This window comes from Amphiura filiformis, chromosome 6 (genome assembly GCF_039555335.1).
Source record: "Amphiura filiformis chromosome 6, Afil_fr2py, whole genome shotgun sequence".
Lineage (NCBI taxonomy): Eukaryota > Metazoa > Echinodermata > Ophiuroidea > Amphilepidida > Amphiuridae > Amphiura > Amphiura filiformis.
This window is the reverse complement of record NC_092633.1, coordinates 42,973,652-43,117,830: the sequence shown is the minus strand read 5'-3', so window position 1 is coordinate 43,117,830 and position 144,179 is coordinate 42,973,652. Positions and strand designations below refer to the sequence as shown.

Below are 144,179 nucleotides of genomic sequence, written 5' to 3'. Positions count from 1 at the left end.
TTTTTTGATAATCTACTGCTCAGGAAACAAAAATGATTTACAGAAAACGTTTAAATGTCGGGTTATATAAAGGGTATAAAAACATTTTAAAAACATTCCAAAAACATTCTTGAAAACTTGATACAAAACATTCTAAACAGAATGTTATTTTGGGGTTGAAAAAATATTTTGCGAAAAATGTTTGCCCAGAATATTTTCAATAACGTTTTAAAAACGTTTTCATGACCTTTATATAACCCGACATTTAAATATTAAAATGTTTTGAATAAAACATTTTAAGAACATTTCTGTGTTTGCTGGGTTTAAATATTTTAACATAATGTTATTTAAATATTGACAAAATATTTGGCAAAAATGTTTGCAAAAATAGTTTACAATAACATTTTTTGAAAATATTAAAAAATATTGTTGTAGTGTGTTTTCATACAAAACGTTTTAAAACGTTATCATGGCCTTTATATAACCCGACATTTTAATGTTATTAAAACGTTTTTACCTAAACCAAAAGCCAAAATATAACTTACTTAAAACGTTTTTAAAACGTTTTTGTGTTTGCTGGGATATGAGCAATGGTATCAATATGATCCTTACTATACTTATGTATAACGCTTATATACGAGGGGGTATCAAAAGTTTTAGAAATCGCCCAGAAGTGAAAGAGCTATATCAATGAAATTTTGTCAGTGCAATCACTGGTCCTTATGTACACTATGATGCAAAAATGGTCTAATAAGAATGATGTCAGTGCCTGCCTATGTAACCGCATAACCAGCAAAATGGAGAAAATTGAGGCATGTAGCATGATTAAGTTCCATTTTAAGGGTTACAGTGCCCAGAAAATCTGTGATGAAATAAAGATTTATTTTCCAAAAAGCAACAGTGACAATATCACAATCACCGCCGAAGATAACTTCCATTTCATCATCGATTTCTAGGCACTACAACCCTTCAAATGCAGGATCTTAATAATGCTGCTTGCCTCAATTTTGCAGTTTATGCGCAGTAACTGGGGCAGTAGGTTATTAGCATCTAGCGTCGCCTGTAAAAAAGTAAACTTACTTATGAGACCATTTTTGCACCATAGTGTACATAAGGACCAGTGATTGCACTGACAAAATTTCATTGATATAGCTCTTTCACTTCTGGATGATTTCTAAAACTTTTTGATACCCCCTCGTAACTGTTTTTTTTTACTTTAAAATATCTTAGTACAAATATTATCGAACTATAGAATACGGTGACTGAATACCCCTCTTAGAGGTATATTTATATAATTTGTCGGGTGTTTGGGAATTGGTGTTTTGTGGGTGAGTGGGTCATTTTGTTGTAATGTTCTATGTATGATAATTATATTATATATTGTTGCCCAAGTTACACAGCAATAAGCAACAACCTATTCATAATATGTATTACCATCATAAAGGGCTGTGCAATAATTATGAGCCCCCAGGGTTAAATTTCCAAAAGGGGTGCCAAAAATTGCTACCCCCACCCGTCGGCTGGCCAAAAAAAATCACCTACCCCCTTAATTTTACATTCCCCAAGGGGCTGTTTAAACTGGATGTGTGGTGAGAGCGGAGCTAATTTTTGAAGCGTGGTCGAGCACATCCATTTGTCAGGGAATTATTGAAGGTAGCTATGGATAATGGCAGAATAATGGATGGTTGGATGATTGTTGTAGGTGGAAGAGAGTTCCATTCCTTGACGGTTATTTAAAAAAAAATGCGTTGGTCCTGGTCCGGTTTATTTGAAATTGGTTGCTGTGACATTCCTGGAACGGCTTATTTTAGGGGCGATGTAGTTATTGTGACTGATGTCCATCTGCCCGTTGTAGATTATGTAAAAACAGTACAGGCCAGTCTCCTTTACGGTGTCTGTCTTGAATGAGCGGCTAGTTTTTCAAAGCTGTGACACTGGTGTCCTTGGTGTTAGTAGCATATCTCGCCCCTGCATTGGAACCTTTTCAAGGCTTTTGATGTTCTTCTTCTTCTTCAGAATACTTTTCAACGTCCCGTGAATGGAACCAGGCGAAAAGGTAATGTATAAGGGTCCCAGGCGGCGGCATAGTCAACATGTGGGCGGATAGTACTGAACAGTCTTTCTTTGATGGATGATGAGGTATCATAGAAGTTCCTTCTTATGAAATTTAGAGCCCTGAAGGCCTTTGTTTTAGCGTGGTCAGTCTGTTTATTCCATCTAAGGTCGTTTTTGGATAGAGATTCCAAGGTAATGGCTGCAATTGGTTCCTTCCAGATCGACATTCCATCATTTCATATGAATTGATTTCTTTTCCTTGTGATACGCATAGTCTTACAACAACATTTGCTGAGATTGAATATCATGTCCCACTTGGTGGACCAATTTACCATTGTGTTCAGGTCGGTCTGGAAATCACGCTCGTCTTTGGGAGATATGATGGTCTTGTAGATTAAGACAGTCATCCAAGAAGAGTCTTATTGTATTATTCACTCCATCTTGGATGTCATTGATATGACGTGTCGACGGAGGAAGAGGTGAGGTCCCAAAACCGTACCTTGTGGAGTTCCACTAAGGACTGGTACCAACTCGGAGGACTTTCCATTCACGACGACCTTTTGAAGTCTTTTTGTGAGGAAGGAGGGAACCCTGTTCTTGGTCCATATATCATAGAAGTCTAGTTCGATGAGAAATCTAAGATGGGGAATGACGTCAAAGGCTTTTGAAAAGTCGAGGATACCCATGTCTCATGATGTCTGTAACAAGTCCGTCGTCAGTGCTTGGTAAGGTCGTTGGTTGTCAAGATCAAGATTAGTTGATAATCGCATGATCTGGCGCTATGAAAGGCATGCTGGTTGTCGGATGAGATGTTCCACCTGGAAAGATACCTCATCAGGTTACTCTCCATGGCTCCAATTATTTGCAACAAGTACATGTGAGCGAAACTGGTCTGTAGTTTACCGGGTCTGTGGTGATGCCTTTCTTGTAAATTGACTTTCCTCCAGTCTACGGTAATGTGTTTAGTGACTGCTGAAACAAATGCTGAAGGACTGTTGCCAGTTCAACTGCTGCCATTTCCAGAGCTTGGATTGGGATCTTATCTGGTCCGTCCGATGGCTTTGGATACGTCAATGTTCAGGAGTAGTTTCGTGACACCCTCCAGATCCACGGCAATGGGAGAGTAACTTATCAGGGTAACTTTCGCCAGACATTGAAGGTATGGAGGGTGGGTCCAAACTTTCCTTGGTGAAGACTGATCGGCCAATGTTTGGGTCTTATCTGTAAGGAGCTTGTTATCAACTTTCAGTGGCTGGATACCAGTGTTGTCTTTCCTACGGACTCGAATGTAGCGCCAAAATGTTTTGAGTTGTCCGATTCCATAATTCTCTTTGGTCTTTCTTTCTTTCGGATAGCCCGTCAACTTGTTTCATGATCGTGTTAAAATCTTTTTACCCCATTTTTTTAGCCTTGTTATAATGCTTTTCTATCTTGCTGCAGACCGGGGCTGCAGAGTCTCTTTAACTTTGAAGAAAAGGTGCCACCTATTCCCCCGCCTATTCCCTTAACCAACTTGTGAGGATACTGCATAAGAAATCACGGAACCTACCCCTGTTCTCTTCCACAGACTTAGCTTCAGGTGTGCGCTCAAAGTAGTCATTCTTCATCTGATGCGCCATTGCTAGCTTTAAAGTTCTCCGATTCAACATTTCTCCCAAGAAGATTCTTACGCGGCGGTTTTTGAGATAATCTTGTCTTGGTGGTTACTCTTGTCTGGCCACGATGCTGTGGTCGCTGATTCCTGCCAATGGTTTAACATCAGAAATCAGAGAAGGATGTGTCAGCAGAACCAAAGTATTTTCAGTCCCGCGTTTGTATCACGTCAAGCGGGGAAGGTGACCATCTGCGTTAGGCTGTTGTCATAATGATCTCTATAAGCAGCCTCCAGTTTCGGTGGTCTTTCCAAATTTCCAGGTAAAACCACAATCCACGAAAAAAAGGTTGGCACACTTTGCCTGTCTTTTGGTATATCTCTGCCCCCGCTCCCCCCAATTCAATGTTGGACCAAGCCATGTTGTCAACAGGTCCGTGAGACCCTCCAACATTGAAAGATGGGGAGTGGGGAAGGGTGAGATATCGGGGGGAGTCTGTACTTCACATATATTGCATGCATGTTTCACTCGCCTCCTCAATTTTAATAGGGCACGCATTTCCATTGTTTAGTGCAAGTGTGCCAATTATTTTTTTCGCGGGTTGCAGGTACGTTAAAATCAACGCCAAGGATAATGTGGGGTGTGCTGCTGATCTTAGCCAAACTTTCATTCAGGTGCACCATTATATTACTGGTAGCAGATTTTGAGCTCGGTGGACGATATCGATAAAAGGCGTCGCGTCAATTAGGAATGTCTGCCGGTCATTCAATGAATATAATGTGAAGCTCCTCACCATAATGATTCAATATCAGCATGGGAGAAGTCCTTTCGTAATTCGTTCGAAGCCTAACATAGTGGAAACTATTTATTTGGATTTTTGTAACCAGTGATGACGGAAAAGTAGAAAATTTGAAACATTTTTTTGTAGCTAACTTCAGGTCTTGCAGGGAGACCAGTATATTAATCGATAAACAACGAGTACATTAGAAGACCAGTGCCCAGTATTAATGCTGGAATTAATGTTTGGGAAAATTCTCAGTGGTAGGTAGAAATCACCTATGTCAATCTTTTCAATCCTATTGTTATACTTTATCCAAACTATTTGGATAAAGTTATTGGATTATTTGCTTGAGTAGGCCAAAACCGAATTTGCTACACAATCAAAATACCTGATGAGTCACTGCATCAGACCATAGATAGTGAACTGCCCAAAGGACATCACTGACTGATAGGGCCGTATTTATGAGTTTGTTAAGAATTGGCATAAGTGTAATTTCTATTCTTCAAAATTATTCATCAATTGAAGACATTTAGTTTTGTAGTCAAGATTGAACGATGAGAAAGTGAACATTTGGTTTGCAGGGCTGGTATAGTTTACATCTCATAATGTTTATATGAACAGCAACGAGACTCAAATCAAATTGGCTTGAGATGCGTCTAAGTGCCATATTCAAATTTAAACTGTAATTTTAAAATCTATATTTGTGTCCAATTAGAATGTCAAAATGTTGCTCCAAATATTTGCATTGAAATTTTGGGTACTATTAACCTACCTATATAAGCCCGGAGCCCAAGATATGAAAGTATTGTAATATTAATGAGAAGCGTACATTCTTTGAAAGTTCGAAACATAAGAGCAAATTTTCATTTTTTGTTCCAAAAATAGATAGTTTTTGAATATTTCACAGATAGATATTACAGTTGGAATAACAATAAACACTAAACAGGGATTGAAGTATTGAATTGGTATTTGCCAAGCACCATTGCACTGTAGGCCAGTAAAATCAGCAGAAAAGGTCAAACAAATTGCAACATGGATTTTTTTTGCGAAAAACACTTCTATTAGGTGCCCTTATTAACATACTAAAAGTCCACCAAAATCAACCTCTGCGAAATATGGATATATCGATTTTTTTTCAAAATGGCCTCCAAAATGATTAAAATGATGGACAAAATATAGAAAACAGATTCACTATATCACTTATTAGTAATAGTAACACGATTCGTATGTCTCAATCCATGCTTAGATGGTCTGAAATACGATTCATTACTTTTTTTCACTTTTTCAAAATGGCCGCCAAAATAGCTGGAACGGTCATTATTCCATCACTAAATATGGAATTAAATAATTAGCACTTGTAAAAACAAAATGAGCACAAGAAACCCCCTGTACCACAGAAAAAGGTTTTTGACACCCCAAGAGGAACGGGGATACCCAGTATCACCAAACCCTAACGACATATCGCCCCACCAACGCACAGTGTCATCGCCCCGATATCTTCATGGCAGAAATCGCTATGGTAGGTTGAATCCACAGCCACGCATAATGAGCCGAGGGACATCAGCCTGGTAATTGACCTCTCTCTGTGTGAGTGAGCATGTATACGCCATGAGGTCATCTGCTTTTAGACTGCCCCCACGAGTGAGTGCAGCTAGCCTACGCTGCGCTATAGTTCGGCACATATAAAATCAGAATTGTTGTCAGTTTTTGAGCTCAATACGCACGCTTCTTTCTCAATACGCAAGCTAACGACTATCATATCCTTTCAACACGTATCATTCAAGTGCAAGGAAAAAAATATGGCTTCTTTAGAATAAATAGCACATTCACGTGTATCGATCCCGTGTATTCATTTTAATGTCTCTGCTGTACAATGTAATTATTAACCAGGCGATGTCGGTGTGCAACGCACGTTTCTTGTGACCCTCTACGTATGAACGTATGGCAATCTTTAGGGGTGGAACGCCTAAAACGCGGGTCAGTCTCAGTTCGTGAGAGGTAAGTATTGTGCGCTTGTGTATCTCGCTCTCACTTCTGAGTGGGGGAAACACTGAGCTACTCTTCTTACCTCCCACGATCTCTTTGATACGCGCAAGGTACCCTCTGAGGCGCGACTGGGCGCGACGGTTTCATACCCCGCAATGAGAACCAGATCAGGGAGGCACATCGGGTAAGGAGTAAAGGACCCGGGTAAAGGACAGGCATGGTCTGGTTCTTGTCCAGGAACCTAGCCTGAGGATAGAGACTACCCCGGTGGTAAAGCGTAGGTGGTGCTCGCCTATAGACAGTGCATATAACTGGACAACGTCAACCGCAGGCCACTGTCATGAAGAACACAGTCTTGAGTGTCAAGTCCTGCAGCGAGGCTCCGAAGGCCTTGGGTAGATACTGCAACACCAACAGGAGGTCCTATTCTGGAACCAGGGAGCGAACTGGGGGTCTTTCTGCCACCATGCTCTTAATGACTCGAGGTCGGCAAGTGCTGGACTCGCCCGTCATAGACTCCCCCAGTCATGATGAACCGCTACAATGGCAGTCCTGTAGGCTTAAGCGTTACGAGGCATTACAGTCCCCGTGGTAAGGATATCTGTGACTTGTATAATCGGCGAAGTCGCGAATCGTAATTCTGTCTAGTTGAGTGTTTGTTGCCTTGCTTTAAGCACAGCAACCGAATATTAATGGCCCGCTGTATGGACGGACTGGCGGAAATACTCAAACAGTCATGTGGAGGTTGTTGATCACCTCCATCTGTACATGGTGCCGGTGGCGTGGCGGAACTGTGAGAAGATCTACGCAGCATATACGACTGACTGGTTCTCCCACGAGAAGGTCCAGGCGGGAGAAACACCATGCACTGCTTGGGCCAGAAGGGAGCGGCTAAAAGGAGTAATAAGTTCCGAGAATTAGCTACCTTCAGCAGAACCAGAAGGATCATGACAATGGCAGGCATTACCGAATATCCCCCCAACTCTCCTGCATGGCGTCCCTGCCTACCGCCCTTAATCCCGGGTGAAGTAAGTCGGAAGCTGATGGTTCTGATGGGACGATCTAACTCTGAAAGATGGACCGATATATGCATACTGCTGAGTGAGGTGTCACTCTATTAGACAAGAGAGATGAGGACTGATCCCCCCGACAAGCAATCGGCGAGTCAACCCCGGCCAGAAGCTCCGTACCACCTTCATTGACACCACAGAAGGAGGGACACTGTCTCCCTGCAAATGCTGGTAGCTAGCTGGGACTTTTGGTGCCCCTCCCTGTTGATGTAAAACGCAACGGTCATGCTGTCATACTGAGTTGATTTATCCACCAGGATGCAGTAGTGGAGCTGCCGAGGGACCGGAATTATGAGGCTCTCAGGATGCCGCCACGCTTGGAACTGCCCGAGGAAGTATAGCTGTATCTCTCTCGTACGCAAGTGTCAGCTCCGAACGCTGGCCACCAGCCTAATAAGCGAAGCCACACCCGAGCCTGAACCGATGCCGCCTGCCTGATAATCAGAGCGCATATAAAGCAAACATCAGCGATCCTCAAGCCTATGGGAGAGACCCGGACCCTGGCGAAGTCTATCGTCGCTCCCAGAATTATTCAAGTGGAACAGTAAAAATAAGTTACAGTCATATTGCAGTCATACTGACAATTAAATCACCCGTTCGAATCACCCCTCTATTATTTTACGACATTTTGGCTGCCATTTTGAAAAAGTCGATTTTATACATCTTTCGCAGAGGTTGATTTTGGTAGACTTTGAGTATGTTAAAATAGAGACTTAAGAGCAATATTTTCTGAAAATAGAATTCATGTTGCAATTATTTTGACCTTTGGTGATTTGGGGGATGGTTTTTACTGGCCTATTAGGGCTACTAATAAAAATGTTTCAAATTAAAGGCTGGGATCATAAATCGAGTTCATGAAGTAAATTCCTCCTTATATACTGGAATAGTGTAGACACGTATCAGGGCTATGACACTCACCTCATTTGCATGGCAAAATTACCCGTCTCCTCTGCAGCCAATTTGGTTTCGCTCCATCGAAATCAAGCTGGTCACGGAGGAGACTACCCTCCTTTGTGTTTGTTCATTTGTGTATGGAGTTATTTTGGAGTCTATAATGACTTAGGCTACGCTCTCAGCTAGAGTCCGACGCTGCATTGTACTAGAAATACCTTTTTTGTGAAATCGCTATAGAGCCAATCGGGAACACGTATTCGTTTTGAAAATATAGCATTAAAATTAGTATCACCCTTGTGGCCCCCGTGCAGTGGAAAACCTTAATTCTTTCATTAAAAGGAAATGAAAATTAAAAAACCACGGATCTACCTGTGCACCTATAAAATGGGCACAGCAATTTGTCTCAAATATGAATGAATTTTAAGAAACATACGGGATATGATGAACATTGACCTGACGCCATGATAGTAGGATCTATTAGTCGTTTTATATACAATGTATATACCGTATTGTCATAATACCAATATTTGTCATTATATATGATGAGTAATATTTAGCAACGTAAATGTGCAGTTCATATGCACAAACGAATACTGATCTTTATGATATTCAGGTTTTGTACATCACATATAACATGTCACATAGGAGGTCATACGTGTTGACCTTCATCTATTGTATTTGTTCATCTGTGTATGGAGAGGATTAACGCCATTAAAACTCCATCAATATTAGGGCGTAGTTCAGTGAACTCACCGGATTGCTGTTCCAAGTACTTTGATAATACGTATTAATGGGTCGAGGCGATTGCATTGAAAAACCTAATAAATTATTCATAACAGTTACGTAATCAATCGATAGTGCGGACACTTTTCATTTGCAAACCACCAAAATTCGTGATCTTTTAGCGTTGGAAAAAAACCACGTGAATAGAGTGCCCTCTCAAGAATATCAACTCTCTGCACGTATGCTCTGTGGTATTCAATAGACATCTCTATTGACCATATGGCTCATAGACACAAGTGACACAACTTTCAATACCCCCTGACCGTTCTACATGGCTAAACAATCCTATTGTGAATTATGTCAACTAATGCAACTAAATAAATCCTCTGGTATTTGCACGGATTTAATGGTAAGTGACCAACAATACACTAATCACAAGGTACATAAAACCCGGGCATAAAACAAACTTAATGCGATCATCATGGCAAAGGAGAGGATAGCATCACATCAGCAAGTTGATGTTATTCCTATTCCAGCATTAATTCCAAGATTGCTGGGCACTGTTCTTGTAAAGAAATAAACAACTGCTATTAACAATAGATTGTGTGAAGGCCCTCCACTATCTACAGTGATCTACGAGCTAACTTCCGTTTTGTTAAATTTAAGGCTTCACTAAGTTCACACATACCATGCAATAGATAAGTTTGAGACAAATATTCGTCTCAGGGTCAGTCAAAGTGATTTTTGAGGTGACCATTACAATTTATTCCATTGGCTATATCACATCATTTGACAGAACGGAATAATATTTTGTTAATCCATCACAATTAGTGCTGTCTTTTTCTTGAATTGGGAGTAGTCGACCATACTCAGTGAGTCAACATGGTATCTGCAAGTGCTTGTGTCGTCATATTGTCGTCTTTTGTAACTTTCTCGTTGTTTAACAAATTCTTGGAGTTTGATATTATACCAATTCCTAAACGATACGTTGGTAACCTTCAACACAAATGGAGAAGCGCAACTGTTTCTTTCGTTCACGCAACTATTGTCGGAGTCATGTCTGTATTCAGGTTAGTTGGTTACATTCCTTACTCAGTATGTCCAGGGTAGCGTGATCGCGTGACTGAGTCATCCTGTTGGGGAGGGGGTTGGATTGGAACGAGCCATATTCGGCAAGTTGTGCCCCCGGGGGCACTCCAACTTTGGAGGTGACGCGTATGTAGGGCTGTTAAGACCCCTTTTTCAGCATCGCTGTCACCCAAAGACCCCATATTTTTACGAACACATGCCCTGTCACCCGAAGACCCCCTATTTCCATTTGATCTGTCACCCAAAGACCCTTACAAGTCCAATTTGAACAGCAACTTTCATTTATCATGGATTTTGTTACTTATTTTGAAAAAAACAAGGAAATTTGAAGCCATTTAGAACCAGATACTCAATTTTTGAGGTTTCTGTGGCGCTTTTTCGGCGCTCACCCAAAGATTCCGTTTAAAAAAAAGGTCATGTTCTCACCCAATGACCCCATATTTTTCACATTTTGCTCTCACTGAATGCCAAAAATCATGCTCTCACCCAATGACCCCATATGTTTTACATTTTGCTCTCACCGAATGCCCCTTAGTGCGTGAGTGCCAGCCCTACACCTAAACTGAGCTCAAAAAGAAACTTATAATTTTTTACAACGCGTGAATCACAAGGTCATATCTTAAAATACTGTCAATCAAAATGAACCAAAATTACACACATGATTACTTTAATACTCTACTCAAAACACATGTCAGTAACCAAGCAGTTGTCCAACTGACACAACAGCAAAATGCACTGTCATGGGACAGCTTCCTGGACTTCCTCCACTTTCACAGCCCAACATTTGGCACCAGCACAAAAAATCTGTGAGAATGCACACAAGATCCTTGCATAGATGATAAAACGGTGCTGCTTTCTGCTTTTCATACACTTTTTTCATGAAACAGGGCTGGGCTGTGAATGTGTTCCAGGAAGCTGTTCCATGTCAGTGCATTTTGCTGTTGTGTCAGTTGGATAACTGCGTGGTTACTGACATGTGTTAAGAGTAGAGTATTGAAGTAAACCTGTGTGTAATTTTGGTAGAATTTGATAGACAGGATTTCAAGATATGACCTTGTGAAAAATTATAAGTTTCTTTTTGAGCTCAGTTTATATCCATTTCATATTGAAGTGCCCCCCGGGGTTGTGCCGCGTTCTGTTAGAATGTTTTAGGGCCACATCACGTTTTCAAAAATGTTTTATGAATGTTATTAAAACGTGTTTAACCCAAATTTAAATCTTTTCTGTCAAAACGTTTTGAATTTGCTGGTACCGTGCAGGGGTGCAAATTGTGATTTCTTCCTCAGGAGCAAGGTAGCTCAAGATTTCCTCTATCATATATACCAGACATAAAATAGCTTTATCCACTTCAAAAGATGAGAATGGTATCATAGCGTGTATTTTCAGAGCGACTCTATATGTTAAGTCTTCAAACTTCCAAAAAAGGCTAAAGTTATGAGGACAATGTGCGCGCGAAGCGCGCAAAAAAATTGGTATTTTACAATAGTTTGGGGTCAATTTTGGTGGGACAGAGACTCCTTTCCCCCTTTCTTTTCCTTTTCCTCCCATTTCCTCTTTCATTTTTTGTCAGTGGGAGCACAACTTGTTCAGTGCTTTATGGATCTTCATTTCCTCAATATTTTCCAGTTCTCTCCTCATTTGCATTAGTATACACTGAATTCCTTCATGACTGTTGATCCCATAAAGTCCTCATTGCCGCCTCTCTTTGAATGTCCTCAGATATGATTGCCGCCTCTTTATAAATTTCCTCAGATATGTGCCCTGTTTCCACCTACCTTCACCCAACTTCTTTTTTCCTGTTAAATTACATTGAATACCTCTTCTGGTGATGAATTGTAAATTTCCTCATATGCATTATAACCCATTTCTAACACCAACATCTTTCTTTTTTTTTGCTCTTATTTCTTGAACAATCATGTTAATTCCTTCAGATTTTGCACAACCAGTGTCTTTTAAAGATTTTCTCTCTTCCATTCAGTAGCTTCACTGCCTCACAGCCCCCAAGTAACTTGTTATCTTTTGCTGAGATCTGCTTCCCACTTCGTCATCTTGTACCTCACTCCTCATCTTTTTCTTTCCTCTTTTTTTCCTCTTCCTCTCCTCTTTTCTTCTCTTCCCCTTCCCTCTTTTTCCTCTCTTTCTTTTTTCTTCCCAAGGCATTATTTCCTCAATTTTGACTGTCATTTCCTAGGAGCGGTGCTCCCCGCTCCCACACAATTTGCATCCCTGGTACCGTGGTTGATCTGTATGTGTACGAAACGCGTTTCGGGAGGAGGGGGGGGTAGTTCCAGTAACTGCAACCTATTTGCTTAAGTTCAAGGGATTTCGACAAAATTTTGACATTTCGTATTGAAGATATACATTTTTTCCCAAAAGACCTAAAAGAGTTCTGACATTTGCCCCTCCACATGCCCCCTGGTGCCGCCACTGGCTATATAAACTTAATGTTCCATACGGAGTATTGATAGGTTGTAACATCTCGTTTATCTCTGTATACAGTTTACCAACTATATGGTCGGATTTTGTGTTAAACTACACGTCCATTGGCGAAGCCACAATAGCTGTAGCCACAGGTAAGTTACTACACCGCAGTACGCAATAATCATGATAGTGACAAGTTTCTAAACTTTTTGTTAGAATAAAATAAAATAACGTTAATTTAATGCACCGGCTAGGGAAGCCTGATTACATTTTAGAAATAGCCGAGTAGGAGGGTTTTTATTTCATACATTTTTGAATATGATAAAGTTTGCGTACTTTGAAATTCAGTTTGCAGATTGCAACTTTATACCACTAAGCTTATACTCATTTGATGACAAAAGCTAGAGTTTCAAATGCGACAAATGCATATTTCCTCAAGACGACTTCCGCTGCCTTTGTTTACATCCTGACAGATAAACGCTCACTCCACTTTGTTCACGAGTCGTACTTGACTCAAGGCCAAAATCACCTTTTACCCGAACTCACACGAATGCACAACACAAATACAATGTTTAATTAAGCTAACAAAGTGTTTAATTGAAAGCACGTTATGATTGGTAATGGTATAATATATGACAACAAATGCACATACACAATAATCAAATATTATCACTCTTTATCTATTTAGTACTTAGCCAGCATTCTTCTTCTTGGTGGTCATAAACCCAGCAAACACAAAACGTTTTCGACATCATTCGCAAAAGGTTAGAAAAGGTTGTCAGAAAACGTTGAAATATCGGGTTATATAAAGGGTACATTAATGGTATAAAACGTTTCCATAACATTAAATAACATTTGTTGGTAATTTACTGCACAGCAAACAAATTTTTTTTACGGAAAACATTTAAATGTCGGCTTATATAAAGGGTATAAAAACGTTTTAATAACATTCCAAAAACATTTTTGAAAACTTGGTACAAATCATTCTAAACAGAATGTTATTTTGGGGTTGAAAAATATTTTGCAAAAATGTTTGCCCAAAATATTTACAATAACGTTTTTAAAATGTTTTCTCGACCTTTATATAACCCGACATTTAAATGTTATTAAAACGTTTTGTAAAAAACATTTTAAGAACATTTCTGTGTTTGTTGGGTGCAAATATTTTAACATAATGTTATTTAAGTGTTGACAAAATATTTGGCCAAAAATGTTTGCAAAAATAGTTTACAATGACATTTCGAAAACATTTTAAAAACATTGTTGTAGCGTGTTTTCATACAAAACGTACGATTTCATGACCTTTATATAACCCGACATTTTAATGTTATTAAAACGTTTTTACCTAAACTAAAACCCAAAATATAACTTATATAAAACGTTTTAAAAACGTTTTTGTGTTTGCTGGGAAGTTCTTGCAATGTTCTGGACGACTGATGTAATATATCCTTATTCACTTGTCCTGCGAAAATCAGCGAAGTCCAGTGTACACTTGAGTTTATAAATATCCTTGCGTATGAAATCCTCACACAAATCTCCTTGCGCTGCTTTCTCCAAAATTAACTCCTTGCGCTGCTTTCTCCAAAATTGGCGCTATTTCCACCTTTCACACAATATCGTCAGGAAGCAGGACTGCGATGCAGTTGTCCCCACTTATTTTGACAGTTGTGTTGCTCCTTTATCCAGACTTCAGCAAATCGGCAGAAGAATATATTTTCCTTTCTTGGAAGAAGTACGTTCTTTGACATTTTTTCTAGATCTTCTCCGACAACACTGGCAAATAGTAGTACTTTGACTACATAAATTATTTCTGGTTTGCAATTTCCTGTCTTTGAAGGAATTGGACTGTATATAAGCATATTAGCTAGCTAGCCCAGATCAACACTATCAACTGTGACAATAGTTGTGTTTACATTTTCTTATATATCAAGCAATGGGAAATCCCAAGTATTAATAGCCAAATGTGATCTTGGGAATTCCCAAGCCTTAATTATAACAGTAACCTTTCTCATTACATCACTTCCTTAGCATGCTTAGGGGAATTCCATTACATCATTTTCACTTTACAACCTCAGGGGGTTTCCAAATATTCCAAATTAGATATGATTCAACTTGTTTTGCTCAATTGAGAGGGGGAATTCCCCCAAAATGTCATCACTCATGTAACTTTGTAAACAAAGATAAATCATCAAATTAAATTACTGAGGGCACATCACAAATATACTGCGCACAAAAAGTATCCGAACACTTAAAACAAAAGCAATGTCTAAGTTAAAGGCACCAAATCTAATTTAGCAAATGTATAATCAACCAAATGGAAAATTTTGTTCTGCGTATTTTGATACATAATTCGGCACAATGCGACTATGTTTTGCCCAAGTTTGTACCAATTTGAATAAAAAAGTGTAATTCCTACCAGCTATTCAAATGGGCTTATTGATATCAACACTCATTCGTCGTTCTCATACTTATTAGCGTGTTTCGAGACCAATAAAAAGTCTGTGTAAATTTTGTTACTTTCTGAAATTCTCTTTTTTTTAAAATTCAAATTGGTATTGGAAAATAAAGTCACACAATGTCGAATGAGGTATAAAAAGCCAGAATTTTTTTTCCATCTATTCATTAATTCACTTGGTGAATTAGGTTTAGTGTCTTTAAGATATTGCTTTTGGGCATTTCGTGATCCACAGCATCATCTCTCCACTTTTCTCAAAAAGTTTAGATTTTATATCACTGGAAACCTCTGGCTACATTATGTTTATGTACACAAAAAAAAATTCGTTTAGCAAAGGTATCATGAAATTACCAGAACGAAATTACAACACATTGTCTATGGAGTAGTGTAATTACACATAATCGTGCATAACTCGCAAACGCAAAATCGAAATCAACTGAAATTTAGGGAACAAGCTTTTTTTGTGGATATCTACTGAAAATGTCATAAAAAGAGGATACTAGGGTCACAAAATACTCCTTTAAGTGTCCGGATACTTTTTAAGCACAATATAGACTTAAAACACAAAAATATTTGTCCACACTATATCATAGACCATCTATTATTAGGCAAACTAATAAAGGCAAACTAATCCTCAAACATAAGTATTGCTTTTGTACGTTTATTCGGTAAAAATCAGAAAATATGACACTTTTTTCTCATTTTGGTTTCAGGTTACACACTATATGATATAGTTAATCTTTTTCGGACCGTTAAATCCAAGCTGGTCGCATCACTTTTTCTCCACCATTTTATTGTAAGTATAATCTGTCTCCAACAAATCCGATATTTTATATGATCCACTTTTCCCTCAGCCATGTGGATTTTATAAATAGCAGCTTCAGCATAAGGATGAACCTGCTGTCGAGGGTTGAGAACCAGCAGTGGCGTAACTAGGATTGGTAGCGCCAGGGCCAAGAAAAAAATTGGCGCCCCTACCACCCCCACCGAGAATATCTTAGACGCGGGTAGTGGCGTAGCTAGGGGTTGTGGCGCCCAGGGCTACGGATACATAATGCCTCCATTCTTGAAACAATTGCGCGAAATTTTGGACTACCACTAATTAATTTTGAAGTTGAATATTGGTCTTAAAATGTTCTTCCAATTGATTTTGTGCTGAAATGCGCGCGAAGCGCGCGAAAAATGTGAATTTCATCGCTTGGAGGGGCGCAGAATCGATGCTGAATTTGGCGCCCCCCTAAGGGTGGCGCCCGGGGCACGTTGCCCCACTGCCCCCGTAGTTATACGCCACTGAGAACCAGAAAGTCTGAATTGTTTTCACTGCGAAGACTTTCTCGTTCTCAACCCGCTGTGTTGCTGCGTAAAAACACTTTTCTTCAAGTGTTGATAATAGTTGCGCAAGTTCTGTGAGCCTTTTTAAAGCAAATTTTTAAAATAAAACGTTACCCATCGACCAAAATGTCACACACGTCACCACGTTAAAACAAAAGAACTCATTTGTTTTTATTTTGTTTCAAATATCAAGCACAACTTTTGACCAAAATGTAGGTTTTAAAAGTCAAAACCTCATGTGACCCCGATAATATTTTTTATATTTTATGTCAATAAATGAAAGAGCACACTTATATTGTCCATACAGGGTGTCCCATAAAAAAAATTACCGGGCGAATGAATTTGGCCGTAAGTCTAGAAATAGACATCCGAATCCAAAAATACACCTGAGCACACATTTTCGTCCAAGCAAGCAGTGAATGGTCTCTAAAATAGTCTTTGATTACACTATACGGTTGAGTGCATAGCATCATAAGAGCTGTGTGAGCTTCTAGCTGGAAAATAGGCTCTGTTTTGTCAAAACCTCAAGTGTTCCCTTCATCCAATCAGAACTTTTTTAAATATCGAACGAAAGCTAACACTTCCCACTAAAAACACTTTTTTTTAATTAGGTCATCAGATAACACAATTCAATGTTTATAGCAAGGCGAATGTTGTAAATCTGTTGAAGCACGATTTTTGACCAAAAATATCTGCGTATACCCCATTTAATTCTGCATCTTCTAGTTATACGCCAATTTTACTGGATTCGGTTGACTGATTGCGAAGAAATGAGCAATTACATTACGCATGCGTCAATTCACTTCATTCCAAGTTTGAAAGAAAGATCATTCAACACAATGCGCACTATAGTGGTTAACTGGCAATATGCTTCATATTTTGTTATGTGAAATCCTTCTCGTTCATTTCAAACAATCTTGCAAAACATTTTATTAGGTATTGTTCAAATTTGAAAACCTACACGATATTGAAAATGAAAGCTTGCATCTAAGATGATATACTCGGTACTTGTAAATATCTGTTTTCGTTAATGTTGATATAAATGTTGCATAAAGGTTTATTGCATAAAGAATTCCAGCTGGCTTAAAACTTTCTCACACACATTAATGCTTTTGGAATGTTTCCAAGAAATTGTAATGCAAAGTTTAAATCTTTAAAACTTCAACTTTAATGTTGCATGGTATCAATAATCACACGTAAAGATATAAGCACTCGATCATTTGTCATTCTTGGCTCAAATGTTCTTTGAAAAGTTAAAATATAACATATGCACAACCTAAAGAATTAAAGTTGGAAAATTTCCAATTGTAGAAATCAAACTTTTCTCGGACAAACTGTTATTTATCTTCAGTGAAAGCATGAATGAATAACATAACACCGTCGGATTATAATATAGATGAATGGGGACTAAATTTAATGAGATACACAAACTTTTGAAAGCGGTGAGCGAGTATGAAAACAGCGCCTGTTGATCAAACTTGGAATGAACTGCATTGATGCACGCATTATGTAATCGTTAATTTCTTCGCAACCAGTCAACCGAATCAAATAAAATTTCGTATGTGATGCACATGCGCTACATTTTTAATTTTTTGATTCTGATTTCTATTTCTCGACTTACGTTCAATTTTATTCACTCGGTATTTTTTTCGGGGACACCCTGTATACTAGCTTCATTTCATTGAACAATGACCAATTCTCTTTATATTGCAAATCTTGTACAAAAACTTACTATTTTCGCCTGCTTTTGGGGCTTTTTCATACGGTTGTTAATTCAATGAACTATGACTTTGCTAAAGAGCGCTTACAAACTTATGATAAAAAATATTTGTGTTTGTTTTCACAGGTCGCTTATTTCGGTTTGATGTTCATCCATCACCAACAATTGCTTGGCTACGGTATCCTGTGCGCCGTAGTTGAAACCAACAGCATCTTCCTTCATACGCGACAACTGATACTCATGAATGATATACCGAAATTATCAGCCAGTTTTAGAGTCAATAACATGATTTACATTATTTCGTTTGTAACAGTTCGTGTACCAGCATTTCTTATAATGTTAATTTTCTTTGTTTGGGATATCGAAAGGATGACAGCTATCTGGCAGTTTGCAATGATTCCTGGTACTTTAGGACTGTTATTTGTTAATGTTTACCTGTTTTTTAAGCTTCTGTTTTCTGACTACCTTGTTTAATAAAATATAATTTTAAGGGATTTGATACTGTGAAAATAATGACCAAAATAAAATTCTTGTTTTTAACATAATATTGTAGTCTTTCAACGCTTTCACAACTTCAGCTTACATAACTTACATAAATTCCCGCTATATGATTCAGAGGCGGATTTAAGGAAAAGGGCCATGTCAGCAAAATATCCTGGGGGCCGGTGGTAAAGAGTTGAAATCAGGAAAGTACCTGAATTTTTGTCGGGAGGAGAGTAAGAACAAAACTTGATTAGTTCGGCCCAATGTTATGAGATACGTGCGCGTAGTGCGCAAACATTCATTCCATTTCATACTATTTGAATGAAGTAAAAGTTGATGTAGGCCTATATTGTTTCAGTAAATTTCGCGCGAAGCGCGCGAAAATTTGCAATTTCACACTATTCTGTACCCAATTCGAGAGTTTATCAGATTTGTGGTACTAAAGAACAAGGAATATTTCCTTTCCTGTTTTTGCTAGATAGTCAAGAAGCAAGCAAAATCCCAGATTAATGGTCATAATCTGATCTCAAGGAATACGAAGCCAATACGTTGGTACGCGTAAATTTTGACATTAGGGGGATGGGGTTGGAAAAAATCTTAAATCCAGGACTTTTTGGCGACAAATTAAGTTTATGACACAAATGCCCGCGAAGCGCGCGAAAAATGTTGCCATTTTGAAACTAAACTGTTAAAATATGGTGCAAAAGGGCATACTGCAGTTACTGTCCGTTTTCCTATACACAATACACAGTGCTCTCACCATTGACGCGTGACCTCTACAAATGATGTATGTTGGAAGAATGGACACTTGCCTAGTTAACATCACTGTGTGAAAAATAACCAGCCAATATTTAATATATTCTCCAAACTTCTAGCAAATATATTTCTCTAACATGACCTAAAATTACAGCTAGGTTAGATGTTCAGAAATGGTCGCACTTTTGTAAAATATGAGTGAGGGCAAGGCATAGCTAGCCAACTCCCCGTGTTAATTGAATGGAGATTTGACCGAAAATATTGGTATCGGACCGCTCACTTCTGAAGGATGCCACAAAAAAACGGTACAAGCTACATTTAAATTATTCTATGAAATTCTAGAAAATATAGTTTTGTAACATGTCCTAAATTTTTAGCTAATTTAGGTGTTTGGAGAGGGTCGCACTTTTGTGTTTTAGGAAGGATATGTAAACGACAAATAACACCAAAAATATGAAGAAATTATTTCCAAACTGTGTTAAGTCAACAATCATTATGTTGCTCATTTTCAAGAATACTGGTTAACAAAAAGCAGAGCATTGTCTCATTTCGTGAACAAAGGTCCACATACCATTGTGTCCTTCCGTTTCCTTTATAATCGGTTACCCAACTGATGCTATAATACATTTCGCACATGCAAAAACAGACACATGTGCACAACCAGAGAAGATCCGATTTAATCAGTTGAGCTGTTTCAATGAGTGTTATCTTGGTTTAATAGCTTTTAATGGGGTTTAAGTCCTGCAAAGGTCGAGATGAATTCTACTGTAGACATGACTGCATCATGGGGAATTTATCCCCATCCCCATACCCCCGGATCTACGCCTATGCACCTTAGGGCCGGCTTAGTTTAATTTGATTTACGTATACGATTGCGGCAGAAGCATAACAATTTAGAGAGAGTCGGGTATATTTTGTTTTCGATTTTACTATGACATTTTGCGGGTGAAGCACGGAAAAAAATGAAGGTGAAAATAGTTATTTTGCTATAATATAGGGCCAGTGCGCGCTTCGCGCGGGCAAAATCATGCAATTTTACCCTATTTTGGCCCAAAACGTGGTGTTTTAGGTCTAAAAAGAAAGGTGCACAGGGCAATTGAGAGGGAGGCACATTTTGGGGGCCCTGGGTCTGGGCCCATTTGGGCTCTGTACCCAATAATATTTGACATTAATATGAGGCTCATATACCCATGTAAAGGAGCTTAAAGGTACACTTTTTAAAAACATTTTAGGCCCTGGGGACCTATAATATATGACTTTTGGAACTCATGAATAGTCATTGAGAAACGACAGGCCCTTTGTATTGACAATTGGGCCCCGGGAACTCTTGATCTTGGGTATCCGGGCCAAAATTGGCAAAGTTCGTATCTAAGGGGAAAGACCTTCAGGCTTAAGTGCATCACGGTCCACATACGGGGTCCTTTGATGATACGGTTATATCTAACATTGGGGGCCTTGGACCCATATTAGATGACCTACTTGTATTTTGAGAATGTGTAATGCACCAATTCGTAGTCCTGATTCTATAGAAATTGTATTCGCAAATATTAAATTTAGGCACCTCGGGCCCTTGACTTTTGATCTCTTGCTGTGGCTAAAACGGGCAAAATTTAATGAAACTTTTCAAGAATCATAAATGCAGGCATTAATACTTTTCAGTACTATTCTACCCACCGGACCTTTGAACCTTGCAGAAAACAATTAAAGCAAAAAAAAAGCAAAAAAAAAAAAAAAAAAAAAGCAGAGGGGCCCTTTGGCCAAAATAACAGTGGGGCCTTGTCAGCACTTGCTGACAGCTTAAATCCGCCACTGATATGATTCTTAGAAAATAAATTAAAATCGCTCTGAAATTTTCGTACTGATCAAACTGTAGTGTTCTGATCATACTATAGACGTTCTGATCACAGATGAGTTCACATGTCACGTCATTCGCTGTAGAAGTGATGATGCATATGTATAACCATGGTAACAGGATTACCTACCATAGCAATAAGTGAATACAATTTTTACAAATAGATTTCCCCCATCTTTTCAGTCTCCATGTTCACTAAATTCAAAAAGCATTTTGGCGTATACCTAGGCCTATAATTAAAATAAAAGACTTCCAAACCAGATCAATTGTACCGCGATTTGGTATTTAATACGAATCGAATCGTTATATTATACGATATTCATATATTCTGTTATAATGCTTCAGTTTTTATGTAAAACATATTTCATTGAAAACCCTCCCACTCGGCAATTTAAAACAAGAAATGTTTTTAAAAAAGACAATGCCTCAAGAGATTCCAGCGGGCACCATTTGTTATTAGCTTATAAGAGATACTTGAAATGCTAGCTTTAAGCTATCTTGCAATGGTAATAATTCGGCAAAAATGCCCCTTGCTCAGAAAAGAGTTAAGGTCATACAGGGGTCAAATTTCAAAATTGATAAGATCATGTTATAAACTACGCCAAAGTTTTGGTCTGATCATAACGATTCAGACAAAGTATGATTTGACCACAGATATCTACAATAAACTACTATATTATACGGCCGTCCACGGTACATGTTCATGTTCACGTATACCGCATTCAACTCATTTGCAAAATTTCGGATACCAGGATCATATCCTGAATAGGGCCTATCGCTAAAGGAAGTTGGTCTTTAGTGGCAATTGATTCTGTGTTGAAATGCGTGCGAAGTGCGCGAAAATTTAGGCTTTCATGATCGCTATATCAATTCTGAATTGGTCAATTCGGCGCCCCTTAAGGGTAGTGCCCAGGGCACGTGCCCCTCTCTTCCCCACCTCCAGTCGCTACGCCACTGCTATGAAAACCATACACTTTGCACTGGACTATAGGCTATGAGTTGCCAGGGGCAAGAAAACCTGGTTCAAATTTAAATGCACGCGAAGTGTGCAGCGCGAGTACCGTGGCGCGAAGCCGTGTTGACCTTTTCCCCTCTATCCCACAATGCATTATTCCAGGGGGTATGATAGATCGTGTGCATCCGATGGTCTTTGCCAGGCCTTTGCAATTATTTTGTCTTAATATGGGCATACTGATTCCATATATGCGGATTATCGTAAAGGCCATCGATGTTACTAATTATGCAATTATTGAATACACGAGTGATGCAGTTACGGAGCGATGCAGAACATCTGTGTAAGAGATTTTGTTTACATTTTATTTTCATCTCCGAAAAAAAAAAAGTGAAACGGACCGCCGACAAAATATCACTGCGTGTTCCGTCATTAGTTTTTCACCATTAGGTCTATAAAATGTATACAAAGTTAGGTTTCAATAACAGGAAACTTTTTTGGGCGAAGACACCATGTCAATAAGGCAATGTTGTTTTTTGCCCCCGAAAGCCTAGTGATCGCGCGTCATTATCATGATTATCGGGGATTCCTTTTTTGTGATGAAGGCACCAGCCGAAATGTCCGTATTCCAGAATGTAATGAACAAAACTCTGTACTCCCCGGGGAGATGATGTATTTTGCGACACTCATACCTCCCTAGAATAGTGCATGATGGGAAAGAGGGAAAACGGTATATTATTAGGGCCTACGGGTGGGTGGATCCATGGTTCACCTTAGGGCCCCTGGTATCGTGAAATAAAGGCCACGGCAGGGGTCCAGGGGCGAAGCTGATGGATTTGAGCATTTTGATATAACGGCATATCATATCCGCATGAACAGAGGGCCCTTAGTAGGCCTACCGGTACCATTGTTTTATAAATACTTCACTTGGAGGCTATCAGTTTACCAACAAAGTGTCCTAATTGGTTAAGAAGCGGCTAGCTCTTTGTTTTAACAATTGGGACCTATAGCCCATAGGCATGATCACACGGGAGCTTACCTCCGTGTTACCGTAACACGGAGGTAGTGCAAGGTCATGACTTAACACGGATACTTGTCCACACGGTCCTTCCTCGTGGTCTTGAACTCTAAGCACTCCGTGTTAGCTGCACGGCTCGGTCTTTACTTCGTGGTAAATAGGAATTTCCTGGAAGTTATAGGGCCGTTTGCTATACTGCAAGTACACTGTGGAAGCCGATGTCTCTTAGTTTCAGGGCAATTATGTCCTACACGTGTTTTTTAGCGGTTATTTTTTCTCCACTCAGTTTCTCTGTCTTTCAAGACACTTATCAGCTTTTTCGTTTTTGTGGTGCTTCTTTCATCATGTTCATTCTCGGTGAGAAACGGAGACAAATTATTGTGAATTTATTGCTAAAGAAATTTAAAATACTGCGAAATTGTAAGTGTGGTATCCATATAGTCCATACAGGACCAACGCAATAATTAGCAGTATAATCAACGCCGTCAGGCGTTGGTCCTTACACATTCGAACAGTACCCCCAGCAGTGCACTCTCATTATAATAAACAGTGACCAAACCAAACCAGTCGATGAGTTGCGTCATGAATCCAAATATGGAAAATAGCCCCACCCATTATACGGGCCATCATTCAACCGCATCTATTATATAACTGGGACTCTCAAGTCATCTCAAGTGCTAGGTATCTCAATCGATTGATTTTGGTAATGCAATCAAAGCAATACAAATTTTTGAGGTCGCTTACCAGTCTGTACCAGTGTAAAGCAGTATTCAGACTTTTTATTGTACGTACAATATTGTATGCAACATATCTACGTTGTTTAATCTATTGCCATTCTATTTCCAGTAATGTTTAAGTTCTAACGAATGTTTGATGACGTAAAATCGATAATATATTTCTACTAGATATTACATGTAACATATTATCGATTTTTCGTCATCAAACATTCGTTAGAACTTAAACATTACTGGAAATAGAATGGCAATAGATAAAATAACGTAGATATGTTGCATACAATATTGTACGTACAATCAGGGGGATGACACTCACCTCATTTGCATGGCAAAATTACCCGTCTCCTCTGCAGCCAATTTGTTTTCGCTCCATCGAAATCAAGCTGGTCACGGAGGAGACTACCTTCCTTGTGTTTGTTCATTTGTGTATGGAGAGCCTTTCTTGGAGTCCATGACTTAGGCTACTACGCTCTCAGCTAGAGTCCGACGCTGCATTGTACTAGAAATACCTTTTCTGTGAAATCGCTATAGAGCCAATCGGAACACGTATTCAATTTATAAATATAGCATTAAATTAGTATCACATAGTGGCCTCCGTGCAGTGGAAAACCTTAATTCTTTCATCAAAAAGAAATGAAAATGACCAAAAAACCGGATCCACCTGTACGCCTATAAAATGGGCACAGAAATTTGTCTCAAATATGAATGAATTTTAAGAAACATACGGGATATGATGAACCAATGACCTGACGCCATGATAGCAGGATCTATTAGTTGTTTTATATACAATGCATATACCGTGTTGTCATAATACCAATATTTGGCATAATATATAACGACTAATATTTAGTATTGTAAATATGCAGTTCATATGCACAAACGAACACTGATCTTTATGATATTCAGGTTGTTGTACATCTCATATAACATGTCATATAGGAGGTCATATGTGTTGACCTTCTCCTATTGTATTTGTTCATCTGTGTATGGAGAGGATTAGCGCCATTAAACGCCATTAAAACTCCATCAGTATTAGGGCGTAGTTCAGTGAACTCACCAGATTGCTATTCCAAGTACTTTGATAAATACAGATAATATGTATAATGGGTCGAGGCGATTGCATTGAAAACCTAATACATTATTCATAACAGTTACGTAATCAATCGATAGTGCGGACACTTTTCATTTGCAAACCACCAAAATTCGTGATCTTTTAGCGTTGGAAAAGAAACCACGTGAATAGAGTGCCCTCTCAAGAATATCAACTCTCTGGTACAATACTCGGAGTCTGAAGCTAGCTTTAATCGGGCAAGAGCTTAAATCGGGCTATGAAAGTTTTTGTGTTGCTATATCAGTGCAGAGAATATCAGTGTGGCCCTAATCAGTGTTAACAAAAAGTCATTTGTATGATTCTAGATTTGTTTTCTCTTTTTATTTAATATTGTCACATTTGTCGATAGGCCTAACCGTGATAATATTAAAAAACTAATAAACATTAATTCTACACACCGTTTATTTGAACTTAACTTTGATTTGTTAAAACCTAACTGGAAATAACAGAGTGAGTAAAATAATATAAAGGTGATACAACTCACAAATACTGTTGATATTTCAAATGCATGTGAAACCAGTGGCGTAACTAGGTTTGGTAGCGCCCGGGGCAAGAAACAAAATTGGCGACCAACCCCCACGCAACCACCGAGAATATCTTAGACGCAGGCAATTCTTTAACCATTGCGCGCGGAGTGCGCGAATTTTTGGACAGGACAAATAAGGCCTACCACTAATTAATTGTTAGTTACTAGAAGTTGAATATCGGCTTTAAAATGTTCTTTTATTTGATTTTGCGCGGGAAAATTTTGACTTTCACCGCTTGGAGGGGCGCAGAATTGATGCTGAATTGGTCAATTTGGTGCCCCTTAAATTTATACCGTTTTTGTTTTTAGAGAGACTGTACATGTCTTCGAGCTTCAAAAAATGTCTTTCAGTATTGGACAATGTGCGCGGGTAGCGAGCAAAAATTTTGTATTTTACATTATTTTCGTCCATGATCGGGATGAAATAATGTGCGCGCGTAGCGAGCAAAATTTTTATATTTTACAATATTTTGGTCCATGAAATTGATATCTAAAAGCAACAACTTTCAAAGTTTGCCCCCCCCCTCCACTTAGGGGTGTCAAAACATTCTTAACCCCCCTTCTACAACGTCAAACACTTTTGTGACCCCCCTGGAATTTTCCATCCCTCACCAAGCTATTTATGAACATTAACTAATCATGGGCCATCAACAGACCCATCCCAGCAAACACAAAACGTTTTCGACATCATTCGCAAAAGGTTATAATAGGTTGTCAGAAAACGTTTAAATGTCGGGTTATATAAAGGGTATATTAAGGGTATAAAACGTTATCATAACTTATTATTACATTACAAATCTTTTTTTGATAATCTACGGCTCAGCAAACAAAAATGTTTTACAGAAAACGTTTAAATGTCGGGTTATATAAAGGGTATAAAAACGTTTTAATAACATTCCAAAAACATTTTTGAAAACTTGATAGGCCTACAAAACATTCTAAACAGAATGTTATTTTGGGGTTGAAAAAATATTTTGCGAAAAATATTTACCCAAAATATTTTCAATAACGTTTTAAAAACGTTTTCATGACCTTTATATAACCCGACATTTAAATGTTATCAAAACGTTTTGAAAAAAACATTTTAAGAACATTTCTGTGTTTGCTGGGTATAAATATTTTAACATAATGTTATTTAAGTGTTGACAAAATATTTGGCAAAAAATGTTTGCAAAAATAGTTTACAATAACATTTTCGAAAACATTTTAAAAATATTGTTGTAGTGTGTTTTCATACAAAACGTTTTAAAACGTTTTCGTGACTTTTATATAACCCGACATTTTAATGTTATTAAAACGTTTTTATGTAAACCAAAAGCCAAAATATAACTTATTAAAAACGTTTTTGTGTTTGCTGGGATATGCGGGATAGAACTTTTACACGGTGGTCAAGTTCAAAATTGCTCGAACTTGGTTAAAAACAACAATAATGTGCATTATGTGTTCATCTAGTCATAAGGTTTCAGAAAAAGTATAGTTTGACCTATCTCCGACGTACGGTTATAGAGTTATGGGCAAATATGTAACATTGTGACGTCATAGGGTGAATTTTGGCTCCGCAGGGGACGAAAATTAAAATTGCTCCAATTTTGTTGAAAATGGTTTCTACTATTTTGTTTCGCCATATGTATGATGTTTCGTTACCTTGGTAATAAGGCAAAATAGGACAATGTCAACTACCGCGTTGAATTCTATATTGACTATTTTTGTGTTAGGATAAGAAAGCACTAAGTTTAATATAATAACTATCAGTATAGGGGCCATGCAGCCCAGGGCTATATTTAACGGTTTCGTAGGACAAATGTTTCAAATGGACAAATCATATATCAAAATGTTCAGAAGAATCTAGAGAATCTTTTTTGCCATGCTGTCAAATCTGTAACCCGCGCGTTCTATTCCGTATCCATGGCAACTTCACGCTTTTAAAGGATTTTTGTTATTTTTTACCTAAAAATAGCATATTTAAATTAGCTATTTATTGAAAACTAAATGGAGTAGAAACTTCATAATTGGTGTGCTGAGCACATGTCACAGACCTGTTTATAGAAAAAGTGTAATTCAACCTTTTATAATGCAAGAAATTCCTAAAAATGGTGAAAAAGGGTCCAAATGACCAAAATCACTAAAAACGTGCATTTTAGGCCTACTTATGAATTCCAAGAGGCATAGGTCAAAAACTATAGGTCGCAGAAAAATGTTGTAATGGATATTTTTGACCAAAACACCCATCTTAGTAAACTGATACACTTTGTAAGATGCATAATTATGTCAATTTAAAAAAATACTATTTTTGGTAAACTGAACAAAAATCACCAAAAAAATGACATTTTTACCCATTTAATTAAATGTATTGAATTAAGCGATGGTTTTGTTATATTTCAAATATCGTTGAGACATGTGTTCCGCACACCAAATATGAAGTTTTTACTCCGTTTAGTTTTCAAGAAATTGCTAGTTTAAATGTGCCATTTTCAGGTAAAAAATCCTTAAATATCGTGACCGTTACCATGGAAACGGAATAGAACACGCGGTTTACAGATTTGACAACTGGCAGAAAAGATTCTGCAGACTCTCCTGAACATTTTGAATATGATTTGACCATTTGAAACGTCTGTTCAACGACGCGGAAATTTCGTGGTGCTGGCCCCTATACTATAGCCTTTATAGGCTATTCTTTTTCTCATTTCTTGCAACAAACACTATAATTTGAGACCATTTTACCGCGGAGGCAAAGTTATAGATAGGTCTTACTAGTAATCCAGGTACTAACCGTTCGTTTGTTTTGACTAAAGACTAAAAAGACTAAATTTATTTTATTCTTTTATTCATGTGCCTAGAATGTAAAATTAAATTAACCTTTTCTTGAAGTTTATTTTGGTATAAATTGTAAACAAAAAACTGTAATAAGTCGACTTTTTCAGTTTCAATTGCGCTTTTCCTTTTTCCTTTTCACACATTCTTGTGTAGAAAAACGGTAAAAGACTGGTAAATGTTTTCCATTTTCTTAAAATGTAAGTGAAAAGAACTCAGAAATATACCGTTTAGATTTCTGATTTAGAATTACGAAAAAAGAAAATGGGATTTTCCGATTTCTTAATGAAAACGGAAAAACGAAAACCGTTTTTCTATTTTAAATTCAAAATAGGAAAACGGAAAAGGATTGTTTTCCCTTTCCCGTTTTGATATGCAAATTTGATATTTTAAATGTATTAGTCAATTTACAATTTATACCAAAATAAAACTCAAGAAAAGGTTAATTTAAGTTTACATTCTAAGCATATGAATAAAATAATAAAACAAATTGAGTCTTTTTAGTCTTTACTGTAAATAAAAAAGAGATAGGAAAACGAACGAACGGTTAGTACCTGGATTCTTGTTACAGCTTTTCTTTTGAAGTTTAGACACTAATAAAATGGTTATTTTAAGTTTACATTCTAATTATATCATAAAAGAATAAAACAAATTGTGTGTTTTTAGTTTTTAATCTAAGTAACAAGAGATAGGAAAACTAACGGACGGTTAGTACCTGCATTCAGAAATATACCATTTAGATTTCTGATTTTGTATTAGGAAAAAAGAAAATAGGTCATTTCCGTTTTCGTGATGAAAACGGAAAAGCGAAAACAGTCATTTACCGTTTTATTTTTATTTTTATAAACTCAAAATAGGAAAACGGAAAAGGATTGTTTTCCCTTTGATATGCAAGTTTGATATTTTAATGTATTAGTCATGAATAATTAACATAATTGTATCTGCAAACATTTCACTGCATGAGGGAATATCAGATAACTCGACTTCGGACAGTTTGACCTACAGAAAATTGAAAACTATTTATTTACTTTTTTCATAATTCTAAATCAGATGTCTAAATGGTATATTTTTGTTTTTTCTCTCACATTTGAAGAAAATAAAAACAGTAAATAACCGTTTACTGTGTTTTGACACAAAGATATGCGAAAATCATAGAGAAAAAACCGTAATTTAATCAGAAAAAAATCGACTTGTTACTGCTTTTCTTTTGCAGTTTAGACAACTAATAATATGGTTATAAGTTTACATTCTAATTATATCATAAAGGAATAAAACAAATAGCTCGGCAAATGACTACACCGGCAAATTTTATAGCGATGCCGACATTTTAAAGAAAATTAATACGAATTGGCGCTGACTGGAAAATAAAGCTCCCCAGATCCTGTCGGAAAATAATGTCCCTGTAAAAAACTTGTAGCTGCCTTAGTCTGTTGGCGGGTAACTTCTTGAATTCCTAGTTTATTCGAAGCATGCAAAAGAGCAGCGTCATTCATTTTTATATAATTGTAAAACAAAAAATAATAAACTGAGGCCTAATGATAAAATGAAACGATGTCCAAATCAAAAAACCTGTATAATGTGCGCGCCCTACAAAGTGAAGAACTTGAAAAAGAACATTTCAGCCCGAATCGCGGGTCAAATAATCGAAAAGTCGCCCAAGTTTTCTCTTAACCATTGATTTCTATGCCGGACAATAAACTACCGAAGTCGCGGGAGCCAATGTTGAAAAGACGCCCAATATTTTCTTAACCATTGGTTTCTATGGGACAGGAATTGTCAAAAGTCCCGGCGAATATCTTCAATATTTGCCCAATTGGCTACCAACTCGCGGGTTTGGTAACCCTGTGAAAAAGTAAAAATAGATCAATGCTCATTCACGTGGATGATGAACATTGATCGCGATCGAAGAGGACATAAATAAATTGAATTAATGAATGGACATAATTATCGATATTCTTACGCAATAGTGGTGTAAATCCAAAGCTGTAAGCTAGTAGTTGGCAGGTGGAAGGCAAGTCTAATCTGATTGGCTAAATATCGTCAGTAGCTGGCAGTAGGCGTGGTTAGTCAGTTTGACATTTCCCCCGACTTTCCGGGAAGGTTATGTCGAATGTAGAAGGACCCACGCCTGACGGCGTGGACTATCGTATTAAATGGAGCGTGGTCCGCCTTGAAGGACTATATCCATAAGGTCAAGCTTACCCCGGAATCTTGTTCATACGGGCGCCAACACGGAACGATCGCTTCGTGTTAGCGCGCTACCACAGAGATTTCTCTGTGGTAAATCTTTCGTGTTAAGCTTCGAGGTAGTTAACACGATACTTGTTCAGACGGGCGCTAACACGAAGCTACCTCAGAGGTAGCTTCGTGTTAGCTTAACACGAACTTACCCCTAAGCCCGTCTGAACACAATATTTGGGATTATGAGGCTCACGTACCCATGTAAAGGTACACTGCCCAAATGCTATTGGCATACCAACTCAGAACCATGAACCTATAAGCTGTTATGCTTAAATCTCTTAATTTTATTTATTTTTATGTGCACTCAAGTGGCCAAGTTTTTATATTCTACTAGCACATTTGCGAGCAAAGCGCGCGAAAAAAAAAATGATTTTAGACTATTAGACCTAATTGAAGCTGAACTTTGCTATATATAACAGGGCAGTTTTTGCCCATTTTTGTACCCTATTTTGGCCCAAAACATGGTGTTTTCGGCTAAAATGGAAGATACACACTGCACAGGGCAATTTAGGGGGCCCCAAGGGCCGGGCCCGTCTGGCCCTATGGTAAATCCGGCCCTGGTCCCCAGGAACACTTGATCTTGGATATCTGGGCCAAAATTTTCAAAATTAACATCTCTGGAAAGGCCTTTAGGACAAAGGGTATCACGGTCCACATGTGGGGTCCTTTATAGTTTTAGAGCCAGCCAACTTAAATGATACCCTTATATTCAACATTCGGGGCCCTGGGCCCATACTAGGTGACCTACTTGTATTTTGAGAATGTATAATGTTCTACGATTATCAGTTTACCAACTCGTAGTCCTGATTCTATAGAAACTGTATTAAATTTGGGCCCTGGGGCCCTTGACCTTGAACTCTTGCTAGAGCCAAAACGGGCAAAATGAAACTTTTCGTCGTATAGGGCCCTGGGTGAGCCACATACTGGGCCTGATAATTTTTTTATTAATTTTAGGGCTACTAGTCTTGACACTCATATGGAAGGAGGAGAAAGAAAAGCAACCCACGAATCACAAATGCGGGTAAATTGAATGGCCTCTTGCACGCATGGGCATAACTTTTTCATTACTATTCTACCCAGCACACCTAGATTTGAACATTGCACAAAATAATTAAAGCAAAAAAAAAAAAAAAAAAAAAAAAAAAAAAAAAAAAAAAAAAAAAAAGCAGGGGGCCTTGGATCAAAATAGCAGGGGGGCCTTGTCAGCACTTGCTGACAGCTTAAATCCGCCACTGAAGGCCCTAACAAACAATGGTGGGACTCAAACATAGATAAGCTAATCAAGGATAGAAGAGCAGCTATAGTAGAGTCCATAGAAACTATATGAAAAATAACAATGGTGGTAATGAACGTCAAGATGAATTATGGAATGAATACCAAGAGAAGAGGAAACAGGTCAAGAGTGCTATTCAGAAAAAGATAATGCAAATGCGTATTGATAGAAGCGTCAAGATTGCTAACAATGGTGGTCCAAGTAATAAGGACTTTTGGAAAAACCTGAAGGGGTGTAACAATAAACAGCATACAATTACATCTATTAAGTTGCCAAATTCTAACACCACCACTACTAACAGGATTACAATGAACCAGACAATTTTACATTATTGGAAAACTCTTGGTCAAATGAATTTGAATATTAATGATGAAGTAATTTCAAGAAAAGCAAGGGATTGTGTTTATTTATCTATTTATTGGAACATACACTTTTATATCAGTGGCACACGCCTAACCAGCAGTGCGTTAAAAAACAATATATATATAGAAATTAATTTAAACACAATTAAATATACATGCAAAATTATAAAAACAAAAGCAAAAGAAATTGCCTGTCTCAACCCAAGTTGACTTGAAATGGGTTGTAAACAGGAAAATAAAACAAAATACGGTATAAACAGTGGCGTAACTCCTATGGGCTCTGGGGGGCGTGCCCCCGGGCACCCGGGCTAAGGGGCACCCAAGCCTGGATAGCCTTTGACACGATAGTACTTTGTTATAGGAAAGAAGTGGAAACCTTTACCCACCATGCATTGAATTACTCTTCATTTGGGTGCCCCTTCAACACAAAATTTTTCGCGCGCTTCGCGCGCATTGCAACATATAAATTGTCATTTTAAAAACCTAAATTCAACTTGATTTAATACCAAATTAGTGGTATTTATGCACATTTTCGCGCGCCCGCACGCAATTGTTTTAGGAAGAGGGGGGTATTTTGTATTCTTGCCCCTGGGCGCCATATGCTACGTCACTGCAGCTAGTGACGAGTCTCCAAAAGTAAAGACATTAATGAATATGAAAACATTTTGTTTTATTAACATGAACTGCATTGAAACATGATATAAATTTAATCTGAAACACTTCGTAAGTTATTCGGTAGGTCTATGGCTTTCAATACTAAAATTGATTAGCTCTGCACCATGTTGGTCAGGGGCACCCGAACTACTTTCGCCCCCGGGCACCCTGACCCAAAGTTACGCCACTGGGTATAAAAATACACAAATTATACAGTTTAGCTAGCAACGCAGAATTCATCACATACAAATAAATACATTAAATATCAGTAGCGTTCAAACTCAATTCGGATCTTGCCTTCCCTTCTCTTTTTACGAAGGATTTGCAGAATTTATCAAAGGTGTGATAGAAATCTTCTGCCTTATTATCAAACAATTTTACACTTCCAAGGGTCATATTATACTTTACGTCTAAGTTATAATTTATGGTTATTTATTTACTTATTATTATTGTTATTTTATTACTTATTATTTCATGTTATTATTTGCACTTATTTTATGTACAGTAATCTTTGTAAATATTTTATAATTATACATTTTTGTTTGTATTGCACGCACCGCCAGGTAGGCGTGTGCCACTGTTATGAAAGTGTATGTTCAAATAAATAAATAAATAAAATACTATCTTCACCTTGTCTAAATGTAACCAAAATTGTTCTAAATAGTTTTCAAATTCCATAAAATAAGCTAAAATCAAGTAAAAAATATTTTTTTTTTACATGTCACACTGGTAACTTATTATGGGTACACAGCTCTGTACAAGATCAAGTGTATTGATCAACAATAGCGTGCTAATTGAACATGGTCAAGTTATACTGAATTTAAAGTAAAATCAATTTTGGATATTGGCTTGTGATTGGATGACTAGTAATGTCAATCACTTCCAGTATGATGAGCTGGGATACACGATAACTTCCACCTTCTAAGGCTTGTGAATATCACATCATTTGACAAAACGGAATAATATTTTTTTAATCCAACACAAGTAGTGCTGTCTTTTTCTTGAATTGGGAGTAGTCGACCATACTCAGTGAGTCAACATGGTATCTGCAAGTGCTTGTGTCGTCATCTTGTCGTCTTTTGTAACATTCTCGTTGTTCAACAAATTCTTGGAGTTTGATATTCATGATATTATACCAATTCCTAAACGATACGTTGGTAACCTTCAACACAAATGGAGAAGCGCAACTGTTTCTTTCGTTCACGCAACTATTGTCGGAGTCATGTCTGTATTCAGGTTAGTTGGTTTCATTACTCAGTATATCCAGGGTAGCGTGAGTCATCCTGTTGGGGAGGGGTTGGGTTGGAACGAGCCATATGGCGGCAAGTTGTGCCGCGTTCTGTTAGAATGTTTTACGGCTACATCACGTTTTCAAAAATGTTTTATGAATGTTATTCAAACGTTTTCGCCAGCCCATCGGGCTGGTACCTGTTTCTGGGATGGGGTCAGTTTGCTCAAGAGATTAATTTTTATTGGTATTATTAGAATGACTTTTTGTTAAAACTTTTTGTGGTTGAATTTGTTTAAAAATATTTTAATTCGATGTGTAAGGAAAAGTAAGTATGTTTTGCCGTTTCAACGAATGAAAACGAGTGAGTATTACCAAAGTTATGTTTGAATTAATCGGGGAATTAATATGACTTTAAAAGTTTTAGGTATAGGCCTAAAATGTAACAATAATAGTTAATATACAACATCATATGGTCAGCAGAAGAAAAGTATGTCATTTCAGTGTCTTTGACCCGGGGTCCTTGACCACTGAACAGCGTGATATCATGTTGATAACAGATCTAAGAATCAAAATCTTCATCATATGGACCATATTGATGTCAAAGTAATTATCTATCCTATCCTGTGTCGTTTATGGATAAAAATGACTCAAAATGCTATTGATGAAATAGTTGCTATCATGAACATCAGTTTTGCCTTTTCAACGGGAAAAATCCGATGCAAAATAAAGTTTTTAGGGCCTAGCTATAATATGGGCATAATTTATGCATGTAGGCCTATAGTATTGAACAATGTACCCATTTGACATGCACTTATAGATAAATAAATTGTCTTACTTTATTAATTTAATAACTTCTATGTTATAAATAAAATGACACATAACGTAAGTGAAGCTACTTTCTATCTTTTTTATTTGATTCATAAACTTACAGTCAAAACACACAAGAGTGAAGATTGCAGTGAGTAATCAGTCCTTTATAAATGTTCTTGCCACCATCTATCATATAGTAAACTATACATTGCGAATTAATATCAAATTATTTTAAAATAAAAAATGTACATGTAAGATGAGTTTATATTATGTTATATGGCGAATTTAAGGAGTATTTCGTGATCCTAGCATCCTCTTTTTATGACATTTTTCAGTAGATATCCACAAAAAAGCTTATTCTAAAAATTTCAGTTGATTCCGATTTTGCCTTTACGAGTTATGCATGGTTATGTGTACACAATCCGCTGAGTGCACCAAATCCGCGTAACTTACTAGTTTAGTAGCAATTACTTCTTTAGTAGTTACTCCGCAACTGCCGAGTATCTTACTAAACTAGTATTTTTGGGACTTGCTCTGAAGCGCAACTGGCGAGTAACTACTTCTTTAGTATCTTAGTTAATGGAGCAGAAAATCCGAATCAGCACCTTTAATGTCACGTTTTCAACCACGCGGTCTTAAGTGCGCTTCAGACTCCGCATTGTACGTACAATATTGTATGTACAATATTGTATGTACAATATTTTTCGTGACGTCAGAAAGTATTGCACGTACAATAAAAAGTATGTACCGGGAAAATATATATTTTGCCACAATCATTGGTTGCTTAATTGATACGGAGTTGCCAAATTTCTAAGAGTGGTAAATTTAGTGCAGTGTTCGTGCACGGAATCTTTTTATGTCTTCTTGTATTCAACTGTACTTGAATTATTATATAATCAATGGGCACCTTTAAAGTTAATAATATTAATACATATTAATATAAAAAATATTAAAATTGTAATAATAATATAAATGGCACATTCAGTTCTTATTTATTTATTTATTTATTTATAGATTTATTTATTTAGGCCTATTTGTTTATTTATTTATTGATTGATTGATTGATTACTGATTGATTAATTGATTTAGAGATTCATTTATATTTAGTCATATATTGATTTATTCAGTTTCTTAAGTATTATTTGTAGGCCTGTAGACCCGGATGCAACGCCTTCTATACTTTTTCATTAATTATAGGCCTATTAATAGTAATGCGTTGAGATTTAAAAAAAGTAATATCCGCCTTTATTTCTTTCTTTTTGAAATGATATACTCGTTACAAAAACAAATCAGCATGGAAAACATTTTTTTTTTTTTGGTGGCATATATTTGGCCTTTTTAGTGTTATAAAGCTACAAAATAGACGATCTTTTAAAATCATTTTAAATGGTTTTTTTTTTTCAACCTTATTGTTTGTATTTGTAATGTCTACACAATCTGACAATGTCCCAGCTTATACCTAATGTGAATCGAGCCATTTAACATGTGCTTGTAGGACAACGATTTTGAATTAAACATGTTAATTGTGATATTTTAATTCCCCTAGAACACCACAGTTAAGCGTCCAAAATTGTAAGTGGGCTTTCTTTTATTTTACCTCATTATTTCGTTAAAATTACTCGAAAACCCTCCTAAGAGTTGTTACTAATAAACATTTCATAATTTTGGGCAAAGAATAGCCAAATAGTTGACCGAAATCGTATATTTGCACCAATATTTGACTGAAATCGTATATTAGCATTACCGTCCCTTCGTGGCTTTATTGCAAGCCAAAGTGCTGCTAAATGTGAAACGCGATTACTTAAAATATTGAAAGAGTTTCAACTATACGAACATATTTCTGAAATATGTCTCTCTGATTGGTTGATTATCAAGAGGATTACGGCATCCTCAAAGCCTCCTGCTGTAATTCTCTATTCGATATCTATTATAGGACCGATCTTTTGAAATCCATACAACCGTGTCAAATGAAATAGTCTCGAATCATAATTTGTGCACGATACAACGTTGATAGGCCTACCGTACGTCAGATTTCGGAATTTTATTGAAAATAGGCATAAATTACATTGAACAGGTTGGATGCTGGCAAAAGTAGACAAAATAACTATGGGTCGAATTTACATTAATCAGTGTCCTGGGCCTGGGTAAAATTTAGGACTCCTTCGCATTCTAAAACAATACTTCACCAAATGTCCTTGCTTTCATTTTCTCATTTAATTTGTTTTAATTTTAATTAATTTCTTTATCCACTGGCTCTGTGGTAAATCCGGTATTGCCAAATATTTCTCGTCCGTTATCCGTGTTAATAATGTAGAGGCCTAGTGTATTTGACAACAAAGTTGTTTTTATTTTTGATTGGAATTTGGGGTTCCAATTTACAAGTGGTCTGTTTTTACACAATTTCATATATAAAATATGTTTGGGCATGGCGGAATTAGTATATGATTAAAAATAGACATACTCTTAGGCCCCCTTTTTTAATGTTTGTACATTATTAATATTAATATTAATGTACAAAATGCAAACGAATATATATATATTTGATTGTTTTGTAAACATTAAATTTGATGTTTTCTCATAATTATGTCTGGAAAGTCAGGGATAAAACTAAGGAGTATCGGTATTTAGTTTCCTGGGAAAGTGGATCAGATGAGCAGTGAGTAAAAACATTCCCTCTAAATGTTTATTTTATTTTTATTTTTAATGAATTTATTAGGCCTACTGGTAAAGTGCAGAAAAACCTCCAAACGCACTCTAGGATTTTTCATCAGCAGCAGTAGAAATTTCTCTTGCATAGATTTTCGGGTGACCTCGCTTGGATTTAGCAAACAATGAACCGTCAGGGTTTTATATTATATAGCGCGTTATTTAATCTGATTCAACTCGTCGTGGCACGTATATTTATTGGACGTGCAATACTTTTTGACGTCACGAAAAATATTGTACATACAATATTGTACGTACAATACGGAGTCTGAAGCGCACCTTACGTAGTCAATTGTTATTCAATACTAACAATAGGCAGTGTTATGTCACGAAATACCCCGGTACAAACAAAATGCCCTTATTTTGCGTGCCTTGTGATTTTGTAGTAAGTAGGCCTATAGGTTTATTTATTCTGTCACAGAGGGGCATAGCCCGCTGGGGTGGGGGATACAGCCGTATAGTTTTTGTAAAATAACTTTCGGGGTCTAAGTAGTTTACATGTTCAGTCAGTTGTAGGAGGGGGTAAAGACAAAACAAATATGGTGGACATCATTTTGGTCTTGTGTTCTTGTGATAATTACTCGCGAAACGCGAAAATCATTTTCAATTGTACACCATTTTATCCCCAAAATTAAAGTGATATTTTTTGTTTACTATGCCAATATTCAAGTTTACATTGTTTTCGCCTAAATAAGGGTAAAATTGTGTGTTTACAATTTTACACTAGGGGGTAGAGGTTGAGATTTTTAGGGGATTGGTTTTAGGGTGTTGACATTTTCTTTTGTTAGGTTGTTTTTAGTCATTAAAAGGGGGTACCCCGCAAAGACTAACTTTAGTACTCAGTTCAAATGACCATACGTCATAATAAGACGCATATGAGTCTCTTATTGAGGCCTTTTGTATAATAATGGCTCCCCATTTATATACAAGTTTAGTATAAAGTTTTGCATTTTTCAAAAACATCACAAATTTCACCTAAATGAAGCCCAAGTTTTTTTTGTTTTGTTTTTTTGTAAGGCCTATTTTGTAACAATGACGCGAAATTGTTTTGAATTTGGCCAAAATATCTGACAATCGTGGGTATAGTATTACTATATATGCCCATGATTGTCATATATTTTATTAGTAGACCTGTTCTATTCAAGTATCAACCGGATGTGTGCCCCAGTGGTGGGATAGCGGGGTATGTGATTCCTCAAAATTTATTTGGCACAAAACTTGCAATTATTCCTAATTCTTGAATCGTGGGGAGATCCTGAAATAAAATAATTTATATTAGAGATAGAAGATATCTTGAGTTTTGAAAACATGTTTCCCCAGACATGAAAATAATTATTTGTATAGATTCGAATGTGCAGTTGAATGTAATTGTCATAAACGCATAAAAAAACGGGACTTTATAATAATTAATTCAAATTTAAATGGTAGGCCTACTATAATGCTGCTATCCAACATGCATTCGATAATCACTATGTGACACGTCACAGGGAATGAATATTGATTGACTGATAATTGATTGATTGATTGATTGATTGATTGATTGATTGATTGTTTTATTGATTGATTGATTGATTGATTGATTGATGAGTGGTAATACTAATTAACGATGATCACCACCTTCCAATTGCCTTGTTCCCCCTTCCAAGAATAGATGACATCACCAGCATTTCGAGTGATAAAATTTTTCTTAGTAGCAACCTGGATCTCATCGCTTTTGATATACCAGGTTTTTGCCATTCTAAATATTTGCACTTTTATATAGGCCTACAATTTAGCAGTTATGAGGTTTCCATAGTTCCATCGTTATTGGGGTTAAGACCAACCTTAACCTAAAACGTTCCGTTAGTAGGCCTATACGAAAGGTTTGTGGCGCCGCATACGAGACGCTCCACGCGCAGAATACGCTCTATTGCGAAATATCTTATTATTTACTTTCAAAATCTCGTCTATATCAATGATTTTCTCCTCTATCTATGAATCTATTTGCTTACTCGCCAACTTACTCCTCGAAGGATGAAGAGTACGTTGCCGAGTAAATAACAATAGCTGCGGCTTAACTTTACTAGTCTAGTAACTTACGCACATTTGGAAGTCACGAAATTCTGAGATTCTCGCCAACTTACTCCGCAAAAGATGAAGAGTAAGTTGCCGAGTAAATAACAACAGTACTTACTAGTCTAGTAACTTACGCCGATTTGGAAGTCACAAAATGCGAGATACTCGCCAACTTACTAGACTAGTAGCTTACTCCGAAGTTACGCGGATTTGGTGCACTCAGCGGAATGTGTTGCAATTTTGTTCTGGTATACCAGAACGAAATTCAAATTTCACGATTACTTTGCTAACGAATTAATCTGCAAGAAATATTTTGTACATAAACATTATGTAGCCAGAGGTTTCCAGTGATATAAAAATCTCAACTTTTTTGAGAAAAGTTACGGGATGATGCTGTGGATCACGAAATGCCCTTTTAACTAAAACCTGCAGTCAGTGCAGTGTAGTATTTGTGACGTGGTATATCGAAAGCAGACACTTTTGGGCAGGATCGTAAATGGAGAAATAGCCAAAAATCTACCCGGGGTGATTTTTTCACGATTTGGGTTTATGATGTTATTAATGTTTAAAATATTGTCTGATCGTTTCAGACCGGAATATAACTGGCATGTTGTATTTTTTTTTGAGACATTTTTCAAGGTAATTCCTACTCTCAACATTGTCAATAATATTTTTTAAGGCAGCTTATCTATTATTAATATTAAAGGCCCATTCAGTGATTTGCTCATCCGGACGATCGTAAAAATCATCAAAATTTTGGTACCGGACCTTTGTTATTACATAGATGTGCTAAGTCTGCGAATGGTTCAGCCAAAAGCCGTGTAGGCCTATAAGACAAAATAAGACATTTTACACGAATCTGTATTTTTAGATACTGACAGTATCTAAAATTAGCTACAAGTATTTGAATGGCGGGGCTTGAACTTCGTCAGTACTGCTGTTTTCTTCATTTTTGCCAAATTTGGCATTTCAAAAATACCAAATGACAATTTGAATGACTTAGGCCTATCCTTCTCTTTTAAGCAATTTATAAACAATTTAAATTTTTTTACTCTTGCACTGGGATCACTGAATGGGTCTTTAAGAAATGTGGCGTATCATGTCAAAAACAGACATCTTTTGGACAGCTTATAAATTTGGAGGCTTTCACATAAAGAGCTATTTTGCTCCACAACGCCGTTTTCCCCAATAAAATCGGACATTCCTAAGCGAAGAAATTGAGTTCGTAAGTTATGGTATTAAAAATTGGAAATTGAAATATCGTGGGTAAAAAGCTGAAAAGACAAATAAAACCAGAACAGAACAATTTAGAGAACAATAATGAATTAATAATAATGAACAATAATGAATTAAAGAGTTGACAGGAGATTAGGAGTTAATGTTTTCTGCAGTTTCAGTGTACATCTTCTCACCGTTGATGGTTTGGTGGACTGTCATGTAACATGGATGTAGTAAGCCGTGATCCTAAAAATGCCTTTCACATTGACCAAAACTAATTACAAGACCTCTTCTACATTGAGGCTGGCTTTCCCTTTTAAAGGGAGTTTTTATTAACCCAAAACCCAAAATCTTTTCTGTCAAAACGTTAATTTGCTGGTACCGTGGTCGATCTCTATGTGTACGAAACGCGTTGGGGGGGGGGGGGGGAGTTCCAGTAACTGCAACCTCTTTAAGTTCAAGGGATTTCGACAAAATATTGACATTTCGTATTGAAGATATACATTTTTCCCAAAAGACTTAAAAGAGTTCTGACATTTGCCCCTCCCCATGCCCCCTGGTGCCGCCACTGGCTACCTTAATGTTCCATACGGAGTATTGATGTTGTAACATCTCGTTTATCCCTGTTATACAGTTTACCAACTATATGGTCGGATTTTGTGTTAAACTACACGTCCATTGGCGAAGCCACAATAGCCATTGCCACAGGTAAGTTACTACACCATAATCATGATAATGACAAGTTTCTAAAAGTTTTGTTAGAATAAAATAAAATAACGTTAATTTAATGCACCGGCTAGGGAAGCCTGATTACATTTTGGAAATAGCCGAGTAGGAGGGTTTTTATTCATATATTTTGAATATGATAAATTGCATACTTTGATATTCAGTTTGCAGGATGCGACTTTATTCCACTAAGCTTATACTCATTTGATGACAAAAGGTAGATTTCAAATGTAACAAATGCATATCCTTATTTAAGACGACTTCCGCTGCCTTTGTTACATCCTGGCAGATAAACGCTCACTCCACTTTGTTCAATATTACTGCTCACAAAAAGTATCCGAACACTTAAAACAAATGTATAAGTTATCTAATTTAGCAAATGTATAATCAACCAAATGGAGAATTTTGTTCTGCGTATTTTGATACCTAATTCGGCATAATGCGACTATGTTTTGCCCGGGTGTTTTGCCCAAGTTTATACCAATTTGAATGAAAAAGTGTAATTCCTACCAGCTATTCAAATGGGTTGATTGATATCAACTCATTCGTCGCTCGTTCTCATACTAGTATTAGTGTGTTTCGAGACCAATAAAAAGTCTGTTACTTTCTGAAATTCTCTTTTTTTTAATTCAAATTGGTATAACTTGTTAGTGTCTTTAAGATATTGCTTTTGTTTTAAAAGGGCATTTCGTGATCCACAGCATCATCCACTTTTTTCAAAAAAAGTTGAGATTTTTATATCACTGGAAACCTCTGGCTGCATTATATTCATACAAAAAATAAATTTCTTGCAGATTAATTCGTTTAGCAAAGATGTCGTGAAATTTGTATAGTCGTATACCAGAACAAAATTACACAACACATTATCTATGGAGCAGTGTAATATACATAATCGTGCATAACTCGCAAACGCAAAATCGGAATCAACTGAAATTTTGGGAATAAGCTTTTTTCGTAGATATCTACTGAAAATGTCATAAAAAAGAGGATGCTAGGATCACGAAATACTCCTTTAAGTGTCCGGATACTATTTAAGCGCCGCAGTATAGGCCTATAAAAACACAAAAATATTTGTCCACACTAATCATAGACCATCTATTATTAGATGGTCTATGGTCTAATAAAGACAAACTAATCCTCTAACATAAGTATTGATTTTGTACTTTTATTCCGTAAAAATCAGAAAATATGACACTTTTTTCAAATTTTGGTTTCAGGTTACACACTATATGATATAGTTAATCTTTTTCGGACCGTTAAATCCAAGCTTGTCGTGTCACTTTTTCTCCACCATTTTATTGTAAGTATAATTAGCAGCTTCAGCTTAAAGATGAACCTGTCGACTCGACAGTGTCGAGGGTTAAGAACCAGAGAGTCTGAATTGTTTTCACTGCCAGTTAAGACTTTCTCGTTCTCAACCCGCTGTGTAAAAACACTTTTCTTCAAGTGTTGATAGTTGCGCAAGTTTTGTGAGCCTTTTCACATGTTTCAAGCATAAATTTTAATGATAAAATGTTACCCATTATATGGACCAAAATGTCACACAAGTCACCACATTAAAACAAAAGAACTATAATTTGTTTTTATTTTGTTTCAAATATCAAGCACAACTTTTGACCAAAATGTAGGTTTTAAAAGTCAAAACCTCAATTGACTCTTGTAATATTTTTTATATTTTATGTCAATAAATGAAAGAGCACACTTATATTGTCCAAACAGGGTGTCCCAGAAAAAATTACCGGGCGAATGAATTTGGCCGTAAGTCTAGAAATGGACATGAGAATCCAAAAATACACATGAGCACACATTTTCGTCCAAGCAAGCAGTGAATGGTCTCTAAAATAGTATTTGAATCCACTACACGGTTGAGTGCATAGCATCATAAGAGCTGTGTGAGCTTCTAGCTGGAAAATAGGCTCTGTGATTGGTTTCTGTCAAAACCACAAGTGTTCCCTTCATCCAATCGAACGAAAGCTAACACTTCCCCCTAAAAACACTTTTTTTATTAGGTCATCAGATAACACAGTTCAATGTTTATAGCAAGGCGAATGTGGTAAATCTGTTGAAAACGACCTAAGCACGATTTTTGACCAAAAATATCTGCGTATAGCCCATTTAATTCTGCATCTTATACGCCAATTTTACTGGATTAGGTTGACTGATTACGAAGAAATGAGCGATTACATAACGCATGTGTCAATTCACTTCATTCCAAGTTTGAAAGTATTGTCAATGTGCTTCATATATTGTTATGTGAAATCCTTTTCGTTCATTTTAAACAATCTGTTTCTTGCAAAACATTTTATTAGTGTTCAAATTTGAAAACCTGCACGATATGGAAAATGAGAGCTTGCATGTAAGAGTGATACTCGGTACTTGTAAATATCTGTTTTCGTTAATGTTGATATAAATGTTGCATACAGAATTATTGCATAAAGAATTCCAGCTGGCTTAAAAATTTCTCATACACATTAATGCTTTTAGATTGTTTCCAAGAAATTGTAATGCAAAGTTTAAATCTTTTAAAACTTTATAATCACACGTAAAGATGTAAGCACTTGATCATTGTCAGTCTTGGCTCAAATGTTCTTTGAAAACTTAAAATATAACATATTTGCACAACCTAAAGAATTTAAGTTGGAAAGCTTCCAAGTGTAGAAATCAAAAGTTTTCTCGGACAAACTGTTATTTATCTTCAGTGAACATGGTGAAAGCACGAATAACATAACACCGTCGGATTATAATATAGATAATGTGGACTAAATTTAATGAGATACACAAACTTTTGAAAGCGGTGAGCGAGTATGAAAACAGCGCCTGGTGATCAAACTTGGAATGAACTGCATTGATGCACGCATTATGTTATCGTTCATTTCTTCGCAACCAGTCAACCGAATCAAATTAAATTTTCACAATAAAATAGGCCATGCGCTACATTTTTATTTTTTTGATTCTGATGTATATTTCTCGACTTACGTTCAATTTTATTCACTCGGTAATTTTTTTCTGAGACACCCTGTATACTAGCTTCATTTCAATGAGCAATGGCCAATTCTCTTTATATTGCAAATCTTGTTCAAAAATTTACTATTTTCGCTTGTTTTGTCATACGGTTGTAAATTCACTGAACTATGACTTTGCTAAAGAGCGCTTACAAATTGATGTGACAAAAAATATTTGTGTTTGTTTTCACAGGTCGCTTATTTCGGTTTGATGTTCATCCATCACCAAAAATTGCTTGGCTACGGTATCCTGTGCGCCGTAGTTGAAACCAACAGCATCTTCCTTCATAGCCGACAACTGATACTCATGAATGATATACCGAAATTATCAGCCAGTTTTAGAGTCAATAACATGATTTACATTATTTCGTTCGTAACAGTTCGTATACCAGCATTTCTCATAATGTTAATTTTCTTTGTTTGGGACATCGAAAGGATGACATCTGTATGGCAGTTTGCAATGATTCCTGGTACCTTGGGACTGTTGTTTGTTAATGTTTACCTGTTTTTCAAACTTCTGTTTTCTGACTATCTTGTTTAATAAAATATAATTTTAAGGAATTTGATACTGTAAAAATAATGACCAAAATAAAATTCTTGTTTTTAACATAATATTGTAGTCTTTCAACGCTTTAACTTTAGCTATGTAACTTACACAAATTCCCGCTATTTGATTCTTAGAAAATAAATTAAAAATCGCTCTGAAATTTTCGTACTGATCAAACTGTAGTGATAATTCTGGGTCACAATGGGGGAAAGCGTAAAAAATAATCCTATCATGTTGCAATGTATGTCAAATCAAAGTTATTCCTTTCATCACAGGGAATAAAAAAGTAATTTGTTATATTTTTCTACGGTGCTTAGTTCAGGAGTTATAAGGTCGAATAGGTCAAATGTCGTTTAACTTTCATAAACAGAGGTCAAAATTTAAAAATGGTCCGGTGCTGCGTGCAAAACCACATACCTTTGCAAAATATGATATTTTGCATATGCAAAATTACATACTTTCCAAAATATGTAGTTTTGCATATGCAAATTCGGTAAAGTATGATAGTTTTGCATATGCAAAACTACATACTTTGGCAAAATATGTAGTTTTGCATATGCAAAATATCATACTTTACGGTCACTATGAAGAAATACAAGTTTTGCTGGGAAACCCCGTGCAGTTCGTGTTTGTGAATAAGGGCGCATGTCACAATGATCGGTAACTTATATTTTAAAAGGCAAAATATAGCGGACTGTGTATGTAACAAATGAATTAGCAATATCTGTATCTGTCTCCACAATCCTAAAGTATTAGGCTACATATAATATAAATTATTCTTTGAAAGTAGAGAATATTAGAACAGTGACCGTATGGATCCATTCTGCCCCTAAAGCAGCCGATACCGAACAACACTATAGGGCCTACACGGCCTTGACCTGCGGTTGTTCTAAATTCTGAGGGATTCATTTGCATGCTGGTCAGGTAGAAGATAAATAACAGAGTGGGTAGAGTGACCTTCAGCTTCTCCTTGTTTGATCAGACCTACCGTATAGGCGTAGGCTGCATGGGGTGTATCCTGCATAAATTAGTGTTCTTGGTCAAACCTGAGAGTAGTATACCTCAGGTTCAAACACATGTTTCACACTTAAGTGTACGCTGCATGACTGTATGTTTCTGTTTTCAGGGATCCTAATGTCTAATAAATGACGAGGGACATTAATTTGGTGGTATGCACCCTTACAACACACATCGCGCGGTGTTTCTTTATGCAAAATAAAAGTTATGCAAAACATCATACTTTGTTAGTATGTAGATATGAATGCTATACCGGTTTCATCAAACTGATGTCAAATTACTCCTCATAACATATTAAGAAATCTCAAACATATACTTAATTCACAATTTCGGTACAATTTGTATTAGGGGCTGTGCAATAATTATCAGCCCCCCCGGGTAAAATTTCCGAACGGCTCGATCGCCAAAAATCGCTTGCCCACCCTCCTCTCGGCCCGCCAATCGCTTCCCCCCTTTGAACATGCCAAATTTTTGGGATCCCAATTTGCAAACCTTAAGGGAGCGATCGTTATTTATGGCAGGGGGGAATGGGTAAATTTAGGGGAACACGAAATTTTTTGTGGTCTTGAGGGGGAACCTGAAATTTTAGTTGAACCAGTAGGGGGATTGTTAAATTTTAAATGGAGAAAATTGGGAAAACAAGGGGAACGCGAAAATTTTGAGCGGACGCGAGGGGGAACGCGAAATTTTTTGTCAATATTTTTGCCAAAACACCCATTCCCCCCCTGCCGTAAATAACGACCGGTCCCTAAATGGTCTGGATGTATGTTGCGAGCACAGCGAGCAGGAAAATTTGCATATTTAAGCGTTTCCGTACTGTTTTCCTAACCCTTTTTAGAGCGTTTTATTAAAAAGGCGCCCCATGATGTGTGCCAAAAATCGCTTGCCCCCCCCTTGCTTGTCCCCCCAATTTTACCCTCCCCAGGGCTCATAATTATTGCACAGCCCCTTATCATGTCCCCTTTGACACATGATTTAATCCAATCCCGAGGTTATACACTTAGTCTGATTTATGATTTAATGTCCAACTAAAGCAGAAGCTATTTGCCTCCGCGGCCTGAATGATAAGTGCTATGGATTCTCTTTGGAGTAAAATTCACTCTTTAGGAGTGAACATTTGGTTTCACTCTTTTTGCATATTCTAATACGTAATTAATTAGGGCCTACCCCGCAGGGCCTACTTCACCGGCCGGGCCCGGCTGCAACTCTTTTGGTTTAATGCTGGACATCATCCTCTGGCATCATCATCCCCGCCCGCATCCCCGTCATCAATACCCATCATCCTGCCTCTGGTGCTCCATGAAAAGAAGGGAATGTAATCTTGCCTTCCACATGACACATGCGCAGAAACGTCAAACATGGCAGCGCCCAGTGTAGCAAAAGTTGATGGTAAACACATGGGTAAACAATCCACATTCCATCCTGGTGCCGCACCATACGGCAATTTTATCAATTACTACACATTTAATCCACCTATTAGAAGACTCCAGTTTATTCCTACAGATATGTTGGATCGGATATTGGACGCTATTAAAGTGGCAAATCATGATGCCGTTGCGACCGTGTTGGACGTTGGATGTAATACCGGCGTAAGTATTGTGTAGTCGGTCATTTTATTAATAATATAGGGCTGTTGTCCACAAGGCTGTTGTCGACAATATTGTCGGTCGACAAGCATGGACTATTATGTCGACAAATAGAGTAGTCAAAGCATATAGAGAGATGCTTTTAGCATTGGAGATCACAATAAATTATTGAGCACAAGATGATCATGTGACGTGTCATGCATGCATGTCAAAAGGAGACACTTTGGGGCAGGATCGTAAATGGAGAAATAACCAAAAATCTGTCGGTGGGTGATTTTTTCTCAATTTGGGTTTGTTGCGAATTTGTGATGTTATTAATGCTGAAAATATTGTCTGATAGTTTCAGACCGGAATATAACTGGCATCCTGTAGTTTTTGAGACATTTTTCAAGTTAATTCATACTCTCAACATTGTCAATAATATTTTTAAAGGCCGATATCTCAATTTCCAATTTTATAATACCGTAACTTCCGAACTCAATATCTTCGCTTAGGAATGTCCAATTTCATTGGAGAAAACGGCGTATGTGGAGCAAAATATCTCTATATTTAAGATATGTAAAAATCTCAAAATTCATAACCTGCCCAAAAGTGTCTCCTTTTGACATGACACGTCACATATAGTCTTTGGGCGGCGCTCAATGGTCAATATCCCTAACAGCTCCCCATTTCACCCCTGGGTAGAGAGAGGCAAGTGAGGTAAAGTGCCTTGCCCAAGTGCACAACACGATGGCACCGCCGGGGCTCGAACTCGGAACCCTCCGATTGCGAGGTAGAGCCTTATCAGGCGAGACAAAAATTAGTAAAATAGTGAACTTTTTCCTTTAACTCCAGTTAGGACTAAGGGAATGATTAGGATTGAGCTACATTTCATTTGGCAGAACTTGATAATAATTTTTTAATCCCAAAAAATTAGTGCTCTTATTTTTAATGGGGAATACTAAAAGCAAAGCTTTGATAAATTTAGAAATTTGTGCTTTGTGGATCATGGACTTCTGAAAATTTTTAATTTTGAATGATACTTTACTTTCATACATTGTAGGACCAACCTAATTTAATCTATTATTATATCTGAATATTTCATAAGATAACTGATCCATGTTTCAACAATTTCCCTGTGATTTATATTATTCATTTTTCTTTACTTTCAGGATCTAACGATTGCACTCTATGAGCATCTGCTTAAAGGCGGTGTTCCCGAGGTGGTAAAGCAAACCAGTGAACATGCTTGTGAAGAGACATCGAGTGAGAAACCCCCTGAAGAAGGGCATCAAGTTGATGCGGACGATTCTGGGAAGATTAAGCCTGATCAGTGTGATTGTGTAAACAACTCACATGAAACTAAATGTGAAGGCAAAGTCTCTGGAAGTAAGCAGCTGTTCATGTTAGGTTGTGATATCGATCAAGTTCTCATCCAAAGAGCAACGGAAGCAAATCCATATCCTGATAATGTTATGTTCCAGGCAATTGATATCATGGATTCAACTAGTAGCAACAAAGTTTGTGCAAACTTTTTGGATGCTCATCATGCATCACACATCTTTGACTTGACAACTTGTTTCTCTATCACTATGTGGATACATCTTCACCAGGGTGATTCAGGATTGCTGACTTTCCTTGAACAAGTCTCAAAGAGGACTAGATACCTTATCATTGAACCACAACCCTGGAAGTGCTATAAATCTGCTGTTAGAAGAGTCAAGAAACTGGGACAACCAATGCAGTGGCAAAGTTTGAGTGAATTGCAAATCAGAGAGGATGTTGTTGATAGGATTGTGAAACACTTGGTAACAGAATGCAACATGGAAATTGTGCAACGTCTTGGGGAGACTGACTGGGAGAGACAGCTTTTGTTGCTAAGAAACTCAATGAATACAGTGTGAATTTGAATCTCATAGGCACTACTGCTTTTCTTACCAAACCTGTTGGTGTAATTTCATGATATAAATCATCTCAGTATTAAACTAATCAAAATTGAGCTTTTTGGATCTCTCATTATTTTAATAATGAGAGATCCAAAAAAATTAAAATTAGCACTTTGCTATAATCCCTTTCAGCCCTATACTGGACTGGACATTCTTAGCATGTAGGCCAATTAAATTAAAGAAAATCAGGGCTAACCCACCACTAATTACAACAGAAACCATTTAATCACCATTCATTTCAGAAAAGTAAAGAAAATATCAAAAGTCCCCAAAAGTTCAAGTAGTGGAACTATGCCTAATTTGTATTTAATCCAAAATGGCCATTTATGCAGGGGTGAAATTTCAAAGTTGTTCAAATCTTGTTTAAAACCATACCAATGTCTTGCTCTCATCATAAGGATTCAAAAAAGTATAGTTTGGCCAGTCTCCAACATACAGTTCTTGGGTTTTTCGACGCCTTATGCATTCTAATTTTGAATACCACATGTTCTAGTCTCAGAGATGCCAATGGGTTATGAAAAAAAATCTGAAAATTGCGAACGTGGGGAGCGAAGCGACCAGTTTCGCCCACGGCCAGGGGCCAGCTTAAGGGCCCCTGGTGGGAATCCAGGGGCAAAGCCCGGTGGGAAGTTGAGGGGCGAAGCCCATAAAGCCAGAGGGTTTCTACACATTTTACACTGCAGGAGACACCATTTCTGAGGTAAAATTACATTCAAATTGATTAAAAAATAAGGTTATTTTGAGAAAACAAGCCTAGATAGCAGTATTGAAGACTATCTATTATACATGTAATATTCTTCAAGGCTTGTTTTCTCAAAATTATACCATAAAATATGCACATTAGGTACCTAAGCCCAGGCAATTTTAGCAGAATTAGCACCCCAAAAGGCCATTTTTAACATAAAAACCAGTTTTAGACTTTTTTGAAAAAAATGCTTCCTTCAACCCAAAAAAGTGGCTTTAAATGTTCAGTTTCCTATACTTTTGTACATGAGAGACCATTTTCCAAAGTATTTTTTGGCCTAATAACAAGGCCTACATGGCTGAAATGGATATATATAATGCGTAATATAAAAACGATGATTCATCAAATTTTTGCCCCCCCCCCCCTATTTTTTTGTTAAATTTTCAAAAAAATATTTTTATTAAAAAGCAAGTTATATGCCTAAATTACTTGTTATTTAATGTTGGAAACCATAGAAATACTGCTACTTCAAACAAAAAAAATTGCCAATTTTATTTTACAAAGTTGGATAAAGTTGTACATTTTAATTACTTTTACTTCTACTGAACAGCTAGCAATGTATATTAATTCAATGTGTTCCTGACTGTTCAATAGAAGCAAAAGTAATCAAAATGTACAACTTTATCCAACTTTATAAAATAAAATTGGCACTTTTTTCTGTTGAAATAGCAGTATTTCTATGGTTTCAACCTTGAATAACAAGTAATTTAGGGTCTATAACTTGCTTTTGTGGCCAAAAATATTTTTTGAAAATTTAAAAAAAAAAAAATTTTTTTTTTTTTTTTTAGAAAATCTGATTTTTTTTGGAAAAATACAAAAAAAATCGGAATTCCGATTTAAATCGGAAGATTGGCATCTCTGTAGTCTTTTTAAAACATCCAATTAATCAAAACTAACTTAATTAGACTTCTGCCAAGTATATTTGAATGTAGTTTGTAAAAAATAACATGCAAAATTGCATGTTTTTGGCCCATTTCCATTTAAATGATTATCGTTGTGTTGTTAAACCAGGGCCTAGAGATTTTATGCCAGTTACATGTACATTGTACTGCACATGATTCAATGAAAGAAACTGATTCTTGCAATAAATGTTATGAGAATCATTATGAGAATCAATTCTTTGATTCCTGTCGAATCTGAGGCCACAAAGCTTTCTATTAAACTCTCAGTTGGCCAGTGGCCGCATGTGAAAAATACTCAAAGCATAAAATATTTTTGAGTAATTGTGTCATGAAACTTGTACAACCTTTGTTGAATCAACATGTCATATAAGTTAGATTAGGTTATAAATCTTTTCAACTGGACTTACTTTTTTTGTTGACTACAGTATCACATCATATCTCTGACGCTTCATCAGGCCTACATGTAGTGATGTGAATTGGCTCGGTGTTATTGACCGGTGACATCACGGTGGTAGAAGTGACGTCGTCACACTGGAGTCGACAAGGAATACTCTAGTCAACAAAAACAGTTGAAAAGATTTATAACCTAATCTACATGTAACTTTATTTAACTACATGGATGATTGAGAATATTCATAGATATATAACATGTCATATTAAGGAAAATGTGGTAGGCCTAAAGAAATACACAGACAGCTAGACGTGTCATATTCCAAATATTAACATATTTGTTTATTTTAAAATGAAAATACAGCGACTCGCCTGTGATATGTTTAATATATCCACAGTTGGACAAATATATCTTTTGATTTATCTGGTTTCTTGATATTAAAAACTTGTTACAATTGCCATGATCAAGGGCTTGTTTGATATTGCTGTATACTATAAAGATCGAATGTAAGTTCATAGATCATTCGTGCTGGTATTCCGGTAATAAACAATTTCCAAAAGTTTAAACTGACTTTCAGCACAAAAATTCACTAACCTTGAATTTTTGATGTATGACACACATCTTCATCAGAAGAAGTCCTAAGATATTGTGATGGACTTGCCCTTTTGTTGATCATTGGCAACTTTTGGTCGAATGAGGGTGTTGTACAATGTATAAGGTTTGCAATTCCAGTCCTTGATCATCCTTTCTAGCTCCGGATTTAGTGATTCCAGTCCTTTGTACTACAAAGATTTAACCTATAGCATCAGCTTACATACTAGGATTTTGTCAAACATATCTTAATAAAACAGTTTTTCTTTACACATGTGTCCCAGTTTGACTGATTGAAGTGTACTTCCTGAACAGAGATGGACACAAACTTTCACCACACTAACAAATCCAGGTTTTAGTGTAAGAAAGCCTATCTGCAATAGCTGCCATAGACAATCTGCATTCTAGTTTGTACCCATATTACACCTGGCAGCTATTGCAGATAGGACTTCCTTGCGCTATACCCTTGGTATTACCAGCAACAATTATGTCAATATCAAACAGAGAGAAGTCGACTTGATTTTGAGTAAGAATTGGTCATTGTTTAGAAACTTGTTCTGCAATTTTCAGAACTTAGGGTTGATATTCTTTTGCACAGTAAAACTTTGTTCCATATAGAGGGTTTGCTGAATCGGGGTGTCACTCCCATTGTGGCCTGTACACCATCCGCGATAATCAACTTTTGAAATGCACCCTTAAGGATTTAACCCTTGACTAAAATGATACACTAAACAGGTAACATGGGCCTGTTTTCACATCCTAAACAGGGATTTTATTCCGTGCATCAAATTTCATACCCTAAATTTTATTTCCTTGTAATAGCAATTGCAATTTTGCTACGTACCCTTTTTCCAATTTTTCATGTTTTTGACACCCTAAACACGATATGTGCGTATCGTGCCTACCCACGAATAACTACCTTTTTACGCGTTTTTATTATCGCGGATGGTGTGCAGGCCACAATGGGAGTGTCCCCCCTGGGGCTGAATCACACGGACATACAAACAACATTTTTCTTTGAGGGGGATTATGTAACTCGTTTTCTGGATGTTTACATGTAGGCAATTTAATTTAATAGTTTGTCTCAAAACTGTTCCCAAGTTCAAAACCTAATCCGGAATGCGGGATCATTTTAAGGATTTTTGTACTTTCATTTTTTATCTGTTGGACAAGCTTTTTGACAAGAAAAGACCATCTTTCATCTCTCGAGGTTTCACTGTGGTCAAGATGAAGACTTTTACTGAGATTTAAACCATTTAGGTTATTTTCACATACTAATGGATTAAAAAAAACAGAAAAAAATTAAATTTACTCAACCCATAACGTGCAAAAAGAGGGCAATTTTTATTAATGTATGTGGGGGCTTTGAGACAAACTATTAAATTAAGATAGCCTTACAGGAACTGTGTGGTTCACAAATCAGAAAATAAAAAAATACAAGTTGAAGTTACAAAAAGAATTCTCTTTCCCAGGATATTACTTGATTTTTCAAGGTACCAAGGTACAATATACACTATCAAAAGCACACACCCATACATGTATGTACATCCTCTCATCATGCCAACCTTGTATTTGATCACACTTATAAAGTATACTAGAACCCTGTTCGGTGGAAAGAGTGAAGGTCTCCACTGTGTGTTTCTTGTTCTTTTGGGCCAGTAATTGATCTAAATAGCCAAAATTGTCTTGGGGCTTTACTCTCTGACTCCAAGACAATAAATTTGGTCCAGTTTAGATTTTCTTTGTATAATTCCCAGGTCAAGTGTATTACTAATTATTTAAAAACTCAAGTATTGAAAGATTTCCCAGGAAGATTTGGCATACTGGGACCTTCACAGTTAGCATGAACAGGGTAAGGTACTGTTGGTACAGTACTAAAATACTCGCAAAAAAATCCAGCTATGTAGCAGTTATGATAACAGATTCAATCACAGCTAGTTTTACAAGACATGGAATTGCAGATGCATGTCAAGTTTGTTCGGCTTATAATTGGCGAAAAAAATGACTCGTAACAATGTGTATTGATATAGAATAGCATGCGCACAGTTGGCGCAGCACTCAATGCTGATAGCGCATTGCATGACTGACGCACTTGTGTGAATTTACGCGAGAGTAAGTTGGAACTTTATTGATGTGTGCACAAAAACCAAATAATTTTCGCCAGTTATAAGCCGAAGAAACTTTAATCTAGTAGATAAATGTACATACGCAAAATGAATTTTGTAAAGATGGTGATTGGAAATCGGCAAACAGAAATCCAGACTAGTTTGTCATTCAGACAGTGTAGTACCTCCCTTTCCATGTAGGGTAGCTTATAAAATGAAGTTGTCAGAGCTACGATTCCACACACTTGGACATTTACACAGACACTTTTATCAGGTGAATAACAACCAGAAAGTACTAAACCTGTATAGATGTACACGTATCCCCTCTCCCATAATTATTGACATAATTGACCTGCATTCATTGATGAACCCAATGATCACAACGTCTTCTGTTACAATATCCTGGAACTGAACTCAATAGTACATGTAATAGTATCCCAAAGTGTTACTCAGTACTAGTATGATGCACAGATGTTGCTGATGACTGTAGAATTACATTTTTTCTGGTGACTTTGTATCTTGTGCCTGACACAACCAAAGTAATCAAAATATTTTGATAAAATTATCACAATTCTCCAATTTTAAATTGTACTTCTTACTACAAGCATGCCAAAGCATTGGTGCAGTATACAATGTAGCTCTTGCAACAGGTCTTTTATCTGCTTTTGAATTCACTCAGTAGTATGATGTACAGATGTTGATGACTGTAGAATTACATTTTGCTATTGATGATGGGAAGTACAAAAAGATGATGGGAAGTTTAAGGTACATATATCGGTATATCATCAAGTCTAAGTGTACACTGTACAGCAATAGATATAAAAGTTAGTTGCTGGTGGTCACCGATCATCTGCTTCCTCCAATTGTTTCAGCTTTTTTACATGTCTCTCATTGATTGACTTGTTCTTTATCCATGCAAATCCAATTATTCCAACAGAAAATATAATGCCCCTGCAAAAAAAGAAAAGAAAAGATGAATTGAATCAATTGCTTTTTATTTAGAGAATAAGCGATAGGAATTTTATTTTGCCTATCCTCTACCGTGTGATCAGAGCGACAGGCAGGTCCAATATTTTGAGTAGTGGATGCCGGCGCAGCGTATCCACTACGATAAAAATATTGACCTGCCTGTCGCTCTATCATAGGTAGAGGATAGGCAAAATAAAAATTCCTATCGCTTATTCTCATTCTTAATCAGTTAAATATTATTTTAATAACTGTAAACAAATTTTGTAAGCAAAAACTAAGCCATTACCGTCATAAAACTCCCTCATTATAAAATGAACGAAACTTGTTTACAACTTCACGTATTCTGTTGCGGCGTATTGCTAGCGGCGCTTTCGCATATTCCGCGACTAGACTACGCATCCAGCGCGATACATACGCGCACCTCTACACGCCGAAAGTTACGCATTATCAAGACGCATGATGGCGTGGGGTCGTCTACGGCCTGATAGACGGCACCCGAAATCATGTGATTGTCCAATCAGAAATGTGTCTACGAACTAGACCACTCCCACTGACTAAGAATATTAATTACATTACCCTCACAACCTACACCCATCAAATGTGTGTCATCGGCCCTTAGACCCACACATACAGGCACATATATTAGCATGTTAGTTGACATATTTACCGTTTTCTTCCATGACAGAAGTAATCCCATAATTTGGTATAGAACTTTGAAGGCATTTATGCACATTTTCGCGTGCCCACACGCAATTGTTTTAGGAAGAGGGGGCATCTTGTTTTCTTGCCCCCAGGTGCCACAACCAATAGCTACTGTCTGTCCAATTAACTTAGAGATCCGGTTTTAATTACTTATTTAAATATATGTTTTCGATAAAAGTCATGAAAGAACAGTTGTTAGTGACTTTCAGACCTAAGAAGTTTTTCTTGTTCCAAAGATATTTGGTAACATTACCACAAATCTATTGAAATTTGAGCAACCTCACGACAAATTTGAAAATGATCCGTGAATCGTTGGGTGCCATTTACCAAATACGTATTTGGATGGTTTGATTATTATACTTCGAAGGTAGAAGTCCTATAGATGTGACAGTCAAATAAGGAAAACAATTTTTCGATCAATAGAGGTTGTGCATGAAATTATTGATTGGCTCCAAAGAAAGGATTTGAAGCGGTGTCCTTCATCGTAATCATGGCGCAGTGCAGTCCATTCAATTAAATGTTGTCATCAACCTATTTGATCGAAGTGCATTTCTTACATGTGTGTGAGACGAACTGTCGCAGTAGATTGCAATCATGCTTTTGTTGAATGCATTTGAGTAGTCTGCCATATTTACGGTATGATACATCATATTCACAACCTCTATACGGTACATAGGTAGCTAATTTAGAGGTCGTTGGACAAGCAGAATAGCACCAATATGATTTTAATCGCCACCAACTGTGAAATGGACTTTCCTTTCAAAAGTTTTTTGATTATATTAGGAATAATTGTATGGTCCCGTTTTACTGTCGAAATATTGTCAAAATTGAATAAAAGGCGACATGGAGAAAAACATTAATTTTTTAAATGTTACCAAAAAAATCTTGTTAGGTCCAAGGTTCACTGGTTGCATGTCATAAGTTGGGTACAATTTCCATTACATGGTCAAAAATGACACTGGGATTGAGCAAAGGTGTAATTTAAGACTAGTAGTCATACATGTATAAAAGTGATGTTTTATAAATTTTGATGGTTGACCACATCGAATTTGCATTAATTTTCATCTTCGCGAGGGCGCTGTTCGAAATGTAAATGAGTTGTGACCTCAAGTTTTTGGATATGCATTGTATTTGTCCTATATATCGCATCAGTGACAACAAAAAGCAATTAATCTGACAAAAAATGTGAATTTAGGGGGGCTAAACTTGCCAGTATACAAAACATTACATTTTTTTTGCATATTTAATGACCCCGTGACACAACGTGCAATTACAGATTTTTTTTTTTACTTGTTGACAAATTGGGCATGCAATTAGTGTGTATACAAGGTTTCAGACCTCTCTCTCTTTTTATTAGGAAGGTACAGGCTCCCAAAGATGAAATTTATTCAAAGGGCAACTTTTGGGTCCAAATTTAGATCCCCTATACTCTAACTTATTATGGCTACCATAGAAAATCTGTATATATTGAAAATGAAATGGAAATAAAACTACTCATCTAATCATTTATTTTCAATATTGTGGCCAATTTGACTTTCAAGCCTTCCGAATTCGGCACATTTGCACTACATGCAATCATAAGAAAATGGTCAACTTTGGGCTTGTCGTTTTATATGAAGTCAACCTATACAATTACTGCGACTTAGCAAAGTTGTAATTTAAGACTAGTAGTTATATAAAAGTGATGTTTTATAAATTTTGAAGGTGGACCACATCGACTTTGGGCCCCCTGAAAATGTTGAATTTGCAATAAATTTCATCTTCGTGAGGGCGCTGTTCAAAATGTAAATGAGTTGTGACCTCAATATTTTGGATATGCATTGCATTTATCCTATATATAGCATCAGTGATAACAAAAAGTAATTAGTCTGACAAAAAATGTGAATTTAGGGGGGCTAAACTTGCCAGTTTACAAAACATTACATTTCTTCTATTGCATATATTTAATTAGGTAACCCAGGCAAACCTTAGTTAACACATTTGCTAGTCAGCCAAATTCGCCGACAATGTCAATGCATTTTTTATACATAGAAATTTAAAACAAGTGCCCGAAGAAAGAAACCTACATAAATATGTTTTCTATACTTCACTTGACCCAAATATGTGATTTTTTATGGTGATAAGTCACCCGCACATGGAATTTTAGAGGGATTTGGATAGCAGTTCCATTAAAAAAAGCTGCTATCATAATGAGACTTAAGATCTAGAAACACCCCCGAAATGCCGTTTTGGGGAATTTTGCTAGCTGAAACTTTTTGATCAAAGTTAATCTTTGACAAGATGTAACTTTGCTACGGAAAGTGCTATGAAAAAATGGTTTTCAGTTTTGGCTTTGTTTACTCAAGGGCTTTAATTTGATATATGAAATGATGCAGTTTGATGGCAAATTTGAATTCACCTAGTATACCTAATTTAATGACCCTGTGACACAACCCGCAATTACAGAATTTTTTTTATTTTTTGACAAATTGGGCATGCAGTTAGTGTGTATACAAAGTTTCAGACCTCTCTCTCTTTTTATAAAGAAGGCACAGACTCCCAAAGATGAAATTTATTTAAAGGGCAACTTTTGGGTCCAAATTTAGACCCCACCGCACTACTCCCACTTTAAATGGCTGCAACAGAAAATCCGTAAGAGCTACAGACCTCAAATTTGCAAGTTTTTAATATTTTTACATGTACAACATACGACTAAAATGTAAAGCAAATCTGAGGGGGTCAGGTGGGGCGCCTCCTTGATTTCATATGGAATGACCCTTATAAATTTAATATTAAAAAATAATATCATTTAATATCAAAACAAAGTTTGACAAAGTCAAAGCAGTCGAAGCAGAAGTAATGAGAAGTTGCATGCTTGTCTTGCATCTTGAGACTTAAACTTACCAGCTAGCAAATACTTTGTGCACATGCGAATATCTTCTTGCCAATGCCATGCTCAACTTTTCCCTGCCCTGGCTTAAAGAAAGCTTACCAAACAAACCAGCAGTTACCAAACCTAATTGATAGACTACGAGCTTTCATTTGGAGGTCAAATTATTGAAAGCATGTGTTACAAACTACAAACTCAAAACGTAAATTTGAGTAGATTTTTAGCAACATTTTTTCACACTCAAATACTCATTTTAAGTCAAATATAAATTGATTGTAGTTTCGTTATGAAGAAAAATCTGTTTGTTTCTTTTCAATGCAAAAAATATACACCATTGCACTCGGCTATATTTTAAGAAACATGTACTGCACGGTAGATTTGTACTAACACCGGTCACAGTATGAAAAGGTCAGAGTGTGATTTCCATGCAATTTCGCAAGCACATGTCATCAGTGCAAACATCATTTCCAGCGTGATTGAAACGTGAGTTCCAAAGATTTTGACTGTAACGTGAGTACCATAGCTAGGCATAAATTTCAAATTGAAATATTTTGAGGACAAGCAAAACTTTTGGTTGTCATGATAATGTAGGCAGGCTAGGTAGTCCCAGTGCCGTGCTATTAGTATTATACCTGATCTCATGTACCAATACCTTCATGACCTTGTGTATTGGCAGGGCTCGAAATAAGGGGAGCCCAAGGGCCCTCGGCCCCCGAAAATCAGTGAGGGCCCACAAAAGACTCATCCGGCGGGCCCAAATGGCCCGCAAAATTTTGTGACAATTTGCTCACTTTTTGTGGGGTTCATAGGTTAAAACCAAGCAATGGCCCAAATTCGGGCCCTCAAACATTTAAGATCAAGGGCCCAAATGGCCCTCAGAAATTTTGGCTTATTTCGAGGCCTGTGTATTGGTACTACCCTGTGTAAAGATAGTCACTTGTGCTGAGCATGAAATTGGTCACTTATCGCTCACTGTTCAAAATGTGACATCTACACCAATTACAGTCCCCGAAACTGTCTACTTTTTAGCCGACCTCAATTCCGAAACATTTAGTGATAGTTAAAAATGCGATTTGGTTACCTTTGGACGAATTTTTCGAAATCTCCGCGGAGTCTCCGTGTCTGAAATTCCCCGGTACAAACATCGAAAATGTCGCAATTCTCAGTTCTCGGTGATGATACTATATCCGCATCGCTGTTTTCATACATGAATATGCATATCTCTGACCCCTGTAAGGTCAAAAACGTGGCGTTGATTTCAACCAATCCGATCCACCGTTTAATAAGCAGCTAGATACTGACGTCATATCTGAGGTGACCAGGAGGCAGGAGCTACCATTTTGGTAAACTGAACTCGAGTCGTGCGTTCTTTTGGTTCACATAAATCGAACAAAATTTTCAATAACGGGTAATAGTATGATTTCAATTTTTTATTAATGAAGTTACTTGTAGTTTTGAGGAATGACAAAGTTGTTTTTGGAAACTTCGTGAAGAGATTTGCTTGTTTGAGTGATAGTAGGATACGGGATGTAGGCTAGTCCTCTGTGTTTGACCGGCTCCGGCGTCTCAATTCACAGCGTCTCAATTGCATTTACCTGCTTACCAGACAGCAATACTGCGTATTGCTGTATGGAACCAGATATATTGGTACATGATTCGGCGGGTATACTTCAGCAATAGCGAATAAGTGGTCGTTTTTTACTCTTTTCAAAACGTCACATGTACACCAAATACAGCCCCCGAAATGGTCTACTTTTACTTAGCGTGCCTTAACTCCGAAACAGTTTAGTCAAAGTTAAAAATGCGATCCCCAACCCTTTGCTTACCTTGGACGAATTTGCAGTATTTTCCGCTAGCTCCGTGTTGGAAAATGTCCGGTACTTGCCGGTACAAACATAGAAATGGCCACATTTGCTTCAGTCCTGGTATGAATATTTCTTCCGTAATCCAATGGTTCCAACGTGGGCATCACGATGATAGTCTCCTACACAACCAGATTGTGTCGGCCTGGCGCTTCGTCGATCCTAAAAGTGAGGACAGCGTGAGCTCTTACCTGCGTAAAAGTCTGTTCGACAAAGGCAATAAGGATGATTGACAGCGCCGTTCATTGGGCGAACCATTACGGCATGACAGCAGACAGGTTGCGCTGTTCTCTGACCTTGACTGCTCGTCACGTAGACATACCGTGACCTGGGTACACGTACAAAGCTGGGGGGATGCGACTGCGGCCGCCCTTTTGACACGCGGTATCTCCTCTTCAGAAAAATTACTTTTGGTGACGTTTTATATCAAACAATTTTCGATAACGGGTTTCTACTAGGATTTCAATTTTTTATTAATGAAGGTGCATGTAGTTTTGAGGAATAACACGGGATGTTTCGAGTTTTATTTCAACTGGTGGTGTAGGAAGGTGAGTGAATTCGTGAATGAGGCCGGGATTGAGGTTTCGTTGCTTCAGCGATCCGATAGTAGGATACTGAAACGTAGGCTAAAATGTCTAATGACGCCATGTTTACATGAAAACATTAGCTGTTGCGAGGTCAGTGTCGTTGAATTCGTTACGTAAATTCCTTTCAGGATATTCTGATTTCACTTATTTATGATGTGTACGAAAATTCACCATATAAACTCAAAAATGTGAATGCAAGCTGTTATTGCTGACAATAGAAACATTGTTGCAAAGTCATTAAAAACAGGTATGTATTACAGACGTTCTTTGGCCGAAACGAGATACAGGCCAGTTAGGCAGTCTATATTAGTATTACGCTGACTTTTGTATTCGGCGAGGAGGACGATTTCGACCTCCTGGTTTGTTTACAAACAGAGAGGTACTAGGTTAGTCCGAATAATCAGACCCAGAACAAAATATTAATTTCTGACATGATCGTGTACTGGGTCTGAACTGTTTCCATATGAAATCTTGATGGCAAATTGGACAATAGAAGCACATGGTTCTACGTGACAGCTTTTTAATCCCTATTCAGGTTACGTGAATCACGCTATTGTGGACCATCCTTCTGTTACTTGAGTGTTTGGACAAGCGGAACGGTTTTTTGTCTACCTCTCTGTTTGTAAACAAAGCAGGAGGTCGAAAACTTCCTCCTCGCCGAATACGAAAGTCAGCGTAATAGTACGGCACTGGGCCTAGGTATGCTACAGGGGTAGAAATAAGGGACCATTTCCTGATAGCCATCCGGGCTATCAAGCCATTTTTTCTGATAGCCCTGAAGGAAATTCAATAGCCCTGAAAAAAGACATTGTTTTTGCACAATTCAAACCAATCGTTTGTTCAATTATTCAGTTATTAGTGAGTAACCCTTACCCCCCATAATCAGGGGTAGCACTAGGTTTTTCTCAGAACCCCTGAACCCCCTGAAAGTTAAAAATATGCGCTCAAATCCTAAAATGAAGGGTTCTTAATCTCGAATCTGTCAAGTATTGAATGTACCGTTTGAATTAATTGGTATCAGATTTTGTGATTTTGGTTACAATGATGTGTTACCGGTATAGATTCATGGTATAAATAGTTCAAGCCCGGCAAAAAATGTGATCTCGCTTCTCACGCCACGATTCTCGCCTGTAACCAACTATCTCGCTTTTTAAGAAAGTTCCCAAGCAGTTTACTTACTATAAGTGTTCTTTATGCCATAAAAGTTCGCCGAATTCCACAAAATGCAGTAAACTTCGGCAAAGTGCAGAATTCACCACCATTGGCACCACATGGAACCCATGCATTTCTCAATAAAAATGACATTTCATTGCAAATGAGTTCAAGTTTAGGCCAAATATTATGATATTTATTGAATTACTGGAGAATGATGACTAAAACATAATTCAAGGGCAACTTTTTGTCATTTTTTTCTTCTACGGACCGATCATTGTGTTGTATTTCACCGATGTCATATCTCTACACACCACCCACAAAGCATTTCTTTCCGATCCCTAGAATTAGAAAATTTTCCAACTCATGTACATGTCATCATTCAGCACTGCAATAACTTAGCAGCAGTGGTTCTAGACAATATCGCAATCTGTGTAATTATGCATGTATTATTTCTATTTTTAAATTATGTTACAATGCTACGGTGACTTCACTTCAACAAATGTCGTTACATTGCATTTTATGTTACCGGTACATAATTTCTGGACAGGCCGTAAATATTGGAGATCGAAGCTTTTATTTTTCTTTCACATGTTTTCATTTTTCTGCGCGCGATGAAAACCCCTGTAGCCCGACGGGCTACATGGAGATAAAACCCAATAGCCCGACAGAAAACCTAATAGCCATGGCTATCGGGCTATCGCTTATTTCGACCCCTGATGCTAGGTGAATTCAAATTTGCCATCAAACTGCATCATTTTACATATCAAATTAAAGCCCTTAAGAAAGCCAAAACTGAAAACATTTTTGTCATAGCACTTTCCGTAACAAAGTTACATCTTGTCAAAGATTGACTTGAATCATCAAAAAGATTCTGCTAGCAAAATTCCCCAAAACAGCATTTCGGGGGTGTTTCTAGATCTTAGTCTCATTATGATAGCAGCTTTTTTAATGGAACTGCTATCAAAATCCTCTAAAATTCCATGTGCGATTGTCTTATCACCATAAAAAATCATATATTTGGGTCAAGTGAAGTATAGAAAACATGTAGGTTTCCTTGACCAGCCTGTTCTTTTAAATTTCTATGTAAAATATGTATTGAGTTCTAGGCGTGCGAATTTGGTTGACTAGCAAATGTGTTAACTAAGGTTTGCCTGGCATACCTAATGTAGGTATGCTAGGTGAATTCAAATTTGCCATCAAACTGCATCATTTTACATATCAAATTAAAGCCCTTGAGTAAAGAAAGCCAAAACTGAAAACATTTTTGTCATAGCACTTTCCGTAACAAAGTTACATCTTGTCAAAGATTGACTTTCATCAACACTGATCAAAAAGATTCTGCTAGCAAAATTCTCCAAAACAGGGGTGTTTCTAGATCTTAGTCTCATGGCGATAGCAGCTTTTTTAATGGAACTGCTATCAAAATCCTCTAAAATTCCATGTGCGAGTGGCTCATCACCATAAAAAAATCATATATTTGGGTCAAGTGAAGTATAGAAAACATATTTATGTAGGTTTCCTTCACCGACCTGTTCTCGAAAAAAATTCAAATTTCTATGTAAATATGCATTATGTTTGGGCCCCGGGCTAGGCGAATTTCACTGAGTAGCAAATGTGTTAACTAAGGTTTGCCTGGGATACCTACAGGCTACATCATGCCATGCGTGGCATGACATGATCATGATGGGAGTGGAGTGGTAAGCGATGTCTTCCAACCATCGGATCCAGAATGAATATTTGGGTTAGGGTTAGCAGACAGGCCTTTATTTTTAAGGAGCGTGATCATGCAGGTGCTCCTACCGCGCACCTCAAAGCATAGTCGGAAGCGTTAATAACAGCGCTCCGTATTCATGTTATTATTAGTTTGGAATTTGTTTGAAGAGATAATTTCAGATGAAATGTCAAAAATAAATACTCCAAGAACTGTATCACATTCAGTCACTCTGAATACCGATCTGTGAAAGAGTGTGCTAGTAAAGGCTCTGTGAACGAAATAGCGCGACAATCGACTTGGGACCCAAATCATATCGGGTCATCTCATTATCGTTCTGAAAATACAAGTGCGAAGTTTGTTAACTCCATTAGAACGATACGCAGTGCTCAGAGGCATGGTTTGGGGATCGCACATCCGAGCATTTTCTTTTCAATTTGCGAGCGTGTTTTGAAGATCGGTCAATGTAATAATGGCTGGCAGTAAACATTGTTAAAACAAGTGAGATTTAAACTTAAAAAGGACTGATTGTCATGATTGTTGGTGATGTTAAACCACCGGTACGTAACATTATCGCCTGTCTGTTGGATTCTATTGACTATTTAATAGCCACTGAGTGAATTCACTTGGCAAACCAAATATTTTAGCACCTTTCATCATGTTCATCAAATTGAGCTCCTCGAAAATCGCAGGAGAGTGATTTTGAGGAGTGTGATTGATGAAGCTCCACCAAATTCTAAACGTGAAGGCCTGGGTTAGGAAATCATTCTTGATCCGATAATTTGAATACATCGCTTTCCTGATGGAGTAATTAGTGAGAATATAATGAGAGCTTGTGAAACAGATTAATTGCTTGCCAACTGTGTTAATATTTTTGTAGGAATTGTATCAAATAGCCTGACGACAACCAAGAGGGTAAATGGATTCCAGAAATGGTGGAGGCAATGATCCGGTGCTGCCAGAGGAATATGATGAAGGTGATGAAGTCCTTGAAGTCATAGACCTGGATGATCAAGATGACCAAGATCCAAATGGTGAGTGAGTGAACTCAAAGAGGGATCAACAAAAACAAGCTGCCAGATATTTTCTCAAAATATCAAGAGCTATTTCAAGAGCCTGTGGGCCAATACTAGGCTTGTTTGTACCGGTACTCATTTTAATGCATATTTCATGCTGATTCCAAATATGGTCATGATAATGTACAATTCTGAAATTTTTTAATTAAAAAAACATCAACAATTGAAACTTGTTGATTCCTAATGAAGGCTGAAAAGTACATAGATAATCTGTACATGCACAGGAAATATCACATGCATAGAGACAGATGTTATTGCTGCATGTGTGCGCACATCGTAAATGGAGCATTGATTGTATTATCATGAATGTATTTAATCACTCTCTTTGGCAATTGAAGTCCACGGCCTGAATATTTGGAATTGATTTAATTAGCACTTTTAATTTCAAGTAAAGTTACTGTTCATGTGATTGCTTTTTTTCAGAGAAAACAAATATATATGTTGGTTTACATTTTACAATTTTTGGCCCCCACATAAATGTGGGGCTTATGTTATCATCCAAATGGTTGCCTGGTTGTTTCTTTCTTTGTTTCTTTCTTTGTTTGTATGTTTCTTTGTTTGGCTGTCCGGGCGGAAGCAAATTCTTTAATCCACTCTGCAGCTCCAACGCAATCACCGATTAATTTCAAACTTGGTACGGTGATAGGATATGATAGTGTGATGTGCTGTATAATTTTGTGTCATTTTATTTGCATATTTATGCATATTAATGAGCTCATTTGCATATTTTACCTACATTTTTCATTAATCCACTCTGCAGCTTAAAAGTAATCATCGATCAACTTCAAACTTGGTACGGTGATAGGATATGATGGTGTGATGGGGCCACCTTAATTACGAACCGCGTAATTCTAGTTTTATTTTATCATCAATATTATTTTTTGTCGACATAATATATCTATTTTTACTATCAGATGACAATGTTGCGAATGAAATCGGAGATATGGACCTAGAGAACTATGAAGAATATGATGAGAGTGAAGGTGGTGAGATGGAAGGGGCTGAAAGTGATATACCAGATGATGCAGAGGCCTGGTTTACAGAGCACACAGGTGAGCAATAGGTAGCCATAGGCTTCAACATAAAAAGTCCCAAGTTTTGAGATATTTTCTCAAAATACCAAGAGCTATCTCAAGAAAAGGCTTGTTTGTACTCATTTTAATGCATTTTTCATGCTGATTCCAAATATTGTCATGAAGATTTACAATTCTGAAATTTTTAAAGAAATTCTGAAACTTGACGTCTGCTGTTGCAGTTGACCCCCGCGTGGAGAGAGTTAACAGTTGCAGCAACAGGAGTATTTTGCCAGCAGGGAAACCTGAAATCAATTTTTTGTACAAAAAAGTTGGATTTCCGTTGATTTTTGGTTCTGAATTTTTTTTTTGGGGGAGGGCAAAGCTCAAGTTTGTCCCCATGCCTCGAGTCCCTTGTGCTGCTGCTGGTCTTAAACCATTTATCCATGGTGGATACTGATATTGGACTCTGTCACTTTTGCCGGCCATCAACAATGATCTGCTGACACTTGGGTGGTCATGTGACCTGAGGATTGTAAACATCACTATGTTGAATGAAGATGCTGTGATGGTGTCGCAAGCTTCGTTGCTGCCAACCAAGACTCTGAAAAAGGTAACTTTTTAAAAACAAACATTTATCCAGGGTTCAAATCTGGTAGTAAACTATAAGTTCTGTGTTAATCATGTTACTTTACCCTGTTTTGTTGACATTATTTTAACATAATATTTGCATGTCAACCTCTTCTACAGCTCCCCTCATATCGCTGATCAAACACCTGTGCATGAAATAGCGGTGGCGTGAGCCCACATTGTGTGACAGCAATTTTAGTAATTGTATGTAATTTATAAATGAACAGTCAGGTGTGAGCCAACTGAGCTGAGTAGGTAACTTGTACATATGTAAAGTTGTGATGTGGATCAGACTGGATATGTTGTCTTATGTGACTGGTTTTATTGTCATTATACAGGTTCTGTGTTTTGTTGTGATGTGGATCAGACTGGATCTGGGCTAGTTGTAACAGGAGGAGAAGATGACAAAGGATACATCTGGAATATTGCAGATGGTACTAAGGTATCAGAATGCACTGGTAGGTGGCAGCAAATTAACTTTTACAAGTACTGGGGCGGATCTGATGTCTCAATTTTTGACATCGCCACATAATCATGAAATTTTCACAAACAATTCCAAATGTGTTTTGTGGTGTCAAAGCAAAACTATGTTATTCTCAAATCATTGGGGCACAACAAAGTGCCCCACTGTATGTATGTTGTTTTTCAATTGAATACCTGAGTGGAAGAAGGGCCCAACTCCAATTTTTTACAAAAATGAGTTAGACCCAGCATTTTATTGCCAGCAGACTGTTCTTCCTTGTGTGTGAAAGATGAGCCAAAATCCACTCTCTAAATAGTCTTCCACGTACACTTAATCATGGTTTTCATGGAAGAAAGGCCCAACTCCATGGAGTTGGGCCCTTCTTCCACAAATATTAGAATTTTGGTCATCCATTAAATCTGCTTTTCACTACAACAAACTTACTTGCTAGCATATTACATGCTTCTACTTGAGCAATTAAAGGATAATTATCAAATTTCTGTAGCTATTTATAACACTCTTGCTTACGGAACTGGCACTTACAGTATATTAGTGGAAGAAGGGCCCAACTCCAGCTCGTATTAAGACCTGTACCGTTGCTATGGAAACATCATATATAATTTCAAATGTATGTAATATTGTATGTTCATGTCTTAAAGGTCCCCTGAAGATGAAAACATTCTGTCTATTAAACTTTTTTTCTTAATATCTCAAAAACAGTTTTGATGGAGTTGGGCCCTTCTTCCACTCAGGTATTCAATTTGTAACTGCTAACTGGCAACATCGAACAAGCTGTCAGGTTTGCAGTTTCGCCAGCCTCGTACGTCACTTGCTGCGTGTCCTATACCGCCTGACAAGTACCATAGTTTATCCTAAAGTGGTGTCTGTTCTTGAATTTTGACCCTCTCAGTCATAATTGACACCTGAATAAGTGCAATAATTGGGACATTTAAATGAAATATGAGTCAATCACAGGAAAACAATTTGAATGCAATGCCTTGCAATGTCTGTAACATTTGTTCTACACTTATTGGAATAGATGCATTTTCTACAATGTATAGTATGTATTGCACGCTTTAATATACACTTATATGTCCAATATTTTGTTTGTGGCAAATAATTATTCAAAAAATATTGTCCTGATTGAAACCTCATCATCTTGGCTAATGGTTTCCTCAAAATGATTAATTTGGTCCATTGCAAGAATTTCTTATCTCATTTCCAGAGTGCTATATACAGTGGAAACTCGTTAATACGAGATCGCTTAATGCGAGAAACCGCTTACTACGAACAGAAACTTGTGGTCCCGATTTTCCCCTATTATTTACTGTACAAAATAAACTGTTTAATACGAGGTAAATAACACGAAATCCGCATAATACGAGCACTTGCTGTCAGTCAAAGCTTTTGTTTTCTACTGTTTTTATGATGGATAAAACGAGCTAATTTCCCAAGGTTAATTTATGATGTAAATCTTGTGAGAAGTTGACAAAATACTCGCTCGAGACATCACTTTAGCGGCAAATGAGGATTCCCTTTCCTATTTTTAGATGTTATAAAATCAAGTCATGACGAAATTTGCCATATAAGGCCCATTATTGCTGACGACATATCAGACTAACCAATCGCAAACGCAGAAGTCCACGCTTGGATTGAAAGTGGGAAACCCTTCAAGGCATGTTTACTAGCTGCTGGAAGTAGGGGAAATCCCGATATCGCCGTATAATTGTTTAATTTGTTTACGATAATCAGGTTGAGAAAATCATCTGAATTTCATCAGAAAGCTGTGAGAAAATGCCTCTTACCAAAAATCAAAAACAATTATTACCCTATCATACCGATTGAGGGAATTTCTAACTGTGACATTGCTCGGAGGCTGCACATCTAGTATAAAATAATGAAGACGGCTATGTAGACTCGACCAGTGAAGTTTTGCTTGTACAGCCCACTGAGCCGACTTTAGGCTTAAACACATGCAGTCTTCCGACACATATTTTGTACCTGACTTTTAAAAGCGAACTCCGCTTAATATCTGAGCTAAACATGCCGACCCAGCGATCTCGTGATAACGAGTTTCCACTGTAGTTCTTTGGAATATATACTGTCACAGAGGTAAAGTGGGTTAGTGTTATAGACCTGACGGGCTGTCCTCTTTTGGTCTATACACTAGCGCGCTTGCCTTTTAATCCCAAATGTCAGGATAACTTGCATACAATTGCTCCCTCTTTGCACTCGAGGCAGCAATCAATGTGTGTACAAATTCAGGGTTTCATCTTCCCATGTTGAAATAACTTGGTAATGCATTAATTTTTTTGTTGTTTGCTTACTTATCAAAAAATATTTCACCACAGGCCATAAGGATTCTGTGACATGTGTGTCCTTCAGTCATGATGGGACTATGGTAGCCACTGGAGACATGAGTGGGATCATTAAAGTCTGGAAACTAGACAAGATGGAGGAGGCTTGGTCCTTTGAAGGATCAGATCTGGAGGTATGTTGTAACTTGTTCTTTGTTATCAGAATTATAAACTTAGTTTTCTGGGTTGATAGGATGGGCATGGGGGGGGGGATAGATGATTAGTGCACAGCCCCTAATAATTGAGGGATAGACATTGCATTATTAATTATACATATGAAGTTTGAACATTTTCTGGTATACTATCTATTTAGGGGTACGAGTGGGTCTGAACATTTTGATGAAACAAAAAGAGGTTTTGAGAGACCTATAACTTCTTAGGTGAGGCCAGAAAGTGACCCTAGGTAGCAATTTTCAACTGTACAATGCAGGGGTCGCGCTAAGTTGCGTTCTTGCGCGCCACGCGCATTTTTTTAAGTTTGAGCGCATCTATTCATTTTTGCATACCAGTTTGGGGGTTTTCATGCGCGCAGAAAAATGAAAACATGTGAAAGAAAAATAAAAGCTTGATCTCCAATATTTACGACCTGTCCAGAAATTATGTAACATAAAATGCAATAACATAATGTTGAAGTGAAGTCGCCGTAGCATTGTAACATAATTTAAAAATAAAAATAAAATACACACCTCCAGCGTAATTTAACACAGATTGTGATATTGTATAGAATCACTGATGAGTTTTATTGCAGTACTGAATGACGACACGTCACGTGAGTTGGTAATTTCTAATTCTAGGGATCGGTAAGGAATGCTTCAAGGGTGGTGTGTAGAGATATGCCAGCGGTGAAATCTGAGGCCGTAGAAGGAAAAGGTGACAAAAATTTGCCCTTGAATTATGTTTTATAGTCAAAATACTCCAGTAATTCAATAAATATCATGATATTTGGCCTAAACTTGAACTCATTAGCAATGAAATGTCATTTTTTATTGAGTAAATCATGGCTTATTCACTCGTCACATGTGACTTGCAATGCTGTTGAATTCTGCACTTTGCCAAAGTTGAACTGCATTTTATGGAATTCGGCGAACTTTTATGGCATAAAGCAACACTTTTATAGCAAGTACACTGCGTGGGAACTTTCTTTAAAAGCCAGATAGTTGGTTAGGGAGTGATCGTTATTTTACGACAGGGGGTAATGGGCGTTTTGAGGGGGAATCCGAATTTTTTTGGGTCTTGAGCCTGAGGGGGAACACAAAATTTTTCGTTGAACCAGGAGGGGGGAACGCGAAATTTTTTGTCGATATTTTTTCCAAAGCGCCCATTACCCCCTGCCGTAAATAACGATCGGTCCCTTACATGACATTGCCTTAATAGCGAGAATCGCGGTGTGAAAGGGAGATCGCGTTTTTGCCAGGCCATAAACTATTTACACATAACCAAAATCACAAAATCTGATACTGATATATTGAAACGGGCATTCAATACTTGACTAGAGAACCCTCATTTTAGGATTTGAGCGCATATTTTTGCCACGTTCAGGGGGTTCAGGGGTTCTGAGGACCCCTGGATTTAAAACCTAGTGCTACCCCTGGTACAATGTATCTTTAAGTCAAAATATGAGTGTCCCAAAATGTGAGAGGAGAAAGGTGGGTTCTGAGTCAAATTTCGACAGGCCATATCTCCAAAACCGCTTGAAGTTGAGCAATAATATTATTGTATTAATTATGTGTTCATTATACCATTGAGGTATGTTAAAAATGATTTTTCAGCAAAATGTGAGAGAGTGACTGGCCAACCCATTTGTTGGCTGGTCAACCATTTGTTGATACCAAATCAACAAATTTAGTTGATTTGGCATGGAATGACTCATTTTTTTTTGTTTCATTTGTACAGTGGTTAATGTGGCATCACAGTGCTCCAGTGTTGCTAGGTGGTACTGCCGATGGTGATCTGTGGATGTGGAAGATCCCCAGCGGTGATTGTAAAACCATGCAAGGTCATGGATGCCAAACAACATGTGGCAAAATGTTCTCTGATGGTAAGATTACTAAGGAGCTCTTGTTTACTTACTGTCAATCCTGAAGAAAGAAACAGAGCGGAAATATCTCTGTTATTGGCATCCTTCCGAGATCCAGTATTTTATTGGTTTAGTAGTTGAGTCATAAAGGTGGATGACCTGTTTGAAGAAAGCTCATATTTTACTGAATAAATTTTAGGCCTGAGTGACTGTTCTATGGGCCAAACCGTTGGAGCAATTTAATTCTAAGTGTCTAAACAGTCTACCGTATTTCGTCAAATAGTCGCCCCCCTCAAATAAACGCCCCCCACCACTTTTTTCAACCAAGATGTTTCAAAAGTGCCGATATTTCCATGCTATCTTGTGTAGTAAGCTTACCAAGTTGCGCACATGGTCGATAATAGCGTCAATAATTGGCGAAAATCTGGATCAGAAACCCGGAAGTGAGCCAGAAGTCAGTGTTCTAGTTCATAATTCGTCATTTTAGCATGTGTTTTAGTTTACCTAATGGTTTTAACAGGAATTATCGTTCTAAAATTGACCTTGAATAAACGCCCCCCTTGGGAAAATGTAACGCCCCCGGGGGCGTTTATTTGACGAAATAAGGTATGTAAAAGATTTTTAAAAATACATATAGATGCACCTTGTACAGTCACAGAACAATCGATGACACCGATTTGAAAGAATTCATTTCATGCGTGTTAATGTGTGTGAATTTTGTTATATCAGGAAAAAGGTGCTGTGTTGGTTACGAGGATGGAGTCATCAAAGTGTGGGATTTAAAACAAACAGCCGCCACTCATTCATTTAAAGGTAAGAAAATGGGGTTGCACCATTTGATTTTCGGGGGCATAGGAGTTTTTTGAAGAAAAAAACTTTGCCCACTGGTGAGAAAAAAATGGCACCACTAATGTGTAAAAAAAAGTCACCACCCAACTCTGCATAAGATTTACATTACAATTGAAAAAACAATTGGCGGCAAAAAATTCTGCCTGACCAAAACTCCCATGCCCCGAAATCAAATGGTGTGTCCCTTATAACAACACTGGATAGGCAGGGTAATCACAAAGTGTGTATCTCGTCTCAAGTTGTGGGTAACGGTATGTTGGATTTCGCAGTGGCTGATTCAAATCAGTGCATTTATGTGGTAGTGTGGCTAATGTACAGATAAATCGCCCTTCTACGCATGTGTATGTGCCCAGCAGGATTAGGTTAGCCGTGTGTGCTTTGAATCTGCCATTATGAAATCCAACATGGCATTACTCTCAACTTGAGACTGACTATAGTATAATGATAAAATTGGATGCTTTACGCCCAATATTTATTGGTCTTGCTGTGAGTTTTAAAATCAGTTCGGGGGCAATGCTAATTCAAAGACGTCTCTGATATCAAAGACTCTTCAGTGCCGAGTCACCTGACAGTATCATAATTCAAAGACGTCTCATAAATCACATACTCCCTAATCTCAAAACCCAGCCATAAGCGATATTGTGAGCGTGAACTGGCGCAACAGGAATATTTTTGCGAGTAGGCCTAATCAGCATGATCAGGGTTGTAGCTAGCCCAAGTGCCTGCTAGCTCCTGCTAATTTTACTATCCAATTTATGAATTAAATCGTGGGCTCGGGATACACTCTTGCTAGTGAACGTGAGAAATTGGAGAATGCTAAAAAAAAAAATGTTGCTCTTTTTCATAATTGAGCTTAAATGCTGCAGAATAACTTTGCTCCCTCGACGACATTTTGCAGACTTTCAATTCTCCGGACACATCAAAACTGTTTATTGGTTATTTTCGGAGCATATATTTTTTTACAGATTTCCAACTGAGCCGCGAATTTTAGTTTTAGGCCTATATGAACACTCGTGCTCAATAACTCCTCCAATTCAGCCTAAGTTTAGGCTTTTCTGTTTTGCTTGAGGGGGGTGTGCTATAATAGGCCTATAGTCATAATATCTATGAAAGATATGCCTATAATTCCTAACAAATTTCCTGCGGACCTGACTTCTGCATGGGTATGAACCTGCTCAATTAGGCCTATATGGATAAATGCAAGTTAGCCTTTTCTTTTTTTGACGGAGAAGGGTGCCTGAGGGGGATGTGCTCCCTCAGAAGTTGGAGAATTATTTTCAAAAAGTTATGAAAGGCACAATAAAGTCATTTGGTGTAAAAGTTTACACTTATTATTCGTATTATTTTGGGCATATAACAGATTTCAACGGACCCGACTTGTGAGGGGGATATTATCCTCAAACTAAAAGCCAATTGGTGCATCATTTTGCATTAGGCCCCTATTATTACTTATTTTTCCGACCATCATGATTAAGCATAGCCTATAGGCCATATAACCATGTCATGCATAATATGTATTTGAGAATGGATTTCCAGTGGATGCGACTTCCGTGTCACAAATTTCAAGCATGAACATAATTATGATGCTTGCAATGACTCAGAACGATACTCTTCCTCGTTTCTTCTTGTTTTCTTCCTTGTTTTCTTTCCACTTTCCCCCCTTCGTTTGCCTAAAATCCCGGATATTGAAATGAGCCTGGGTGGCTGTGGCAAAACAAAAGTTTCAACCATGCAGTTTTGCTAATATTTTGTCCTGATTTTTGTAACATTTTCGTCCCGGTATTGGCAATTATTTTATATATGTTTTCAGTTGTCGGGATATTTCTTTCAATTTTTGGGAAATCAGACCGAAAAAGTAGAACCTTTTCCTTTTCCCTCCCTTTTCCGCCCTTCAATTTTTTAGGGGCACTATACTGCCCACTGGCTATGTCCAGGCCCGTGCATGAGAGTGGGGCCGTGCGGTGGGGCAAAAGTCCTCAAAAAATCCTAATTTATGACCGTGGCGAGCAAAAAAATATGTTTTTATGCTTTTTAGTCAAAAAAGGTCCAAAGTTTGTGAAGAAGGTCCACTTTTTACAAAATCGCCCCCTGGAAAAAAAAGAACCACTTTTTCAAAATCAGCACCCCCTAAAAAAACGGGCCTGGCTATGCCACTGCTCTGTCACTCCCCTTCCTCTCCCTCCCTCTCCCTTCTCTCTTTCTGTCTCTGTCTCCCTCATTTTTTTTAAGACCCGGGGCTGCAGGCCCCAAAGCCCCACTCCATGGGCAGTGGGCACGCGCCTGGTTTACCGTAATTTGTTGATCTATTTTGAGCCACCTAATCATAACATAACCCTACCCCTATCAATAAAATACAAGTGTCCATATTTCTCCAATTCGTCCCATGCACGCGTGTGCAAGAGTCAGGCCACGAGGTTAGGCCTGAACGTTTCCGTGAGGGGCCTACCATTTTTCAAGTCATTTTTGAATATATTTTTGAAAAGTTGCCGCAACAATGCGTGCCAAAAATCGCTCCCCTCCCCTCGTTGACTGGCCAAAAATTCATTGTTCCCTCCTTTTTTTGCCTTGCCAAAATATTCACTCCCCCCATGACTTTTGTTACTTCAAAACGTTGGATATGGCTTGATTTTGCCAATCTAAGTGTTTTCTGGGACCATTTGTCAGAATTTGCACAGATAGATATGATGTTTGCACAGGCAGATATTTGCTAAATATAGGAAAGCATATTCCGATACAGTCACCTTCTTTCCGATGTGCTGCATTTAGTGCCAAACTGTAAAAAAAAGCACGACGTATGTGATATCGCAGACCCCCGTATGTGAAATCACTGACCCGTCTTTGATATCAGAGACGTCTTTGAATTAGCAGTGCCCCCGAACTGAAATATTGGACTCGACTACGTCTTGTCCAATATTTTAAAACTCATAGCTCGACCAATAAATATGGGCTCAATTGATCCAATTTTATATCAATATTGGATAGGCAAAACACAAAATCCTATTTTTTATTCTCTAATTACAGATAAATTTTATTATCTAATTACAGATAACTCTCAGTCATTAAGGACTTAAGTATATTTCTCCTATCTTCTTATATACTTATTAAATCTTGATGAAGCCCAAGAACTTGCAAATATATATCTTATAAGGGGCCTCTTAACCTTAACCCTCTCTGGAACTGTAACCCTAATTTCAAATCCTAACCCCAAAACATTTCTAGCACTAATCCAAAGTCCTAACCCTAATACCCTATTTTGTAACCCCTTCGGCAAGCATGCTCCTTTCATCGGCTGCCGAATTTGGCACCTTTCTTGGTGTAGAGACTTAAGTTCTGACCCCAGGCAGCTTGGGTAGCCATGAATTATGTTAACACTTGCTCTATTAATGACTGAAATTCTTTACTGAACATGTTCATCAGGACTGTTATTGAAAATAGAGACAAATTTCATAGTTCTAGTCCAATTAAATCCTTCACAACAACATCAGACTTGAGGAAAAAATCTGACAGATTTCGAAATGTCCACAGTAAGTGCCGTTTTAATTAGACAAGAACTATGAAATTTGTCTCTATTAACACCCTGAGCACTACCTGCCGATCTAACATTGCCTCTGAATGGTCGATTACGTGATATTTGCACTTAAATCACCAATCAGAATGGAGCTTTGCAAATTATTCATCCCAATTTTTTTGTGTGGTGAAATTATTTTAAAAATGTTGCTGATTGGTCCAATTGATAATGAAAACTTCTTTTTGACCAATAGGCAGGTAGTTCTCATGCATGGGGTTAAGAACAGCAATTAATGACCTGGTTGGGTCCTATAGTGGGATATGGTAGTCCCCATTTGATTGACTGCAGCTTTCGCTATTTACAGATAATTCTGGGCACAGTGGAGGCATCACATCTATTGACTGCCATGAAGATAATATACTAGCGCTATCAGGATCAGTAGATGGAACAGCCAAGTTACTCAATACCAATAGTGGCAAGGTATGTAAATGATGCATCAATATACAAATATTGACTGCTATGAGGGGCATGGTTAAAATTATAGGCCATGGTGATCTCAAAACCATCATAGCATGGTTTTGAGATCACCATGGGCCTATAATGTTAACCATGACCCAAATAAAGCAGTCAATATTTGTTTTATATACCTCATTAATATAGATTTTTGTCATCTGATTGGTTAAAAGGCCTATTTTATAATTGTTCATAGGCCATGGTAATATTTACAAAGAAAGTTTTTCGTTATGAACTGATTGCGTCACCGCAACTGGCAGGCAGCGCGTTGGCGCCGCGTGCATAATGCGAACACGCCATCACGTGCGTAGTTTGATCGAGATGCACACCGATGATGTGAAAATGACTATGCCCGGGGAATAGTTAAGTTTTTACGTAATTCTTAAAAAGAGGGCATAGCTAATTCAATGACTGAACTTTTAACCAATCAGATGACAGGAATTTATATATGAGGTATATAAAGATGCATATAATCCTCTGAGCACTACCTGCTGATCTAACATTGCCTCTGATTGGTCAATTACATGATATCTTCACTTTAATCACCAATCAGAATGGAGCTTTGCAAATAATTCACCCCAATTTTTTGTGTGGTGAATGAGTGACTAATTACCAAGCAATTATCAAATGTGATACATATCTTAAGGGAACGCATAGCAACTTTTGCACAGTATGTTTACGGGACAAGAGAGCACACCAGACATCAAATTACATTCTGAATAAGAGGAATGTCCTTCTGATATCAAATAATTTTGATTTTTTTAACTTCATGGTTTAATACACATTTTATGGCAAATGATGAAAAATTTATATTTTTTTAATTTTTGATATTTAACAGTCAAAGTAAACTTTATAAATCTAATGTACTTTTAAGTACATTAGATTTATAAAGTTTACTTTGAAAGTGTATGTAGCTGGGAGGAAAAGCCAAACATAATTTAAAAATTTTGACCTTTCGTATTGACAATATACATTTTGTTTTTCTGAAAAAAATATTGCTATCCATTCCCTTAAAGCTTATATTTTGTACAGTGTAACTCCTTTAAAATCTAAAAATGACAAAATTGCAGCTTTACACATGGTTCTCAAAAATAGGAAGTCATATTTGTTATACGGTTAAATATATAATTTTGACCATCTTTATCATATGCATGAATTTCACCGTGGTGAACTTAACTTCGGCATCGATATTCATAATTTCACCACAGTAAAACATGATTAGCCAACTAAATTAATTTCAGCGCAGTGACAAATTTGTTCCAAGTTTCAGCACGTCATAAAGAACACATCATTTTATTATTGGTTATAGAGTCAAAACTTCTCTATTTTGATCACACAATGGCTTGCCACATCAAAATTATGAATTTTGTTGGATTAAAATAATTTGCATATGGCACAGATGGCCAAGTAAATATACTCAATGCTGTTTATTTTGAATCTGTAGGACTAGGTAGAAAAATAAATTCTTGTGTTCCGTCTAGTTTTCCGCTGTCGATGGGATAAATGAATCGTTTGTCCCAGTTCGGATCACCCTTCTTCACTAAGATGGCTGAGGTAAACTTGGATGTCGGCTGGATAGACTTGGGATCATATGCCAAACAGTAGCCTGATAAAAAGTAAACAAATAACCATTAGTTAGGGCTGTAATGAATTCCTCCTACGAATAAATCATAGTTCTCATCATGTTAGATATGTACTATAACAATGTGAATGATGCGTAGTTTATGAACATTACACAACAGCAGATTCCATCACAAGCCAATCAGAGACAAGTGTGTTTATTAAGCTTCCAGACATACATAATATCAGGGACCTTGTATGGAGGGACTGGAAACGCCTTCCATCCATTGTACCATGCAAGTTGCTGGTTTACAAATTATCCTCAGTTGAGCAAGCATGACGAATCCAAGCACAGTTACAACACTGCGCTTGGCTTGTCTTGTACATTGCGACATGAGCCTACATGTTTGCTAGTATAATGACAGACTCTAGAAATGCCAACATGAATCTTCAAAGAACATCATCTTAAGAATTATTTCAGTATCGAAATCAGTAGGAATACCAAGCGTACGGTGTACACATTCCAGAAAAATATAATTTTGTTTGTTCTAGCATTCTGTATCTCCACAAAATTATCACTTTTGTCTCCAAAATCCTATGTAAATGATTCTCGATGCTACACAGAAATTATTTTCGACAAAAGATAGATATTTTACACAATTTGTCATAACTTAAAAAGATATTGGAATACTTTGATGTGTTTTTGATATTTTGTAGAGCAACATGAGTAAATAATAAAATTCAAACATCGCACCCTCGGCGCAACTCGCATACAATCGAAGGTCGTGAAAGATAATCTGATAACAATAGCTTGACAATAGCTATCAATAATCCCGTTTTCAGTCCCTTCATACACGGTCCCTGATAATATAAAGCACTCTCTCGTAAAAATATTACAACAATTTACCATAGTATAGCTTCCATGTTCTGTGTGCGTTTTGTGCAGTTACATTTGTGTACATTCCTGCTTCATACTTTTGTAATTCCTCCATGGGATTGGGAAGAGCAGTTAGAAATATTATGAAAAGAACAGACCCATATTAATGACCCAAAATATTCACACAGCCAATGGTGTAAGTCACCATGTATGCAATACCTGGCCGGGCTAGGCTACATGGCAGTGCATACATGGATAAGCACTTTCTCAGAACTTGATGTATTACATAACATTTTGTAGTCTACTGCATGTTATGCTATTGTGTTGTAATGTTCATCACAAAATGTTATTGCAATGCATGGTGGGAAGATGTTACACCACTGTTAATAGCAGGAGATTTGAAGCCAAACAGTTGAGGGACTGAACATTAATTAATGTGTCATGTACAGGGCCAGCCGGAATGGTATAACCATTTAAATGGCAGCCATGGTATGGATAAGGGTAGGGGTAAGGTGGGATTGGATACTAGTGGGGTGATGTGAGGTAGGGGGAAGGTGAGGATAGGGATGGAATAGGGTGTGGTGCCCATCCCCCTCAAGATACCATGTTTGATATGTTTTCACCCAGACACCCCTCCCCCATTTTTTTTGTTTTTCCACCAAAAGGCCAATTTTTGCTCCCAAGAAAAATTCAGACTATTACAACACCTGCCCCCAAAAAATTTATGGAAAAAAAAAACCCTCAAAATTTCTGAATGTCCCTTTAAATTTCATTAGAAGTAGTAAAATATCTCATCTTTTCCAATCAACAGCAGGAGATAGATGAGATGAAGGTTAAAACTTCCTGTCCCCAACCTATAAATGCTAATATTCCCTTCCCTGCGCATACAAGATGGCCGCCATGGCATGAGTGGCCATCTTGGATTATAACAGAGAATTAAAATGGTAAATCTTACGAGGAATGAGACTATTTTTCATTGTATATGAAGTAATTTTCCTCACTCGCAACCCAAGATGGCTGCCATTGTCTTGTGCCATCGGCACATTTAAGTGCCATGAGTAAGAAGTGTGATTTTTCTGTTGGCACAATTATGCACTGTGAGTGAAGGAAGTTTTTACACTAAAAGTGTTGATAATTTTAAGCATACAGGTCAAGCAAAACATCTTTATTTGTGTACTGTACACAAGCCTTCATTTAATGCTTAAGTTACCTGGCTCATCAAGACTTTCCAACACCCACCCAACTCCAGATTGCAAAGTGGGGATTGCCGTAAAAAATCGAGGGTTAACTGATATCCATGTTTTTCCAATCATGCTCTCCGGCAAATCCTGCAGTATAAAATATAAGTATTTTATATTAAAATGAGATATGTTCCCATAAGATAAAATGCTTGTTTTTGTTTTGTTTTGTTGTGGAGCGCCCTCATTTTTGGGCTGCCAGCATACCTGGAAAAAGGACCACTTCTTAGCTGGTGTGCTAGGGTCCCATAAGGGTCACTCCATATCATATCAAGGAGGCCCCCACCAAATTTAGACCCCCTACTCCAACTTTAAATGGCTGCCACAGAAAATCTTTAAGAGCTACAGACCTCGAATTTACAACATATGACTAAAATATAAAGCAAATCTGAGGGGGTCAGGTGGGGGGGGGTGCTCCTTGATATCATATGGAGTGACCCATAATGGATTGGAAAGTGGGCTGCTTAGTAATACAGGGTGTCCCAAAAAAAAGAGGCCCCTCATTGCGCCCATTTTTTCTCCTATTTCTGAAAACTTAATCAAATATATTTTGGTATGTAAAAACACCTTGAGTCGTTAGCTTTAATAAACCAAAACAATTTTTATCAATCGGTTCACAACTTTTGAAGATATGTTCTTTTAAGGTTATACACAATTTTGCCATTTTTAGAAGCAAAATGGGATGCACGTAGCCCCCTTTAAACTTATCTATTTCTGGAAATAAATATCGGAGAGAGAAAACGCAAACTACGTCTAAAAGCTGAAAGTGTAAGGGTCATTATTATGCTTGAATTTTCCACTTGGCTCAAAATGAAATGTACTTTTCAAACATTTCAATTTTTTTCAATATCCGAGCATCAAGATTTTTGGGAACACGGCCATAATTTCTCATTGGAAGTGGCGATTTTGTTGGGAACTTCGACGCACATTACAAACAAGTCAATAAAAGAATGTGCATATTCATTCTTGATATTGGTTGTCTCGATTTTTATGTAAGCTTAAAATGTTGGCCGAATTTGAAGTAAAATGGCCTCCACTTGTATGTCGCTTTGTAACCAGTAATAATAATTACGTGCAAGATTTCATAGACAAAATTCTGACCTACATTATTTCTATAAACCCTCTTCTGCATGCAGGTGCTATTTAAATTTTCATTTTGATAGCAGAAAATTGAGATATTTGCTATTTTTCCGACTCGCTGCTGCCAAATTGTCTAGTTTCGCGATAAAAAGATACAGCGAAATCAATTTTTTTTCGAACCATTTCACCTCGTTTGACTTGTGCTTTGAAGTACAAACTTCAAAATTGATATAGTGATTCTATATTTCAAGCTGCGTCATACTGTGTTTTTCTTACCTCTGATTGTCGCTGCTCAAGGGTTTCAAGGCCAAAATTCGAAATTTTTTGGACAGAAGTGACACTCTCATTTCTTTTTAAAACACGTTGTTTACGTACGACATTGTTACGACGGGCTGTATTTGCCAAGTGGTGTTGCCGAGGGCAAGTGGTGTTGCCGAGTTAAAATATTTAGGTATTTTCTAGCTTAAAATCCAGCGCCAATGCTGCGCTTGCAACAGGTAGATATTTAGAAATCCATTTAAGGTATGGGTATGGGTATGGAAATTGGGGAAAAAAAAAAATTGGCATATATGCCTATATATAGGCTATATGCAAAGGATGGGGCATTTTGGCAGGCCAAGGGGAGGGGCCACAAAAATTTGGCAGTCCAGGGGGTGCGGATGCGATTTTCGGCTGGCGAGACGGGAGGCAAGCGATTTTTAGCGAGTCGCTTGGAAATTTTGGCTTATAATTAGTAGGCTAATACCGGTACTGATTGCACAGCCTTTCGAGAAAGCAATTTTTTGGCAAGCCGGGGGAGGGAATAAAATTAAATTTTGGCAGGTCGAAAGGAAGAATGACTTTAGGCTAATGAAAGTTGATCCCCAGTTTCCCGTTACATAGTTTTTCATGACTGGGTAGGTGACTGTTTCATTATTCATTATTCATTATTTTCAAACTTTCATTATCGGTGCAAAGTTAATTACGGAATGCTATGTTTTGAGGCCCAAATAAAATAATAGAGTATAGTTAGTAATGACCATGCTTCACTTCAAAACAAATTTTAATTAAGCACATCTTCTTTGGAATCTTCAAATTAACCTATAGGTTGTGCAACATATGAAAGCACCAGAAGTCCATGATAGTCTTTGGAGAACCACTTTTCCATATAAATACACTGTGTCTGTGTGTTCTATTGCACACTACTTTTTACAAACCAAACTTACTCTCCACTAGCACATCTTTGGAAGCAATATTTATACGGAAATTAGTTTGTCTACTTGCACAAACTGGAGGTTGCTGGTAAAAATCATCACAGGGTGCACGCGTTAATAATAAAACAACCATGCAAGAAATTGACAAATAAATCATTTTATTTATAAGTTTATTTTATTAAATACATAAATATTTGTAAGAAAAGCAGAATAAATTTGACTTCAAATTTTGTTTATTTTATTTATTTTGATGTTGTCTATATATAGCGCTACATAGTGCACGGTAGAAATGCTTTCATATTTGTTCATACGCTGGTTCCCATGAACTTGGCTGCCTCTCTTTGTGTTCGGTCTATCCATTTAGTGGTAGGAGAAACTTAGATGCAGGGAATTCCTAGTCTCCAGTAAATGCGCCTACGATATCGCCATTTTACCACATAGTTTAACCCAGCGTTTGCAAAGACTATTCGGGCCGGTCAGGGTCGGCGTAAAAGTGCTTAAAATACGTGTCGGACGTGAAAGATGACATTAAAACTATCCTTTTTTCTTAAAAACTTGAAAATGTGAAATAATGAAATAATGGAAAATAATGAAATATTTGATCGGCATTTTTTTTCTGACCTGAGTCGGGTAACGGGAAACTGGGAGTCAACTTTCATTAGCCTTACCTAGCACACATTAAAGGGGCATTTCGTGATCCACAGCCTCATACAACCCCATATAAGGCCTACGTCCTTTCTCACAAGTTAAGATTTTTATACCAGTCATCCCGCTCTGGCCACATGTTTAGGCATTTTCACGCAGATCAATTCATTAAGCAATGGAAAATATTGCCAAATTTGAATTTCGTTTTAAAAGCCTACTCCCCATTAAAAAACCCACTAATTTTGGGGGATTAAAAAGTTCTGTAAAATGAAACAAAAGGCTGCCTCAATCCTAATTATTCATTTAATAGGCCAGGCCTTCATTTCTGAAAATAGCGGAGCTCAGTTAGTCACCTAGCTATGGCCATACCCGTGAGTGGCGGAACCAGAATTTTTTCCGGGCATGGGGCCGGGGAAGTGAATTTGAGACCGGGCACTTATTGCACTTGAAATTGCCGCAAAAAGTGGAAAATTACATAATTGTGGGGATTTTGCCTAAAAACTGGATGAGAAAGAAAAAAAAATATTGGGGAAATACTGCCCCACCCCTAAGCGGCGCCACTGCATATCCATCCATGATGCTAGAAATGACGGAAGTTCTGGCGCTGAAATTCAATTTCAATATCACGAGTTTTTATCAGGGATTTTACCAAGGAAAGGCGATAGTGTAGGAATTTGCTGATATACCAAGAAACACGAGAAAGGTGTGGCGCAAAAAGGGAGAGATCATTATAAATATTTTCCATTATCATACTTTTGACGCCTTGAGAGCATAATAATTTGAAGCGTACATCGTGTCAGTCACATGGTCACATTATTTTCTGTTGAAAGAAAGCGCATGTCTCTGATTAGCTCGGGGGTTCGCTACTGCGCGCTGCGTGCTGGTCTGTTGTTGTCGAGTGGAAATGGGAAATTTATGAATGAACTTCCGCAACTTTGCAACATCATCACGCATGGCGGCATAGCTGGGATTTTTCCAGGAGGGGCAAGACTGTAGGCCCTATGGGCGGGGCCCAAATCCACCAAATTTCCCACTGGGGGGGGGCCCAAATAGACAATTTTGCCAGGCTTATCATAATCGTATATGGTAGGCCTATTGAGCTGTATTGCATATCGTTTGGATTCCCCATCTCTCTGCCCCTCCTCTCACCCTCTCCTCTCTTTTTCCTCTTTCTCCCCCCCTTTTCCCTCTTTTTCCCTTGTACTAGGGGCGGGGGGGGCCCAAATAGGCAATTTTGCACTGAATTGCCCCCCGGCAGCTACGCTACTGTCATCACGGTAGACATACGCGGTAGGCCTACAAGCAGGGCTGTCAACTCTCACGCATTGGCCGTGAGTCTCACGCATTGGGTCACTTTCTCACGGTCTCACGCCAAGGTAGTATAATCTCACGCCTAGGTAATAAATCTCACGCAAAAGCTGGAAAATGAGTAAAATCTCACGCATCGTCCTGAATAATTTGTTGCTCCTACCACCCCCCGCTTTTCACATTCCCGGCGCCGTGGCTCAAATATTAATGGTTCAAAATGAACATTGGAGTCGGCAAATCCCGGTACGCCTAGCTCTTTAGGGTGCATCAGCCCCTCATGTCAATGGATTCATCTGTCCCTAGTCTTAAAATGTTTCTATTGTCACAAAACTAACATGTGCCAAGTTTGAATTAATTCGGAGGTCGTCCTGGGGGCCACCGAGAGCCTAAAGTTACAATGTGTGTTCCTATGTAGTAAAGTTCGTTGACCCCTGTACAATTCCAATTAGAAGCCGAACGAACAATTTAAAGTAGCCGCCATATCAAAACCGTTAGGACTTAGAAGCTCAAATCTTTTGCGCTTATAGTACTGATAATCATCTTCGAATCGGTGATAAAAATTAATCACCAACAAAATGAGCGTGTGTGGAATTGGCACAAGCGCCCTCGATACAAAATTTCAGTGAAATAGGCATTTTGTGGTCATTTTTACCTCAAATTTTACAAATGTTGATGTCCTGGTTGTCATTACACTTTTACAAAGCAGATTTTCTGAACTTTAGATCAATATATAATACATATTAACAACTTTCAGTGTGAAATAAAGTATTATAGCACTTGGTTAAGACAGAAATTATAGATTTTCCCAAGAATATGGACTGTGGGGGCGCTTTTGACAATAAAACACACAGTCATTTCTTTGGAGATGAATTTTCATCACAGATTCAAAGATGATTATCAGTACGCTTAGCTCCCAAGATTTGAGCTTCTAAATCCAAACGGTTTTGATATGGCAGCTACTTTAAATTGTTCGATCGGCTTCTAATTGGAATTGTACAGGGGTCAACGAACTTTACTACATAGGAACACACATTGTAACTTTAGGCTCTCGGTGGCCCCTCAGGACGACCTCCGAATTAATTCAAACTTGGCACATGTTAGTTTTGTGACAATAGGAACATTTTAAGACTAGGGACAGATGAATCCATTGACATGAGGGGCTGATGCACCCTAGCGGGGATCAAAGTCATCCAAATTTGGCCTAATTTGACGCTTTTTTAAGGGCACTTTTGCCAAAATGCGCCCAAAAGTTGGTCTTCGCTGTAAACCCACCCATCATAGTCGTTGAAAAGGTAGGCCTAGCTACCCCAAAACTGTGGCACATCCACGAACCCGAGGGAGAGACCTCTGCGGGTAAAAACACACCTCTAGCGGGACCAGATTTATAATTTAAAATAGGCCTACATTTTGGAAGCCAGTCATCACGACAAAACGGGCCATGGCAGTGTTAATGGTATTAACACTTTGATTTTAGGCTTAAATAACGAGTGTAGGCCTATAAATTACAAATTTGCACACACCGGGGAACCTTCTCAAGCTGGTTTGGGTAAGGATGTGAGGCTGTGACTCCGAAAAACTACGGTGCGATTTTAAACCAAATTTGAAGAAAACAGACCCAAAATTGTATCAACTTTTGGACTGAAAGTTTTCGCAAATTTTTACTTTTTCGAGAAAATTATTGAAAATACACTTCTTGAACCTAATTTTCATGACACTGAGGGTCAATAAAATCATGGCTAAAAATACAACAGAGTCTAAACTAAATGGCTGAAAATGCACCCCAAATCTGCCGCACATCCCCACGACACATTTCACCTTATAGATTTTGAAAATTATGCAATAAAATACGCCTGAACTTATCCCAATATCCCCGAAAAAATATTTTTTGCAGGTGAGGTTGGAGTCTTATTATTTTTATTCTCAGAGAGGATATGGGTTGATATTTTTAGCAGGGTACAATTTGTCTTGTTTTTTGACGTTGAAGTTCCAGATTCTTTTTTTTATATGTTATTATTCATTTATTTATTTATACCGCGGGATTTATACCCTGTACGTGGGGAAAAGTACACACGGCAGCTACAGAGAAACCACGAAAAACTCCTGTGAAGTGCATGAAAATGCACCAAAAATGTGCCAACCGAAACACCCGAACAGGAAGATAAAATAAAAAACAAAACCAAAAACCCAGGAAATTTCCCGAAATAAGTTCCAAATTCTTTGTCCCCCACTAAAATATATGAACACTCCCTTATGAAGTCTGCCCTCTTCCGGCTATTCTGGTAGTAGGCGTTGACAATTACCTTCATATTTTTGAAGCATGTTTGAACCCGATTTGTTCTCTATTCACATTTTTAACGTTGCAAGTAACATTTCAAGACCTCTATTTGTGACAGGTATTTATTATCTTGCTAGAGATGTGCCTAAAGTTGAAATTCAATATTTCGGATCGCAAAGATCGAGAGATATAAAGTTGTTGAATATCAGTTTAACACCATGGATCATATGGGCGTCTTATATGAACGATTACAATAACTAGGCAAAAATGGCTGGGATACAGGTTGTGTAAATACTACATGAATATTCATGAACTATACAGATTCCATTCTTCTCTAATAATAAAGATGTCAATCACTCTCCCAGACGACAGTTGCTTGGCGCTTGTAAACAAATCGAATGATAGTGCTTGATAACAGCTAAAAAATAGGCTAAAAACACATTTTCACACAATTTTTTCCAGATTTTTTTATTTCACATGATAAGTAGACATATTTTCTTACGTATAAGGTAATAATATATTTTTTCTGGAGGTAAAGCCCTTCAACACTTTGTTTAACCTTAAAGAAATGTACCCGTTTTTCACTCTGTCCACAGAGAAGGTTTGGCTGCTTCAAAGATTGAAAAGGAGTACACATACCATGCATAAATATCAAACATTCCTCAATGATAACTTTATAAAATAACTTTATTTATGGAATGGGCTTTACCAGTGGGTTTATGGGCAATGGATTTTGTTAATAGTGTCATTAATTTGTGGGTAAAATGGATGCGAATGGGACTTCTTTTGCTTTACTTTACTTACTTTTGTTTTATTATGTTTCTTACTTTCTTACTTTGTTGTTTCTTGATTTCTTTTTTTATTTACAACATAAGTCATTTCTCTTTTTCCCTAAAAGGCTGTTTGGTTTGTCTTTGGTTCTTCTGAACTGAGTTTACTGTGCTGCTCTGCCCTCTACCTGGTTGCCTCCTTGGCGAATACAGGTTTCAGCCCTGGTCCTCATTGCATCAATTGCGTTGCGTTCCATACTTTTGCTCCGGATACTTACGAATGCATTCAGTAATACGTTTGCGAAGATCTTAGATTTTGCCACAAAGGATAAAAAAAGTGGTGTGAGGTCTGGTGATTGTGCAGGCCACTCCACAGCATGAGCCATCCCAACCACTCTGTTTGCTATCCGTGGACAGAGTGAAAAACTGGTACTTTTATTCAAAAGGGCATATCTTCAAAAGTTGTCAGCCGATTGAAATAATTGTTTTAGTTTATTAAAGCTAACGATTAAAGGTTTCTTTACATATCAAAATATATTTAATTAACTTTTCAGAAATAGGAGAAAAAGAGGGCGCAATGAGGGGCCTCTTTTTTTTTGGACACCCTGTACAATAATTTATAGTGATCAGTATGGAATGCCCTTAGGGACCTAACATACATATTTTAATAATTTTATCATATCCCCTTAACATATCATGAGCTGAAATGATTTGAAACTGGATAATGTTCACAGTCTGTGACATAAAATTTCTCTTGATCACTGTAATGTCTGTGATTTTACATAACTTGGACCCTGTTCTCATTAGAAAATTTCGTGCTTTGACAAAGATTAAAGCATGTGTACACATTACGCTGAACAAAGATTGAACAAAGACATTGCACTGAACACATTTTATGAAAATTGAAATAAAAGATTTAATGTAACTCATTATACAGCTATATTTTGAGCTGTACCGTTGACAACCGTTTGTATTTCTTGTTCATAAACACATGAGGCCAATTCTTCATCTGCTGTCCATGTCTTACAATGTGTATCCTTGGCCATGGCTATAATGAGTTGTTTTTCACAATATTAAAAAAAAAGCGCAGTGATTTATAGTGCGCTACGCACAGGCACAACGCCTAGACGTTGATCCACAAGCCTCAGCACACTTTACAGGTTGTCGCTGATCACTACAGCCCCACATTCCATAAACCATTTAACAACAATTCAGGGACTTTGCTGCTTCAAGAGCACACATTGGCTTTGCCAAGGATGCAGTCAAATACTTCAATAGCCATTGGCTTTGCCAAGGATGCAGTCAAATACTTCAATAGCCATTGGCTTTGCCAAGGATGCAGTCAAATACTTCAATAGCCATTGGCTTTGCCAAAGATGTAGTCAAATACTTCAATAGCCATTGGCTTTGCCAAGGATGCAGTCAAATACTTCAATAGCCATTGGCTTTGCCAAGGATGCAGTCAAATACTTCAATAGCCATTGGCTTTGCCAAAGATGTAGTCAAATACTTCAATAGCCATTGGCTTTGCCAAGGATGCAGTCAAATACTTCAATAGCCATTGGCTTTGCCAAAGATGTAGTCAAATACTTCAATGGCCATTGGCTTTGCCAAGGATGCAGTCAAATACTTCAATAGCCATTGGCTTTGCCAAGGATGCAGTCAAATACTTCAATAGCCATTGGCTTTGCCAAGGATGCAGTCAAATACTTCAATAGCCATTGGCTTTGCCAAGGATGCAGTCAAATACTTCAATAGCCATTGGCTTTGCCAAGGATGCAGTCAAATACTTCAATAGCCATTGGCTTTGCCAAGGATGCAGTCAAATACTTCAATAGCCATTGGCTTTGCCAAGGATGTAGTCAAATACTTCAATAGCCATTGGCTTTGCCAAGGATGCAGTCAAATACTTCAATAGCCATTGGCTTTGCCAAAGATGTAGTCAAATACTTCAATAGCCATTGGCTTTGCCAAGGATGCAGTCAAATACTTCAATAGCCATTGGCTTTGCCAAGGATGTAGTCAAATACTTCAACAGCCATTGGCTTTGCCAAGGATGTGTGTTTAATTTCAGTTTGTTTATATAATCTTGCAGATCACTTGGAGTTTTAATACATCTACTTTCTAGATCTGGTGGTGTGCTTCACTGGTTATGTGTAACCAGCTCTTGTAACCAGTTACTGGTAGCTTTTCAGTTGCTGGTAGTTCTGTTGGTACTGATTGATGGCTCTTGGTATTCTTTGGTGGGTGTCTTTAAGGTTCCTTTGTTCTTGGCTGTTGCTGTAGCTTACCTGTTCTTGCTGTGGGGGATGTATGTGGTGTGTGTGTAGGCGGATGTAGGGGATGTTGGTGTGAGGATGTATAGGGGGTGTGTGTGGACCACCTTACTGATATCTGCTTACCGTGGTAGTAAGATGAGCTGTGGGGGTGATTTCAATACATGTCTCCTCTGATGGACTGTATTTTACAGATTGTAGCTGTATACATGGTATACCTGCAGGCTCAGTTTTCAGTTTGCCGATATACAAGTAAAACAGAAATTTGTCTGAAATTCATAATATAAAAAAGTAGGAACAATGTAATAACATAATACAATAATATAAAGCAATACAATAATATGATATGATTGATATGATATGATATGATATGATATATATGATATGATATGATATCGTTATGAATTCGGCAGACGGTTGAATCCGGATTCGGCTTTTGGTAAATTCATTTTACGCACTCATTACTTTTGAATTTGAGAATAAGGGATCAATGCTATACATGATAGAGGGCAGCATGTCAATTTTTTAACGGAGATCAGATGATAAGTATTCAAAAGAGGCTGGCATACAGGGTTAGCTAACGGTGACTCACAGTACGGTCAAAGACGATAACCGTTAAAAAATCGATATGCCGACCTCTATAGGTAAAGCATTGATCCCTTGTTCTCTAATTCAAAAGTAATGCATGCCAAAAATGAATTTACCAAAAGCCGATTCCGGATTCGGCCGTCTGCCGAATTCATAACGATATGATATGATATGATTATCATATGATATTATTAGTTATCCCCTGTTTTCTTCATGCAATACGAAAAATATCACTGGTTTTGAGGTGCGGCTGAGTGTGATACGACTTCAAAACCAGTGATATTTTTCGTATTGCATAGGAACAGACAGGGGGTAACGAATTTATCATTCAGTAGACATGAATTTAACACAAACAAACAAATAAATAAATAAATAAATAAATAAATAAATAAATAAATAGGGCCTAATTAATAGTTAAATAATACCACAATCATAAAATGATCAAGTTATAGGCCTACTCCAAACTCTTGTTACGAATTTATCATTTAATAGACATAAATTAAACAAACATAAATAAATAAATAAATAAATAAATAAATAAATAAATAAATAAATAAATAAATAAATAAATAATACCACAATCATAAAAATAATAATGATCAAGTTATAGGCCTACTCCAAACTCTTCCATTTTCTGTCATGCAACTACCGCCAGGCCATGTAATACAGCGCCATCGCCAACTCATGGCAAGCACATTTAGCACGCTTGACGAGATAGCGAGTAATTGCCGTCTCTACCGCATCATAATCAGCACAGTATGCAATACAGCGAGTATGCAGGCCTGTTAATTGCCGGTACTGATTAAGAGCTGAATAATACGGCTATATATTGTACGGTAATTTATGAACGCTGAACAATACGAAATTATATTATTTGGCTATTAACCAATGAAATGTCGTTATCCATGTCTACTGAATGATAAGATATAATATGATATATGTGACCATCCACCACGAAGTTGTAGTAAAGTCGGCTCTAGATCATTTTCTGTTTATTGCAGATTTTGAAAGAATTAACTTTCAGCTTCAAAATGACACCTCAACCAGCTTCATCGGACATCTGGAAGTGAAGTTATAGTGCATCAAAGGTCAAATTCCTAGTATATTCAACATAGAAATCCAATTACTGTTTTTGATTGTATCTCAAAATGGAAAATGCCGACTTTACGACCAGTTTGTGGTGGATGGGCACATCATATGATATGATATATATGATATGATATAATGATTTATTATCATTCAGTAGACATGAATAACGACATTTCATTTGTTAATAGCCAAATAATATAATTTCGTATTGTTCAGTGTTCATAAATTATCGTTCAATATATAGCCGTATTATACAGCTCTTTATCAGTACCGGCAATTAGCGGGCTTGCATACCCGTGTTGTATTGTAAACTGTGCTGAATGCGTATGCGGTAGAGACGGCAATTGCGCGCTACCTCGCGTCGCGCGCTAAGTGTGCGTCGTGCGGTGGCAATGGCGTGCTGTATTACATGGCCTGGCGGTTGCATGACGGAAACTGTAAAGCATGCATGGTAGAGTGGAGTAGGCCTATTAGGATTTATTTATTTGTTTGTTTGTTTGTTTGTTTATTTGTTTATTTATTATTATTATTATTATTATTATTATTAGCAGCATGGATAATTATTATTATTATTATTATTATTATTATTATTATTAATATAATTATTATTATTATTACTACTAGTCCCCGCTAGATGAGTAAATGGAAGCGTTCACTCAAACAGGAGGAATTACTGTACAGGTAGACTCATTGAAAATTAGGCCTACCATTTTGTGTCCTTCTTTCTTTTCTTTTCCCCCTCCCGTACCCTTACGATTTATGTCTTCGTAGGCCTTATCCCGTTATCCCGTATCACCATAACCCCATGTGAAAGTTGGCTATGCGCATGCCGCACCCGTGCGTGCAAGTCAAGCGGCGTGCGTCGTGTACGCCGACGCGCCTATGCTAGACACGTGGACGCGTTGGTTGGCATTGGCCGTAAACAAACAACCGCTATAAATTTGCCCGAAAAACTCACTTTTTTACTGATTTTGAGGCCAATACTTTACCGTTTTCAACCAAATAAACTTTAAACACATTGTCGTCTATTCCTCGATTTCTCGTGTGAATTTGGCGACATTTGGATCGAAACTGACGGAGCCTTTATACGCATACATAGATACATACAACATTCTCCTATTTATAGTAAGATTATGATTATTATGATTATTATGATTATTATGATTATTATGATGACGACGACGACGACGACGACGACGACGACGATGGAAACAGCATCCTGGATGACCGTCACTGACCAGTATTGATTTGCTACGGGGCTGTGCAATGTTTATGTGTGTGTTTATGTGTGTACTCCCAGGAGTGGTGAATTTTCAAAATGGTGTACCAAAAATCACTTGGGCCCCCTCATGGCCATGCCAAAAATCTTTGCCCCCTCCCCTTTTCAACCGGGGTAAGTTTTGTGAAAAATAGACAAAATACTCAAATATCCAAAGCTAATGCTAAACACGGCACCTCCGCCTAATGAAAGGTCATTTGAGGTCAGCTTGTAAAATTGGCTGAAAATGAAAAAAAAAGTATAAATTTCACAAAAATTAAAAAATATGTTTCACATGAATATTTTCTATGCATGGTGACTACCCTTATCTTTGGATGACCTATCTGGGACCGCCGTCCCTATTTTTATGCCTCCACCGGAGGTATTATGTTTCCTGATTGTCCGTCCGTCCGAGCTTGCGAGTGCAATTTCTCAGAACTGTTAAGGCGTATAGTGATGCAATTTGGTGGAGGGGTGGCAATTGATGGTCCCCAAATTTTAGCAGGTTATCGTTGCAAAATATGGTAATTAAGTACCTAATTTGCATAATTTATGCATATCAAGCAAAATAACCTTGTGCACAGATTAGGCCAAAAAAAAAAATTGTTTGCTTGCCTTCGAATGGATTTTAAAAATTGGGTCGGTCTGTCGGGGAAAGTTTTTTTGTTTTTGTTTTTTTTTTCGTTTCCCAGAAACAGACATGGCGAATACCGAATCGGCGAATGCAATTCCGTAGCAGCAACATCACGCCATGGTACAGCATCTGTGCTCGCCACTTGCACCTTAAACAATTGTAGCTCTTCTACATGTAGGCCTACGTTTAATGAAGTGTACAATTCTCCTACATGTAGTGTTTTCTGCTTTTCAAAACGATCATATTAATCAGCGTGTTCGGTCCCTTGCTTCACCTGTACAGCTAGCGCTACTCGTGTTGTGTCCGCCATGTTTAAAGTGAAATCATATTTATACCGAGCGATTTGTGCTCTTAATAAAAGTAGCCTCAACAAACATGTTGAAAAAAATAGTGCAATATGTTACTTCCTAGTCGATACGAACAAATATCATGAATCTAAATATTTATAAACAAGAAATGAATATCTGGTACAACTGTTTTCAAATTTTATCTACTTTTACCATATTTTAACATCTGCTATATTGTATCCATTCTTGCACGATATGCACGGTTATATTTTGCCTGTAAATAAACTCATCCCTAGATGCGCCGTCCGAAATGTGCAGGTGGATAGCAAATTGTATTAGAGCTTAGACGCTGAGGTGGTACCGGTATACGAAATTGCGGAACCCAACAGTCAGGTACAGCCGGACACGTAAACATGCAGGATATGGTATTTTACAACGTTTCTTTTAAATCATCGGTTTATAAAACGAAAAATACATGCCATTTTGGAGAAAATAGAAAAAAAAAAAGTTCTACGGTCGGGACTGCCGAGACGGTCGGTCGGACGAGGGCAAGCAAACAACTTTTTTTTTGTGCCTTATCTGGAGATCTGTACGAGTTACAGTGATGAAACTTGGCGGAGAGTAGCACAGCCAGAGGTTCTTGACCTGATTTGCTTTTCAGCGTAAAATTTGCGTAATCGCAAGGTCATTGTGAGGTCATTTGGGGTCATCCGGGGTCAAATCGCCATATATCGTTGCAGGTTCATGAAATTTGGTGGGAACAACTACTGTAGGAAGAAAAAAATGTCAAAGTCATTTTGGGGTCATCCAAAGTCATCCGAGGTCAAATCTCCATAGATTGTCGCAGGTTCATGAAATTTTGTGGGGACGACCACTGAAACGAGGCAAAAATGCCTAGGTCATTTTGGGGTCATTTGGGGTCAAATCACCATAGACTGCTGCAGGTTCATGAAATTTGATGGGAGCCACCTTAGTGAGGCAAATAATGTGACAGTCATTTTGGGGACAAGTGAAATTGCACCGCTTAAAATGATGGGCATCAAGGTGGAGGCATTGTGGCCGACGCTTTGCGTCGAGAACCCTGCCGGTCGAGAACCGCAAAATTCTAGTTTAGTTTTGAGTTACTACTGCCATGTGCTTACTGTGATCATATTGAGCTGGTTGAAACACCCATTGTCCATCTCTCAAAGACAAGAACCACTGACCATGTCTATCCCCCAAGTCAATATACCATTGCACCACCTGTGGATTGCCCCCATTCTGGCATTGGTAGAGTCGCTCATTTTGGTCACCTTCCTACATCATGAAATGTGGAGAAACAATTAAGAGAAGCATTATTTTTGGCAGATATGATAAAGTATATAAAGTATGTATTGTTCGTGTGGTTTAAGGGCTGTGCAATATTTATGTATAGCCCTGGGTGGTGAATTCTCAAAATGGTGTGCCAAAAATTGCCTCACGTATGATGAGGAAACAAAGTTTGTCACCGGACTGGTGTATAAGGAAACAAAGTAAGTCACCAGACTGGCATATGGAAATAAGTTAGTCCAAGGACTACCTTTTGAGGAGAGCGAGAGCAATCGCTCTCTACTGCTCTCCTTAAATCTGATATAGGAGAGTGATTTTAGCTCTCCTTAGTTGACCATTCTCTCCTTACATTCTATTGTAATTTTTGTAATTTATGCTATGAACAGCTCTCCTTGAAGGCTCCAGAGGAGCTATTTAATGCTCTCCTGCAAATTCCAAAAGAAGTCACCAGACTGGTGTAGAAAGAAACAAAGTTAGTCACCAGACTGTTGTATAAGGAAACAAAGTTAGTCACCAGACTGGTGTATAAGGAAACAAAGTTAGTCACCAGACATAAGGAAACAAAGTTAGTCACCAGACTGGTGTACATGTATAAGGAAACAAAGTAAGTCACCAGACTGGCATATGGAAATAGGTTAGTCACCAGACTGGAGGAAACAAAGCTTGTCACAGGACTGGCATATAAGGAAACAAAGTTAGCAATTGGACTGGTGTACAATGTATAAAGAAACAAAGTTTAGTCACGTGATTGGCATATAAGGGAATAAATTTAGTCACAAGACTGGCATATGAAAGAAACAAAGTTAGTCATTGACTGGCATAAAGAAACACAGTTAGTCATGGACTGGCATATAAAGAAACAAAGTTAGTCATGGACTGGCATAAAAAAAACAAAGTTAGTCATGGACTGGCATATAAAGAAACAAAGTTAGTCATGGACCGGAATGAAGAAACAAAGTTAGTCATGGACTGGCACATAAAGAAACAAAGTTAGTCATGGACTGGCATGAAGAAACAAAGTTAGTCATGGACTGGTATATAAAGAAACAAAGTTAGTCATGGACCGGAATGAAGAAACAAAGTTAGTCATGGACTGGCACATAAAGAAACAAAGTTAGTCATGGACTGGCATGAAGAAACAAAGCTAGTTATGGACTGGCAGCCAATATATGTGACACGATCAAGGGAAATGAGTCAGATGTCGCTAATATTGATTTTGAGATAATGGCAAAGAAAGTGGTAAAATTCTTTTGTTTTATGTTGTTTTCAGCAATTGATAAATTGATGTAACTTCACAAAGAAAAGTCGTATCAACATGGGGTTTTGAGTTTCTGAAAGCTTGAAATATCCTCTTTAGAAACATGTGTAAAACTCATTTTCGACCAGGGCCGACATGTGACTCATTCCCCTTGATCATGTCACATATGAGTTTTGATCTACAAATGATAATGAAACAAACCTCTGTGTCTGTGGTCTGCAACGAAATGGTTGGAGCAGGTTGCTTCCAACTAGCCTGGTCACTACTACCTGTTACTACAGTCATGATATTGGGTGATCTTTTCACGTTCCTGGTTTGAGTTACATGTATGGTTTTGGTTTTGGTCATACGGATTCCCATTGCTGTATTGCTCTCAGCGGAAGTTGTTATTGATGGCTCTGTTTCTACACTTCACTTCTAAACTTGCCTCTTTCAGTTTCTTACATAATCTTCTGGTTGCAGATTTTCCTGGTTAGAAGTCAACTGATCAACTGATCAAAATAGACAAAATCTTTAAATTTCAAGCAGAGAATGCAGCCATGGGGGAGGCAATCTAGGGGTATTAAAGTGGAAAATTTGCCTGAATGTGGGGCTGATGTTATCATCCAGATCGTTGGCTGCCTGCCTGCCTTGTTGGCTGTCCATCCGGGCAGAAGCAAAACCATTAAAGCCATATTATAACATTTTCAAACAAAATAGATTAGCATTTCTTTGCCATAAAATGTTAGCTTTTATTTTTGAGCCGAACAACTACGCCAAAGCAAAAAAAATTGGAATTTACTACCAGCGCACATGTCGCCAATACGTACCACTCATTCGGTCATGTTGTGGTACGACCCTTTGTTGTGTATATCACTGTCCCGCACACCGTGTGTTATGAACATTGTGTATGCGTCGACTATAATTCCATCGTAATAATAAAGCGCCAGTTCGGCGTTTTATTCAAAATCTCGGATTTTGACAAAACTACAGCACCTAGAGTCTTGATTTTTGCAGGGTATATTGGTTTAATAAAGTACAATTTAATCGTAAAAAGGAATTTTAAAAATTCAGTGAGGGCGTCTTCCTCAGCAAATGTTATAATATGGCTTTAATCCACTGTGCAGCTTAAATGCAATAACCGATCAACTTCATTATTATGTCTTCAGAATATTGCATCCTATACCTTTGTACATAACCTGGCTGTCTGATCAATTTGTGTATCGGTCACCTGGAGCTACAGGGTTTTTTCATATCTGTAGCCTCTTCATAGAGTGCATAGTTCATATACTTTATGTGTAAAAGTCTCTTTTGGTGTGATTTTTTTTGGTAAATGTGACAAGCCATGACCAAACAAATCACATTTTTGACCAAAAATCACATTTTTGACCAAAAATCACATTTTTGACCAAAAATCACATTTTTGACCAAAAATCACATTTTTGACCAAAAATCACATTTTCACCAAAAAATACATTTTTGACCAAAAAACACATTTTTGACCAAAAATCATATTTTTGACAAAAAATCATATTTTTGACAAAAAATCACATGTTTGTCAAAAAATCACATATTTTACCAAATATCACATTTTTGACTAAAAATCATATTTTTGACCAAGAGTCACATTTTTGTCAAAAAATCATGTTTTTGACCAAGAGTCACATTTTGGCCAAAAATCATGTTTTTTTTACTAAAAATCATGTTTTTAACCAAAAAAGATTCTGAAGACATAATAATGATAAAATTGACGGATAATTTAAGATGATACCTGAATTTATCAGTCTCGCTAGAGTTTTCAAATATCACGCGCGACTTCGTCTCGCATGATATTTGAAAACTCTAGCTCGACCGATAAATTCAGGTATCACACTCAATCCGTCCAATTTTATATCATTATTATGTCTTCAGAATCTTGCATCCTATACCTTTGTACATAACCTGGCTGTCTGATCAATTTGTGTATCGGTCACCTGGAGCTACAGGGTTTTTTCATATCTGTAGCCTCTTCATAGAGTGCATAGTTCATATACTCTATGTGTAAAGTCTCTTTTGGTGTGATTTTTTTTTGTAGATGTGACAAGCCATGACCAAAAAAATCATATTTTTTTGACCAAAAATCACATTTTTGACCAAAAAAAATCACATTTTTGACCAAAAATCACATTTTTGACCAAAAATCACATTTTTGACCAAAAATCACATTTTCACCAAAAAATACATTTTTGACCAAAAAACACATTTTTACCAAAATCATATTTTGATAAAAATCATATTTTGACAAAAATCACATTTTGTCCAAAATCACATTTTTCACCAAATATCACATTTTTGACCAAAAATCATATTTTTGACTAAAAATCATGTTTTTGACAAAAATCAAATTTTTGACCAAAAATCACGTCCAAAAATCATGTTTTTTTACTAAAAATCATGTTTTTGACCAAAAAAAGATTCTGAAGACATAATAATGATAAAATTGGACGGATAATTTCGCATGATACCTGAATTTATCAGTCTCGCTAGAGTTTTCAAATATCACGCTCGACTTCGTCTCGCATGATATTTGAAAACTCTAGCTCGACCGATAAATTCAGGTATCACACTCAATCCGTCCAATTTTATATCAAACTCGATATGGTGATAGGATATGGTGGGCTGAAGTGCTGTATGGTTTTGTATCATGTTATATGCATATTTATGAATATTAATGAGCTTATTTGCATATTTTGCCTACATTTTCATTAATCCACTCTAGCTTAAATGCAATAACTGATCAACTTTGAACTTGGAATTGTGATGGTATGCCAAAATTCTTGCCCCCCCATGCATGCAAAAAAACTTGCCCCGTCTCGGCATGTCGACAATTGCTTGGCTTCCCTCTCAGCATGCCAAAAATCCCCCATAATTTTGGGAACTTTAAGGGATCTAGAATGAGCATTTATTATGCTTTACAGTATTATTTGTGGGACATGAGAGCACCTCAGACCTATCGAATTGCATTCTGAATACTGAAGCATGTCTTTCTGATATCAAATAATTTTCATTTTTGAAAATCACGATATAATACAAATTTTATGACAAATTATAAAAATTTGATATTTTTCAATTTTTTGATATATAACAGTCCTCGAAGTAAATTATATAAATCTAATGATATATTCTTAAAGTGTATGTAGCTGGGAGGAAAAGCCGACGGTCAATTGAAAATTTTGACCTTTCATATTGAAGATATGGATTTTTTCCCAAAAAGACCTAATTTTTTTTGGTGTTGTTGGAAAAAAAATCCATATATTCAATACGAAAGGTCCAAATTTTCAATTGATCGTCGGCTTTTCATCACCTACATACACTTTAAGTATAAATCATCAGATTTATAAAGTTTACTTTAGTACTGTTAAATATCAAAATATCAATTTTAATGATTTGCCATAAAATGTGTATTAAATTGCAATTTCAAAAATCAAAATTATTTGATATCAGAATGACATTCTTCGTATTCAGAATGCAATTCGATATGTCTGACGTGTTCTAATGTCCCAAAATAAATACTGTCCAAATGTTCATACCCCAGCCCTTAATGCAATTCATTAATGATCTACATGAAATTTTGCATATTTAAGAATGTTTTTGTACTGTTTTCATAAGCCTTTTTGAAGTTTTACTTAAAGGAGTATTTCGTGATCCTACATTGTGTAGCATCCTCTTTTTATGACATTTTTCAGTTCATATCCACAAAAAAAGCATATTCCCAAAATTTCAGTTGATTCCGATTTTGCGTTTGCGAGTTATGCATATGATTATGTGTATTACACTGCTCCATAGACAATAAGTTGTAATTTCGTTCTGGTGCACCAGAACGAAATTCAAATTTCGCGATATCTTTGCTAAACAAATTAATCTGCAAGAAATATTTTGTACATAAACATTATGTAGCCAGAGTATTCCAGTGATATAAAAATCTCAACTTTTTTTGAGAAAAGTGGGGGATGAGGCTGTGGATCACGAAATGCCCTTTTAAAAGGAGCCCCATGAATGTGTGCCAAAAATCTCTTTCCCCAGCCCTTTACTCCACAGTTAGAACAAAGTTCCTACTAAACTCCTCAAAAAAAGTTTGGAAACTTTCAAAAACGGTTGTATATCAGAAAAGTTTGAAATCTATCTCCATATTGTTTTATACCAGCGAAAACATTGTTCTTTTCTGTCAACAATGATACCTCATTTGTGATGATAGCTTATTCCACGGCTGAGTAACTTTCTTTGAAAGACAGAGAGGTCTCAAAGAAAATGTGCGAAACTGACCATAATCTGCGCTCATCTTATTGCACTGAATGAATGAACGAGTGGTTTAATGCATGAATAAAAGAATGAATGAAAAGTTGTTTGCAATACATCATGTTGAATGGAAAGTGCTAGGATGGGATTGGCAGTTCTAATGTGGATTCAAACAGATCAACGCAAGTCAACCTATCTTGCTGGTCACTTCTTCACAGTGGTCATTTGCAAGAAAGTTCTAATCAAACATGGTTCGATTACCAGACCTGGATAAGGCTCGCGCTATTGGTCAGCTGGAGGCTGGCATACCTCAGAATCACGTTGCGGCATCTTTTGGATTTTTCTGCAGTATGATCTCCAAGCTTAAAGTCAAGTTTCGTCAGACCGGAGATGTCAAAGACAGACCCAGAAGTGGCCATCCAAGAAAAAACACCGGCTGCAGAAGACCGGTACGTGAGACTGGCAGTACTTTGAAACCGCTTTTAATGAAACAGTGTTGTATTCCTTATTCATGTTTACTGAAGCAAATGACGAGACAATGACAGATTTGGCACATTTCGTTTGAGACCTCCTTGTCTTTCAAAGTCAGTTACTCAACAATTAAATAAGTTATGGTCACAAATTTGGTGTCATTTTTGACAGGAAAGAACAATGCTTGTATTGATATGAAATAATATGGAAATAGATTTCAAATTTTTGTGATATAAAGCCGTTTCGGTAAGTTTCCAAATTTTTTTTGAGGAGTTTATTTTAGGTAAACTAGAATTGTGCGGTTCGTAATTAAGGTGGCCCCACACAAAGGTGTGTAAATAACAAAGGTTTTTAAATATAGATAATTATATTATAATATGCAAATAAACTCATTAATATTCATAAATATGCAAATAACATGACACAAAACTATACAGCACATCAGGCCACAATAGGCCATTTTGGACTATTGCACAGCCCTTTAAATACCACAAAAATAACAAAATGGCAAAACTTTCCCAAAATGCTAATTATGCTTCCTAGCAGAATCTTCTTTGAATCAAAAACTATATGACAAACCTTCTGATTGTAAATTTTTTCATGTTATCGTCAATAAGCAAGACTCGTATTCAGTGTGGTATTGGGGGAGATTAGGCCAGGGGGTTAACCCTCCAAATGATTTGATTTGCTAACTCAACCCCCAAAGACATAAAACCCCCTAAAACCAACCCCCAATACAAAAATTCAATCTCCATCCCCAAATAGTGTCAAATTTTTAATTGGCCTGGTAAACATAAAACTTTTACCTACATGTAGTATTTCATGCTGAAATAGTTCATGGACCGATAACACAAAGTTTTACCTTCATTTTGGGCTAAAATTGTGGTAACACAGCCACATTCCAATGAGGAATATTTTATCTTTTGCCCTCAGACAACTGACCCCAATACGCAATTGAACATGTAAAATACTTGCACCCACCACCAAAACGACTGATCAATCAGTAATAAATTAGGGAGTTGTTTGCAATCAAAACTCTGCGGGTGGTGATGCATTTGTAAAATTGCATTTATTTACGAACCGTGAAAGACAGGTGACTGCTAGTACTCATAGTCATAAAATTTAACTATTTTTGTTGAAGACAAAATGTGCAGGATGTGAAGAAATTAAAGAATGTTTGAGCCTACCAAAACCCATCTCAAATTATGCACTTCTGACTACCATGTCCATTTCATATATGCTATCCATCATGGCTTCCATGCACACACAGTGTATTGCTCAATGTAGTAAAGATAACCTTTGAGTTGGAGCAAATTTCTCAAAATTGGTAGTGATTAATGTTACCAAACTTATGCCATGATGAAATATATAATCATTTTTGAAGATAAAATGTGGAGACCTTAAAAGATTGAACAATGTTTAAGACTACCGCTCTTCATTTCAAATAATGCACTTATTGTTCATCTCCTCTATGGAGTTATTTTCCATGGCTCTGATCATGCTTGAGGTTGCGCACAAACAAACCATGGGTTTTGAGGCCATATATTTTTTGTTGTATGTCAACAAAATCGCTTAAATTTTCAGGATGATCTTATTTCATGTTGTTATAAGCAAATATAATGTTCCAGATAACGCTAGTTAACAAATATATTAAGAAAAAGTACCTTAAAATTGCACTTTCTGTTAGTATTCCTTTTTGGACTTAAACTTAAAACATGTTCTAGCAGCCCTATATAAAACTGTGACACTTGAAAGGCAATATCTCTGGAATGACATGTCCGATTAAGATTATTTAAATGCCAAAATATTTCTTTCATCAATTCCAAGCCAATAAGCTAGGTTTGAATCAATTTAAAAGTACTTCAATTTTTAGTGGACATGCCTACTACTCCTTTCATGATGTTCATTCTAACTTAAAAACTGCCAAGAATGGCACAATGAAAGTAGCCTTAATAATAGTACAAACATTTAACACATATACTTAATGGCAAATTCATATGCCTAGTTCAATCAAATTCTATGCACTACAGACCCAAACCTTTTTTCTAGGCCTGTCTATGATGGTTTGCACACCTGCCAACCTAGATTGACTTTGTGTTGTGATCATATTTTGATCGCCTGATAGCGTGATCTAATTGACCTGGCAACAATCCATTTTAGCTCTATGATGCGAATTGTTGCAATGATGGTCAAATCAAATCAACTGACTTAGCAAATGGAGTTGCTACTTGATTTTCTTCTAATTATCATTTAATTATTAAATACTTACACAAAATTTGGATGATTCCACTCAGGAAAATTGCTGAACTGTGTCACCTCTCTATTATAAATCAAAGTTTCCCTTTCTTTGCATGCTAGACTGGCTTTCTGCACAGGCTTGGCTGGAATTTATATTTTGACAATAATATTGCAGGATTGTTTACTATTAACGCCAGAGGCAGTCTGTCTTGAATAAACATTTGGGTTTGTAATATTTTGTATAAAAATTCACTAAACCATGACCATGTATTATTTACCCATATCTATTATTTTCCCACAGTAAAGTATAGTAATTTACACAAGTGAACTCTATAGGACTGGAGACCGATGAAGGTCTCGGTCTCTTTCACATTCAAATTCGGTATCACAAAACCATAGTTGTTTTGGGATACTTTTAAATGATAAGGGCTGTGCAATAATTATGATCCCTGGGGAGGGTAAAATTGGGGGTGGGGGAGGGGGAAGAAATTTTTGCCGACTTGAAAGGGGGGGATGGCAAGCAATTTTGGCCAGCCAAGAGGGGGGGGATTTTTGGCACACATTTGTGGGCGCCTTTTAAATAAAATGCTCTAAAAAGGCTTAGGAAAACAGTATGGAACGCTTATATGCAAATTTTCCTGCTTGCAGCGCATATATCTAGACCATTTAAAGTTTGCAAATTGGGATCCCAAAAATTTCGCATGTGTAAATGGGGGGTCCAAAGATTTTTTAGTGGGCCGAGAAGGGTAGGCAAGCGATTTTTGGCAGGCCGAGAGGGGGGGCAAGAAATTTTTGGTGGGCTTTCGGAAATTTTACCCCCCCTCTTAATTATTGCACAGCCCCTTTAAAGCATTTTAGGGATTTCTCCTGGATATCTCCCAGAAACTTTTGGGAGACTTCTGGGCATTAGCTCGGTAGCTCCTGAAAGTCTCCCATAATCATGAGGTTAATAAATAAAATAACAGCATTTTAATATCCATGATTTCTGGATAATTTAATCCCTCAAAGCATGCCACAGGTCAATAGCTGTCAAGCCCCTAAGGGCAGCGCAAGTTGACCTTCTGGGAGACTTTGGGGCACTAGCTCCTGAAAATCTTCCAGAGTTCTGGAATTGTGAATGAAACATGCCTTGAATGATATATCTTGAGACCTTTGGGGAGACTGCCTGAAGCAGGAGACCTCCAGAAATTTCTGTTGAATTGTCTCCCAAAACCATATGTGACGTGTTATATCGAAAGCAGACACTTTTGGGCAGGAACGTAAATGGAGCAATAGCCAAAAACACTAGCCTAATTATCAACATTTTATAAACAATGTTTTCCTCCACTAGTTTTAGTTTTCTTATTAACTAGTCCATGTTGAGACTAAGTTATTTGGCACATTTACTGTGACAGTAACCTAGCACTGCATGTCTTATTGGACAACAGATAATGTCCCAATACTCAATTGATTTTTATATAATTTTATTAATTTGCATTGCATCCATGAAGATCTTCAAAGTCATTCCTTGCAAGTCACAGGTACTTTATTTAATACCGTAAAACCATGTCTACAAGCATATACCATGTCTACAAGCATACAAGCAAAAAAAAAAAAAAAAAAAAAAAAAGAAGAATATATAGTGTTTTTGATGAAAGTTAAATTAATACGATACATGCGTAAATATGACAATACAATAGATTGGTCTTACAATAATACTTGCTTGAATATGCTTGGATCTGAAATGTATTTGCTCAAATTCCATAATGGCGCCTGGATTAATGTAGCTTTCATCAGATGCACTCTATATGCTTGAAGACGAGGTTTTACGGTAGTTGCAGGGACAAAATGCAGCATGCTGTCCAGCTTTAACTTAGTAGGCCTTGTCAATGAAATCTTCATTGAATAAAGTTCAGTTCCGCTGTTGCTGATAAGAACTAGGCTTTCGAAGGGACATTTTTTTATCGATGTATTAAATTCTTAATTAATGATTTATTTATATTAAAGGGGCATTTCGTGATCCACAGCCTCATCCCCCACTTTTCTCAAAAAAGTTGAGATTTTTATATCGCTGGAAACCTCTGGCTACATAATGTTTATGTACAAAATATCTCTTGCAGATTAATTCGCTTAGCTAAGATATCGTGAAATTTGAATTTCGCTCTGGTGCACCAGAAAGAAATTAGAACGCATTGTCTATGGAGCAGTGTAATACACATAATCATGCATAACTCGCAAACGCAAAATCGGAATCAACTGAAATTTTGGGAATAGGCTTTTTCATGGATATGTACTGAAACATGTCATAAAAAGAGGATGCTAGGATCACAAAATCCTCCTTTAATTAATTAATAAATAATTCATATTATTCTATTATTAGTATCTATTAGTAGTGATTATATAGTTATGTTATATGTATACATGATACATCAACTTCATTTAACTTTAGAATACAAATCAGGTTTTGACCGGTTTTGTCCAGTTTTGACCGGTTTAAACCTGGTTTTAACTGCTTTATGGACAAAACAGGTTTTGACCGGTCAAAAGTCCAACCCTGATTTGGCATGATCTTCAACCTTTCTCAACATTGACCATTAAGAAGTGAAATAATTCCAGTTTAAGTAAGATGCTGATTGCTGACTCAAAATAATGCAGCATGCATGCTATCTACTGAAGATAGCAAAATTATGACAATCCTAATTTTTTTCTTTCTCAACCTTTCAATGTTTCTAATCGAGTCACAGGACACCTGTAAAAGTTGAAACAAATGTTAATATTACCCAGTTCTATTGTCAAGTAGATAATGCCATGGTTGAACTTACTCTAGCCTTGGCTCGAGGGGTTAGGGCGCCTGGGATAGTGTATTATTTTTTTTTTCTTCTCGATTGATTTTTATTCGGATAGCTATAAATCTTGTCCACCTACCGCTGCTGTAAGTACGATATATCAGATCGCTAGCTACGCCATTCCATATCAATGTTTATTCCTTTTACTTGTTTTAAACAGAAAGTTTGTTTTTTGCCTCTTGTTTCCCGTGACAGGTTCTAGCCACTTTTTCAGCTGGTCCAGTGAACAGTGATATTGGCGACACAAACTCAGTAGAAGCTGTAGCATTATGTAATAGGTAAGAACATAATCCTCTTGATGCCCTACCAAACTCTGCATTCAAATATATTCCCCTACCGATCCTTACAAGGTCTTTGAAGTCCTTTAAAAGTCATTATCTTGAATGTCTTCTAACATTTTGAAGTCCAACTAACTTAGGGTTGTGCAATAATTATGAGGGCCCCAGGGGGTAAAATTTCCAAATGGCTCGTCAAAATTGCTTGCCCCCACCCCCTCGCCCGCCAAAAATCGCTTGGCCCCCTTTTTCGCCTGCCAAAAATTCTTTGCCCCTTGCACAATGTGCAATGCACATGCCAAATTTTTGGGATCCCAATTTACAAACCGTAAATGGTCTAGATATATGTTGCAAGCACATTTAAGCATATTTAAGCGTTCCTGTACTGTTTTCCAAAGCCCTTTTAGAATGTGTGCCAAAAATCCCTTGGCCCCCCCCTCTCAGCTTGCCAAAAATTGCTTCCCCCCTTTTCGGTTTGCCAAAAATGTCTTGCCCTCCCAATTTTACCCTCCCCCAGGGCTCATAATTATTGCACAGCCCCTTAATAATGAATCTTGGCAAGTTGAATTTATACAATATAACCTCTTGCCTGTTAAATTTGTAATCTTAGAGCATGATTTGATTCAAGTTCAAAAGTTGCCTATACTATCACTATGGACCACAATGCCCTCATCCCAATGGCATAGTTCAATAACCACAATAAAACAAACATAGTTTAAAATTTGACCTCAAGTTGCAGAGGTTGAGTTTTTGTATCCAAATTTTCAAAGGTCATTCAATGAATGTGCAACTGTATTGGGGTCAAAGAAATGTGCCCTGATAGATGAGCATGTTGTGGATCCATCCTAGTGTATATACATTTAGCCTTTTTGAAGCTTTGGTTCCACTGCCTGAACATATAAATTGATTTATGCTCTAATACCTCTCTGTTTAAGCAAATTCCTTCTTTTGATAAAATATATGTGATGCAAGCAGAGCCAAAAATCTATTGTGGTACAAAAACAGGACAAAAGATATCAAGGTGTGTGACCAGATCGCCAGCCTCGCCCCTCCCCCCACTTTGTTCTATACAAATGGAGATTTTGGCATCAGAGGCAGGGGCGTCGCTAGACCAATATGATTCGGGTGGTGTACAGCATGTTTTGCCGACGGAAATATTTTGTGAATTTTTTTAGCCAGAACGGCGCTCAAGAATATAAAAAGTGGAGCGGGGAGGGTCAGAATATTTTTTGACAATTTTATTTAAATTAGTAACTACTATAACATTAACAATAAGCCTATTACGTAACAACAGCACTATTTTGTAACACGTTAATCTTTTATATGATTCTTGCAATTTGCTGACGATCAATCACATAGCTTTCACTACATTTGCCGACAATCACATGGTTTTGCCGACAAAAATTGTGTATGGGGGTGTCACACCCTCCATACCCCCCTCTAGTGATGGCCCAGATCAGAAGCAAGCTCACATTTATTTATACCAGTGCAATTTTAGCAGTAGTGTAGCTAGGGGTACTGACACCCAGGAGAAAGGATACAGAATGTCACACTCCCAGGGCTGCCACTAGAAGGGGGTATGGGGATGAGACACCCCCTAATTGTTAATTTTGTCAGCAAAAAGTGAGTGTTGTCGGCAATACTATAGGATTGTTGAGTCATATAAAAATTAAATGTGTGATTGTTGCAAACGTGGTGTGTTGATATACAATATTACTAATGTAAAAGTAGTTACTAATGAAAAAAAATGAGGAACATTTTTGATTGGGTCGAGGACCTTAAATGAGGTTGACATGAACATAAAATGACTCTAAATGTGTGTGTTGTTGATGGTGTAATATGTTTTGTGTTGCCTATTTGCAGTCATCCATTTGCTGCTGTTGGTTCTTTGAATGGTGCATTAGGAATATGGGATGTGCCGACACAAACACTCAGACATACATGTCAACATGAGGTATGTATCCTTTACTCTCACACATTATTTGTGCCATGTATTTCTCTGATCATATATATATACTGTAGAATTTCATCTACATGTACAAACATTACATGCCTCTAAATGAGGGTTTTTTTTAAAGAAAGGCAGACAACCTCCACAAAACATTATTTGGAATTTGAGCAACTATACTACTGATACAGGTGGCTGTACAAACATGCATTATTGTAAGACCAATCTATTGTAATGTTTTGTGGAGGATGCTTGCCTTTTGTCTCTTATCAAAATAAAAAACCCTCATTAGAGGCATATGCTTGAGTGGAATTCTACAGTATTATTTTGTTAATTTTGATATGTGAATGAATGAACGAACAGACAAACAAATGTGTAGGGAGTGTATGGACAGGGTGCAACAATAAAATTTGTACAATTTTGAAAATAGAATGACACAAGGATGCCGCTTATTTCTTGGTTTGATATTTATATGTCTATCAAGATAATTTCTTTAGCCACCAGATAAGCTGTGTTCCAATATAATCGATGGTATACAAGTGAAGATATGGCCAATTATGTAACCTTAACCTAGTCTTTAAACTGCCTGGGCCACTTTTGTCTAAGTGTTACAAAAGTGACTGAATAGAGTTGAAACATGGACCAGCCTGGACGGTGCTCTTATAATAGGTAGTTTTCAACAATGGTGTATTCGAAGTGGTAGGAATGATTACATAATAGAATATCTTCTTGAGTTTTTTGAAAGTCACAACTAAGCACTGAAATAACAACCTCATTTACTAATCGTGGCTGCAGCTCAACAACTTCAACCCCAATTCTCGTTAGAAGAGCGTAGTTTTATGGTTGTGACATTCGGTAGCACATGGAGTCAAGCAGAAACCATAAGATCACGTCTTCCATCAAGGCATACAGTTACGTATAACTATGAGAAGTATGTAAAAAGTATGAGAAATTTGTTAACAGAATTACTGGCAATAGTGGTCGCCCCAGAGCAGCTAGAAGCCCAGCTGAACTTAATTAAATTTTTTTATTGTTTTGTACTGGTCTCAGTTTTACCCATGATATCTCAGGGATATGAGAAATTACTTTATCTATAAGATAATTTGAAAGAAATTTCATGATTTCATTTATAGAGTGTAAAGAAATATCATGTTATTATTAAGTTGATGTTAATTATATGAAGAAACACCACTTATAATTCTTTTGTGTCAGTTCTTTGATGTTTAATGCACGATAAGCATATCTCACGCTGGTTCAAACTTGATATGCACAAACATGGCAAAAGGGGCCCAACACGTTTTCTGGATGATTTAATTAATCGGACATAACTTTTGAACCCAAAGCTAGTAAAGAAACCAACTAAATGTCTTCTTTTAGCCAAGATATTACTGATTGTATTGCATATAACATTTGTGCCATAACTCTTTTAGTTTTTTCCTGAGAAGTCAAAATGCAATGTATAAATTTTATTGTCACACCCTGTACATGTATGTATATTTACAGGATTTCAAATAGACCCATTTCAGTTGTTCCCAATAAGCTATGGCAAATTTTATCAATGCATCATCATGCAAGTGTGCATGGTCAGCACCACTGTATATTCGACTATGCCATGCAATGCAAACCGCTAGACCTGCTAAGTAACATAAACAGTAGCGTAAAGAATGAATACTGGCATGAGGACACGGTGGCTCAGCGGTTACAGCCTTGGACTCATAATCTGAAAGCTTGCTTGACATGCATGGGTTTGAATCCCCGTCCCACCACCATGTTGCATCCTTGGGCAAGGCGCTTTGCCCTGCTTGCCTCACCCCACCCCGGTGCAATGGGAAGCTGTTAGGGGTAGTCACAGTCATTGTACTGATGAACCCTGCGCCATTTGTAGGCAGCAAACGTGGTTCCGACATATTCTGATGGCGGAATAAATGTAAATTTTATTTATTTATTTTTTATGATGAAGTAAAGGCTTTTGTGATGAACCAAAAAGATGAACTAAAAAAGTTTTGATCAACTTTGTCAAAGTTTTACTTTGAAGTTGCCTTTGCTATTTGAAAATTACACACCCTTGATGATTTTGATATTCCAACCAATTTCAACAATTTAAATTATTTCAGATTCAATAGTTTCTCATTTGCAAAAAGTGGAAAGCTTTTGAAGATTTTTGAATTCCAAACAAAATTATCTATTTTGAGGTGAATTTCTACCAAATTCAACTAGATTTGATCAATTTCAAAAATTTTTGACTGGAATTTAAAAGGGCATCTCATAATCCACAGCCTCATCCCAAATATACTCCAAAAAAGAAGTTTTTTATACCATGAGGGCATGAGAAACGTAGGACCACATAATTTTTATGTGCATAAACTGTCTTGCAGTTGAAGTAGTTTGACAATTAAAATATATCATCCAATTTGTATATACGGCTGTAAACAGATCAAATTTACAACAGAGTGTCCTATATGGGCTTTGTAATACGTAAAAATTTATTGATCGAATCAAGCGAAATATATAGACTTTTGTGTTTTAAAGAAGTGTCAAGAAGTGATAGACTTCCCACTGGAATCTCATGGTCAGAGACTGGGCAGTTGTCTCCAAATGAATCCTTTGACTATGTTTGTTTCTGATCCTGTCACAACGGTGCAGTAGGACATGGGCACCGATAGGAAGTCGTGCTATGGTGCACGTCCAAAGTTGCTGATAATATTTTCATTTTAGGGTTAGAGTTAAGAAGCGTTAAAGGGCATCATGATTTTTCTTTTGTCGTCTTTCTAGGTTGGTATAGTGCGAGTGAAATGGGATCCAGCAGGTTCATCCAATGTCTTCACAGCAGGATTAGATGGCTGTGTCAGGTTATGGGATGCTAGATCAGGTCAAATGGTATCCTCATGGGGAGGACACAGGGGAGAGATCCTGGACATGTCAGTTACAAGGTGAGAATACTTTCGTACTCATGGGTTATTAGCGAGTTTTCGATTTCTATAACGGATGGTTCTGCGACAGTAAAACACCAAACGTTGGTGTTGTCGATTTTGTAATGCGTCATCATCCAAATTCTGCAACACGCGAATAGTCTGACAACTGTCGTGACGACGACATTTGATGTTTTACTGTCATGTTTTTAAGTGGACACACTAGGAATTGACCCCAGGACCTATATATAAGGAACATCACTCAGCAAGGATGTCACCATTCTAATCATACATGAGCTTTATGGAATAGAGCAATCACAATACGGCTACACTTCACAGTGGTCAGCTATGTAAAACGAAAATGGCCATATATATGATTAAATACGATTTGTAGAAGAGTTTTTACTGAAACACAACACAATGGTCAGCTATGTAAAACGAAAATGGCCATACATATGATTAAATACGATTTGTAGAAGAGTTTTTACTGAAACACAACACAATGGTTTGCTCAGTAGATTGTGTTTGGTACTGTGATTAAATGCAAATTTGTATATATGTGACGCGATCAAGGAAAATCAGTCGGAACTCGGCAATATTGATTTTGAGATATAGCCAAACAAAGCGAATATTTCCTTTTGTTTCCTCTTGTTTTGGAAACACTTTAATTGGTAATATCTTAACTGGTTGTCCAATTTCAATGGGTTTTTCTGCAAAAGCAGCTTTGTAAATGCTATAGTAGCCTATAAAAATCTGAAAATTTAATATTTCCGAGTTCCGACTGATTCTGCTTGATCGCATCACATATTGTAAAACTGAATTGTATAACTTTGATAAAATGCATAAACAAATTTGACTTGCTTCACTTGCTAATTGCTTTTTGTTTGTTTTTTCAGGGATGGTTGTACCATTGTAACAGCATCAGGAGATACTACAGCTAGAGTATACACTATACAAAAACCAGACAGGTAGACTGATACAAATTAGAAGCCGATTAAAATGAGTTAGAATTTGCCTTAAACATGCTACATGGCGGCAAACTTTTCAATACAGTGACATTAATTTCTGCTGAACATTCTGAGAATTTCAACTGTATGATTACACTGTAGCAGATAAATGAACCGTAACGCCTATAAATCTTACAAAATCTGCAGCCAGTCAAGCCACTGTGCATGTGTGCATTTCATGTGATGCTATGATGCAATCACCCCATGTATACACACGGTTTCATTGGCAGGGCCAGCAAAAACAAAATCTTACACAACAGTAGCTGTATTTTGTTTCGCCGCAAGTTTGGTAGTGATCAAAGTGAAGTAGGTTCATATTTTGAATTGCGCATGCTAACCTGATCGGGCAGAGTGTATATACGTGCGTACAACAGCAGTTTGTCCTGCACACTTGACTTGCATCATAACCGTGTAAAAAGCACTGACTTCATTACCAAACTTGAGGTGAAGTAATTATATACATATGTCGTATTGGAAATTAATTACAGGCATGAGACGGGAGTTTTGCCAAAAAGGAGGAAAAATAAATGATCTCCTATCGCTGGCGGTTACGTGATAATCGGATTAACTACCATAGCAATAGGTGAAAACAATTTTGAACATATCGCTGCACTACAAGCAGATTGAACTAGTCACCTGTGTGTGTCTGCAATCATAGATTGAACACAATACTGGTCTTTTCAAAGATACTAATCTTACAGGTGCAAATGATCAGCATGATATGGTTCAATGCAGAGGTACCGCGTGAAAGTATCAGTGCAGCGCGGTATATTCAAAAATTGTTTTCACCTATTGCTATGGTAGTTAATCCGATTATTACGTAACTTCGCTCAGCGTATACTTTTTTTGAACAGAGGTCAAAATTTGAAATGGGGGAATTCTCCTATCCGAGGAGAAATCTCATTCCTGTAATTACTGATAATCAAGTATATTATTACTTTATTATGCATTCTTTCCTAAAGAGTTTTTTTAGAATTTTATTTACTATCAAATGTAGATAGCATTTTTAAATTGCAAATTAAAATTAAAATTGCAATTCCTCATATGGATAATAATTTCTTATTTGCTTGGGATATCAGCTGGGGTGAATTATTGGGACGTGTTTGCAGAATCTTAAAAGCTGATATTTGCTCTACTCCCTCTGTCCCTCACCCTAACTCATCAGCTTTCACTTTTACATTTTGTAGCAACATAACTTTTTTTAAATTCTTTGTTTGAATTCCTTTGTATAACATTGAAGACACTGTAGAACATACATTTTGTGTTAACAATGTGCAGAGGTACCTAATGTATGGTATTATATTTTAATTTAAGATCTGTCTTTTAAGAATAAATGCATTAGGCCTAGAAAAATTGTTTGATTGGCGTAACAAAAAAAAAAAAAGTTAGGGTAGGTCGGTCGGCAATTAAAAAAAAATTTACACATATTTTAAGCGGTTACTTGCTATGATAAAGGCCTTGGAACTGTTTTTGTTTTTAATTTTTGCAAAAATAGAAAAGAAAAAAGCCTAGGAGCGGGCCTATTTTTAGGGTCGGTGGGGTTACACAGGCTTGAGAATTTTCAGGTTTAAGCCTGAATTCAGGCTTTTTTTTTGGTCCAAATTTATGCACTTTCTTTTAATTTCAGCCTGTTTTTGGCCCTTTTAGCCTAATTTCACATGCTTTTTCAAACTTTTCAGGTTTTTTCATGGATGATCATTCTCATGCCTGGTTACGCCAATCAAACAATTTTTTTAGGTCTTACATTGTATGACTATCAGCATTGTGTTCATCCTCGAGTTTTTATGCCCCTTATTTTTATTTCTTATACCAGTTAATAATACCCATGAAATGCAAGTTTATGGCAAATAACAGCAAACAGTGCCCTTTCATTTTTGGCTTTATTTCATCATTTTCTATCCAGTTTGGCATAAAACAGTGACCAAAATCACAACTGTTTGGAGGTCCATTTATTAAACAAATTTGAGTTCAAATTTTGCGCTTCACTTTGACTTGATCTTGACCATATGAGCACACACCCGTAAATAACATTGGGTATCTCCATGCACAAAATGACCTGTGAATTCACATCTAGTTCAGCATGAGTTGGGGGATCAGTCTTGTTATCTCTTTTGTCAAAGTGTAAATCAAGAACTTCCCCCCTTCCCCCACCCTACACCACTATCTGCATTTGGGCTGTACATTGAACTCATGCACACCACACACCAGCTAATAGAGATATGTCATTCTACCACTGAGTCATCAACATGCAGTTTCCTATATGCAGAGAAGTTCATAGTGATCAACTATATGTTCATGCACCAAATTGTGAAAATAATACACCAGATAGAATTGAAAATAGACTGCGCCAATAAAGTATCCTTACTACAAAATAATCACAATTTCAAAACTGAAAAATATTGGGGTAAATTTGTTGTTTTTTAAAAATAAATGCACTATCTAATCCTGCACATTATGACACCACATTGAATCCAATGCGACCTCAAGAAGTAAAGTTACAAGCAATTGAATAGACGAAGGTCCAGTTTTAACAAATGTACCCCAATATTGTTCAGCTTGGAAATTATGATTATTTTTCCAAGTGTAAGGATACTTTATTGGCGCAGTATATATAGCAGACATAAAGGCTTGTCCTTTTTCATGTGGATTAGGGTTTTTTCCGAGTTTTTATTGCAATCAAAAGTGAAAATATGTAATTGACACAGGAATAAACTCATTCTCCTTGTCGCTTCATATGTGATGCGATCAAGCAAAAACAGACGGAACTCGGAAATATTGATTTTGAGATATAGCCCAACAAAGGAAATATTTCCATTGTTTCCTTTTGGAAACTCTTTAATTGCTCATATTTTTGGAAATGGTTGTTCAATTTCAATGGGGTTTTCTGCAACATGCAGCTTTGTAAATGTTTTTTACTATCCTATAAGAAACTGAAAATTTAATTTTTCTGAGTTCCGACTGATTTTGCTTGATTGCGTCATATATGTGCCTTTTGTTGTGCCTCCTCGTTTTCTTTATTTGGCACATGGGGAGCGGTGTGGATTATGATTTTTATTTTTGTTTATATTGTACTTGTATAAAATTTTTGTTTATTATTAAAAAATGTTTTGGTTAGGCCCTGATATTTTCTTTGTTTGTAGTTTTAGATATTTTAATCTGTTTCTGGTTGTTTAAAGTGCCTAGAGGCATTTGCATTAGGCGCTTGATTAAATCTGTCTTTATTATTATTTGCATTCTTCTCTCAATCATGCAGTGCTGAATGTGATACACAGTCTGCACACCATCGCCAGTAGTAAGCTTTTATAAGCATAACTGTTGCTTTTATGATTCTGCGCCATGGATTTTAGCGAGAATCAATGATTCACATATGGATCTGCTGTTTTAATCAAATTTTATTACGTGCTTGGAGATGAATTTCTACCCATGAGGTGCTTATTAAGGATGAGTATGAGCGTTTGGACAGTATTTATTGTGGGACATTAGAGCACATCAGACATATCGAATTGTATTCTGAATACGAAGAATGTCCTTCTGATATCAAATAATTTTGATTTTTTGAAATTCGCAATGTAATACACATTTATGGCAAATTATTAAAAATTGATATTTAACTGTACTCGAATTTTTAATAATTTGTCATAAAATTTGTATTATATCGTGAATTTCAAAAAATGAAAATTATTTGATATCAGAAAGACATTCTTCATATTCAGAATGCAATTCGATATGTCTGATGTGCTCTCATGTCCCACAAAAAATACTGTCAAAACGCTCATTCCAGATTCCTTAACTGATTGAATTAAAGTAAAAAGTGTATCTGAAATTTCAATTATAATCGTAAGCTTGGAAGGTTTAGATGGTAATTTTATGTAGACATTGGACATGAAGTTGCACATGTGCATTGCCAAAGAGGAGCTTATAATATAGGGTTACAGTTGTTACTTGGAACAATTTGGTAGGTCAAATGTGGTTATGTGGTACCTGGATCTAGTTTCTGTGACAGAACAACTGTGTTCACAATATCCAATATTTCAAATTAAAAGGATAGGAAGCAGGCTGGGAAGTAAGAAGCGGCGGACCAGGGGCTACATTGTAAAAAAGTAGTTCATGGTTTTGCAGGGAACCAGGGGCTATTTTCAATGAACCAGGGGCTATTCAATGGTGGGGAAAATTTGTTGTGTACATTTTAATTTGATACCTCACTCAATCAGCCAGACCAGGGGCTACTTTGTAAAAAAAATAACCCCTGGTTCAAGGAACCAGGGCTATTTTCGCTTCCACTCATTTCCCAGCCTGATAGGAAGGTCATTGTTTTTGCTAGAGATTTTAATTTATCAGTAAGATTTAAACTTATTCTATTCAGCAAGGTCCTTCAGTGGTGTCCGGCTGCTCTTCCTGAATATCGAGTAAAAATAAATAAGTTACACATTTTTATGCAGCTTGATCGGTCCATGAGGTGCCCGCGATGTGATGACGTCATTCTATTAGCCAATCAGAACCCCACTTCCATATTTACGCTACAAACGGTGCCAAATAGGCAGGCCGCTGAAGAACCTTGGTGAAAACTACAACAAATATTTTCTTAAATCATCAATTTTAGACATAGCCAATTCTGGTTCTAAAGAAGCACTTGTTTGGCAAACTACAGTGCAGCTCTGAAAATGCACATTATAACATGTAACTATTAAGTTTTGGGTAAAGAATAACTGAATCTTATCAGCACTTCACTTTTTATATTAAAATCAACTTCAAAACTGAATAAAATGTGTACTAATATTTCTTTTCATTTGTTGTGAATATCCAACTTCTGAATACTACACATACATGCCCGACTGCGTGGAACACAGTAAGTGCTATATGGCTGCTTGAAGCACAAAAATAGTAATATAATTGAAGACTGAATTAAAAAGACCTGTCAACCAGACCAAAAATGACGTACTGCGCAGGTCAGCAACCAATCACAGCACGCTTTTGGCCTGACGTCAGACAAAACTAGTCTTTTAATTCAGTCTCGGTTCAATTATAACTAAAAGTTGCTAACCTTGGTAGTTCACCTCATGAGCTCCAAGCAGCCTTTAATTGTAAGTTAAATACAGGTACTTATTTGGGATTTTGTGCTCTAATCACTCGAGTCATGTACATTTTCCAGAAGCTCAAAATGGTAGCAAGCACAGTACCAAAATGCCTAATTTGGGGCTAAAATGGTCTGAAATTGACTGCACCTTTGGCACATTGCCCACCTCCGAACTCAACCAGTCTACTTGATCAGTGGCGTACCGTGGCCGCTCCTACCCCGGGGGGGCTGAAGAAAATTCAATTTTGCCGCCTTCCTCAACAGCCGAAAAGGTTGACCCAATTTTTTTTTTGGTTTTTTGAAAAAGTGAAAGAAAAAAAAAAAAAAAAAGGATTATACGAGGGGGTATCCAAAAGTTTTTGACATCACCCAGAAGGAAAAGAAATTGATGAAATTTTGTCAGTGTAATCACTGGTCCTTATGTACATTATGGTCCAAAAATGGTCTCATAAGTATTTTTTTATATTTTTTTATATTTTTTACAGGTGGCGCTATGATGGGCAATAGGCGCATAACCTTTTCATGATAAGATCCTCCACTTTCTTTAGTTTCTTCACTGTGGCCGCATTATCCGTAAATGATTGACGTCCACTTCTTGGCTCATCTGTAAGGGACATGCGGCCAGTTTGGAAATTCCTTTTTCAAAAAGCAACAGTGCCATATGATGGGCAATCATCACCGCAGATAGCTTTCATTTCATCATAGATTTTCTGAGCATTGTAGGCCTAACCCTCCAAATGCAGGACCTTAATCAATCTGCGTGCCTCAATTTTCACCATCTTACAGGTTATGCGCCTACTGCCCATCTAGCGCCACCTGTAAAGAAAGTAAACATACTTAGGAGACCATAATGTACATAACGACCAGTGATTACACTGACAAAATTTCATCAATATAGCTCTTTTCCTTCTGGGTGATGTCAAAAACGTTTGGATACCCCCTCGTACATGTAGGCGCTAGTGCTAGAAGCAACACATTTTGAATGTATAGTCCCATTTTTTCATAATTTTTGTACTTTTCAAATTTTTAGCCCTTTTTTTTTTTACAATTCTTTTTGTCACCTTTTCGCTTTTGACCGCCCCCTGCTTTTACCCCTGGGGCTCACGCCAAAGCCCCCCCAAATATGCGCATGTTGATATACATACTGCAAAGATAGACACCCATACTAGCTTTGCATTTGTAGGGGTTGCGCAATAATTATGAACCCTGACCATGGGGAGACGGCAAGAATTTTTTGGTTACTAGCCAAGAGGAGGGGAAAATAAGTTTAGGCAGGTCAATAGGTGCCCCCCACACCGTCGACTTCCTATACGATAAATATAAATTTAATACTCCGTTGGTGAGCGACGGGCGACTGGTATTTCACCGAACGCAAGAAAAGGAGTTCTATCTGTTTGGCTAGCAATCGATCGCTTAGGTCGCTTAGTAGTCAACTACAAACTCAAAACTGAGCAATGTGTTCAATTCGATTGAAATCGATATTCTATTATTGCCGTAGATAAAGAGAGTGATAGTGTGTCAATAATGTACATTGTATTGCAGCTGGATTTTACATGCATTCTTTTATATAAATTTTTTCTCAAAGAATTGAAAATGATCACAATTTTTACTCAGGATTTCAAATTTGTTACCCGCAAATTGCAGTTAAACATATCCACAGCAAAATACCGGTCCTCACTAATTAGTGTATTTAATTTCCAGTTAGTGTATTTAAGATAAAACCTGACAACAAATAAAATTTTCTTGCAATAGAAATATCATATGGGATACTGATATGGTAGGCCGCAACCGCCACAACGTGGAGCTGCTACGCGTAGCTGACTTTTTGCTCCGTGGAGCCAAATTGACCAATCATGATCATGTTAGAGTTTTTCATTACTCGGAGGTAAAACTGACTAATTAAGTACGACTTACTCATTACGTGAAGCGAATTTATTCATTAAGAATTTGCCAGACGAGCATCAATGTAGTTGCAAGATATCCTCGGTCACGAAAGTTATGATTCAAAAAGTAGTTTATGAAAAGTACGAACTGACTTATTATTAAGATGGACATGCACTCATAAGAAACTCATACAGTATTGTACATAACTATATAGCTAGGCAGAGTGGTGGTAAACTATGCACACAGTTCTGTGATCTGCAGTGTATCGCCGGGAGCTAATTTGTATAACTTATGCGGTGTCCCTGCGAATTCGACCTTCAGCAAACTGCAAACCAGTTCGGATTTACTTTATATACTAGTAGTAGGCCATACATACTGTAGTTACTGTCCGCTTTTCCTATACACAATACTCAGTGCGCTCACCATTGACGCGTGACCTCTACAAATAGTGTATGTTAGAAGTATAGGCCATTGCCTAGTTGACGTCACTGTGTAAAAAATAACCGGCCAATATTTAAAGTATTCTCTGAAATTCTAGAAAATATAGTTTTGTAACATGTCCTAAATTTTAGCTAATTTTATAGGTGTTTGGAAATATTGGTACTTTAGTGTTTTAGGAAGGATATGTAAACGACAGATAACACCAAAAAATATGAAGAAATTATTTCTAAACCGTGTTAAGTCATTAAGCTTCTCATTTTCAAGAACGCTGGTTAACAATAAGCAGACTATTGTCTCATTTCGTAAACAAAAGCCCACAGTATTGTTACCTTATGCGTTAGCTTTTATAATCGTTCACCCAACTGAAACTATAATACCAGCTCATTGCTCATTGCACAGGTAAAACAGACACAAGTGCAGTGTGTATTTAACCAGAGAAGATCTGATGTAACATAGTTGAGCTGTTTTCATTGAGTGTTATCTTGGTTTAATAGCTTTTAATAGGGTTTAAGTCCTTCAAAGGTCGTGGTGAGTTCTACTGTAGACATGACTGCATCATGATTATTTTAAAGTCAACAACATTCAACAATATGATCACCGTGATAGTATGAGAGTATCAGTACCGTGGGTGTCAGTGATCCTGGCCTGACACAGTAGACAAACAAACAAACAAACACGCCACACACATGACACATGCATGCAAGGTAACATTGACTATACACTAATCAAATAATGGTATTGATCCTGTACAACTGGTCGTGGTTCATATACAATCGATTCATTTAAAATCCCCATAGTAAACATTAATTTTGGCAAGAGTTTTCTCTCTGACGAGGATGCATCCACTGGCTCCAGCGTAATGAAAAGATCTAACATGATTGGTCAATTTAGCTCCTGAAGCGAAAAGTAAGCTACGCGTAGCAGCTCCACGTTAGGCGGTTACGGCCAGCCATATATTGATCATGCGAAAATCGTAAAACATGGAATAGAAACAGTGTGGCAGGCTCTCAAAATCTCAAATTGTATGCTTAGCCCGAGTCGCACGGCCTATCTCGAACAAAATCATTATGCGTAGTTGTTGAAAAACGTGAGGATTCATCGTACTATCACAGCAATTTTTAACACAAAGATATAGGGATGATGACGGTGTGCCCCCCACCGAAGTGATTATTGGCACACATTTACAGGGTACCTTTGTTATGTCTGAAGTGGCAGGTGTGTTAACAGCTGCTATCAGTGCGATAGCGCGGATGAGTTGGCACCAAATTAGTTGTTAACCTCGCGCTTGAAGCTTGGCCGATTCTGGTTGGAGGTAATTGAACCAGGTAGAACATTCCATAGGTAAGGATGGAAGCATTGGCGTACGCAGGGGGGGTGTTACGTGTGTGAAACACCCCCCTTGGATTTGTCCAAAAAATGGGGGAAAAGAAAAGACAAAGAAAGAGAGAGAGAGAGAGAGGAGAAGGAGGGAGAAGAGAGAGAGAGAGGGGGGGGGGAAGAGGGGAGATGAGCAAGGCATGGGGACATATTATCACAATCATAGGCCTATAGATGCCTTAACAACTCCCACACAAATTATCTCACCCCTATATCCGGTATTGACCAGCAACATATCCGTAATTGTGTTAATTGTTAATACATGTCAACACCCCACGCCCTCCCCACATCATCACACCCCTGGCAACATACGTGCGTAAAGGTTTTAATTGTTAATTGACATAGATATACATGTTTACACCAATACCCCCCTCCATATCATCACACCCCACAACCTTACCCCAGCAACGTAGGCATACCAGTGAAAGTTTTAATTGTCAACCCCCCATCATCACGCTTAAAAAACTGCATCTCTTACACCGCATTGGCGCCATGTTATCGCCTGAAAACCGCTTTGCAATTTTTTCTGTCAAAACACGGTGCAAGTACGCAAGCATAATGCTTTTTACTTTGTAATCCAAATCTAATCGCTCTTCAAAAGAATATGTTAAAATAAAGCATAATTAGACAGTATTTTGCATTGAAATAGCGTAAAAATTATACACCAAATGGCTTCATTTGGACCTTCATTTTGCAAAATTTCTGAGGAGGGAAAACTTGTATACGATAGGCTTCATAGACCGTCATTTCATAAGTTTTCGGCTTTTTGAAACTAAACTTTTTCACACTAATAGTGCCAAAATGGTCTACCAAATCGCTTCAATTAGGTCTTCATTTTGCAAAAGTTTCTTACTTCTGAGGGGCCACATCCCCCTCAGACACCCCTGGCGTCGCAAGCAAGCGTGACGCTGCGATGTCCCACTGTGCCATATTGTTTTTCATCACACCTCCCTTGAAAAATTCTCATGCACGCTACTGGATGGAAGGAATGATCTCTAGTGGTTGACCAGGTTGGATCTTGAAATTTGAACAGCTTCCTTGGTCATGGAATCACCCTCTAAACAGGCTTAGAAAACAGTACAGAAACATTCAATATGCAAAATTCCCTGCTACCACACATATTATATATCTAGATAATTTAAACATTTGCAAGATTAGATTGGGGTGGAGCAATCCTTGCACACTGTTAGAGATTTACTAGTAGTTTTAGAATTTTTGCACAACTGAAGGGGGGCACTCAACTTATGTTTGAAGTGGCAGGTGTGTGCAAGTCAATAGGCTCTTTCTCAAGCCCACTCTATCCGATGACCCCCCTTTTATCAAGTCCTACCTAATGACCCCCTTTTGTTCAGGTTCGGCTACCCAATGAACCCAATTTTGTCTAGAATTTTGTTATCAAAATGCCATAAAATATGCAGAAACTTTTAAATTATCTTCAGCAAATTTGGGAAATTTGAAATTTTCTGCCCGATTAGTACAGCTTCTAAGCTGAATCATTGTGCACTTTGTGATAAAAGCATGAAAGTGTCCACACATGACTTACATTTTGTGTGTGGTCCAAAGTTTATTTTAAGATATGGAGGCATTTCTGATTTGACCCCTAGTGACCTCTAGAGGTCAGGGGTAAAATGTGAAAATACTCCACAATATTGTCCACAGATACAGCAAATTATTCATCTGATCGCAAGGATGTCTAAAATGTAAAGTTATTCTCTAAAAACCTCATTTTGGGGTTTAAAATGGCACCTTTTGGTTGTACAGGGGTAAAAAATTCAACTTTGACAAAAATGGTGGCAAATGTCCATTTAGCTGACACAAATGAATAGTTCTGTATATCTACTCTGTTAACCTACTGAAATAGAGGTTAAAAATGCCATAAGGCCCTGTTGATCGTTGACTTCCATTGCAAATAACAGGTAAAAGAGTACATTTTAGATGGCAAGTACTATACTGTTTCTTGATTCTTACAATTCGCCACCAATTTTGGCAAAATCGGAGCAAGTTGAAATTTTTTTCTCTGTACAACCAAAACTGTGCTGTTTTTACCCAAAAATGAGGTTTTTGTTGAATAACTCTGTAACGATAGGTCATAGCTAGCACAAACTATACAGTTTTGATCGGACAAATAATTTGGTGTATTTGTCAACAAGATTGGAGCATTTTCAAATTTTACCCCTGTGTGACCTTTCGTGACCTCTAACAGTCACTAAGGGTCAAATCCAAAATTCCTCCACATCTATAAAGTGCACAATTGTACCAGATTTGGGAGCTTTAGCAGCTATGACCTAATTTTTCAATATTTTATACCAAATGACCCCATTTATATAGGGTCAAATGTTCACCAAAAAGTTACAATTTCAACACGAAAATCACTTCCAGGTAAAACCTTTTATTTAAGTTCTCATCAAATCATACATATACAATATGTAACCAAAAAACGCAGGCTGTTACAATTAATTTCATTGAGAAAATGAAATTAGCCCTCAATGTTAGCTAGTGTTGTATTTCGAGGGCTCAAGAGTAGCTCCAAAATCACCATTTTGAGAAAAAGAATAAAGCAACATTATCATAACTCCATTTTGTGACGCTGAGTACAAAAGAGCCCCTGCAGGGCCAATGCAAACTCATGGAATTCTACTGGAGTTAAGATGTTGTTGCTCTGACACATTCAGTAAGCTCAATTTTCAAATGTGTATTGGGTGAATATTCACCATGGTGGAGTTGGGAGTTCAGATTTTGTGGCTGTCACATGGTGTTGCTACCAAAATCTCATTTTTGCCAAAATTGGAGTTAAAGGAGTATTTCGTGATCCTAGCATCCTCCTTTTATGACATTTTTCAGTAGATATCCACGAAAAAAGTTTATTCCTAAAATTTCAGTTGATTCCGATTTTGCGTTTGCGAGTGATGCATGATTTAGTGTATAATTACACTGCTCCATAGACAATGTGTTGTAATTTCATTCTGGTATACCAGAACGAAAATCAAATTTCATGATATCTTTGCTAAACGACTCCTTCTGCGAGAAATTTTTTGTACATTGAGGTTTCCAGTGATATAAAAATCTCAACTTTTTTTGAGAAAAGTGGGGGATGATGCTGTGGATCACGAAATGCCCTTTTAAACACATGTTTGATTACGAAGGATATTTTTTAACAGATTTTACATTTAGTAGTCTCTGTGCATACTTTTTGCCATCTACTAAAATTTTATTTTGTGAAAAATGGGAGACAGTGGCCCAAGGTCCTATCCCCTTCACATTGTGAGCAATAAAATAACACGAACTTGTACATTACATGTAGCCAGCTAAGATACATTATATTAAAGCCATGATTTCTCTGTGATACGGAAAAACGGACAAATTCACAGAATTCGGGGTTTGCTCATGGAAAATTGAAAATGCCACAAAATAATGAAAAACTGTATAAAATGTCAAACTTTTGTGTTGATTTGCAAAATAAAACAAAGTAAAATGTTTATTTAGCAGTAATCAACCATTAAACAATCCATTCTAGCATTAATTCTAGGCATTAAGACAAGACAAAATACACTTTTAAAACATGTTTGTTGTAACTTTTCAGTGCTTTATTGTAGAAAACGGAAAATCACGGAAATCATCAATTTGTAATAACACAGATTTTATATTTTGTAACACAGAGAAATCATGGCTTTACATTATATTCATTATTGTACACAGGTGTGGGGCAGTAGAATATCTCATAACTGGTACAGTTGTAATCTAAATACACTGGCTGTATAGGGCATATTCAGGTTGTCCTCATCAGGTTGTCTACTGGAGGCTAGATTGCAATTTCCACCAAGAACAATACATCCACCTATTATAAATGGACATGCTACAGTATCCGTAACAGGCGACTGTATTGTTCTTGTTCTCCATGCACTCCTAGTCGGATAACCCAGGCCTTGTCTTTTGAAAATTACTGGCGAGTGACAAATCACTCTCCTCAAAACTTGTCAGGTGAGCTGTAGGTGAGTGATTCTAATCACTTGTATTATTTTACACCAAATGTAGGCGAGTGATAAAAAGCTCTTCTCAGATTAATTTTTGGCAAGTGATCACTCTCTCTCGCCTCAGAAGACAAGGCCTGATAACCTTACAACCTGTCATGCACGCACCCTATACATGTACATGTACCAACTATCATCTCTACAAGAAAGTACTTTATCAGTTTCCTTGAGCTTCCATTTTCATTTTAAAGGGGCATTTTGTGATCCACAGCCTCATCCCCCCACTTTTCCCCAAAAAAGTTGAGATTTTTATATCACTGGATACCTCTGGCTACATAATGTTTATGTACCACATATTTCTTGCAGATTAATTCGCTTAGCAAAGATATCGCTGAAATTTGAATTTCGTTCTGGTGCACCAGAACGAAATTACAACGTATTGTCTATGGAGCAGTGTAATACACATAATCATGCATAACTCGCAAACGCAAAATCGGAATCAACTGAAATTTTAAGAATATGCTTTTTTCGTGGATATGTACTGAAAAATGTCATAAAAAGAGGATGCTAGGATTACGAAATACTCCTTTAAAAGTAATAATAATTTCTTAAAGGTAGCTACAATCCTCGCATAAATGGATGTTTTACACCCTGCTACATGTACAAGGTGAAGCATTAAAATATCATCTTCATAAATTTTACACAAAAGTATTTTAAATATATCTTGTATTGATTTGAATCATCACCATAAATTCATATAGTCCTGTACAATTTCAGAATTACTGTAAATGAATTGAATTTGATTATTAGCAATGTATGCTTTAAAAGCAGCACATTTTAATTGATTTTTTTACATATTTTATTTTTTCATTTCCCCTTTATGCCCTATACTTATAACTAATTTTGCACAAATCAATTTTAATTGAATGTAAATAACGTATAACCCACTTCAGAACATCATCAATTCAAAATAAATTTTGGTAATATAAAATACCATTGATGGCACTTAAAATATTGTCATTGCAGTAAAATTTATGTTGTCCAATGTAGGATTGGTAATTCAGCTATACACATCTCAAAATAAATCTTGTACCACAGTGCACACCCCGTGGCTTGATATCATACAATGTAATGTCACCAAAGGCTAAGCTAACGATATAAATATTACATGTAAAAGAAAGTCTGTGTTTTGTTTGTGTGGTCACAATTATAAGATCTAAGATTAGATTAGAACATTGCCCAGGGGGGTCACTCCCATTGTGGCCTGTACACCATCCGCGATAATAAAAACGCGTAAAAAGGGTAGGTTTTCGTGGGTAGGCACGATACGCGCGTATCATGTTTAGGGTGTCAAAAACATGAAAAATTAGGAAAAGGGTAGCAAAATTGCAATGGCTAATACGTGGAAATAAAATTTAGGGTATGAAATTTGATGCAAGGGATAAAATATCGCTTTTAGCCAAGGGTTAAATCCTTGTTTAGGGTGCTTTTCAAAAGTTGATTATCATGCGATGGTGTACAGGCCACAATTGGAGTGAACCCCCCCTCTTCTGCATGTGATGGGTATCAAACTACAGGGCCTTGATAACAAACTTATTCACACATTTCTATCATCAAGTTAAGGATTGTGACCACACAAGTTTGGACTTTCTTTTTGGGCAGTGTTTACTATTTATTGTAGTACATACATATACATACATACATACATACATACGTGTATGTAACTTGAATTCCCAAGGGGCTGTGCAATTATTATGTGTACCATGGGTGGTGAATCTCTTGGTTCGCCAAAAATCACTTGCCCACCCCCTCCCTCCTTTGACATGCATAAAAATCTTTGCCCCCCCCCCTTACAAATCGCAGATTTTGGGGACTCCAATTTAAAACTCAAAATTGTCTCTGATGCGAGCGCAGTGAGCAGAAAATGTTGCATGCTTTAACTTCCTAACATGTTTCTACACCATTTTAGGGCGTAATATCAAAATGGTGACCAAATATCACATACCAAAAATCGCTTGCCCCCTCTTTTGGCCCACCAAAAATTATTTGCCCCCCTATAATTCACCACCCCAGGTACTGGTACACATAATTATTGACCACTCCGGTGCTGCTGTACCATTCTATTAAAATAAGTTTTATAAAAAAATAAAGAGATTTTGATTACATTTTATCCCATTGGCAGTGAGAGTATTATTATTCTTGTCTAAAGTTATATTTTTCTAAAATAGATCTTTTGATAAGATAAAAAATAACATGTCTTTACAATAAACATCTCAGTCAACCATTGTACACTGGGAAAATAATTTGTCAAGTGGTCTTCAATATTATGTTCTAATTTAATCTGGTCATGTGATATTAAGTGAATGTAGATACATTTTTGTAAGTCATTTAATACTGAAAATCACTATTCTATATGCCATTTTTCACCCTGACGTGGCAGTGACATGAACGCATTGAGGCAGCAGTTTCGCGCATGCATCTATGCGGCGTCTTTATGTATGTACGCCAGCGCTTTGAGTGAACACTTGAGATTTGAAGCTGTGCCCAATGAAATACGCTTCAATGCCACTGCCACCTTACAGTAACAAAGGCAGGGCATAGGTACAATGTACGTACACATTCTTTGCAAATAGCTACATTGTAATACATATTATGCATCTGCACATGCATTTAAGTGTATTATTCACAGTGAAACAATTTATACCACTCCTAAAAATGAGTTTACAAGTACATTTTGTACCTTTCACATTCTGTGTTTGACGGGCCTCGTTTTACCCATACATGTACACCTACTACTTAAACCTTATCCCAATCTTACTTAAGAAATTTAAATATTTTAAAACTATTTTTCTTCAAAATATAATAACCATACAATATTTCTCTACACATTGTACATAACATTTAAGCACTAGTATTTTATTAAAGGCACTTCCACAGCACAACAGTGCACAAATGTATATACATTACACTATACACCACCAGTGAAGATTGGGCAACAGATCAAAAAGAATATCCTGAAACTCACTGTCAATATCTGATGACGATTGTGCTGTCACTTGGAGGGTGTTCCTGCCTACATTGTACAAACAGAGTAACAGACAAAATAAAAGCTTGGACATGTGTGATATGATCAAGGGGAATGAGTCACATGTCGAATTCTGATCGAAAATGAGTTTTACATGTTTCTAAAGAGGACATTCAGAGCTTTCAGAAACTGAAAACCCCATGTTGATACAACTTTTCTTTGCAAAGATATCTATTTATCAAATGCTGAAAACAATAGAAAACATAAGAAAATTTAACACTTTCTTTGCCAATATACTGTAAAAAAGGATATTTTTGTGGGGGTTTAATTTTCGCGATTGGAGCTCTATAACCACGAAATTAACACCTCTCGAATTTCAAGTATAGGGCAGGACTTAGCAATCGCGAAAATAACCTGCGCGACAATGTCTCTCTTACTCTAAATCGCAAAAAAATAACTGTCCGCGAAAATAACCCCTTTTACAGTATCTCAAAATCAATATTAGCGACATCCGACTCATTTTCCTTGATCGTGTCACATACATACGTGTACATTGTATAGTCTGCCTATTACACCTAGCTCTGAAATTTAATACAAATTTAGAATCAAAAGGCAATTTGCCAAGGCTATGAATTTCATTTTCATTTGTGCACATGTATACAATGTACAGTGTACATGAAGAATAGATTGTTATAATCTGTAAATATAAAACTTGGAATTACATTTGTGTCCATTTTCATAAATTTTAAAAAGCAACAAGTGGTTTATTTTGGATGACTTTAGAAATGCAGTTCGGGTAAAAAGAAATGCAGTTGGGGTAAAAACACCAAATACATACATGTATATGCTGTAAAAGAAGTAAAACAGAATCAATTACTACAGTGATTTGAATGTATTGCCCTGCACTAATATTTGTAAGCAGGCTGCACTCACCACCTGTGTATGTGTGCAATCATAGATTGAATACCACACCACTCTTTTCAAAGACACTTATCTTACAGTTGTGAGTGAAACATACATATGTACATGTACAATGTATGGACTCAGTGCTGTACGGTGCGACCATTTTAGGCGCATTGGCGACTAGATTTTTGCTGATGGCGACTAAATATTCAATCCCTGGCGCCAATGGCGACCCACTGCTGAAGCTTTTAATCGCCAAAAACAAAACATGTTTGTAATGTAGCATTCAAGAGTACGAATGTATGCTATGAATATGCATATTTATCATGATGTCTCAATGGGGACTTCCTGGAAAACATATAGGCCTACACTGTACATGCGGCGTATGAAGTATGTAGCTTTCAATGGGGATAAGTAGACCAGAGTACAGCAGCTATGAACATTCAACGTACAAAGCTGTTCAGTTGGCACCTGGGAGCAAAATTTGGGCGCATAAATGTATAAAGTTAGGAGCCATTGGCTCCTCAATCAGTTTTTGCACCGCATACAGCACTGTATGGACTCTGCATAATGTGCAATTTCTATAGAATTATGATCCGGGTTTTTATCCCTGTTCTTTGATAATCTATGGTGCAATGCAGAGAAACAGCGTAACATCTAGTGCAGGGCAATACATTCAAAAATAGTGTTGACCCAGCGCTCATGGCAATTAATCCTGTTACATCGCTGCACCAAATTCTTTTCGACTAACTTCCACTGATACTTGCAATGGCCAAATAATTTTCTTCAGATCACTCTGTGGCTAATACACAACTTTAAGAAACCATTTACCATGCAGAGTTACAGGACTGGGTCTTTCAAACTTTGAAACAGTTTCCCGAAAAGTAACTGAAATTCTCTATCTACATGTATCTACATGCATCAAACTAATCACATTTTTAAAGCATTCTTTTCACCATTTCTATAGCATGCAGAAACTATACATGTACATCGAGGGTTCAGAACCAGAAAGCCTTAACTCGCAATTTTGACCAGCAGCTCTCACAAAATGAGCATAAAGTTGACAAAATGTTTTTCTGAGATATTCCAGATTTGAAATCCTTATTTTATACCCTGTAAAATCACACCAGACATGTTAGGATGGCTTCTTGCTAGGCCTACTCCTTGCTTTGGTCTTCAAAAATTTGCCTCCAAAATGTCTTTAGTTTTCTGTTGAATTTGTCATAGTGTGCTGGTGACTTTATTACCGTATTCGTCCGAGTATAGTCCCACATTTTTTTATTTTATTTTATTTTTTTGGTTTTGTAATGTCCCTGGACCTAGACCTAGATGCTAGATCATTCATGGTTGACCTAAAAAATAAAAAAAATTCAAGATGTTTTGTATTTTTAATATGAAAATTGATATTTTGTATTCATGTCATACTCTATTAATGATATCAAGATGCATTCAAATTCAATGCATTTTGATATCATTAGTAGAGTATGACATGAATACAAAATATCAATTTTCATATTAAAAATACAAAACATCTTGAATTTAAAAAAAAATTTTTTTAGGTCAACCATGAATGATCCTAGCATCTAGGTCTAGGTCCAAGGACACTCCAAAACTGATTGTTTTTTTGTTTTTTGAAATTGAGTATAATCCCACCCCCAATTGTGAAAAATGTTCACCTAAAAAGCGGGTGGGACTATACTCGGACCAATACGATAAATGTTAATTTTGTGGGAGCATGTTATGTGATTGTGAGTTGAGGCTCTCTGACTCTCAACCCTTGATGTAGAAACTCTCAATGAGCCAATTAGTCATCCAATTCAAACATCACTTCATTCTGAAAATCTACTTCACTTTTGGTCATATGATCTTGATATTCCAAAGGCACATCATCGTTATTCTTCAATTCTTGCGCACCTTTATCACCCCCGCTTTTGCCATGACCATTTTCTTTCACACCCACCTCAGTAACAACATCTTTTCCAGCATTACTTGTAGGCTGAACCTTTTGAACTGGTGTTTCACCAGCATTGGACTTGTCTACATGTACGAGACCTTTTGAAGCGGCAGATGAAGGACTCTCTGGATTATCCCCCGACTCTTGAGAATCATCCTGCTTTCCATCAAAATTCAGTTCACGCTTGCTTTTCTGTTGCTTCTTGCGCTGCTTCTTCGAGGCCGCCTTTGATTTCTTAGAAGAGTTGTTAACTTTGTTTCCAGGACCAGCATCGCGTTCGTCTGATTCGCTACTAGAGTGGCGATTTCTAGTCCTTTTGCTTTCAGACAGAGCGATCTTCTTGAAGTCTTCCTCAAAATCTTCCATCCAGAACTCACTGCCACCACTCGGTTTATATGACACCTCTGAATCACTATGGTAACGTCGTCTCCTTCCCTGGGATTCTGTTTTCAGACGTTCGATTCTGCGTTTTGCGACAGGAGGGCGTGGTTTACCTTTCTTGGTCTTACCAGGGCTTACTAATACCTCCACCTCGACATCTTCGCTAAAACTCACCGACTTGGAGTGCTGGATGCGACGTATCCGGCGGAGGGCACTCTTCAAGCTTCTGGCCGAATTAGGGGTGCTTGGTGGAGATGTGCCATCACTCATACTAGCAAAACAGTCGCTGGAAAAGTTTTGGTTGAGATCAAGCTTGAGCATTTGTGCAATATCACTTGATTTGATAACCTTATCGGATGCTTCTCCGATAAGAGATTCGATGATGACATCTGTGGCTGGCTCCATGGCATCTTCAGATACGTTTTTATCACTGTCACCCATTGACAGGTCACTCTCACATTCCTGGATACCATCTGCAGTAGAGCTGCCATATTTTGGAGTTTCTTTCAGCTGAAAAATATATTAGAATAAAATATAATGTTATAAACCCTAAATTACTTACTCAAGATTGGTGGAACCGTAAAAATACTGCTGCTACTAAAAAAAAAGTTCAAAATGTAAAGCTTTTTTTTTGAAGCTGGATAAAGTTGTACATTTTAATTGTTTAGCTTATTGAACAGTTTTCAATTTTTTTAAATCTCAAACATATGAAAGAAAAGAACTTCATTTCAGGGGTCAAAATAAGTGATAGCCCGATAGCCATTAAATTTTCTGTCAGGTTGTTAGGGTTTTTGTCCATGTAGCCCGTCGGGCTATGATAGTCCAAGCTTCAAAATAACCAGGCAGCAGGCACCCATAGAGCCATTTACCCAATGGTCATAACATTTTGGCTCCTGGTTCACAACGAATCATATGGACCAGGCTCTACATTTTTTCCAAATAGAGCCTGGTAGTTAAAGCAGGTTTTGTATTGTGGGTACAATTTAAATTTAAATGACTCTTAGCTCTTAAAAATGGTTCCTGGTGCACTAAATAATTACAGGACGAGGATCTGCTTTTTCCTAATGTGTGGCACCTGATCCAGATCTGCTTATTTTGAGGCTTCACACAGAATTAATTCATCACTCAATTGCCGGCCTAACACTAATAAAGTTTCCTAGCTAGAAATAAGTTCACATAAATGTAAAATCAAAAGTTTTTCAAACTAAGCTCTGATCACAATGTCAGGCACCATTTTGCACTTTTTTTAGACAGGTTGCTGATTTTGAACCCCGATTTCAATGTTGTGTCGAAATCCCAAATCCAAGTTAATTTTTCAAACATCAAGTCATTGTAATGTTACATGTAGGTACCTTGAAATCAGCAACAAGTTTCTCATCAGTGACATGCACCTTGCTGACCTCCATTTCCACTGAAGAAGTTCTTTCATCAGCTTTGTCTGATATCGTGGCTGCATCCAATATGTTGTCCTCTGTAAGGAATTTCTTTTCCTGTACCAAATAGACAATAAATACATGTATGTACAGTCAATCAACTTTGTAAACTAAACTGCTTTAAGTTTTAGAGTTAAGGACAGGGAAAATGCGGGACGCGCCGAAAATTTCGCATTTTGGGTACAATCGTGCATTTTAGGTCCAACCGTAAATTTTAAGATTTCAAAATTATTACCAGTGACGTAATTGTTATTGAATTATTAGCAGAAAGGTTCAAGGTCAATGGTACAATATAATAGCTTTCAAAATCCTCTAAACAGGCTCGGGAAAACAAGATGGGAAAGTTCCAAACATGCAAAATGTCCTGCTCGCTAAAGCTTGCACCATGGTCTACATGAAGACCAGTAAAAGTTTGCAAATTGGGTTCTCACAAATTTGGCACATGAAAGGGGCGGGGAGGGGGCAAGGATTTTTTGGCATGCTGAGAGGGGTATGTTTTTGGCAGGCCATTTTGAAATTTGTCCCTCTCACGACAGATTTTATAAACATAACCCCTTATTTTTTGATGCAAATTACCGTACACACTAGGCCTGCTAAGTAAGGCAGTGACTCAAGCCCGGATATTCGGGTACCCGCCCGTTTTTTCCCTTCCCGGATACAAATTCCATTTACGGATTACCCAAATTTAAAAAAAAAAAAAAAATTCCAAGTTATTTATTTTTTCGGCTTGGACCTAGAGCTAAATGCTAGGATCATTCATTGTTGACTTATTCAAAAAAAAAAAAAAAAAAGTTGTAGGCCTACAGTGTATGTGTTTTGAATAAATTTGTACTCATGTCATACTCTTTTAATGATTTCAAAATGCATTGAATTTGTATCCATTTTGAAATCATTAGGCCGTGTAAAATTAATACTTTGGTTCTCGTCCCTCCTCCTCAATTTCTGGGATTTGTCAGATTTTTTTTTTTTTTTTTAGATTTTTCCATTTTTGTAGACTTTGGAATGATTTATGAAATTTTCATACATATAAATAAGTTTATTAGAGAACAAGCATCACTTCCAAGTCTTTTTGTGGTACTCTAGGGGTTTATCCTCAGAATCTCACATTTGAAAAAAAAAAAAAAGGCCTCATCGCTTCCTCGAGCACTGTTGGAGAAGACCGAAAACTACTGACAATGCTAATTTTACATTGAAAAAAACAAACAAAAAAAAACACCTCCCTCCCTCATCAATTCATGAAAATCCTCTGGACGAGAACCAAAGCATTAATTTTATACGGCCTTAATAGAGTATGACACGAGTACAAATTTATTCAAAACACATAGGCCTACTTTTTTTGTGTTTTTGTTTGAATAAGTCAACCATGAATGATCCTAGCGTTTAGCTCTAGGTCCAGGGACACTACAAAGCCTAAAATAAATAACTTTTTTACGTTTGATACGGGTACCCGGTTACCCGCCCGAAATTTACCTCGGGTACCCGAATACGTCATTACCCGATAGGTCACAGCCTTACTGCTAAGAATACATGATTTTGGAGGCTGAAATAGAAAAATACACACCTTGTTTAAATAAAATTGTAAAAAAAAAAAAGCAAAAATATGCTATTTCCCCCAAAAAAACCCAACATCTAACCAATTTTTCCCAAATCTTTAATTTCTTTTTTTATTGGAATGATTGTAGCACTTGGCTCTCAAAATCAGCGGGAAAAAATCACATAAAAAATATTTTAATTTAACTAGCTCGATTTTTACTAATTAATAACACATAAATTTGTGTATTCTTCTTAGCAGTCATAAACTATACTATTGCCCAGAAACTCTGTACGTTTTCAAATCTTTCAAAGATGTCCCAGCTTTGAAGCCTGACCATTCTTCACGGCATGATGGCGCTTTCACCATAATTATCACAGCCCTCCTCCAGTAACTTCCATCATCACCTCACTGATGACACACCTTCATCAAACTGAACATGCAGGCAGAACTGGTTGCAGACATCCGACACAGAATGAGAATCAACCTTTTCATCTTTGCCGCTAGTCCTAAAGGCAACCTTCACATCACAAACATCCTCACAGTGAATTTCTTTCTGCAAAGAGGTAGGGTCGATGTTTTGAGCTTGAATGATGTAAGTAACCGTATCAAAATCTTGCTTGAATGTATAGCTTGGGCAAATTGCTGGGACAGTACCACCAGACATTGGTTTTTCTGTCAAATCCAGGCTCTCGGTTGGTGGTGACTGAATTGGGAGCTCATCATCGTCACTATCAAGAGCATTTTCCTGCTTGAGTTTGTCTTCCTTAATTTCATCATTTGCTGCTTTCTCATCAGGGTCATCTGCTTCACTAGTTTTACATTTTACATTTTCCTCATCAGCACCAGTTATCTCTATTTCTGTACTTTCGCTTGGACTCATCTCCTGTATCAGCTGTGGTTGCTCTTCCCGATCCTCATCTCCAATCTTACTCGCATCATCTCCATTACCATCGCTGTCAACGTCACCATTCGTTGTGATTTCTTCTACCAGACTAGATGTCTCAGGAGCAAAAGATGGCATTTCTACTTTCTCTGCTGGAGGAAGTACAGGTAGTGTGATGACGAGGCATGACTTGCTTTTATCAAATTTAGCACTTCCATTTTCTTCATCCACCGGAAAAGGCAACTGAAGATCCAACTTGTATGCCACGGTTTCTTGCATTCCAAAATAAGCTGTTTCTCAAAGACATCCAGTTGAACTGGTGTGGCCGATTTCAGCATTGGGAACTCAACACGGACAACACGCTCCTGGGGCCTGGTACTCGTCATCGAATCTCTTGCATTGGTGAAGTTTTGCATGTCAAAATGACCTCTGTGAGCGATTGTATACTTGGGTACCGCAGGTCCACTTGCTTTTGCTTCCTTCTCTGTCGGTTTGGATTTCTGATTGCGACTACCTGAAATTTTACTTGTTGACCTTGCTGGGGCATTTGATTCCTGACTTTTTTTAGATTTTGCATTATCGTATGGATAAGGCAGATTGAGATCTGAAACTGCATCAGATTTTCCGGTTGGCCCTTTATCATCCGGTGTCCGGATAATGGTTGCTTGAGGTTGTCCTTTAAATTTGATCTTCGGACGTTTCAGGTTAGTTCTATCCAATTTCTCTTTAAATTCCCTTTCAATTCCATCAAGTGCTGTTGTCTCCATAAGATCTTTCAAACGTGGATCTTTCTTACAATTATCAAAACTCTTTGGATGGAAAACAACATCATACACCATGCATGTTTTTCCACTTTTGTCTAGATCTTCTCGCCCTGGAGCTAAACTATATGGCATGGACCAATTTATCCCCGATTTCTTCACTCCATTTTGATCCTGACATGTTACTTCAGCCTTTGGCTCTGCCACTTTGTCACATTTACAAATATTGACGAAAACTTTTTTCTCCCCGTTGTTTGTTTTCAACACGTATCCAGGGCTCGGATTTAGAAACGTAACATTCATGCCACGATTCTGCTCCAACATTGCAATTTCCTCTTCATATTTTCTCTTGTTTTCGGGATCCTGAAGTTCCTGAGCATATTCGACAAGCATCTGTCGAAATTTCTCATCTTTCAGAGCCTTTTCAAGGCGCTGAATTTCATCAGGAGTCACGTCCAAATTTTCAAACATAGATTCGGCCATGTTGCTTGCAGGTTTGTTTACCTGGATTGCTGCAGCAAGGTAGTCTGTATTTACTGTAATACATACGCATCGCCTTCGCTTATACGGAACGCATGTGCCTTTAAACGAGGGCTTAGACAACTTAGGCTGCACGCTGGACTTTTAAACCTGGATCGATCACGTGGGCGTCGCATCCGGGGCCGTCAATCAATTTTACAAATCGGCTGCTGTTTTCTAGAACTTTCCAGAAGCCCCCTCTATCAAAAATTCCTGGATCCGACCCTGTGTGTGATTACCAGTGTTCGAATTTAGGAAAAATAAATGGTTGTCCCACGGACAACCAGATTACAATTTCTGGTTGTCCGTCTAAGTTTTTGGTTGTCCGTAGGCCTACAAATGTGACTTTTGGCTAGATTTATGGTTGTCTGGCGGACAACCGAATCAGTATTTTTGGTTGTCCGGCGACTTTTTTAGTTGTCCCGGGCAACCGGACAACCAAAATTTCGAACGCTGGTGATTACAGAAAATGTCTGATGATAGGACTATGTTAAGGGGGCTGGCATTTTCTTCAGAAGGGGGGGTCACAAATATGTCAGTGACCGAGTCAATTTTTATGACCCCCCATCATGGCAAAAAAAATTTTACGACCCCCTATCGCTGGTCGAAAAATTTTATGACCCCCCTTCCAACTACACAGACTCAAGAAAAATTATTCATTGCCGGAACTAAGGCGGAGCGCGTCAAAACTTAAAAGTGAAAAAAGTGTGTGGAGCGCGTTAAAACTTTTATTGTAAGTGTAAAGAAGGCACGCAGAGCGTATAAAAATTTTGCATAGATTGTATGCACATTTCGATTGCAAAGTTAAAGAATGCTTAAGACAGCGCTTGAAAATTTTGAGTCACCAGCCCTTAATAATTCTATAACCCCCCTATTTTGGGTGTTAAAAAATTATAACCCCCTTTTTTGGTCTGAAAATTCTATGACCCCCCAGTATTTTTGGGACCCCCCCCCTCCCGAAGAAAATGCCAGCCCCCTAAGTTAACCCAAAATATTACCAATATTATCTGCCAAAGCACTGCGCTTTTGATAAATGATAACAGGGATATTATACATTAGCGTACAAGATAGTGATGCGTGTTGGGAGAAATCTTAGTGGTCGAGGCAAAGTGGACTGGGGCGAATTCAAAGTGGACAACTACGTGGATATGGGGCAAACCGGTAACAAACCCCACTCAGATCTATGCAATAGAAATTTATCCGGCCATAGTATACTGATAGCCTATACCAGAAGGTAGGACCTAAGGGGCTGTGCAATAATTATGAGCCCTGGGGAGGGTAAAATTGGGGAGGGGCAAGAAAGGGGGGGGGCAAGCCATTTTGGAAAGCCAATAGGGGGGTGGCAAGCAAGGGTAAAATTTCCAAACGGCTCGTCAGAAATCATTTGCCCCCCCTCCGCATGAGTGCAGCGAGCAGGAAAGCGCTTCCGCACGGTTTTCCTAAGCCTTTTAGAGCGTTTTATTTAAATGGCACCCCAAGAATGTGTGCCAAAATCGCTTGTTCCCCCCTCTTGGCTTGCCAAAATTGCTTTCCCCCTTTCGACTTGACAAAAATTTCTTGCCCCCCCCCCAATTTTACCCTCCAGGGCTTATAATTATTGCAGTCATGCAAATTTTCCTGCTCGCTGCGCTCACCAACATGTATATAGACCATTTAAATTTTGGAAATTGGGACCCCAGCAAATTGGCATGTGCAAGGGGGGGGCAAGCGATTTTTGGCGAGCCAGTATGGAAATTTTACCCCCGGCTCATAATTATTGCACAGCCCCTAAGTGGTGTTGACAATCATCTCGACACACCTGAAGAGGATGCATTTCTGCAATGCCCCCTCCACATTTCACTCTACCCCGGCCCAAATGAAGCTGGGGCACTGAGCGGAATGACATTTTTCAAGTTCACACCATTTAATAAAACTTTATTAATGTCATTAATAGATGCAGTCCTAAGGTAAGATTATAAACCTTAAGTTTTGCCTTGCCTTTGCTTCGTAATCCTGTTTGGGCTGGACAAAAAAAATGAGCCAATTTGCCCTGGTCTTCCCTAGACCGTATAAAATTAATGCCCCCCCTCCTCAATTTCTGGGTTTTGCCAGATGTTCAGTTTTGATTTTGTTTAGATCTTTTAAAATTTATTAGACTGTGGAATACTTTAGGAAAATTTTACATAAAAACGTGAATAAATAAGTTTGTTTAAATGGTCGCTCCGTGTGGAGACACGCTTAGGTCCTGATGGGACTAGGCTCAAACAAAATGCTCAAGCCAGGCTAAAAAGCCTAAGCATGCTGGCCAGTAAGTGAGAAACAGATTTGAAGACAAGGAAAAGAAGGCCACTCTCAACAATCTAGTTAACATTCTTTAATGTCAGCCTTTGGGCCAAGAGAAAGGAAGTGCTTAATCCAATCTCAACTGCCACTGAGGAAATATGGATCACTTCAGCGACTTTTTGTGGTACTGGGGGAATCAGGGCTGTCAACTCTCACGCATTGGGTCACTTTCTCACTCCAAGGTATAGTACATTGTATAAGCTCACTCCTAGGTAGTAAATCTCACGCAAAATGCTGGAAAATGATTAAAATCTCACGCATCCTACCCCCCCCCCCTTTTCAGATTCTCGAGCACCATGGCTCAAATATAATCATGGGTAAAAATGAACATTGTAGTCGATAAATCCCGGTACGGCTCTGTCTCACGCCAAGCAATTCCAAAAAGTTGACAGCCCTGGGTGTAATCCCTCATCAGGCATTTCGACATAATCAGGGCCGGATTTACATTTTTGGGGGCCCTGGGCCAAGCCAAAATTTGGAGACCCAAAACGCACTGTGAGGAAGGCATGTGCACTCAAGTGGCCAAGTTTTTAGATTTTACTAGGACATTTGCGCGCGAAGCTGCGCGTGAAAATATTTCAATTTTAGACTATTTTAGCCCGAATTGAAATTGAATTTTGTTATATAGGCGGCCTCGCGTGCCAAATTTTGCATTTTTTGCAGGCTATTTTTGCCCAAAACATGGTGTTTTTCGGCTAAATTGGAAGATGCACACTGCACAGGGCAATGTTGGGGGCCCTAAGCCCATGTGGCCCTATGGTAAATCCGGCCCTGATCAGTAGGCGGAAGCATTAAAATTTATTTGGACAAAATCTGGAGATGCAGATTTTTAGGGGGAGGATGCCCCCCCGGTTGGAAATCTTTGGGAGGCATATGTGTCCCCCACCTACATTTGTACGTTGAAGTAATACTGAGTCAGTCAATAAATAAAAACATTTCAATTTCATTCTTTACCAGCATGACAAAAGTTTATTGTATCAGTCAAGCCGCAGTCAAGTGAACTCTGATGTCCAAAAGGAACTTACCGGTATACATGTTTGTTTCACGGGACATGTTTACAACGATAATGAACAATTAATGCACATTTTTACACATGCATGTTAATTTCAATACCTTAGCCCATGTCAAATTCAAGAAGTACTTAGTATATCATCCTCTTTCAATTTACAGCCTTTTTATGACATTTTTGCAGTAGATATCCATTCCCAAAACTTCAGTTGATTCTGATTTTATGTGTGCGAGTTATGCATGATTATGTGTATTACACTCCCATTTACACTCCTCACGACCGTAGCCAGGATTTTGGGGGGTGCTAATTGTGAAAAGTGGACTTTTTCCAAGGGTGTGGGCAATTTTGTAAAAAGAGGACTTTCTTCCCCAAATTTAGACCATTTATGACCAAAAAAGCTTTAAAAATCGCTACACTCACAAATTCTTATGTTTTGGGACTTTTTGTATACTTTTGCAAATGGGGGGTCACACACTCTGGCTACGGCTCTGACACTGCTCCATAGAAAGTGTTATAATTTCGTTCTGGTGTACCAGAACGTAATTCAAATTCCACAATATTTTTGCTAAACTAATTAGTCTACTTCCCAGGAATTGTTACCATGCACCACCAAGATGATGTAGTTTCCTAACTTTGTAAAAATTTTGTTGTTCCCAAAACAAAATATTGTCCCAGGGTGGGGGAAAGGTCATTAAACTTAATACATAGGGTCAAATATTTCAGAAGTCCAAAATGGCCATATTTTTGAAGCATATGAAATGGGTCATAATAATAGTTTTGAGGTTTATACTCATGGCTCGAAAAAGTGGGGAATTTGGGAAGCTCATTCCCAGGAAATGTTGGTGTTTGGAGGGAAATTCTGGTTTTTTGGAGGGAAATTGTGTCTTTTTTGTATATAAAAACATGCTATAAATGGTGGGAAATTTGGCTTGCTTCCGGAAATTAACATTTTTTGAGCCCTGTTTATACTACCACTGCCTGCTAGCAACACACTTCTACCAAGATTTTGCTCAATATAATAACCCACTCTATGCCACTGGTCTAGTTGATTCTAGAAAACCTGAATATTCTTCGCCAGTTGAGAAGGCCTGATCTAGGCGTTGTGCCCGAATGTAGCGCACTATAGATTATTGTGTGTGCAAAAAATGTACAAAATATGGGGTCATTGGGTGAAAGAGACCGTTTGGATCTAAATTAGGGGTGAGAGAATATGACCTTTTTTTAAATGCAGTCTTTGGGCGAGAGCAAAAGAAGCCTTGGAAATTTAATTAAAATGACTTGCAATGGCTTTGCTATTTCAAAAGAAGTAACAAATCTGTGATAGATGACTTGTTGCTGTTGAAATGAAAAAGGGTCTTTGGGTGACAGATCAAAAGGAAAAATAAGGGGTCTTTGGGTGACAGAGCATGTGCTCATAACAAAGTATGGGGTCTTTGGGTGACAAAATATGTGGGCAAGGCCTAATCAAATTCATTTCTATTCATTAAGGGGTACTACACCCTGGCCAATTTTATGCCTATTTTTTGCATTTTCTCAAAAATTATATGGCATTGGTTACAGGTAAGATATCAGGGTCGGATCCAGGAATTTTTGATAAAGGGGGCGCCTTTTGGTCGACGACGAAAAAAATGTATTAAAGGGGGTTACCCCCTCGAAAACTCGACGGTTTTTTTGCCCATTGTTTGCTGTTCATGGCGAATTTGTTCCTTTTTGTTAATTTCTTACAATTTTTGTATTTTTAAGTTACCGGCGCCCTTTGCTAGTCAAAAAATAGAGGGGGGCGCGCGCCGGCTGCGCCCCCTAAATCCGCCCCTGGATATGTATATTATAGGGGCAAAGACCACAACTACTGCACTGAAAATTCAGCAACTCAAGGCAAGTAGTTTGATTGATTTATTGATCAAATATTGGTTTTTCCTCATTTTTGACTGTAACTCCACAACTGTTGTCTGTGCCGAAATAAAATTTCCATTGAAGTAGTTGTTGTCCTTGCCCCTATAATATACATATCTTACTTGTCACCAATGCACTATAAATTTTGAGAAAAATGCAAAAATAGGCACAAAATTGGGCAGGGGTGTAGTACCCCCTTAATGTTTTGCCAATGCTTTCTTCACACAGACACAACCTCCAATTTGCATCACAATATCTTATTTTCAATCATGAACCCTCATCAACTAGGTGTGCTGTTACTGAATACAAAACGTTGTGTATTGTTATTCTGCAAGTACATCTGGAACCTCGCCGTTCCTTACGTCGCTGCCGCCAAAAATCGCACCAGCACTCTGATGAATCAATCAGACCGAACCTGTCCCCTCCTCTAGTGGGCATGTACACATTCTTTATAACCTCAGATTCAACACCTAACACCCGCGCTCTGTAATCTCGCATTATAAAGACCACACCAAGATTGAACTTGGCATCAAGAAGCTCAGCAGGCAGATGCCTGTTAATATGGGCATGTTTATAGAGTTCAATACACAGTTGCTTGTGTCTCTTGATCACAAGAGTCCACTCCTGGCTGTGGATCTCAAAATGACTGCACCGTATGTTAATTCCTGTATCGTAACTTCCTTCATCAAAGTGACTGATTTCAAGACCTTTGCTATACAAACGATTTTTAGGTTCTTCTAGTATAACATCATGTGATAAACCTGCTTCTTCTTCCTTGAACCCCCCGGCACTCTGCAGTGCAATATATCGGTATGCTTCCGCCAGGTAGTTCTTCAGAAACGTCAGTGGGAGAATCTTGGCCAATTCTGACTTCTCAACTTTGACAAGATCTTGCGCAGCCATCATCTTGAATTGTATCAACGGCAAGATGTGGCGGGCATTCTTGTTCATCTTTGATTTGCACCCTTTATCCTCTAGAAGCTTCTTTTCAGTGATACAGTAGACCATGAATTCATCAGCAACAACTAGAATATCTGTGTTGAGAAATGCAGTAAGCTGATCAATAGTTACAGCTTTCCAAATTGGAAGGTTTGACGCCTCTTCAAAGTTAAAAGAAACAGTTTCACAGCAGGCGTTCTTCAAGTCATCCATATTAAATCTGTCTGCAAATGGATGCCACTCTAAAGCATGCTCAAGATCAGCTTCTGCTACAAAACCAACCATGTATATTTCACATAGAGTCTTGAGTTCCTTAACATCATACTTATCAGCAAGTGTGAGGATAGGGATGATGTTGTCAACTGAAAACTTCAAAATAGATCCATAAAAGAAACTAAGGAAAATATCAAACACAGCTTTGCATTCATCTGAATCCTCCAGATCAGGGGCGGATCCAGGAATTTTCAATAGAGGGGCGCCGAGCCACCGCCACCGCCGCTGCTGCGGCGCCCACACAAAGTCAGGCGCCACTCTGCAAAAATACACAGAGTCAGGCGCCGATCTGCACAAAATAGAGGGGGCGCGCGCCGCGTGCGCCCCCCTCTAAATCCGCCACTGCAGATGTACTTCACTTGACTTGGCCTCTTTCCATGACCCCAGAAACATATTCCGAAAATATGTACTGGATGCGATAAGTAATGTTTTATGCGCCGGAAACTTCCTTTCACCCACAGCTAAAGTGATATCAGCGGTCTCAGCATCACTCTGAAGTGCATTCAAGTTGCCTAGAATTGCAGGATATGGGTGGTAATGGTCAACATCACCACGATACGAGCTCCCGCCAGGTGATGCAGGTGGTTCAGAAGGCACTGGAGTAGGTGATCGACATAGCGATGAAGATCAAGATCCAACGTTTGATGCAGTACTGTCCTCGTCACTCATCTATAAACAGAAAAAACATACTTGCTGAGAGTGAAATTGGCCAAAAATGCACATGCGCTGAGATGTATATATCTATCAGCTCGACGCTCTGGAAATGTAAGTAAACACTGAGCATGCATGAAAATCACATATTAAAGTAAGGTATAAATTCAGCTTCAAGGTCTATATGACATATAATGCATGGGCATGATCACTGTGATTGATGATGAGGCCTAAAAAACAAATTGTTTGATTGGAGTAACATAAAAAAATTTAGGGTCGGTCAGTCAGCATTTTTTTTAAAAATAAACACAAAGCTGTAAATTAAAATTGCTTTTTTTTTTTTTTTTTTGAAAAAAAAAAGGGTCGGTCGGGTTACGCCAATCAAACTTTTTTTTTTTTTTAGGCCTTAGGGACCGTTCAGAAATACTTTGGTGGGGGGCTGGGCACTTGGAAATTTTGGAGTCAAAACTTTTTGACCCCCTCCAGAGAACCTAAAACTTTTTGACCCCCTCTTTAGACATATAAAACTTTTTGACCCCCCCTTTCCAACTGAGACAAATATACTTTAGGTATATTCGTCTCAGCTTTCCATGAGGTTAAAAAACAGTCTGGGGAGGGGGCTACTCCATTTGTGCAAACTCAGTCACAATTATAGGCCTGAATGTTTAAGGTGTTT

The 144,179-nt window shown here is 37.5% G+C and overlaps 7 protein-coding genes and 1 long non-coding RNA gene across 10 annotated transcripts; 4 read left to right on the top strand and 4 right to left on the bottom strand.

The window, feature by feature from the left end:
- Positions 1-9,661: 9,661 nt before the first annotated feature.
- Positions 9,662-18,636, top strand: LOC140154256 (TLC domain-containing protein 2-like). The gene is made up of 4 exons (XM_072176846.1): positions 9,662-10,150; positions 12,669-12,742; positions 15,759-15,841; positions 18,224-18,636. The coding sequence occupies exons 1-4, from the start codon at positions 9,963-9,965 to the stop codon at positions 18,569-18,571; spliced, it is 693 nt and encodes a 230-aa protein (XP_072032947.1). The 5' UTR covers positions 9,662-9,962; the 3' UTR covers positions 18,572-18,636.
- Positions 18,637-33,665: 15,029 nt separating this feature from the next.
- LOC140155456 (TLC domain-containing protein 2-like) lies at positions 33,666-45,230 on the top strand. Of its 2 annotated transcripts, XM_072178314.1 has the most exons (5): positions 33,666-34,106; positions 41,525-41,598; positions 42,834-42,916; positions 43,626-43,669; positions 44,812-45,230. In XM_072178314.1, the coding sequence occupies exons 1-4, from the start codon at positions 33,910-33,912 to the stop codon at positions 43,635-43,637; spliced, it is 366 nt and encodes a 121-aa protein (XP_072034415.1). In that variant the 5' UTR covers positions 33,666-33,909; the 3' UTR covers positions 43,638-43,669; positions 44,812-45,230. The 2 variants fall into 2 exon arrangements, with proteins under 2 accessions (XP_072034415.1, XP_072034414.1); XM_072178313.1 differs by lacking the exon at positions 43,626-43,669 and having other exon boundaries at positions 33,672-34,106.
- A 1,600-nt stretch (positions 45,231-46,830) lies between these two features.
- LOC140155454 (pre-miRNA 5'-monophosphate methyltransferase-like) lies at positions 46,831-49,742 on the top strand. Its single transcript, XM_072178312.1, has 2 exons — positions 46,831-47,771; positions 48,920-49,742. The coding sequence occupies exons 1-2, from the start codon at positions 47,541-47,543 to the stop codon at positions 49,649-49,651; spliced, it is 963 nt and encodes a 320-aa protein (XP_072034413.1). The 5' UTR covers positions 46,831-47,540; the 3' UTR covers positions 49,652-49,742.
- A 2,392-nt stretch (positions 49,743-52,134) lies between these two features.
- LOC140155453 (uncharacterized) lies at positions 52,135-59,061 on the bottom strand. Its single transcript, XR_011859385.1, has 2 exons — positions 58,982-59,061; positions 52,135-55,378 (listed from the first exon to the last, which is right to left on the bottom strand). It is a non-coding gene; the product is annotated as an uncharacterized lncRNA (long non-coding RNA).
- A 278-nt stretch (positions 59,062-59,339) lies between these two features.
- Positions 59,340-112,812, top strand: LOC140155451 (angio-associated migratory cell protein-like). Of its 2 annotated transcripts, none has more exons than XM_072178310.1 (12): positions 59,340-59,450; positions 65,163-65,316; positions 66,273-66,410; positions 67,340-67,459; positions 69,816-69,955; positions 71,715-71,859; positions 72,568-72,651; positions 76,560-76,675; positions 106,336-106,418; positions 108,279-108,369; positions 111,136-111,293; positions 112,169-112,812. In XM_072178310.1, exons 2-12 carry the CDS (start codon positions 65,202-65,204, stop codon positions 112,242-112,244), a joined length of 1,266 nt encoding a protein of 421 aa, XP_072034411.1. In that variant the 5' UTR covers positions 59,340-59,450; positions 65,163-65,201; the 3' UTR covers positions 112,245-112,812. The 2 variants fall into 2 exon arrangements, with proteins under 2 accessions (XP_072034411.1, XP_072034410.1); XM_072178309.1 differs by having other exon boundaries at positions 59,355-59,477.
- LOC140155452 (uncharacterized) lies at positions 77,667-103,564 on the bottom strand. Its single transcript, XM_072178311.1, has 6 exons — positions 103,347-103,564; positions 96,554-96,835; positions 94,929-95,082; positions 90,057-90,199; positions 80,356-80,473; positions 77,667-78,314 (listed from the first exon to the last, which is right to left on the bottom strand). Exons 2-6 carry the CDS (start codon positions 96,710-96,712, stop codon positions 78,136-78,138), a joined length of 753 nt encoding a protein of 250 aa, XP_072034412.1. The 5' UTR covers positions 96,713-96,835; positions 103,347-103,564; the 3' UTR covers positions 77,667-78,135.
- Positions 112,813-130,596: 17,784 nt separating the features above from the next.
- On the bottom strand, positions 130,597-136,415 carry LOC140155450 (protein kintoun-like). The gene is given in 5 exon segments (XM_072178308.1): positions 130,597-131,796; positions 132,639-132,776; positions 134,548-134,657; positions 134,659-135,402; positions 135,405-136,415. Coding segments are annotated over 5 exon segments (3,009 nt in total). The 5' UTR covers positions 136,381-136,415; the 3' UTR covers positions 130,597-130,755.
- Positions 136,416-141,575: 5,160 nt separating this feature from the next.
- Positions 141,576-143,041, bottom strand: LOC140154090 (uncharacterized; the record flags this gene model as incomplete). The annotated part of the gene is made up of 1 exon (XM_072176699.1): positions 141,576-143,041. A coding segment is annotated over one exon (1,134 nt), but the record flags the coding sequence as incomplete, so codon positions are not given.
- Between the last annotated feature and the right edge of the window lie 1,138 nt (positions 143,042-144,179).

Bases quoted from the DNA above. Each gene is read 5' to 3' on its own strand.
- LOC140154256 (XM_072176846.1), top strand. From the start codon at position 9,963: ATGGTATCTGCAAGTGCTTGTGTCGTCATATTGTCGTCTTTTGTAACT. The intron at 10,151-12,668 runs GTTAGTTGGTTA...CTCTGTATACAG, and splicing joins GGAGTCATGTCTGTATTCAG to TTTACCAACTATATGGTCGG. The intron at 15,842-18,223 runs GTAAGTATAATC...TTGTTTTCACAG, and splicing joins TTTTTCTCCACCATTTTATT to GTCGCTTATTTCGGTTTGAT.
- LOC140155456 (XM_072178313.1), top strand. From the start codon at position 33,910: ATGGTATCTGCAAGTGCTTGTGTCGTCATCTTGTCGTCTTTTGTAACA. The intron at 34,107-41,524 runs GTTAGTTGGTTT...CCTGTTATACAG, and splicing joins GGAGTCATGTCTGTATTCAG to TTTACCAACTATATGGTCGG. The intron at 41,599-42,833 runs GTAAGTTACTAC...TTTTGGTTTCAG, and splicing joins CACAATAGCCATTGCCACAG to GTTACACACTATATGATATA.
- LOC140155454 (XM_072178312.1), top strand. From the start codon at position 47,541: ATGGCAGCGCCCAGTGTAGCAAAAGTTGATGGTAAACACATGGGTAAA. The intron at 47,772-48,919 runs GTAAGTATTGTG...CTTTACTTTCAG, and splicing joins ACGTTGGATGTAATACCGGC to GATCTAACGATTGCACTCTA.
- LOC140155451 (XM_072178310.1), top strand. From the start codon at position 65,202: ATGGATTCCAGAAATGGTGGAGGCAATGATCCGGTGCTGCCAGAGGAA. The intron at 76,676-106,335 runs GTATGTAAATGA...TTCCCGTGACAG, and splicing joins TCAATACCAATAGTGGCAAG to GTTCTAGCCACTTTTTCAGC. The intron at 108,370-111,135 runs GTATGTATCCTT...TCGTCTTTCTAG, and splicing joins GACATACATGTCAACATGAG to GTTGGTATAGTGCGAGTGAA.
- LOC140155452 (XM_072178311.1), bottom strand. From the start codon at position 96,712: ATGGGAATCCGTATGACCAAAACCAAAACCATACATGTAACTCAAACC. The intron at 95,083-96,553 runs GTTTGTTTCATT...TTCATGATGTAG, and splicing joins TGCAGACCACAGACACAGAG to GAAGGTGACCAAAATGAGCG. The intron at 80,474-90,056 runs GTAAGCAGATAT...TTTATACTGCAG, and splicing joins CAGCTCATCTTACTACCACG to GATTTGCCGGAGAGCATGAT.